The sequence below is a fragment of the Coturnix japonica genome, chromosome 2 (assembly GCF_001577835.2).
Source record: "Coturnix japonica isolate 7356 chromosome 2, Coturnix japonica 2.1, whole genome shotgun sequence".
NCBI lineage: Eukaryota > Metazoa > Chordata > Aves > Galliformes > Phasianidae > Coturnix > Coturnix japonica.
The window spans coordinates 64,249,397-64,393,575 of NC_029517.1; the positions used below are offsets into that span (position 1 = coordinate 64,249,397).

Here is a 144,179-nt window from a genome sequence, read left to right on the forward strand (position 1 = left end):
ACAGATGTTCTGCTAGTCACACACATGGCAAGAACTCCAAGTGAGATCTCAGTTTTCTAGGAACAATGAAATCTGGGAGGAAGGAAGTATACAAAAGTGAAATGGACTCTGGAACAAGGAGAAGCAGGACGAGTCTGTAGCTGCATCCAATCTGATCTGCAGAGATACTGCTCATATGCAACTTCCTCATCACCCTCCTTCTCCACTGTTATCTTTGGGAACATACAGTGAGAGCAGGGCTGGTCTCTTCTCACTGGTGGCAGGTGACAGGATGAGGGGAAATGGCCTCAAGTTGCACCATGGTAAGTTTAGGTTGGATATCAGGAAAAACTTCTGTAGAGAAAGGGTTGTTAAGCACTGGAATGGGCTTCCCAGGGAGGTGGTTGAGTCACCATAACTGGATGTGTTTAGAAACTGTTTGGATGTGGTGCTCAGGGCCATGATTTAGCAGAGGGTTGTTAGAGTTAGGGTAGTATGGTTAGGTTGTGGTTGGACTTGATCTTGAAGGTCTTTTCCAACCTGAGCAATTCTATGACTCTGTGATTCTATGACACTGGAAACTGGGGAAGGTTGGAGCTAAGTCCCATGAATCTCAGTGGAAAGATTATTTTGGCAACTAGATTCACACAGGCATGAGGTGAGCACAAGGTTATTGTAAACTGTCCTACTTCAGAACCTGCTTTTGGGCCACCTTTGTCTTGCATGTGCCACAGCTGGCCCAATTAACCCGAATACCATGGTCGTATGTTGATGCAATGCAGGTGACTGCAGCTGGAAGGGTCAAGTGCAGTTCTACCACCACTGTTCTTGGATGCAGGAACAGCTTGACAGCATGACCCAGCACTGTAATAAAGAGTCTGGAAACTGATATGGACATATGTGGACTGAGGTTTTTCATGCATCACTTACCCATTTCCATTAGCTAACATACATCTAGCATCTAAAACCATGCATGTGAGTGCCAAGGGTAACATTAAAGAGCCTCATAACATTAAGGAGCCAGTCCTTTCTCACGTTGTTGTTTGCCTGTGGCACCCCTCATAATCCCTCCCTTTCGCTTTGTAAAGAGCTGTTTGCTCCACAGTGCTCCTATAATTAGAGGCTGAGCCCCAAAAAGGGTCTGCGACAAGCTGGGGAGCAGGAGGAAGCCATGAGGCAGGCTGCTGCAGTTTGTCCGTCCTGTCACTAGAGTGAGACATGCTCACAAGCATCCTGGCCACCTCTCTCGGAGGTGCTGAGAAGGCTGGGTGCTGTGCTGGGAAAGCATCCTGCACCCCGATGCTGCTCGGCATCCACCACAGGCACAGTGTGGGCGTCAGAAAACCTGCGCGTTGCTCCAAGCTACTGCAAACTCATTTTATCTACCCAGTTATTTATTTGCTTCCCTCGATTGCTGTAGAATAGCTAAGCTGTATGAACTCCTGGTAGCTGCGGCTGCTGAGTCCCAATTCCAGGGCACACAAGTGTCTGATGTGCAGTTTGGTGGAATCTGTCAGCATCTTTCTGCTGACTTCCAAAAGACTTTGAGTCAGGCTAGCACACTGCTTAGCCCAAGACAGACCAAGCAGCAAAATATGTATTGCAGATATTTCTCAGTGAGGCAGCAAGGAGTGCGAACTTTCCACTGAAGGGTAAAAAGACAGCAGTAGTGTGACATCTAAATAAAATGACTCACAGCTGCCCGCTCTTCCCCTCTGTGGCATGACCACCTGAAGACCCATGATTTATGACAGAGTATTTGCAGGGTCCCTTAAGGACGTTTTTTTCCCCCTTTTCTTTCCTTTTTTTCCCAGAGCAAAGCATAATACCCTGCCAGAGAATGGCTTGTGTGGGTCCAGACGGAGAAAGCAAGCTGCTAAAAGGTAGTGATTGCAGCACTGATCTCTTGCAGGCTCTGCAGTGTGAGGAGGTGGTTCTGAATCACAATGAACTTAATTGAACAAGAAATGGCATTGATTTTTCCTTTACAGACCTCCCCATTGCTCACAGAAGCAGTGCACTGAACCCTCTGCCCATGCCAAGCAGCGGAACTGCACAGCACAGGAGAACGGGCATTTTTATTTTTGTCCTATAATTAGCATGTATTTATTTCAAAATAGGGTAAAAAAAGCAAAGCTCTCCAGGCTTTGAATTGCCATCAGGGAAAAGCATTGCTGTGCAGTATGAGTTTCAGGAGCACAAGGAATCAGGTTATGTGAGAAACCGTACCTTACTTAATACTCCCTTGGCCAGGAAATAACATTGCTCTTGAGTTTATCCGATTGTGGAGAGAACCAGGATGGCACAGTTGCCGAGCTGCTGAAGGGCTCCTAAAAGGCCATTTTATTTTTTATTTTTATTTTTTTTTAACTTAGACAGACAAAGTTGCATAAGCTGCCTCCGCTTTGCAGGCAAACAAGGCAGAAAAGCATTCTGTGCTCCCATTACTGCATTGATGCTATTTTTCGTGCTTTGTTAGTCAGACATGTTAACACATAATTACATGTTTGAACACCTAGTGATTTCCTACACAATCTGCTAAGCATAGAAGTGAACATATTCAGGTGTTTATTCTTGCTCTGAAGCGTGTGTACGTGCTAGTGTCTCTTTCTCCACCTCCCCTGAAATGCTGAGAAATTAGATTATGGTGCTATCTGGGAAATGCTCTAGCTGATTTAACAGTCTCCGTGCCCAAATCCCAGCTCCAGTATCACAACTGGCTTCTTTGCAATGGAGTTTATCCTGTTTTTCAGAGGAATGCTTCCACCGAGCTTGCCTGGCTAAGCAGCAAGGGGAAGGGCTAAGGGAAATGTAGGGGTGAGGCACTAGCTAGAGCAGCCATATGTTACAGTAGGAACAGCTTCTACCTTTCACGCACATCTATCTCCAGCAGCGGGTGCTGGGCACCAGATCAATTTGATCTCATGTTAGAAACAGGAGTGGAGCAATCCCCAGTGCTATGGAAGAAACCTCCTCTCACCGGCAGCTTCCAGGGACTCCAAGGGGGATGAATGCATCTGCATTAACACACTGCCTTTCTGGTTACCAAAACAGCATTTTGGGGCTGTGATCAGATGGGCTTTGCTGCCACCAGCCCTGGTGCTGGGCTGGTCACAAGACCTACTGGTCTGCAGAGTTTGCACAAGACATTTCTCTCGCCTGCCTCCTGCAGCTTGATATTTTCATTGCTTCCCAAGGAGCAATTAGATGTGTAGTGAGAACGTAACAGGTTTCATGGAACTCCTGCTACTGACTTCAATAAGGGCAGGATCAGACTCTTCTGTAACCAGTACAACTCATGGAAGCACTGAATGTTATACAAGAAATAAAGCAGTACGCTGTGTTGCAATGTGATACATATAATGAAGCTACCAATGCTCAGGAACTCTGTGTAATGGGGAAAATGTATCTAAGAATCGCTGTTTCTGAAAGGTGAGGCTGAGCTGGATGGCCAGAGACATTAAATTTATGGGGAATGGCAATATTTTGGGTGAGCATCTTGGACAAACCTTTGACATGTCTTTCCCACTAAATGTCCCCATTCTGCAAACTCACCTGTTAGTTTGGGAGGAAAGACCACTACCACCTCCTAGAAGTCTGCACCAAAACAGCAAGGAGCTCATCTTGAGATGGGAAATGAACATGGAGTATACCTGGTGGCCCAATGAAGGGAAGCATCTAGCCAGCTGGATGGACTGAAGAACCCAACCGAGACCAGAAGCATGAGAGCATTATTCACATATTACTGGGAAGAACTGGGTGGAACTGGATCTTTTCTGTGAAGCAGAAGTAGAGCAACTTGCTGCAGCTTATAGCTGCAACTGGTTGCCCAGAGAAGTCATGTATACCCCATATGTAGGGGTGTTGGAAGCTGAGTTGAATGGGGCCTGATCTAATTGGCGGCAGCCTTGCCCACAGCAGGGGCTGGAACTGCTGGGAACTGCCCCAAAAGTGCAGTGCACTTTGGGGCTGCAAGATCCCTTCCAACCCAAACCATACTATGATTCTATGATATGATTCTATAGAAGTAGTTGTGGCTCACTGTGTCTGTATGGAGCTGTGCCATACATCTAGAAAGGGAGACAAGTGCTCACCTATTACAGCCCTAATAGTGTTGGATTCCGCCATTCGTCAAAACAAGATCTTGAAACAGAAAAAAATCTCTGGAAAAAACAATAAGATGTCTATCAGTCTGGCAGTTTATGAATACAATACAGTGAAACTATGAGGTATAGAGTTTAAAACAAAAAATATTTTATATCTTATGGAGCCTCCAGCGATTCTACTGTTAAGATTCTGTCTAGCTTTACATACTAAGCCTCATTTTTTCTGACTTTCTGCAAGAAAGCTGCTCTCTCCTTGCAATTTTTAAGTGTTTTCCCAAGTCAGAGGAGGATTTTTGTATGTGTGTGTTAAGTCTGAGGTTAATCTGACAAGGAATCTGAGAGATGTGAGCCTGAAAATAGAGAGTAGGGTTTACTGCTGGTACAGGATTTTCAGTTTTTAAAATTTCATTTTAAAGTATTCAATCTCAAAACTCTTTGAACGTGGTTAGCTTTCAATGCTAAAAAATATTATCCTATAAATATTTTAACAAGGGCATTGTTTAATTTTACAGAGTCTGCAGTGTAATCATTTTAACATATCCCTCTGCTTTTAATCTGCTACGTGACAGTAACAACCTATACTGCTAGTTAAACATGAAGTCAGTTTCGTCTAAGGTGCTGAGTCTTTACAAGCAAAGCAGACTGGGAAATCCTCTTCTGTCTATGAGAGGATTTTATGAATGGAAAGAAAACCTTGGACAGAGTAGGGAAAGATGGCTTCCTAGAAGATCCACATACATTTCTTTCTCTTACTTCTTTCTGTATTATATCACCAAGTAAAGTTGCTGGATGTTGTTATAAGACTGCTGTTGCCAGATGTGGTAGCAGAAATAGTCACTGGTGGGTGAGTCCCATGATGGGACTACAGCAGTTGAGAAGCATGGGGGGCTACTGCTAGTGGGACGGTGGGATCCAGGAAGGGCTGTTGAGGCTCCCCCTCCTCAAACCTTAATGGAGCATGAAGGGTGTCTTGGTGTTTTTAGGGAACAGAAGATTTCAATACGTAGTCAAGAAGGGAAGTGGCCTTTCCTGTTCTTTCAGCCAAATTCATATGCATACTGTAGCTCGTAGTTTGCAGATCAGATTTAATTATATAATTCTACAGTTCATCTATTACACTATTTAAATGGTTTAATTATATAGTCTACTGATTGCCATATCTGTTCCTAGAAGCTCTCAGTACAGCACAGAGCTGGGCTGGAGATGACTTGGCAGTATAAGCGCTAACATAGACTTAAGGACCGTTCCATTTCAGTGCCTGCATGGGTGGCCACACTCCCAGCAGTTCTGGTGTGCCTCAGATCTGGCATCACCGATATATTCAGACTCTAGAACTTTGAATGGCAGGAAATTTTCAGATTTGCACATGCTGTCCAAGTGGAAAAGTCTCAGATAACATGAAAACGTAGCTGGCCTTTTTTTTCTTGTCATTCAGCTGTTGTCTAATTGCCAGCTCCCAAAGGCCACCACTATTTTCTAACTTGGGAAAGGGTTTGCTTATTTGATCATCAGTTTATTTCTTTGTTGAACCTTGGGAAAAGGCAGTTTCTTGAGATGTGTCTTTTATGTTGTGTACTCATTTTGGTGACAGCTTTGGACACCAGTTGTTTTGTGACACCAAGAGGAAAGTAGGGTGAAATATTTGGCCCAGAATCCCAAACCTTATAATTTCTTGTACTGTTTTTCATCTGTTGAAGTGCTGGATAATCAGTGCTCTGCTAACAGTGTTCATCTGGATTTGGGTCAGGGGTGTTATATATATACCCTCAGCAAGTCTGATGATGATATGAAGTTGGGAGGATTGGCTGACATACCTCAAGGCTGTGCTGCCATTCAGTGAGACCAGAACAGGCTGGAGAGCTGGGAAGTAAGAAACCAGATGAGGTTTAACAAAAGCAAGTGTAGAGTATTGCACCTGGGTAGAAATAATTGCATGCACCAGTACAGGCTGGGGGAAGACCTGCTGGAGAGGAGCTCTGCAGAGAAGGACCTGGGTGTCCTGGTAGACAACAGGTTGTCCGTGAGCCAGCAGTGTGCCCTCATGGCCCTGCTCACCAGGGCCCCTTCCAATTCTGCATCTGGCCTACATTTTAACCTGGCATTTCTTGCCTTTGCAACTCCTGGGCTTTACAATCAAGGTATCCATGAATATCAGGTTTCTTTTTGTTACATGCTTCAACTCAGATTTCAGTCTGTTAAAGGAATGGTTGAGGGAGCTGGTTATTTTTCTCACATGTTCTCTCACATATATACACTGTGGAAAAACATCTTGTTTCTCCTTGAACAGTAAGAAAACACCACTGGGAAATAATGTTTCTGTTTTTCTCATCAGTGACTCTTTTTTTTCCAGACAGAAATTTACTTAAAAATAACACTTTTTATTTACTTATTCCCCTTTCTATTCTGCACTTTTCTTGTTATTCATAGGATGTTTTCTTCCTTCATCTTCCAGTTCGCTCACTATTTCAATTCCCATGTATATGCTTCACCAAGGCACACTTTATGAAGCATCTCCAGCCACACTGTGCGACTACTCAATGTCTACAGATTGCAGCCTATGGTCCAGATTGATTTAGCCATCTCTCTTGGAGATGAACCTTAACCACTGCTCACAAATCCTTCAGGTCAACAGACTTCAATGTCATATCAGTATTTTAAAATCAAGAGGGATGAAAGCTGAGGCTGTCTCTGTGACTTATTAACTGCTTTTTAATACTTGTAGTTTCATCAGGAAATGTCTTCAGTTTCCCTTACCCAATTACATTCCTTACGGCAGTAGGGCCCACTGCATTCCTTAATTCCTTTCAGACGTGAGCTGACTGGAGCAGAACAGGACATAGGCTACCTTTCACAGGGATCCATGTGAGATATCCTCCATCTTGGCCTCTAGAGACCTTAGTGTTGATGCCTATTTGAGTCAAAGATCCTTGATAACTCTTCCAAGAATGTGTTTTCCCTCCATAGATCTCAAAGTGTTATGCATAAAAAGGTCAGCAGTGCAAGCAGCAGAATGCTCACTTCATTACAAGAAAGGTCAAACAATTACTGCGATGAGCTCTACAAATTGCACGAGGGTAAAGGTACCTTAGATCCACAAATTCAGAAGACAGCAATGTAAAATGTGAAAATGTGCTTTTTTTTTTTTTCTTTTTTGAAGTGAGATTTAAATTAGTGTGATCTAAATTAGCCTTGATAAACTTAGAAAAAAGACTGGTCTGGACTTTTGCAACTGAGAGATGCAAGCAGACAGCAGTGCTGTAGACAACACATGCACTATCTCTAAGGAATTGTGATTAAGGATTTGGGTAGTGGCTCATTCCTGCCCCAGATCTGAGCCCACCAGCAGCTCTGAGAGTTGGGAAGGAAATACTCTTCCTTGATCCTGGGTTTCCAGCAAGCTGATTTAATCCCTCAAGCTGAGAATTGCTCTAACTTTGTCTCTAATTACTTTAGGATATCTGGATGGCCTCAGGGGATGGAAAAGTAATATTTTCTAGGAAGATCATAAAATAGGAGATACTCCAGGCTAAATTTTACCTTTTGATGCTTACATGTTGATGACAAAGGAGTATCTTGAGCTAAAGAAGGAATAAGATTCACATCTCATGTAGAGGTTTGGGTTTACTGCTACAAGATTAAACAATCAACTTTGATTCAGGGTTTTATGGTAAGTGATTGGTGGCTTGCTGTGGTATTAACAGCCACTGTATTTTCAACTTCTTATTAAAGATACAGAAGTGGGACATGGGGTTAAAACACTTGAAATATAAAGCAGTACATTTTATTGTATCAACATCCTTTCCCATGCTCCCCTCAATAATGAGAGGCAGGGATTTTAATTATGTTATATTGAAGTTGATTTTAAGGATGGTCTTTTTCTGTGCTACTTTAAGAGAAAGGGGGAGTTGGGAAACTTTCTTGACCTATGGGAGTGACTCATCATTCTGATTACTCTTTTTAAAAGACAGCATGAAAGCCACATTCGAAGTGAGTAAAAAGCAGCAAATCCCATCATGGAGGATAGTGTCTTCAATACTGAGTTTTTTCTAGCAACCTATCAGGTGATACACATATTTATAACAGCTGCTCCAGAATCTGCCAAGCTGCTAGCTGTGTTTCACTGCTCACGGTATTACTTTTAGTAGTTTGTATCACACGTGGTAAAAGACGACTTAGGTAATGTGGTTATTAGCTAACAAGCACAAAAAACAATATATAAAACAAAATAAATAGAACAATGAATGAAAATGACTTAAAAGGGGGAGAGTGGCTGCAGGAATAAAATGTCGTATTCTAGCTGCTGCTGCAGGTAGTGCTGCCAACCTTGTGCAGTTATGAGTTGAGGACTGCTAGGAGAAGCAGCCAGGATGGTGATGCTTGCTTCGCAGAGTAGACCACACCATATTTTCCCCTGGCCTTGAAATAACGTTCCTCCAAAAAGCATTCTGGCTTCATCCCATCAATGTAACCAATCTATTTATTCAGAATTGTCTTACTCACATGAATCCAAGACATTGGTGAGCCCAGGCAGATGTTGTCTAATTTGTTCTGTCTTTGAAAGCCCACTTTACATTTGCACATTTTGTCTCTGCTGTTATTTTGTTTGTTTGTTTGGTAGGTTGGGTTTTTTTGGTCTGAATTTGCAGCTATAAGTTATCAGTGTCACCTCTCACTGACAAAACTATTTGGTGGCTATTGGAGCCATTGGTCCAGAAGGTGTCATGGTGGTGCTTTGTATCCACAGCTTGGCTAAGACTTAATCTTCTTTTCCCTCAGGGACTGCAAAATCAGTTTCTCCTCATAATGTCCTTTATTTACTGCTCTAACGGTGAACATAGGGCACGAAGATCTAGGGGACCTGCAAACCCTCTTACATGCCTCAGAGAATTTCTAGAGCAATATTACCAGTCCCTCTGCTAATTTTGTAATAAATCAAGGTTTTGATGGAAACAGTCTCATGTGTGGCTGTCAAGAGTTCTTTTTCTTGAAGTTACTCATTTGGAAAGTAGCCTCCTTTTTTTTTCCCACAGAAGACAATTTCTCAGGGTTTCCAGTTTTCAAAGCATCTTCAGAAGGTGAGGAGCAAGTGCTGCTTGTTCACGAGCTGTGGGAGAGCACTTGGTATTTCTGTGCCCACTGGTGTCTCTCTGTTTCCAGCTGGGACCTGTCTGCTGCCTTGTAGTCCTCTCACTCAAGCAGCAAGACGACAATTTTCACTCTTTTCTCCAGTCAAAATGACCATGTAATGTGAAGAAAAATAAAAGGCTGGTGAGGGTAGTAAAATCCTAAAAAACCTTGCATCCCTACTGACATAACCTCTCATTCAAGCTGCCAGAAAGCAGCATCTGCTTTCCCCTTTCCCTTGCTATTTCCCTGCAGGCTGACAGAGGTCCCACTTCCTTGTGACTACGCACTGTGCCTCCTGCTTTGCACCTGCATCTTGTTTCTCCCAATTATTTTCTTCACCTTGGTTTGCAAGTCTTAATTTAGAAAGGAGTGAGCAAACGCAATTCTTCCTTGACACAGATATTCTCTTCTCTACTGGTGCACTGCAGTGCCTTAATAACTGCCATTTTGATGCAAGAACTTGAGAATAGGTTTCAATAATGCTGAAAAATTCATTGATTTTATTGGTTTGCCTGTGACTCCATTTTCAATCGACATGAATACATTACCTGCAAATTTTCAAATGAAATTGACTGAGTTGCAACAAGATATCCAATCAAAAAATTGATCTTGTGCCTCTACTAGACATTTCTAAGACTTCTCTTACTAGAGGGAAATATCCCTCATTTCACAATCACACCTTATTCATGTTATTATTACTTGGCAGTACGTACCTTTGTGAAGAATTGTGTTCAAAGCTGAAGATAAGGAAGAGTAAAATTTCATTAAAAGTCTCTGACAAACACTTTGAGAGTTCACTAATTGCAAACACTGCCATTGAACACTGCCTGATGCAATAGTTTAGTAAAAGTCTGGTCAAACATCTCAGTTGTTTTATGATTAAGTTGCTCTTTTATTTTATTTTAATAAATATATATTAAAGATAAGATTTGTTAGTTACATAAGTTAGTTCTATTATATATTTTACATGCAGTCTCAGACAATTTCTCCTCACTCAGTGTGACACAGGCAAGACCAAAGGTTGGACATCCACAGCATAGAGGGCTGGAAATGGTGATGATGAGGCAGACCCACTGCTCCTTTGTTATTTCCAAACACCTGCAGGAAATGAGCATCTTAGAGACTTACTTTGGACCACCTGGGAAATGGTGTAAAATACAGATATATCAGAAGCACTATCAAATGTCTCTGGAACACTTCTAGCTCTTCATAATGCCCCTGTGACACACAGGTGTTTAATAGTGATCCAGTTCCTTGTGAGGCCCTAATAACTGGGATCAAATTGGCTCAGAGCCCAAGGTAAATGTTTTCTTCAACATATATCATTGCAGATTAATACAAATCTGTGAAACACATAACCTTGAAGGAGTTGCTTTCCCTAACTCGAAATTTCTCTTCAGCTTACAAGCATGGTCACTGTTGAGAAGGGCCCACTGCAATTAATGGCCCTGCTTGAAAAAGAAGAGCAATCTCTTGACATGAATGGAGGTTGTGGGACTTGACCTGTGACATCTACCAAGCACTGAGATTTGTCTCCATAGACTTTGGCCTGAGTAGAGAGTAGCACAATGCAGCTATAATTTAACCCTGGTGAGCACTGAATGCAAATGTGCCTTCCTATCAATTAAGTAGGAAGAAACATTCATTTGGCTGCAAATATCCTGACTGTTAAAGCATGTGGTTTAATTACTGAGTCTTGGTGAAATTCAGCTTTACTGAGAAATGAAGCCTAGATCTCTTCCCATGGGGGTAACTGAACTTCTGTTCCCTTAAGAAGTGTGGTAATTTCTTTCTGCGGTACTCATGGTTGGTCAAAAATCAATTTTCTTTATCCCAATTCTACCTACATAAAACCCTGCTCTCTGCTTGCTGCATTGGCCCTTCAGAGCCAAAATGTCCATTGATATCTCAAAATGTGTTGATATCCCTTGGGTGAACATTACCTCATAAGCACTGTGTCATTATTGAATGTGATCAAAAATTATTATAGTGGGCCCACTAAATCAAAGGAATTTGTTTTGTTGATTATTATTATTATTATTGGTAAGGAAAGCAGCTATATGTAATAAAGTAGCACTTTCGTCTTCATCTTCCATCTTATTTCTATACAACTTAATCTTTATGTATTTTTCTAACTTAGTAAAAATAAAATAAAGTGATTAAACAGGATCTTGAATTTCTCTGGGACAAGTAACAAAGAGTTTGTTCTTTTTGTCTGCCTAACTTCCATATTGCCAAACACACTCATATCACTGCACCTTGTCTAAAAGCTGGGGGATGTGCTCTGCTGAAAGGCCTGTGCTCCACTGTGTTCTTTTTGTATTAGTGCACACTGAAATATTTCACACAGAAATATTTGGGATTTTCACACTTAATATACAAAAATAATAACTCAGATAAAAAATATTTGTCAAGGAAAAAACAGCTCTGTTATTTTCCACCCTGCTACCCCAAACTGCTCAAATCTGAATACTTTGAAACCAAAGTCCTGATATCCACCTGTGATTGTGGAGTCAGTGTTTTTATTTCAGCTGTTGAGGAACAATATGTTGCCAGGTCCGCATATGCTGTAAATTGGCACATCTTTACTGTAGCCAGTTGTGCTCTGTTGACTTCACGCTAAACAAATAGCTGCTGGTCCATTGTATACTGAAGCTTAATCCAATTCCCAATAAAAACAAAGAATACTTGTGCCAGCTTCCTGGAGTTAGATCAGTCTCTTGGAAACAACAAGCAAAACTGTAATTTGTCTGATTTTTGATATCATACCCAAGGAAGATATTTATGGAAGTATTCCTATCTAAAATCCAACCGGCAGAGCTGATGACTTCAGATGACCTTCATTTCTGCATCTTTAGGGTCCCAGAACCAATGCAAAGCAGCCTATAAAATATTTAAATGTTGAGTCTAAGGCCACTAATGCTAAGCAGTTCTGAAAGCTAGCAGGCTGACCATGGGGGAAAAATGTTAAATCGTTCCTGATCTTTGCTGGGATATCAAAATCTTCAAGTTTGAATTTATTCCTTTCATCTTATCAACAAGCCACAATGGATAAAAGTAATGTGCCACACGATTTCAGTTCAGTGAGAAAAGGAAAAAGCAGTGTGACAATGAGTCATCTGGTACAAAGCACCAGAATTCAATAAATAAAGCAATTTTCTTTTTTTTTTCTTTCTTTTTTTTCCTTCTTCTTCTTTATTTTTTAAAGCAAACTGCCTTTTATCTGATAAGCTCTACAAGACGGCTGTGTGTTTCCAAGAGCACCGCTCTCTAGAGGCAATGGAGCATAAGAATACCAGTAACTTGCAGGCAACCTTGTTCTCTTGTGTATTAGCTTGCATGCTCTTTTTATCAGAGCTCCTATCACAGTAAACCAGCGGAATCACAGGAAGTGCACATACTTATAAAGCTCTGCTCCTTCGAGCCTGACCCCCGGACTTTAACTCAAGTCCTTGGACAGCTCACTTTCAGTCTTACAGTGCCCTCAATCAGTCCTACAAATAAAAACAAGGAGCAGGGACTGTTGTTAATAAGAAGTTCTGAATTAGGAACCTTGTGATTTGCTGCTGGTGCAGGCGGACTGGCACAACCTTGTCAGCCCCGTTAATAAACTTCAGTTGCAACACTGACCTGCTGACAAGCTCCATGAGCTGATGACATCTTGCAGCTTGTGAGTGAAGATTGTTTTGCATGTTAATGTGGAAGGCTTATTTATTATTTTTTGTGTTTTTGGTTTTTGGTTTTTTTTTTTAGATTAATACATTTATTAGGGAGACAGAAAGAAAACAGAGCCTGAGGAAAAGGGGAAGGCTGTGATTTGCCAATAGTTTTAAATGTTTCTCCCTTCTTCTTGGCCTGTTATCTATGCTGTCACCATCCAGTCTCTCACACAACCCCACCTGTCCCCTACCAAAAATACTGCAACATGGCATTGCCAAATACTGAACGTGAACGGGGTCCCAGTCTCAGGAGGCTGCTGTCTAAATTGGTGATAAACAATGATGTAATAATGCATGGCTGTCAGTAGGCAGGGTATGGAGTACTAAATGGCTACAACCGCTGACGTAACTACCTCAGCACTTCTCTACCCAGTACTGCTGCTGAGATTACTGTGTCTTCACTGCAGGTGCATGAGTTGCATGCCCCATCAGCATCCACACTGCACACCGCAAGACCACAGAATCACAGAATCACCAAGGTTGGAAAAGACCTCCAAGATGATCTAGTCCAACTGTCCATCTACAACCGATATTTCCTAAGGTATGCCTACTGAAGAGGACCATGTCCCATGTCATAACCATTGGATGCTGCCCAGTATTCAGCATACCCACTGCTACTGCTGCATCAGCATGCAGCAACTGGATGGCTTCTGTCTAGTGTTAGGGGTCTGACATCCACAGTACCTTCACAGCTTCGTGCATGCAGCCTGCACAGCTCATCTGTGGGACGTGAGAAAGCACCAAAGGAAGAAGGTGGGAATCAGTCAAGCCTACAGGGGCAGGTCTTCACACAGCACCCACTCCGGGACAACTGGTAGACTCTGCTGAAGCAAACAGAAGCTCCGTATGGTTTACCTGAGCTCTTGAGAGACTGAGGGAAATATCTAGTAATACTGGAAGTTACTAAGTGTACATAAAAACCACCTCTACCACAGAAAAACCTTGAGTAAAAACAGCTGAATCCTCTGGAACTGTCAGTAGGAAGCATCATGTATTCTGCACTAGCAGTATGTATTCCTTAGATGTCTGTGTATCACTGTTCCAGGAGATGGAACATCTGACACACCATCCTAATGTTTAGTAATAATCACCTTTCATCTGTAGGAGCACATGTCCCAAAAGTGGTCCAGTGATATTTAGATGTGTAAGATTCCTCCACTGTCAGTGGGACACCACTGATGAATGCATGTAATTCATGCAGATGCCTTGGCCATACTGGTCATGATCATGATACCTTTGGTGAATTTTGGTGCTGCCTACCTTCACAGTGGCCTTCATGTGAGGATGGAGAATAGTACTTCTGAGATCATCCAGGCCCTTCATCCAACCTGTGCCAAGGAAGCCTGACTTTAGTCCTACCCTTCCCTCCTTTGCTCCAAGGCCCTCCCAGCATGCAGGGAGGCTCTATGCATGTTGTAAACATTAAGACAGGGAATGTTTCCTTGAGGTGCTCAGTTGGCATTCACAAGCCAAGGATCTAGCCCTGACAATATCCACAGAGGTAGCAAGACAAGCTGCTGCTCTGTTGAAAGAATGAGGAAGACTGAAAAGAAACATTTACCTGGTAGCATCCTTTTAAACCCATAAGTGCATTTCTGATTCTTTTTCCATTTATGCTTTGAAGACCAATATCTCATTTCAAGAAGATTTAGGCAGTTGCTTTCCTGCTTGGTGTTACACTCTGCAATTATGTGTACAGTAGTGATGATTTCATTTGTTATGAATGAATGGTTTTCTGCTGAGAAAATCTGTGCACTTTCTCAAGCTCCTCACCAGAATGCAGGAGGATGTGTTGTGGGTCTGACACAGGGCCAGGACTTCAACACGTGAAGCAGAGTGATGATGGAGGAACTGCTGCTTCATCTGCTGATCAGCCGCAGCATCATAGAGTGAGCAACCCTGGTTTCAGGGATCTGGTTCAGAAGGAAAATCTTTTGACTCAAAGTGAAAGCCTACTTTCAACACAGAGACTCATCCCACATTACTGCACTGATTATTGTAATTATGCCCTTTCAGGACTTTTTCAAGCTACACTATATCCAATTATAGCTGTTTTAAATACCTTTATACTATATACCACATGGTATTGGTGAAAGGAGGCATTTTATCTAGCTTCCCATCCTTACAGTAAGGCATTTTATGGAAAAGATACTTGGCATTATTGATATTATTTCACTAGTGCCTATATATGAGGCCATCTTTCTGAGCTCCATGCCAAAAATGTACTTAGCTGTGCTTCTGCAGGGCAGAATGTCCAGTTTTAGAGAGGCAGGAGGATTAGGCCCCAAGAACTATTCACTTATCTCTTTATGGGGGGATTTATACATGAATTTTCATGTATTTCTTTTACAATATAAAACATGACAAGTGATGAGACTGAAGTCCAAAGCAGCAGCATAGTTGATGTCAGCAGGAACAGGTCTTCTCCTGGAGGATTTTCTCACATTCATCAGTACTGGATCTCCATGCAAGGGAGTGGCTTTCTTAGTAGAGTAATGCTAGATTTCTCTCCTCCTTACTTTTTTTCCCCTTCCTCCACATCTTTACTAGTATTTTTGTTTGTTTGCTTGCTTTTGCCTACTTAAACTTGAAGACAAGCTGAACCCAGGCTTTAATTTGCGAGGCTATGAATTCCCTCATTCCTTTCTGCATGGGATGAGCACATTACTGATGTGTGGCTTACTCCCACCACCATTAATGAATTTAAAAAACAATGTGCAAGCCTTCTTTTGATTCCCTTAAGGGAAATTATCTCAGACTTTGAGAATCTCCCAAAAGCCACTCTCAGATGAAACTCCCACTATTTCCAGTGCTCAAAACTGCTTTTTCACTGCGAAGGATTTTCTTTTCTCATCCTTTTCAATCTTTCTCTCTTTTTTCCCCTTCTTCTTACATCTTTTTTTTTTTTCCTTTCTCCTAATCCTTTTCCTTTTCTCTCTCTTTTTTCTCCTCCTCCTCTCCGTTTTTCCCCCTCTTTTTTACTTTCTCCTTCTCCTCTTCTCTTTTATTTTTCTCCCCTCTTTCCTTTTCCCTTTCTCTTTGCTTTTCCTTTTCTTTTTGCAGGCAAATAACAGAGTCATTATTGGAGATGTCAAATTTCCCTCCTATGAGTCAGTCTTTCTTAGGCACACACCTGGCATGATGAACATTCTTCACTTGTTGTCATGTACATGATGGCTTCATGTCTAGCAAGTGCTCTCATGCTTTGCTGAGCCAGGGCTAGGCATAGTTTTACAGCTGAAGTACCACATGCCCCTAGCACTTTCCTCTGCCTAAGTGCCAATAAGCCGACTCGGTGCTGCAGGTTACTATCACCTGCTCTCTTCTCCATCCTTCCTCCCCAGGCTGAGGGCCTCTGCCCCTCCTGTCCTGATCCTACCCATCTCTGGCACATTATTCATCATTTCCAAATGAGGCTCATTAGTTGTAAGTGCCTGAAACTTCCTCTCTGCTGGGCAGTGAGGGCTCCCAGAGCGGCACAGCTGGAGGGACTAATGGATCCCACTGGGCTGTAGAAAGAGCAGGAAAAGCAGGCCTGCACTGCTTAGCACCCTGCTGGGCCTAAGCTTATTGGTTTTAAAAGGAAAAGAAAGGGAAGGGGATTATTATACACTTCTTTTTCCAGTTCTCCCTCTATGTCTTCAAATAACAAAGGTCAAGGCTGAATGCCACTTTTTTCTCTGTGAACATTACCAAGTGCCAGCATGGAAAGAAGCTGAGATGAGAGCTCACCAATGTCCTCCATGTCTCATTCCTCTATTGAGCCCCCAGCCACCCTGGGCTTCAAACTGCAACCAGGAATACTGGCCTCATGGTCTGTGTTATGAATTAATATTTTTCAGTCTCTGAGTCACTGCTGATGAGTATTTGGGTGTTTGAAGCCTCATCCGTTTCCACTTAGGAACATGTTTTCAATGATGTGCATGATCTTTACAACCCATCTTTGTTGACCAGAGCATGCTCAGAGTCAAGGTGAGTGAATCAAGCAGAAAGAAGGTAACGTGCTGCAATAGGCCAAGCATTTTGATAGCCAAGCTCTGACCTGCTGATCTTAACACTTTAAGCTCAATACTTCAGAATTACTGCTGCCTTTGCTGTGTCAGAATACTAATTTATAGTACAAACACCCTTGCAAAATCAAAAAATGATCTCTGGAATATAACTGAACAATACTGACTTCACTTAAGTTAGGACTTCCCCCATAACATGTCTATAAAGTTTCAGTAACTCAGCTATATGATGCTGAAATGTTCTGATTTTCCTGAATAGATGTTCTGAACGATGACAAAAAATGACCAGAGTAGTGCTAGATTTTTCTGTCTGTGTTCATGCAGGCTTACTTGTCTCTACAGTTGCTCTTCTTATAGTTGCAGGCAGTGAGATCCTGCATGTAAGTCATGTTGCAGACTCATTAGTGTTACTGCTGCTTGGTTGCTAGCTGAGACACCAGTTCTGATTTAGGGTATTTTGACACTTAGCAACAAACTAGGCTTTAGCGAGCAGGTGGCTGAGCCAAAATAGTAGCAGAGTTCGCAGTTAGCTGAAATAATAACAAGGATTTGCTGGTCAGAATATGCTTTCCTTCTTGATTTATTAAAACAGCCTAGGAAAAGCTCATTTGTGAAGCATCCACTCCCACAAGACACCTGCTTTAAAACCACTGTGGTACAGGTGTATTTCTTTGCTTGCATGGGAACAGTTCCCACGCTAGAGCTGTATCAGGGTCCAAACAATAGATCTGTTTACCAGTTGGGACCAAAGCACCCAACAGAAACTGTATCCTGCCTATTCAGAAGAACTTAACAAGTTGATTCTTAGTTCTCCCAGCAGCCTGTGGCTGCTTTCATAGAATCACAGGATCATTAAGGTAGGGGAAGACCCCTAAGCTCATCTAGTCCAACTGCCAACCCAACCCCACCATGCCCACTAACCATGTCCCTCGGTGCCACATCAACATGTTTCTTGGACACCTCCAGGAACAGTGACTCCACCAACTCCCTGGGAAGCCCGTGCCAGTGCCTCAATACTCTTTCTGAGAATTAGTTTTTCCTAATATCCAACCTGAACCTTCCCTGGCAAATCTAAATCCACTTTCCTTTTCAGAAATTTCTGTCCCCCTTTTCCTGAAGAAATGAGATCTGTCCCATAGTTGATCTGTAGGGCAGTCTCTCATAGCTCTGTTGTGGCATTTTCCTTTCTCTCATCTTGCCCAGGCTGTATGGAGAGTATAAAGACATCTACCCTTCTTTTGGGTGATATCTTGGACTGAGGACCTCCTTGTGCTGTTTTCCAGCCTGAACATGACAACTGACTGCTACCTGTCAAACTTCATACACAAATCAACCCAATCATTCCCAACCAATGGAGACAGAAAGAAGCTGTCATGTTTCTGCACGGTGCCCAAAGTCTTTCCCTTTCTGAGAGAGAAGAGCCCTGCTTCTGCCAGCAAGCCCATCTCAATGGGTTTGGGAGCCAGACCAAAACAAAGATAAGCCACAATGTGAGGATAAAGAAGAGAGATAACCCACTCTCTTCTTCAGGCAATGCACACTTTGTTGGATGCTCTCCTTACTCTTCATACCTTTGTGCCGCATGTTCGAAGTCTGACATAGGCCCCCACTATGGACCTGAGGACAGAATAAGGCACCTGGGAGGTTAGAGCATCCACTCCAGCTGCTACTTGCAGATCTGTGATTTCAGTGTATGCCTATGAGCAAGCTTCTTCCAGAGCTCTTGTGTTCTGCAAAATGGGGCTGGAAATAGAAATTCTTGTCATGTGTGAGACTTATCATCTGCCTGGGAACCTGGCTGGCAGGTTGACTGGCTGGATGCTCAGTGTTAAAGGCTCTGTACAAGGGATAGAAAAGGTACCTGTGGTGGCTTTGGGGAGAGAAAGTGTACCTCCTGTTGAAGAAGGGATGGGCAACTCAGGAAGGGTACAAAAAAGTCACTAGCTAAGATATGCAGGGGGAAAATTAGAAAGGCAAAAGCCCAACTTGAACTAAACTGGGCCACTGTAGTAAAAGAATAAGGATAAGGTTGAGCTCCTCAATGCCTTCTTTGCATCTGTCTTTAAAAGTCAGACCACTTATTCTTGGGGTACTCTAACCCCTCATCTGGAAGTCTTAGATGGGGAGCAGAATAAAACCTCTCATGGGTCTGGCAGCCTGTGGTTTGGACAGGCACACTATTGTCTGAGTAAAGAACTGGCTGAAGAGCCAGGCCCAGAGAGTGGCGGCAAATGGAGTTAATAAGCTGGTAAATGGTCACAAGTGGTGTTCCCCAGGGGTTGGTACTGGGTCCTGTCTTGATCAAAATCTTTATTGATGACCTGGACAAGGGCATTGAGTGCACTCTCAGTAAGTCTGCAGATGAAACCAAGTTGGGAGGAAGTGTCATTCTGCCAGGGAAGGCTCTACAGAGTGATCTAGACAGGTTGGATCTCTGGGATGAGACCAACTGGATGAAGTCCAGTTGCCAGGTCCCATACCTTGGCCACAAGAACCCCCGGCAACACTCCAGCCTTGGGGCACAAGACTCTGTGTTTAGGCCATTGTCTAGAAGCTACTTGATTACTTTTTGGCAGACATTTATTTTGTTGATTGCTTGTTATGGGCATCTGACCCAAACCAGTTCAGAGGAGCAAACCTAATATTCAGAAGGCAGAGAAACATTTCCCATACAACCCCCCCTAGCTTTCTTGTAGTCTCAGTTGGAACTTGCAAAGTCACGATTCAGTTTTGAAAATTTCAACTGTTTACGTTTGCAGACCACTAAGTATAAAGAACTACATTTTATTAACATTTCCAGAAGAAATCAATGAATATATTGCAGAGGATTATGATCCCAATGAAGAAATAAGCTGTGAGAGAAGAGGAATGGTTAATACTCCAGGAGTTTTTCTCAGAAAAATACCATTGGCGTTATTAGGAAAGCATGAGGAAAAGCAATATATAACCAAGGACGTGAATGAATTGTCTGGCTTAGGGGAGAAGGTAGAGGAGAATTGTTTTTTAAAAAGTTATTTTTAAAACATAAGCTGGTCTTTAAAACACTGGCAAGCAGTCTGCACATTACATTCACTTGCACAGGGAATTCAGCAAATCAGCACAAAGTGCTGACCCCAGAGTGCTCCAACCCAGCTGACAACTCTTATGCAAGGGGTATATTAGGGTACCCCTGGGACTGCAAGGAGAGGTTGGACAGGAACCTCTGCAACAAGTGCACTGTAGTATAAGAGAGAGAATGATCAGCAAAGCCCATGGTATAGACTGGAATTAACAGAATAAATGGAACCCTGCTGATAGTGATCAGATCCTAGTACTGCTCACATGAAGACCTAACCTAGTCATTGCCATGTGTTAAATTAGTTAATTAGCAATAGAAATTGAATAACCCTTCACTTGTTCATGAAAGATGAAGAAACATAGGGTATAGAGATGACCTGGGTGACCCTGCTTGAACAGAAGGGCTTGGACCAGATGTCCTCCAGAGGTACCTTTGACCATTTTTATGTCAACAATCCCTATATGTGTTAATATTTCAAAAATCAGTATATCAGTTTAAAGGGAAAACTATCGGTAATTCTTTACAGTCGATATTAACTAAAGTGACTGACAGAGGCTGTAGAAAATCATCAAGGTTGTTGCAATAGAAGGAAATCATTTAATGGAGGTCTGGCTAATTTTGAACGAAAGGAGTCAAACATTACTGGATGATCTTGTAGAGTGCTGAAAATGTTGTGCCAGCATGTTGCTCCAGATCACTCTGAGCCACTCCGGAGCAGCCTTCAGTGCAGAATGACGATTTAGGATTTAGGGGACATACAAATGTGTCAAGAGAGGAAAGGTATAGAACTTTTGATCTCTGATGGAGGAAGAAAACTTGGCTGGAGTACAAAGATGTTTCACTCCTATTGTGACAAGCCGAGAGAATTTGAGGTACTCAAATTTCTGAGTCAAATATGACACCGCAGTACATTGAGTTTAGTGTTTGCACTGGCATTAAACTAAATTTATCAAAGACTCATTTAGGAAATAAGCATCTAATTTTGGCTAATTAAAGTGGAACTCTGCTGTAATCAGATGGTACTTCTTAGTCAATAAACAGCATAGAGCCAGACCAAGACCTGCTGTAAGCTGCTCAGACTCTAAGGCAACAGCTGCTTTTGGTAGTACATTCACACATCCTTATGGTGCAATAAAACTTAGTTAACAATGTTTCTTTCAAAATCTGGCACATTATAAATGCTCTTATAAATGTATCTTGTCCTGAGAAGGGCCAAAAACTTTCATTAAAGCCATCTGGAGCTGAGCACATTTTACTCAGTACATTTCAGAAACGGCCTTGTACCACTCTGCAAAGGATACTTCCTGGACGCTGTGGCTCACTTTGTCCCTGCTGAAAAACACTGATCCAGCACCAGCAATAACAACAGCTGCATTCCAGAGAATGGAAAACAGAGAATGAGGATACCCAACAATCAGCATTTTGGATTTGCAATTGCTCTGACTTTCTCTGCTCCTCCACCTGCTGGCTCTTCAAACACTGCTCAGAGGGCAGTCACTCTTTCTTCACAGGCTTTCTGTTGCACTCCTCTCAAAGAGCCCAAATACTTCATAGGTATTCATGACCACACCTGTATGTTCTGTGTCCCACAGAGTGGTGAGAAGTCAAAAGTTACCTCCAAAATCGGGATGCTTATGGATGCAGCGTGTGACCCTCATTAACTTCTCCCACAGCGATGAGTACGCTGCCTCTGCAAACAGGATCCCCATGCCTGCAATCTGTCATCCTGAGCCACAGACACCTCATCAGTCATCCCAGCTGGAGTCACCAGCCCACTGCTAGAGGAGCATCGTGATGGAAGGGGCACGCAGCCTAAATAGTCATTGCCTTCATCTTGTTCTGCTAATCCTATCCCCTACCTACTACCCTACTACCCAGCTGTGCAGATGGGAGGCTACCATTGCTCTGGGTTGTTAGGAGCAGGGAGAATATCTTTCCCAAAGCTCACAGTGCAGCTTGGAAAAAGCACTGGTAATTGTGTTTCTGTCAAATGTTAATAGTGTCAGGCTACGTGGGACAGCAGGAGATAAACAGATGTGAACATTATGACCAAGGTGGATAAGTGAAATGGAACTCTTCACACTCAGATATTAACATGAGATCTTAGCTCATTCCTTCTGCAGATCCTACAGACGTCTGTCTTTCATAATTGCATAAGACCTGATTCTATTTGACAAACCAACCCACTAAGTAAATTGTGCAGAAGCACTCAGGTCAGCAGGTACCCACTGAGTTCTCATTGCCTTAATAACGCCAGATCAGAAGCAGAAATTATATAATCTGTTATGGGAAATCCCAAACATGGATCTGCTTCACTATTAATAGTGAAGTAGCCTCAGGGTCATGTTGAAGATATAGATCAGGGATGGAGAGAGCTGTGGGAAATACAATGCAGAGAGAAGCTGGTATCTTGTCTGCGTGCATAAGGTGTCAAAGTACTGCATAGACGAGTGCGGTGTCTGTACCTGGTCCACTGGCTCACTGGATTTATAGAGGTCTAAAAAGGCTGAACAAACTATGTGCTCTTTCCCTCTCAAAAAAGGGAAGTCTTGCAATAGCATCCTGATGCTACAACTTCACTAGAAAGACAGTGATAAGACACTTCAAATTTACTTTCTTACAGTCCTGACCCCTCACAGTGTGAAGTCTGCTTTTTTCTTACCATTTTTCCCTTAAATGATGGCTTTTCTCATTTGCCTAACCTCACGCTTTCAGTTGTAACCACAGCTGGATGCAAGTTAATTTGCAGTTTGATGATGGCACATCCCCAGTGCTAAGCATCTCTGAACACAAAGGCATTTTTTTTCCTCAGGCTCTAGTAATGCTGATGAGACCAACATAGCTTTGGGAGTAGGGTTTATTACTTAAAAGCTCTTCCAGGGCTGGCTGGTTGGAATGCATTGTTTTCTAGTGTAAAAAACTGTGACTACCTTACCTAACCAGCTGAAATATAATAATTCACCAGTATGTCACACTGAGGTTTATAATGACCCTCTGCAAAGCTTATCTTACTATATGAAAATGGTTTCCTATAAACTAAACTGTTCAGGCAGCAGGGGCTTTGAAACTCCATCTTCATAACAGTACTTAAATTAGCTCAAGTTGTTTGCTGCATAAAGGAAAACAAGCCCAACCAACTTGGTACTTTAAGCAAACAGTAGGGTAAACTTCCACAGCTGCCAGTGGGATTTGGAGCCAGTTTACACCAGCACTGGTGTACACTGCATTTGGTTTAACAGGAGGCAAGTTCCCAACAGCTGTATTGTGGTACAGTCACATGAACAGATACATCCAGATTACTGTAAAGGTGCCCTCAGTGAACACTGTCACACCACAGAACAGCATCAGGATGTCCTGCTGATTAGAAACTGGACTCGTGGGAGAGTGGAGATGTTTCTTTAATACTATGACATCTGAAAGTGCATTTTGACTGTTGCTTATGGAGTACAGTCTATTGGGGCCTCCTATGGAGTGAGCAGTGGTGGTACTTCTTTAATAATATCAAAGGCTTCAACACCCTCAGACTGAATGACATGTATAGACCTTGGCCATGTGGTTGTTACAGATGCTGATCTCCTGACCGTTTTCCTAATGAACTTGGGTCCCAGCAGACCAACATTCTCCCTGTACAGGTAGGCTATTCACTCCTTAGCACTTCCTTTCAAAATACAGATGTTTAAAACAGCTGTTCTGTCTTTTTAATGGTACTTAAAATGACACAATACTGGAAGAAGTACAGAAGAGAGACACAAGAACAATCACAGGTGTGAGCAGCTTCCATGAAGAAAGTGACCAAGGTAGACCTCCTAAGAACGAAAAAGATTTGTCAGTTGGGATTCTGCCACCACTGCCACATGCTCCTGTCACTTCCATGTCCTCAGGGAAACAGCCTTAGGGCCTTTTTCTTACAGCTCTCTCTCTCATTGCCCACCATGATCCCCCAGGAATCTCCATTCTGAATAACTTTGGGCCATATTTTCCCTTTTTACCGTTCAGTTCTTCTTTGCTTTCTTCAATATTCAACTCAAATCTTTTCAGTTTTGCCATTAAGCAGGAGTCAAACCCTCTCATCTACATGCCAAGATCCCCTTGCTTCTTTCAAGCACTGTCTTCCATTACAGGTGCTACTCCAATGTCCCTGCTTGGTACCAGCTATCAGACCAGCTCCAAAACAAATGGAAATCCCCCTCCCTCTAACAACACTCATGATATGCTTTGACTTTCCTCTTTCAGAATAGGCCTATTAATTTTGCCTTGAACAAGCTCAAATACATTTCTCACCCAATTTTTACCTAGTCTTCCATCACACAACCACTCAGAAGGCAACACAACAGTCTCCTCCACAGAAAGACAATAGGTAGACATAAAAGGGCTGTATATAAGGCCCCAGAAAGAGAAAAGGGTGGAAGGAAGCTGTCACCCATTCAGCAGAGCACTTTATTAATTAGTTTCAGTTCAAACTAATTATCACTGGCAGAACTAGTCATGAGCCGATGCTTAGTCACATTTTCTGATTCTTTTCCACAAATAAGATGCTGTCATTGCTTGTGAAAGGTCACAGCTTGCTGATAAGCTAACAACATGGGCACTGGGACTTGTCAGGATTTGTCTGTGATTTGTTTAGCTGTAAGAGCAATTATCTAATGACCTGATGTCTATTACTGATTTCATTTTAGCTCCTGCTTTGCTTTCTACTATTACATGGTGAAATGTTTATTTTTACACATACATTTGGTAACCAATGGACGGGAATAGCAGGTAGCTCTTCTGTGGAGAACAAGCTACTTCTGAGCCTAAAATATAATGCAGTACAAAGGCCCACTACATGGGATGATAACAGGAGCTGACAGGATGATGTCGGAGGCCCCAGGCTGCAAAAAAGCTCCCAGTGATTAACTACTGGCCATCACAGGAATACAACCTGAGTACCTGTGCAGAGATAACAAGAGAGAACAAACTAGTAACTAGTGTGAGTAAAATGCATCACATATAGTAAATTCAGATCTACTATGGGTCTGTGAACCAAAGAAGAAAATAACAATATGTAGGATGCTATTAGTATGCATGCTCAAATGACCTTGGCTGGATCACAGGGTGAAAAGCAAAAGGCCTGATTATCATTTTCTATGCATATATATGGTATTATCAGAGCACTCCCTGCATCTTCAGTCAGGTTTTCTCATTCAACAACCCATGCACAATGGGTGAGTACTTGAAATCCTAGAGACCACTGTTATTCTATCCTTAAGTTTCTGTAAGCAGATCTGTACAGCGCTGCCAGGAGCTGCTGACATCCCGGGCCTCCTTCACAGCCATCACTGAATGTCTCTTTGCTCCCATATATCCCACTGCAAAATATCTATTAAATGATTTCCTGTTTCCCAGTGCATATTACTCAGTTTAATGGCTGATAGTAAAGTGTCTTAGAATATTTACCTGAGAGAAAGACAGTGTAGAAGTGGGATGCAGGTAAGATTTCATTAGGAGAACATAGGCTTCTTAATGAGCTCTGACATGTTAAAGCAGTTTCTAGGAGAAACCAGTCATTCTCTTTCCTAGCACAACTATGTGCTCACCTTCTCCAATGCATGAGGTAGACAATTGTTAGAAAGAAAAACAAAGGCAATCAAACAGTCTGTAAATGTGCTTCTCCCCTTCATCCTTTTTTCTTCTGAGATAAAGGCAAGACTTCCTCCCCAGCACCAGAAGGCACCTTTATCACTATAGTTAAGAGGCCAAATTTTCATCTTAAGATTCAGCAAGTGGTGTCTGTAGTGCTGCAACACAGAAGAAGCAATCGATCGAAATACAGGACACACAACGTGAGTGTGATCAGATATACTTTATTGTAAATTCCTATTACACTGCGGTAATAAAAGATTAGAATGGAAAGCAGGTTTATAGACAAGAGCAAAAAAATGGATAATTGTATTAGATGATTTAGACTCCAGTAAAACTGCTTAATTACTTAACGGAGATGGTCGCTGTGCATTTACAACATACTGTTCTGTCCCTTGTGCCCCAGAGGACTTCTCTGGGAGACTTTGACATTGCAGAGTGTAAAATACAGTCCCATAAGCTGCACAAAATGAGTGTGTCACCATGCCTGAAGCAAAAGCCCCAAAGGGTTTGGTGTTCGAGAACACAGAGTTATTCACTGAACAGATGAGGTGGTGTGGTGTGAATCTCTGCTTTGCTCCACATATTTCAGCAAAAGGGCAACCTGCATTTCTCCCCTCCTGGGCTTACTTATTTTTAACAATTGGTCACCAGTTTTGCAGGAAGCCACATGCAGCAAGAAGGAGAGCAGAAGGTAAATTGCCTCCCCTTCTATCTCACTAATGAGACCACAGAATGACCTGGCACAGTAATGCCATGGTGTTAAATGAGCATGAGGTTCCTTTTAACCTCTTGGGAAACTGTTATCTCACCTGTTAGTATGATATGTGCTCTTACCCACTATGACTAGCAGAGAGTGGCCACAGCTGGGCATGGGACTGTGGCATGTGCATTTTTGCCTTGTGTGGAAAAAGGTCCTGAGAAGGGTTTCAGGAGGGATGAGAAATGACCACACACACACACAGCTTTCTCTCCTAGCACATGGGAGTACACGGTTCAGAACGGTTCTATGAAGTGGAGTGTGAACGGCAGATCCAGAGCAGCCTATGGGCTAGAAAGACTTCAGGGGAGGATCAAGGCCTTGGGAGGCCTCTTTGCAGCTCTCAGAGGAACATGCTGCAAGTAAGGCAGAAAGCTGACCAGCCTGCAGAGTTTTTGAACCTTGGGATGTATGTTTATGCCTGTAAGCTGAGCTTCTGTCCTTCAACCTTCCCAGGGTTGTCCATGTAACAGGACCTGATTTTGTAGAGGCCATGATTTCTTGGGGACTCTTGGTCACAGTTCACATGGGATGTTTGTTAGGCTTGTGGGTTGGCAGGCTACTCCTCACTCTGCTTTCCTTTGCCCCATGTGCCAGATGGAAGAGCCTGGACTGCTTTGGGCAGATAGCTCCCCAGAACACACACACATGAGAAATGGAGAGAGAAGAAAAGGCAGACAAGAATGGGGAACATACCATATACAAGAGATGTGACCAGAAAACATAAGATTGGTGTGACAAACTCTAAGGCGAAGTATGAAAAGCTATGAATTTTCATCAATCAAACAAGAGGAATAGTATATTAGCAGAACAAGGGATGGGATGAGGGCATAAAGCAAAAGAGTGACTATGAATGGATGCACAGACATATGAAAAAACAAGAGAAAAAGCACAGTTAAGTGGCAAGTGAGAACTGAGAGCTGGGAATATTTGGAAGATATCAAACCCTAATAAGTTCTTCCAGCAAAGCGTGATCTCCGTTAACTAAAATTATAAAACTGTAAGATAAAGCAGTCCTGTTAGCTAGAAATACCTGTTTTTATTGCAGCCTGAACAATCTACCATAAGGTTGTGTAATTCACTCTAAGAATTTATAACACTGAGTTCTTCCTTTTTTTCTTTTCAGTGAAATATCAGGCCTTAATTAAAACTAAAGTTCAGACTACTTTGGTGAATGGAGCCTTTCAGATTCCCTTGCAGCACTACTGCAAAAGACCATAAATACAAGTGAACTACAGCAATAATATGGCCTAGAATTACCTTTGATTACGTGTATCTAATTTTGAGTCATTTACCATACAGATTTCTTTTTATGCTCTCCCTTGTGTTGCCATTTACTTTTCCTTATTGAATTTAGTGAAACTCAAGGATGATCAAAATAACAAAAAGCAGATTTCTATCACTGTCTTTTTTTCCTCCTCAAATGTGGTATTTTGAAACATGAGACCAAAATGAAAGGATGAAGATGGCACCTTGCTTCACGGTTTCTGAATCTGGATATTCAGCTCACCATACACGTGTCTCAAAGCATCACAGTTCAGGCTTGCAATCAGCTTTCGTAACCCTGGTCGTTTTGGAATACATTTTACTTCCCAGATCAAGGTAGACGTTGCTGGGATTTGCCTGTAGAAAAAAAAGGAAAATAACAGTATAGCCATCAGTCAGACAATCCTCTGAACCTGATCCAGAACCAGAGAAACAGAACGTGGACAGTATAACATGTCTCAATCGTTTTATGTTTCACCCATTCTCATAAGTGTCCTATAAATTATTTCCTCCACTTTCCATTCCTCTCAGCACTAGCTCTGTCAAAGCCTTTTCTAGCCTTTCCTTGAGGCTAATTCTAAATTTCCAAAATGAATCAGGTTTCCTCTGTCTCCTGCCATTTCCTCTCATGACCACTTTCAGAATGAACTTCTTTATAGCCAACATACTTTTTTCTACTTTATATTTCCATTTTGCATGCGTACTATAGGCCCCATTTGGTGATTCCTTAAATAACCAAATAAATGCTCAAATAACCTCATGCTATCCTCATGGGAACTTGGCATAGTGCTGATGAGTTGCTGAGCCCCTCTGCCACAGACATAACTTCAGGAGATCCCCTCACCAATCCCCATTTCAGATGACTTCTCTGTGTCCACACAAGTTAAGTCGAAGTGTTTTTGTGAGTCCTGCCGTTAGTGTTACTCTTCTGTTTACACAGGACTACTCCTAACCCATAGTATAAACCAAACGTATTCTGCGTTGCTCCTGATTTTCAATTAAAATGCACAGAGAGCCTTGAAAATTAATATGTTTTCTCAATTCTTTCACTATCTTCTGTGTACAGACTTTGAAGGCTGATATTGATCAATTGATTATGTTAGGGGGATGTCAGGATATAGCTGTGTTAAGGGAATAAAGGAGGTGGCATAGCGAGGATCTGTTTATAAAAGTGAGTATTATTTTTCTCAGCATTAAGAGGACTACGAATTGAGACAGCATCCTCATCCCACATGGGTATAATCCTCTGTAAATAGCTGAATAAAGCAGGAATAAAAAAAATTTAAACTTTAGTCAGGGTTGCAAACTCTCATCTGGTAGGATTTAGCTATTAGATGTCATGTCCTATGCCAGAGTCAGCACACACTGGCTGCCCAGGCTTAGCATGAGTCGTGACAAGATAAGAAAACTTATTAACACTAAATGAGATGGCTGAGGATCCTCCCACCTAATTAATGTTTTAGTGCAAGTCTGTCTCTGCAAGAATAAGAGCCATTCTTAGCGGTTAGCTTGGGTATTTCTACACAACACTGCTCTGCATTTTGCATATACAGTCTTAGGCACCCTGGGACATGCACCCAGTTTTAGAAAAGAAGCTCACGTTTTTAGTGTGAGCATGTGCAGACTGACTGCAGAGCCTTCCTTCTTTCTATCTTTGTTCTTTACATCTTAACAGAGATGTTCTATTCCCCTCAGCTGCTTCATCATATGCCCGCTAAAATGGCAGCATGATAAAGCGATGACTTCAATTGCAGCACAAGGTTAAATACTACTTTTACTCTGGAAGTTATGTGAATGATCTGCAAGGGATGATCTGGACAGAAAGTGATGAAGACACTATACAAGTCTGTGCAGTAAGGTTCAGTCTATTTTAATGTGCATCTGGGGGACAGATTCTCTGAGGATGAAGGTTCTCAGACCACTTCTTCACAGTGCCCCAGTGAGAGGACACAGTGCTATCATCTCTGATTTATACTGCTATTATCTCTGCATACATATGTACATATATGTGGAGGAACACAACAGTTGTGCTGGGAAATCAGACCCACCTTCTCCTGTTTCTCTACTCTCCGACTAATAAAACAATTTACTTCCCTCTACACATGCTAATGCTTGCCAAGCTCTGATACGTAAAAACACTCTTAAGTGACTTACATGCTAGCATGCATGGAGGTGTGCTTGGCTAAAATCCTTTTAACAATATCCATCACTGCATGGTTAATTCTCATCTGTCATGCGAAAACTATGCCCCATGTAGGCACTGCTGCCACCAAAGGCTGTTCCATAAGTAATGTTCTTCATCTGCCTCCAGCTAATAGTGAAACATCACTTGTGAATAATGAAGGTAGAAGTCCCCACGCAACTTCCTTCCCATAATAATGTTGCATCAACTGGATCACACACACCTGTCTTGTGGAGTGACCCATATAATACAGAAAAGCTGTATTAAAAATACTGCGAGGTCAAAAGTCTCATCCCCACAAAAAATTGCTTAAGGGCAAGTCCCATTTGTAACAGTTGCTGATGGATGCGGAAGAAATGGAAGGAGGGGGAAGGCCCAGAATAGGTTTAATTCCCTTAGCAAGTGTAGTAAAGCCACCCCAATCCGATTTTCCTGAGAGAGAATTCAGTGATGAATGGTTCTGTGTAATATGCTGAGCCATCACACACAGGAGCCATTTATCACTCTGAATGCATGGAGGCAAATGTGATTATTATTTAAATAAACTGAAACTGCTCCCTGCACTGTCCTCTGTGCGTATAACCTGCAGCCTTCATTCATCTAAGATAAGTTAAATCACAGATTTTAAAATGACTAAGCTGATCCATTTCCATTTTTTTTAATGATGCCAAGGGCACAACTGCAAAGGGGAAAACATGGTGACTTGAGGGAAAATGACGTCTGTTCTGTGAGTCATGCTTCTCCCTAACTCCTGTGCCTTTGATGTACCTGACAACTCCTGCATCCTTGAAGGTGAGAACAGCCCACTGCATCTCTTGGAACACGAAGGATGCAGAACAACAGGGGGGCTGGAACAGCTGGGCAGCAAGGAGGGCTACTGCTGCAACTTGTGTAACTCCTGTGGACTGTGCTGAGTCACGTTCAGCAGCATCTGTGACACACCACGTGCACAAAGCAAACGCAGTATGCTCTTTCACAGTCGTTTTTCTGTCCAGCTCCACTCTGGAGACAGGTTTTGATCTCTTTATCCCTGGCCCAGGTGCCATCAGGCTCAGACCTCCCCTACTGGCTGCAGATAATACTGAAAAATTATGCAGCTGCTGAAGCACAGGCAATTTTTCAAACTCCTTTTGCACAAACCTGGAGACGACCAGCACAGGTAATGACAGATAGCATCACTATGGCTGTCCAAGAACAAGCAATGACTACAAAATTTTCCAAGGATCCCAGTTATATATCCTGGAACTGGTTAATGACGAGCTTACAACGCTGAACTCAAATGGGAAGAGGGTTTAGAAAAGTACTTGCTCATGTAGAAGCACTCCCATGTCAGCGTGTATACTGCATATAATGAAGGCCACTGAAGCCTTTCCTTTTCTGCAGGCTCGGGAAGAAGAGCTTGTGTACCCACCACAGCTCAAATTATGTAATACAGTGAAAGAATAAACTTCGTCTGAATTAGCAGCTACCTCCAGCCACAACACTTCTCTAACAATGGCACTGAACAGATGAAATGTTATCACAGTCCCCCTTTGCACAAAGGACAATGTAACTCCTGACTGTTGAGACTTATGGCTCCTCTATGTGCTGATTTTTAAAGTAAAGAGAGCATCTGAATTACTTAGCACTGCATTAGTTAAGTGTCCCTTGTGAGCTGCCTTCCATGAGCAATAAGGTGGACATTGTGCTTGCTTCCATACCTGAACTCCTTTTTCATTGTCCTCAGCACACCGGGGCCCTCAAGGCGGAGCGTGACATTCTCCAGGGCTTGTTTCAGAGGGTTGGTGAACTCCACAACCACAGACATTTCTCTATCAACAACCATCTCACCTTTAGTCTGCAGAACAAAGTAAGGATAAAGCTTTGCAAGCTTGTAATAATAAAATGCCTCGCAGTGAAATCCATAGGGTTAAATACACAGTGTCTGTGAGGAAAGAGAGAGGGGGAAATGGAGCATGTAGCAGAAGAACACAAAGCAGAGAGAGTCTAGCCAGAAGAAAACCATTGGACGAGCCCATAGATTCTGCCACTACAGATTTTTTTACCCATTTTTTTTTCTACCCATGATGGGTCAACAGGTAGAAATTCTTCATTTCTATAGAGAAAGTAGAAATCTGCTTGCACAGTCCTGGACCTGAGGTTCAAGCAGGGGAGAAACTGGATAAACACGGGCATTCTCCCTTATTCTACCCCCTTCCCAGGCTCCCTGCCAGCCTTGAAGTGCATGGCTTCAGCGAGGTTTTCATTATACAAGTGGCAGATGCCAGCTGATCCACAGAAGATTTGAAAGGGCTTTGAGGAAGGTAGCTAAGAAGTAACTTCTAAGTAAAACTGAAATGCTATGATGGAGTCTGCAGTTCTCCCACAAATAGTTAAGGAGTCTGGCAGTTATAAAAAGCTGGAAAGACTCTGGTGTAAGGGATCACTCCATGACAAATACCAATATATTGACTGGGATAACAGATGAGACACTTACAGCTAAACGCTCGATTAGCATTTAACCATCTGAATTAGCAAAAAAAGTGGCATATTCAGAAGTCCTAGCCCAATTTAAGGGACTTACGTCCTCCTTATTTCAATTGCTCACTTAGATGTTTGAACATCATTGATACATGAGGGAATTCAAAATCATGCTGAATTCCCACACATGCAACTGAGTTCGTGACCTGTATTTGCCAAGATTACCTTTGTAATCTGGAGTCAAGCTATATTAGAATAAAATGTAATTTCCTCTACTGTTAACTCTGACAGTCTCCTTAGACAACCAGAAAAAGATCAAAGGTGTATCCAAAGATATGAAAGGAAAGAAGCTTTTCCTTCTTCTCCTTTACTTTCCCATTAAGAACTTCATTCTGACAAACATGTTCAATGAAGACATCTGATGAAAACGAGGGAGATAGCTTCCTCAGAGTTCATAAAAAAGCAATACAGCAACGTTCCCTAAAAAATACATCCATACGCATGCAAATAAAAGCATGATTAAAAAAAATAAATCAGATGTTAAAAATTCATCTTATATTTACATATTGAAAAGAAGTAGAGAGGAGACAAACTCAGTTTTACTAGAAGATGTGGCTATTGGGCAACTGCACATCCCATATACTAATCATCTTTTCTTTGTAGGAAGGAGGATAAATGTTTTGAAGCTGAAACTGGGGATTGTGTATAAGACGTCCTGTTCAAATACTGAATTGAAAGAACTCTGCTTTTAAGACAAACACTTCTTCCAACACCCATTTTGTCTATCTGGTCTGTGGAATGCTTGACTGAAAAGAAATTCAATTTGAAAATAATAATATTCCTAACAGATCGTTCCTGAAACAGAGCAGATTAATTTCGCAAACTTTATTATACTCTTGACCTACGTAATTTAAAAAAAACAAACTTTTTTTTCTTATTTTCCTGTGGAAGGCTGCTGTGTCATATTACTCCATATATTATTATATGAAAACCTGAACAAATAAACTGGATATATGGATAATATGGAGAAAAAGGGTCTATAAACATAGATTTCTTCCAAAATACTAAATTTTAGGAAGTTACAGCCATGTTTATGTGAAGCTTCCTGAACAGGTGCTCTGGTATTTTGTTGTTATTTTTCACAATTAGGAAAAAAAACAGATCCAAGTGAGATCATTCAAAGCAGATGAAGGCTCAGCACTTTTGAAAATGAGGCAGTTTGTTTGGATGCCCACTTATGAATTGAGAACTCTCAGTCTCAGACCTGACTTCTTGCAGTCTTTGCAATACAACATAGAGTTCGTGTCCTATCAGTCACTACCCTTCTAGTTTCAGAGGTATCATGCCACCAGCTGCAGAAATGTTTAAAAACCTACTGACAGTACCCTCATAGAGTGGCAGCAAAGCACTACTTTGAAAGCATCGTTCCAAAGGCAGATCATCCATCCATGTTTGGAAGAAGCTCCCATAAAAAGTGCAGAAACTTTCCAAACAAATTCGCCTTAGCAATAGCATTATTCTGTTTTTCAGCAAGAGGTGTCTGTATAACGCTGCTTTAAATAGAATACTTTTGAAGTAGTCGAAGACTTGAGTGACTTGAGTGAGTAATTTCTCTTTCACCCTTTGAGCTTCTTCAGTTTTCTCGCAGCTTTTCCTCTCCTTCCTTCACTGAGATCACACTAGCTCTCTGCTACAGGTAATGCAGACTCAAGTGTAGGCTGCTCAGTGCAATGTGTAACATATATAAACACCCTCATACACTCCAGTGGGTAGCAGTTCATAAGGTTCAAGATAGACCAGAGATCTAACATGCACACATGTACAGCTCACTATCCCAGAAGTCAACGCAGAGCCCACACACACCATGATAATCACTTATCTCCTTCACAGCCCTGAGATACCTTGATTTGCAGGATGGGAATTTCCAGGACCATTGCCTTCTGCATAGCCAGAACTTTTCCTGTTTCATTGATCCGTGCCGTCACGAAGAAGTGAAAAGAGGCTTGGTCCAGCAGGTCATTGAGATACTCGGCTGATGTGATCATAACATCAAAAGCACTAGCTGAGGGGAGAAACAGAAAAGAAATGATGCATCTGAACTCTCTTATCATGTTCAAAGGCAGTTACATGAATACCTTGGAGAAAGGCGACCCAGCACCAAAGAATCACTCTTCTTCTATTGCCCAAACTACCTTTACCCCTTTATGTCATTATTTCCTCTCTTTTTGTTCTCTTTGCATTTTGGTTTTGAGCTCCTTGAGGTAATGGCTGAGTTTGTGCATAGCTTCTGCCCCTGCCTGTCACAGCAGGCCCACGATACTATTGAAGGTTCACAGGCACTACCTCAAAATAAGCAAGAAGCAACACTGTCAGGACATAGCTGCTGGACACAAAGGTTAAAACCAGTCCTGAATGCTGCCCTTGTAAATCTTTGCTTTTCCCCTTTATTCCTACACTTTCTCTGCTTCTCTTTACAGCAAAGAGATGCCACCAAGGATGCCACCAGAGCAAATGTTTAGGTGTTTGCGGGCTACTTGGGAGACTGTCTACTCCCCAGGACATGTCTGGATATCTGCCTTTGTCCCTTAATGGGCTTGCATACAACATTTAGCAAATGACTCCTCCTGTCTCCAGCGTGCCCTCCAGAGAGCCTTCATGTGCTTCCTGACAATAATTATTGGAAGGAACAAGTCCCCCTGGGCTAGATGGTTGAGATGCAGGGAATCATTAATGTAACCATATCGAACTGCAATTCCCAGACCAACAATGGTGTGAGAATGTGATGCAGAGAGGCAGATCTGCTAACTGACCAAGCAGAATATATAGATCTAGAGATCTTGCCTGTAAAAAAATTCATTATAACCCAAGTAAACATATCAAGATCTCCCATTAGTTAACTGTAATTATTATCATTACCCATTATTTGTATCATATTTGTGACATACATGGTACACACTGAGATAATTGAACTCAACTGGGTAAACACACTCACCCCTTTTCACATTTTTGATCTGCTTATATCAAAACCAGGCCCCTGATTTGGTTTCAGAGTTATTTCCTCGGTAACCACCTGACCTGGATTTACCAGGCCAGCCACAAACTTACTTGATGTGCTCTCCACCTCCCCCTCACTTTCCATCTCTTTTAAAAGAAATTCCCATAATGCCCCCAGATCATAAATTATAAGTGAGGCAAGGTATTTCTCATCTGTGTAAGGAAAACAAATAAGTAAATAAATAAATAAATTAGTCACAATCTCAGTAGAATTTGCTTTATAGTGGAAGGAGAGAAGAATTTTTTTCTGTTTAAATTTAATCACTGCAGGGAAAAGAAAGAATAATAGACTTCCATTTCCTTAGCGCTGGCTGTGCTGGTAAGTTGCCAGTACCACTTTCAGCACCCGGGAAAGCCAAGGGAGACACAAAATCAAGCTGCCTTACAGCCTTTTAGAAAAAAAAGAAAAGAAAACTAAATATAACTGAATAGAGAGCACCTTTGAAGGCTCTGGAAGGTTTAAGCTATTCAAATCCTCAAAGATGTTTTCAACCCACGCAGTTCCTTTAATCATTACCCTGAAAATCATGCATTCATTCACTTCCTGTTTGAATACTTAGTTTGCTTCATTCTTTTAATATCACAGTCTGGAAGAATGCTTTTGACACTTCTTTATTATACTGTAGTGTTTTATTACCTCCAGATACGTATACGCTTACTGGCATGAATGAAGCCTACAAACTGTGCTTGAGTGCCTCAGGAGGTATCCCTCTACCACACCTCTGACAGACTGTGCTCACACAGCTGCAAATGATTACGCTGCCTCCCTTCACACTGCCCATCTGCTCAGACACGATTCATGCCTGTGTGTGTACTCCTTTCCAAGGAAAAGGCAAAAGGATTTATGTTCAAGTTTTATGTAGTACCTTCAGAGAAGACATAACTTGCAACAGTTGGGGTTTTTTTTGTCCTGTTATTGGACAAAGCGCTCTACAAGTTGGTGACCGTAACTTAATGGTGAGCTAATTTCCACACTGAAAAGTGGTAGCAGCTTAAAACATAATGCCTTGGCCAGAGGCAGTAGGGGACACACACACTTTTTGTATACACACAAAATAAAATGAAAAAGCATGTTCTGTTCTCTTAGGTGTCTTTCTCTACTCTGTGCTCACTCACCATCGGTCATCTTAGAGCTTGCACAACAGTTTCAAGAAGCTTTTCAGAAACAATTTACTTAGAAATAATGAACGCTGAAGCTCTGTGATTCTTAAAACACTGCCTATTCATTTCACTTATTGAGCAGAGGAGATAGATGAATCTCAAAACACTAGAGAAGCCATATTTGGGGTGATAATAGTTTACACAGACCTTTAGTGCAAGACCTTTATTGTAAGTCCTGAAAGCAAGCATGAAGCACAGAAAGAAGTATAATCAATATTTACACATCTCCTATGATATGGCTGAATTCCCCGTTATAGAGTTGGTATGTAATTTATACTAAGTAGTTGAAATTGATCTTTTTACTGTGCCTATCCAAATGTCCAGAAGTTTTGCAGTATTTCAGATCAAATATTTAATAACCGATGCAAGGAAATTTCAAACCTCACACTGTGTTTTGATAGGTTCTGATGGAACAGTTCAATGCAACTCAGACAGTCCCTTTCCAAAGTCCTTGCAAATGATTTGAAGGAGTTAGAAAACAGCTGTCAGAGCTTTGCTGTAGCCTGGAGGTGGAATTTTCAATAACTTTCACAATGTAGATTCTTGTAAATGGGCACCTAGTTTATGGAGATTAATCTAAATGTGCAGTTTTAGTACACACTAACAGTGAATAAATAAAGTGAGAAAGAATGCACAAGGGTTTCTCACTGAAATGAAACCCGGCCTCTTTCAGAAGACTCGCAGTGCCTATTGAGATGGGACAAGACAGAGAAGACAGGTGAGAATGCTCAGATGTCAGCCAGAATAGCTGTGATCCAGCATCAGATCCAACATTCTTCCACTCCCGCTGTACTTAGAGATTGCTTTTGCCCAGTATCAGCATCAAGAAGGCAAAATCCTTGCTCCTTACCGCCACAGTAGGGAATTCAAGCAGAGGAATCTAAGACTCTGTCTTAGCTTGCTTTAAAGCATGTTTTTATTATTTTTTCTGATCTGGACTCACTGACCTAAGAGCACAGGCCTGTAAGAACAAGTGATTGGCAGACACTTGCTACTGTAGAAATCAGGGCTGTGCAATCAGCTTTCTCCATAGCAATGAAGAGGTATGATCTCCCCACCACAGTCTAGAAGGCACAAGGAAAAGCAAGTGCTACACAGGGGAAGATAACTCACCTACCTTCAGAGTGCATCCTCAGCTGACAAATGCCCCTGCTATATAATAACACATTCTAGTTATAGATACACTTTTTAGATGACTTAAAATATACAAAGCCTGAAACACTCCATCCTCCAAAGCCAGATTTGTACTTTGAATCAATCAGTCATGCAGCTCAGAGTAGGAGAGCATTATGCAGGGAGCAATGGCCTGAAGAAAACTGCCTCAGCTCTAAATGACTGTGGCATCAGGGCTTCTTGATACCCAGTAGAGTATCTTACTCTCAGCTACTAGAATTGTCTCTCTCCATGGTTAGTGATAGTTAATGACATAAAGAAATAAAGAAATAAGGTTAGTAGGTTTGAAAACAAACATGCGACTCTTACATGAAAGAGGACCCAGTTTTGCACTGAAAGAATGTTTCTTGAATTCACTCTTCGTGACACCAGTATAAAACACTATGTTGCCTGAAAGGTATGTAGTAGCAGTGTAGGAGTTGCGGCTCTTGTTCCTGAATATTATAGTGACCTTAAAGTCACTGCCAAGGACTGCCTTTTGCATTTGCAGATCCATCTCAACATCCTTTTGTGGTTGATATGTGCTGGGTTGTGTAGTTTGCTTTTTAACACCGTACATTACAGCAGTCTCCAGAGCCAGTCTTTCTTCTGCTGAGCCTAAAAATAAAAGAAAATCAAATTAACAAGTGAATCAAGAATATTGCATTAGCCCACTCGCAAAAGTGCATGTTTCACACTTCATGGCACTTGAAATTAATGGATGAGAACAGTGAACATCCCTGTGGTAAAGTTAATATTAAGACTTTACAACTTCCATTTGAGATGGTCTTGAAGATTGAAGCTATACCTAACAAATTAATATAGCTTAGTTAATAATAATAATGGAGCTACACTGATTTACTCTGTGCAAACATCTTCTCAGGCCTGGGTAAGGAATGTCTAAACAGCTGTATATAAAGCTTTGAATTGCTTTGTATGCTTCAAGTTGCTCTATGATGGCTCTTTGATTTCACCACTGCTTACTCAGCATGAAGTGTTACTAGTAGCAAACAAAGTTTGTGTTCCTATCAAGATATCTGCAAGGCTGCTGGAGTTAGAAATGAGAGAGTTCCAGAGGGCATGTTGGCAGCATTCCATGCAAAGGAAGAAGTGCCAGAAGTCTGTAAATTCACAGTTCAAGATCTGACTCAGGTAAACCTATGTTGGCACGGTCCCACTCTTTTCAAGTTACCTTCCTGGAACTTGTAGTTCTCGGTAATGTCTACCATATCATCAGTTCCGACTCCCTTGGTCACAATCAGCCTCCCAATATGGGTTGTGTCAATTTTTTCTATCACTTGGGATCCATTTTTTCCCATTCTTGAGTAAATAACATCACTATTCACCTACAAAATCAAATGAGAAAGGATTGAAATACATGGAAGTAGAGAAAGCAAGGGAAGTCACTACAGCTCCTCTCAAAACAATGACATACTGGAATCGTAGAATCAGAGAATATCCTGAATTGGAAGGGGCCCACAAGGATCATCAAATCCAGCTCCTGGCTCCACACTCCTGACTCCTCATAGGACAACCCAACATTAAGATCTGCCATGAGGCCTCCCCTCAGCCTCCTCTGCTCTGGGCTGAACAAACCAAGGCACCTCAGCCGCTCCTCATACACCTTTTCCTCCAGACCCTTCACTATCTTTGAATGCTCTCTAACCATTTGATGCCCTCTTTATGTTGTGGTTCTCATATCTGTCCTCAGTGCCAGAGATGCAACTGCACAATATGGAGCTCAGTGGGACAACCCCTTCCTTTGCCCAGTATCAGTGCTGGGCCTAATCCACCCCAGGGATGATTGGCCCTTTAGGCTGCCAGGGCACACTGCTGGCTCATGTTTGGTTTGCTGTCAATCAGAACTCCCAGATCTCTTTCTGTGGGGCTACCCTCCCTGCATTGAAATCCTACTACTTACACTGGAATCCCATGTTCAAAATTAGACATACTCAACAACAACGAGTAGATTCATTTTACTATATGCAACTCCAGAACATCAGCCAGAGTAAACCTGAGTTGGCTACAGAAATATCATTTGGACTTGGGGAGCATGATTACACATTCATCACATCTAAAGATTTATTCCAGCGGAGAGTGCTTCATAGATAAAATGTACTTATTTTCTTCTGTGCTAAGCTATATACATCAGTTTGAGAGAGAGTTGCACTATAGCTGCTGCAGTTCTGGTTGCAACAACTCTGGTGGGGTAAGAGGTTAAAACACCAGGCCAGGTTCCCTCATTCCTCATGGAGATCTAACCTTCTCAGATCTGCCAGTCAGACTGCCCATGTGAGCACTCCCTGACCCATAGCAGCCAAAAGGAACATGGTGAGCAATGATGTCTTTAAAATCACAGCATTAGTTTTGACTGAAATAAGCAGTGAAAGCTGAACATAACCAAGTTTGCTGGCAAGCCAGAGAAGGAGGTCACAGCTAACAAGAATGAGTAGCTAGAGCTGGTGACTCATTTGCCAGCATAGCTGGAATCTGGATGACCACATACTGAAACTTGATCTTAACAGCTTTTTCTGCTTTCTTCATTGGTGAGCTGAGATGAGAGAAATCCACATCACCTATTAGAGCCATATCACACCTACAGGCTTGCATGCCAAAATATAATAATGAGAATAGTCTTTGATGCAGTGAGTATGTCAAACAACTTCTCAGTCCAGAAACTGCAGTGAAGCCCTATCTTCTGTCTCAGCTACAGTCCCACAGATAACGCTCAATGCACAGAATTTTTTCAGGAACATACCTCAGCATAGACAAAAGGAGCATCAAATTGGAAGCAAACGTGACCATGTTTAATGGCTTGAACTGACGCTGGGCCGCACCTGTACATACCTACAGGGGAAAGAGATAAGGAGAGAAATAATCTTTGGGTTTGGTGAAACTTTTCAGTAGCTTCCCCGAACTCCTAAGCGAGAACTTGAAAGCTTCATTTCTGTTGCTATCCCTCTAAACAACACAGACTCAAGCATGAAACTACCTAATGACTTGGTAACTTAATGACATTGTGAAACCCACTGCATGTCTCAAGTGGTTGAAATGCAGTTAAGCTTGGTTTTGGTTTAAGCAGATGGTAATTTCAGGAGAGATCAGCTAAACTGAGAGAAGATCTCATTGCAAATCTGCTGAAAAATGTCTTTCAAGAATTGCATAATTAAAGACTGGGAAGAGACGGTAGTGGCTTTTCACATTTTCTCTCCTTCCTACTGCTTGCTCAGATAGTTTAACGAGGACTGTAGAGAATGACTGATATATAATGAAAGAGAATTCATTTGATCAGGCTTCTGTACAGGTTCTTCAAAAAATTTGGAAGCCATCATTTGGCAGTGGAACTACATTTCTCATAAGCCAGGTAAGATCATTGTCATACAGGATTTTGTGCACATATGCCATGAGCCGTGTTAAAACAAGGCTTTTTTCAGAGCTCAGAATGGCTCAGGAGAAGGCCCTGAGCACAAACAAGTGTTGCTGTCTGGTAGAGGGGGTTTTCACAGTCCACACGCTGACACTGGTTTAGCTACAATCACTTCATCATTTACCACAGAAAAACCTCAAGCACTGCAAAGAGAGCTAAGGAGGACTTCAAGGAGTATTACCATCACTGGTTTCTTGGGGTGTACCATCAACAGCCTGCCATCCTCCAAAACCAACAGGAAGATCAGGTCTGGTCATCCAAGCTTCATTCCAGCAATGATAGTTCCTTAGAAAGGAGATGAGATCAGAATACTAAATTCTTGGAAAGAAGCAGAAACACCACAACAAATCTGTGACCTGTCATTGCTCCAATAACAACACCTGCCAATTTAGGGTGAAAATGTCTGCTCTTTTTAAAGAATAGATTTTAAGTCTATTGGTCTGATGGCTGTTAGTTAAAACCAAAAGGCCACAATCTGTCATTATAGATCTTTGCCTGCAAGTTGAAGAAGACTTTATTCTTCTACTGTGTGCTGAATGCAAATATAACTAAGAAAAGATTCCAGTGCTTGTAGACTATTGGGTTATATGAAGAGTTACCCGTACTACAATCTCCTTCCAGACTGATGTCCCTATAAATGGAGCTACAAGATGGCTGTAATCCATTCCATCAGTGGAGGACATCTCCAATTCAATATGCCCGCAAAAATAAGCTTTGAATCATCTTCAAGCCAGTGAAACTTGGCATGCTTTATAACTGGTAAGACTGAAACTTTGGTACCTCTACAGAAGAGATTTCAGGATCAATTCAACAATATAGTGTGTAGCTTTCTTTTCATGGCTGAAAAAAAAATACGCTCAGCTGGTTTCCATTTTGGTTGAGAAAAAGACAGGTTTTGTAAGACTGTCCTTATTGGGAATTTCTTGCTTCTCAGACAAGTGAGGGAGGTCACATCTCTGAGAAAGTACAGCTTCCCATGAAAGCTTATGACCATTCTGGACCAGATGATGCCTTAGGGACTAGGACAGTATCACTGGAAGATGAATTTATCAGAGACATTAATCTATGTGCTCAGGTTTGAAATGCCCTTATTTAGTTAGATGGGCGGCCAAAAAAGAAAGGCCGCTACCGAAGTAATGCCTCCAGCTAATTTTCATGGAAACTACAACAGATACAATGAGAACAATCACACTATTTGGTAGAGTGAATTCTCAGCTACAAACCACTATTTTTCAACACAGTACTCATCACTAGGCATGATTTTTCACTGGTGATGTACAAGTGCTCTTTATTTTGTGGTGTGACAATTGTGCATTGCCATCTAGAATGTGCCTTGTTTTTCACTGTTGCCACTGCAGAAACACACCACCCACTTCTTCACAGTGCTCATATCCACTGTTTGGTATCCATAAAAACCTAGCTAATACTGATGAATGTCACTGGATGCATTTTTTTTTCTACATAGAGAAATTCAGTTCCAAATCTTTGCTTCCTATGCATTTCCATGTCAGACATCAATTTGTTAGACTGCCCCTCTGCTGCCATCTGCCACATGGCAGCAAAATGTAACAGCATATTGGTGAAAAAGGTTCAACCTCTACTGTCATACCACTGACATCTACCTCTGATGTCATGGGCCAACATATTAAAATAGGAGGCATTACTTTTGGGGCAGGCCTTGTACTACAGCAACATCCCAATGTACACTGGAAGTTTCAAATATGAGCAGACAAGATGGATCCTGTGCTTTTATTCCTGCTGTGTTACCTGTGCCCAATGGAGAGCACAAGCAAAGAAGAAAGGCCATCTAGGATGGGAGCTGCACAGTAAAGACAGCAAGGCATTTGAATTTTATTACTGAAAGAAAGAAAAAAAAAGAGAAAGAAAGAGTAGAGAAGAGACAGTTTTGCTTTCAAATTATACATATCCCACATCAGAAATGAATAAAATTACATCAGTGTAGCTGCTGATATAGCCCCTAGCACACACAGTGATATTAGCAACAGGAATGGGGACTGTTAATCTCTGACCATTTCATTAATAATGGGTGAAAACCAGCCACATAGCAGAGTCGTAAGGATCTGAGGCTTGTCTAACAAGACATTTCAAAGTGGAAATGAAAGCTTGGATCAGGGTAAAACTTGTCAGTTAGGAGTGTTAATGAAGCACCACTACAGAAAAAGGAATTATTCAAGGAAAATGACGCACACTCAGAGAATTTTTGATGCTGCTGAGAGAAGTCAATGCTGAATCATGCTAACAGAGCTCACCTGAGGTCTACCTGAGGATGGGGGAGCACTTTACAGCAGGTGGGTTTTTGAAAGCTGAGAGTGACAATACCTACCCTGAAAGTCCACTTTGAATCAAACTTGGATGTGTCATTGACTTTGTGTTCTGAAAAAGACTAATCTGAAAAGCAGGCAGGAGGGAGAGATGATAAAATCAAAGGGGGAGGGGTAACAACGGGGAAAATGGCAGCTCTGCTTCAATTCTGTAATTAGATAATGCAGTATCTTATTTTTCTCTGTTCACTCCAGAAGACAGGACTTTTCGCATTGTATTTTATTTGTGTAGTGTTGAGCACATAGGGACAGCAACTTCTCTAGGTCTGCTGCCATGCAAATAACAAATGCACATCAACACATTGAATGTGAATGAAAAAAAATGTGCTGTTTATAAAGTACGTGAGATTCAAGGAAAGGAGGATGAGGGGAACATTTCCCTCTCCAAAATGTGTCAGAAAATTTGCTCTAGAAGTGAGCACAATTGAGGAGCTGGCTCTGCAGTCACAGTTTCTTAAACTGAATCTGTACTTGTATTCTACAGAAAGCCCGAGACATTATAGAAAGCAAGAATGGCTATACAGATCAATGTAGTGACCATTAAATATTTACAGAGATAATTACGAATAGACTAAACAAAGCAATGGGGAAATTAATAAAAGATGACCAGGTGGATTTTATGCCTGGAAGACAATTTAAGAAGGGTACTTGCTATTGCTTATGAGGCAGGCACATGCTGAAAACAGTTGCTGCTCTTTCATTAGCAAATAATCCAGGGCATGAGGTTTGGGAGAGACACTGATAACACAGAGAGAAAAACAAGCAGGAAGTGAATGGGAGAGCAGAGGTCTTAGAAGGTCTCAATCCACAGAACACAGGTGAACCCACATGGGGCTGGGTGACTCCAAGCAAGTTTCTGCTGAGGTACTGACACTGTTCTGTTTGGACTTCACAGCAGGAATAGTCTTGATTCCCATCCAAGAGCAATATTCCTTAAGTGTCTTTATATCATCATTAAGAAAGACAAGGAGAACAAAGTAAGGGGACAGAGGCAGTACTGATGGGTCCCAAATCCGGCCAGTTTTATAAAAATAACTTTTTGCGAAGTCTGTGTAATTTTGTATATGTGTTTTGTTGTTGTTGCTCTTTCCTATCCCAAGGGGGACAAAGCTCTTCAATAAAAATAAATAAGTGGCAGATAGCATTCACAGGGAGCCCTGACACTCAGAGATTGATTGGACTGAAAATCCGGGTTGCAAGTATTCCTGAAGTGTGAGGGTATTTAAAACCTGAAGACAGATCAGCTTCAGCAGTACAAGGCAATCAAAATGATACATTAATAAAGAAAAATAGCTTTCTTTCCACTTTGCAAGAGATTATAAATAAAAGTGAGAAATACATTTAAAAAATCATTATAAGTACCTTGAGGTTGTCTTCTTAAAAACAACCAAACAACCAAACAATCAAACAAACAAAAATCAACTGGAAAGCAATAAAAGACTTTAAAAAATAAAATCAAGGTTAGACACAAGCCATATAAAGTCTGCATGTAGGCTACCACAAGGTGTTACAAAGTAATGAAGAGAAAGGACACAGAGGAGAAATAAAAAAGGTATGGAACATATATTAACTTATGCCCAAAGGGTGATGCACACCATGTACTAATAAATGCATCAGGAGGATAGAAAGGATGAACAAGGCAGTTCAAAAAGTAATCAAGCCAAAGAAAAGCAGGAGGGCAGGTGGAAATGCTGTTGTGAAGTTGAGTATGGATTCCAATGGAACAAGGATGACTTCAGATGTTCTGTCCCTGCCCTAAAAGAATGGAAAAATATAGAACTGATTTCAGAAGCCATGGGAAACAGATGGGAAATGGAAAGATAGGAAAGTACAAGGAAATGTCAAAACTGAGTGAGAGTTGATTCACGGATCAGCTGAAGTGTAGAAGAAGAGATAAGATGGTGAAGAGTATGAAACACGGCAGTGAACAAATTCAACGGCCACACAGAAGTCCAATGGACCTGATGGCATGGACCTATGAGCAGTGAGGGAGCTGGCTGATGTTACTGTGAGGCCACTCACATTTGCTTTTAAAAGGTCTTGGTGACAGAGGAAGGCTCCTGAGGAATTTAAGAAAGCAAACATGATCCTTCTCTTCAAGACAGAGAAGCAGCAACATCCAGGGAACTACCAACTTAGTAGTCTCACTTTGATCCCTGGGAAGGCAACAGCAAATTCAGCTCTAGCTGACTGTGCTTTTAGCAGGGAGCTGGACTAGATGACTTCCAGAAGTACCTTGCAGTCTCTCCTATTGTCTGTGATGTTATGATACAGGGTTTGGATGTAAATGAACCTAATAGCTTTCCTTAAATTGCATCTTGGTAACAGATTATGGAAATTACTTACAGAGGTTACTGCAACAGGTTCAGTCATTTCTTACACCACAGAATGGATTTATTACAGTTTTAATACAAAGACTTCCAGGGATTAAGTTGTTAATGAAACAAGCTGATGAGTAGCTATGCTGATGAGGTGAAGGTATCATTGACACAAATCAAGTATATTAACACTGAATAAGACAAGTATCTCCTGAATATAGCAATATATACAGAGGTCACATTCACTGCTTCACTCTGAGGAGGAAAGGCTTGAGGCCCGATAACCCTCACATAATTTTTACGGAACAGAACACATAATCAATATGTGCTACACTTCTCCTGTCAGATAGGAGACAGCAAGAGTTTGAGGAGAAAAGTAGAGGACTGCCTTCTCTAAAATAATATGTAGTCCATTTCTTGTTCACAGGGATGTTTCTTTTTATCTTTCTCAACCAAACTGAAATTATTTGGGAAAGCACTCATTTATGACACTGACTGCGTGTACAAAACATCAAAAACAGCTTACAAATACAATAGGTAGAAGCAAAATAAGAAGTCTGCTTTTCCATGGATACTGAAGTATCTCTTTGAACCTGGCTCAAAACTGATGGAAGTGTCCAGCTTCCGTCTTCCATTTTGGGAACCAGTCTTACCCTAACGAGCACAAATACATGTCAACTCTCCTTCAGCATGCTGAAATGTACACTACTGAATGATAATATTAGGTGATCTCATAGATCTCCTATGGCTTGTCTCTTTAAATGACAAGCACTTCATTATCCTATCATCAGTTCATTGTGTTTTCTGCAAGCTAGCAATGTTCTTTATTGAAAAGAGAAATAAATAAACCACATACATTTCTTATGTTTCTTACTATGCATGTAGTTGGTGCATTAAAGGCATTTGCAAGGAAAACTCACCAGATAGAGTCTTTGGTCAATCTGTTGTCCACCTGCCCTTCATCATCCAGAAAGAAGTCCAACTGTAAATTGGCATTGTTGTCATGGGCAGAAGAATAATTGGTAATGAGCCTTGCAGGTATCCCCAGGCACCTCAGAACTGTGTCAAACATGGAAATGTAATGCAAAAACATAAAGAGAAAATATTAATAATAAGAATAAAATGGGAAAACTCAGCTAAATCAGCCCAAATGATGGCTCCTATCTTCCTTTATGCAGAATATGTTAAGCATTTTGTTTGGTCCCCAAATGCTAAGCATTCAAGACATGTAGTGGTACAATTGCTTAAGTGGCCAGCTACCAATAGTCTTGCAAGCTGACCACACAGCAGCTTTTCAGGGCAAATCTGGATGGAATGGATCAAATGTGGTATAAACAAAGAAAAATAACTTTGAGCTTCCATGGAATGCAAAATACATTAGGACTCCTATTATCAGCAAGCCAGGAGAATTAAGAAAGACTGTGCTAAAATGAAGATGAATACAAAAGGTTTCCTGGTTGATCTGGAGTTTCCCTGTTTTGGAATATGCTACCATAAGGGGTCTGGAGAACATAAAGAATAAGGCAGAAACTGATTGCTAACAAGGGAGAAAACTGCATTACTTGCAAAAGAAATGTCAGAGTGTGAGTCTGAACAAAATGCATTACATAATTTGTATTGATTTCTAAGCAATAGTACTTTGGAGCCAATGGTGTCTTCCCATAAGGGATGTTAAAGAGGAAGATAAAAAACAAATAAATGTTCAAACCACCGCAATGTAGCTGACAACCCTTGCCCTCCGCTGACAAGAGGTGAAGCTGGGGCATGTGAGAAAGCTATGGCTATATCTGAAGTGCAGCACTGAGTCACTAAACTTCTGCGTTTGTGGTGCACCCTGGCTGGTAGACATGGAGCACAATCCAAGAGGGAAGTGGAGACACAGGGTGACATATCATCTCAACCTGTCCAAATGAAATGCTGTGACTGCTGTGGGTTCTGATTTAGGAGCCAATGTGGTTCTGAAGGAAACAGAGGACTTTTTTTTGGATAAGGGAAACATTTTGGTCAAAAACTGTATTTTTAAATAGTTCCAGCGCCGCAGTATTGAATGACCCTTTCTGATACTGCTTGGTTTTGTATATTCATTAGTGTCACTACTGTGACTCTCAATACAGAGTAGCTCCACACATTCATTTCAAGTTACTGGATGAAAAATTACCTGAATGCATCCAATACCATATGTACCTATTGATTAAACTTAATTCAAGCACACTTCCAGGTTTCCACCACATGAGCCATCAGGGCCCATTGAAAATAATTTGTCTGACAATTTCAAGATTAATGAGCACTTTTCAGAATGTTTTAGCATTTTTAATGGATGACTACTCAGAGTTTACAAAATAGTAACCTTGGAAAGCTGGACTGGTCACAATGATAAAACACTGGCAGCTGAAATAAAAAATGCAAAATACAACTTTAAACAAGACTTTAAGTTCAGCATGTTTGTTTGGGCCTTTTCTGTCCTCTCTCTGGAGTTGTCAGCAGCTGGACTATGCAACAATAATGGCTTGCAACAGATTAGCCACTGTACAATGTTTTAATTTCATAATGCTCAACAAACTTTATACTTCAGTAAGCCTCACAGTATGAAGTCTCAGGTCTCTGGCTTGACTAAAGTAGTCATCAAACTGAATCTAATTTTGGTCCTGATAAATACAGCTCTCCATTTAACACAGTAGGCTCCAGACCTCCACAGCATTGCCCCAGATTCACAGTGGCCTACAGGCAAAATACTGTGTAGCAGAGTTTCAGGGCCAGTGCAGGAGGAAAATGAGAGAGCCTGTATGTATGTTTGGGATATAGGGACAGAAAGAAGAGGCACTGGTAGCAAGAGAAGGTGGCCTGTGAAAGTCACTGTGATGAACTGCATCTATCAGAAACACTTGCAAGGGCCTTTCTGAACTCACTGTGCTGTGCAGAGATGGAGGAGTATCAAGTACAGTTCATACAACCTCAGGCAGAGAAGGAAGTAGACAACTCTGAGGCTCCTTGGATGGATTGATATTCCCATGGCACCAGAAATAAAATGAACTATTTCATATGTTGAAGGATAGAGCACCCGCCAGAGTCTCCCTAAATCAAAACACAAACCTCTCCAGATATATGAAAGAGAAGCAGAGAAACCTGAAATGGAATCCTCCCCTGGAGCTGTGAGAAGTGTGTGCCAGCAGAGGGATAGGTGGTCAGAACAGAGCTTTATTTCTGAGGTCCCTACTGTTTTGAATAGCTCTTGAACTACCTGAGGTAATTAAAATGAGTTACAAAATTCTGTTACCTGAACAGAAGGAAAACTATACACTGAATGAAATACATGTATATGGGACAGGCAAAAATAAAATGAAAATACAGAGATACCCAGGGTTGCACAAGGATGAAGAGCCAGACTTGTAACATGTTAATTATTTAACTTCCATGTTTGCAGACGATGGGTGATTAAATCTCCTTCATTTTTGTTAAAAGTACAATGTAAAGAAAAGTATGATGCTACTTCTGAAGACAGCAACATGTAATAGTGTTGAGAGAGATGTAAAAGGGAAAGGCTTCATGGGGAGTTTTTCTGCAAGTTTCTTTCCACATCTTAAATACAAGAAGCAAAGCTTCAGCTTCAGCTGTAGCTGAGAAGTACTTAATGCAAAGAAGAATCCAAGCCTGCAAAAATGCCCTGTGTATCCCCTTGGTCCTAGGCTGATCTGGTGCCCCCTTCGGTCTGACACTTAAATACAAGAGCTGTAAGTGCCTCTAGGGGAGATCACTACGTTTAAGCCAGACTCACTTTTATTTTCTCCTATTGGCTTGTCCCATAAGCAAAGGAACTGTTTGGCTCTATATTAGCAAAGAGCTTTTGACACACACATTGCTCCCAGTGCCTTGTCCCCACTGTCCCTATAAATGTATCTTTTACATAAACAGTGTCTTTTTTTACCACTATTATACCCCAGTGTGTTCCCATGTTCAGGGAGTATTCATTTGGGATGATGCTGTTAGAAAGTGCTAGACAGTTAAAAAAACTCCAGCCTTTCTGGAGTAGAAATACCTTCGCAATACCCCATATCGAGTAATAAGTCTTCTGTTGTAGATTTAGACACTAAGGTCTTTGTTCATCTCACATTTCCTAACAGAAACAGAGAACAGACCAAAAGACTAACGTTCACACCCCAACTTTAGTCTCTGTGATTCAATAAATTCATTTTCCTGTATTAAAAAGTAGTTAATATATCATTCTGGAAGTGCAGCTATTGAGTCTATTTTGGCCATGCATTTTTAAATATCTTTACCATTTACTCCTAATCATCACAGAGCCAGGAAGAATTTTAGCTAGCTTAACCTAAAAGCTCATTCTACTATGTAAGAATTGCATAGCAGCATGAAGTTTTTCTCACTGATACTTACACGTGTTGAAGACACCAGCAAAGACCCAGCACTGTCCATATCGCACTGGCTGCTTAGAACTGTAATATTCCAAGAGGATGTCCACACTTCCTGTCCAGGCTGAAGGTGGGACTCCATAAGCATAGAGATTGTCCCATGATCCAGCCAAAACACCATTTTCATCCTTGGAATTGATCTATAGACAAAGGAACTGAGTTTTAGGGGTGTCAGAAGCTGAATAATAAAGAGCTCTTTAACCCAGCAGACCAAGATAGGACAGGAGAGACTGAATACAGCTACGTTTAGGCTAGAAATAACACAGAAATGTTAAATTATGAAGGTAGGAGACGAACAGAACAATCTTTCTAAGGGCTGTGGTGGATTCACCATCACTGAATAATTTTGAATCAAGATCAGGCACTTAAAAATAATATTGAAATTAAATCACCGCAATGAGCATTCACCTGGCTACTTTAGTACATTTTATTAACACTACACATGCTCATTGCTATGTATTTTTAATAAACATGATCAGTTTTAAATTCATAAGCAAGCCTCAGAAGTGTTGAATCAGCTTCCTTCCTAACATCACCTGTTTTTTTCCCTGTAATTTTCTCTCTTTATTTTAATAAAATCCCTCCCAATTTAGAGTGGGCAGAGAGAAGAATCAGTCCACTGTTATAAGTGGAAACTAATTTCTTCAGTCCAGCACATGTGAAAACAAGAAGGAATATGCTGTGCAGGTTTTCCCTTGGTAAGATTACACAAAGCATGGAGTTTTGCTGACTAATGGCTATACTGATAGGCATTAACGAGCAATACATCTCCAAGCTGCAATTTGAACCAAACCAGTTGAGGCTGTGCAAAAAGCTCATTCGCTCTGTACCTTTTAATTATGTTAATGCGGAACAGCTACATGCCAGCCAAATAAATCACAATTCTCATTTAAAAGCTTTTGGCTGGATTAACTACCGTTTTATAATTAGAAAATCGACTTCCCATGAACCCTAAGACTGAACGAGATAAGTATTCAAAGTCATAACCAAAGGGTTAAGGGGTTGTGCCCATCTCTCATTGTTGTGGAAAACATGCCAAGAAAAGAGGCACTTCAAGGACAGGACAGCATTTCGATCTTTAGGCTCTCTGCTGGTTGTGAGGAGTGGAAAAAAGGGAGAACATCTAATGATAATAGCTCAATGACCAGCATAATGTCCCAGAAAGCAGAAGGCAACAGTTCAGACTTCCAAAAGGCAGACAGGAGTGGATGCATCTGTCTTTTATATCCTGGATGAGTCTTCCAGCTTGAATATTAGAGATGGGTCTGATGTTACACACACAGTAAGACTCTTGATGCCTAACATCTGGAAGGAATGGAGATGCAGGAAGCCTTCTCCCTACCTTTTGCTTCTGTAAATTTTGGATACTTCCATTCTGGGTATAGAAAGTTATGTGGGCCCTGTACTTCAGAGCTCAGATCTCTTATCACATTCTTCTGGAGCCAGGGTACCTCATGTAAATGTTGACAGTTTAATGAGGCCATTAGTGCTGGGGTCCACTCATAGTCTCTCAGTTCCTCATCCCAAATTCCACCCATCATGGTGCTTCACCATGCATGAAAGAAATAGCTTTCTCAATACTCTCAGCTACCAAAAGGTAAGCATGGCGTTGTAAAAAATGTCAGCATATGTAGAAATGCAACATTTAAAAGTGGCTTTTGAGGCTCCACTCGCACAATGCTGAACTGACATAAAGATTTCACCTTTAGTGGAGTGAAATAAAGTGCCACATCCCAGAGGTCAGAATGGATAGAAGATCTGGCACCTTCTGCAATGAGGACGTGAGGGCATGGAGGTCATTAAGCCAACGTAGCTTTGATAAGAGACTCACTTCTGACACATCCTGGGCATCTATTACATACCATTGCAGAGGCAACACGGCAGATTTTGATTGGGTTTCCACGCCCAGACAACTCCAGTTCCGCCTTGTCCATCAGGAAAAGGCAAGCATCCAGAACGTTTTCTTCAAACTAGATAAAAAGAAAGAAAGAGAGAACTAGAGGGCAAGTTAAGTCACATTTTATTCTGAAAAGCAAAGGCAAAGTTATTTTTCACTGTTGTTATAATAGCTGATCAGCTTCAAAATCAGTTGGCCAGGTCAAAGTTCTGTGTTTAAAAATACAAGTTTTCTTCTAGAATAATTGCCCACGTATAGCAAAAAAAAATGTGAGACGCTTTAAGGGAAAAGAGAGCGTCATTTTCAATTCAATCTCAGTCTGGTTTCCAGAAGGTTAAAATGACAACATAGCCTTTCTGACAGGACATAAAATTTTAAGTGCTAACAAGTATATAATAGGAAGGTATTATAATAATAACTACAATAAGCTAGTCTGCTCTCTAAGGACTTCGTGTCCTTCACAGATTCCAGACCTGTTAATTTCAGAACTTTCCTGATACATTCAGCGCAACGCTGAGTTGACCAATAAATGATTTACCACAGATAATATGAAGAGACTTAAATTTTAAACTACAATAGTAAAATGTTTAAAATTAACAAGCTGAAAGCTAATGAAACAGATTAATCCCAGTTTCTGAAACTTAGATATAAAAAATACCAAGTGACCTAAAGTAGTCTTCTTCAAAAATAGAGTGGAAAGGTACAGTTTCTTCGATCCAGCATGAACAAGCACAGGAATGAATTGAGGGCAGAGGTGCCTAAATAGACCAGAAACCATTTGTCACAGAACTTGCCCTGTGATGTATTTCATTTTCCTTAGGAGAAACTGCATAGCAAAGGAAAATATCTCTGTCCCCTGGAAAATGGTAGGGGACAAGGAAACACACATTAATAAAAAAACATCTTTCAGTGTCACTGAAAACACAGTATTATATTAGCATTCAAAGCTGTAAAAGAAACTCCATTCAGCTTGTCCCCTTGCTATATTCAGCTTTATGTCCTTCATTTGCATCCTTAGAGATATGGTTCATGCTAACAAGATTTTTGCTCCTGTGCCCAGCTGCAACGAGAGCTGTATTGATTTTGAAACCATCTCCAGCCTGGTTTAAGGCTCCTCAGCAGATGAGGGTGATCTGAGATTTGCATCCTGCAGAAGGCAAAAAAAAGTCCAGGCCAAGCTGCTGACCTGGTAGCATGGGAAAGGCAGAGGCAGGGTGAAGCCAGAGAGCTGAAGAGGAAGCACTGAAGAATCAAGACAGCTTTCGGTGCTGCAAAAAAGATGGGAGGGATGGGGGTAACATCCTTGGAGAGTACATGCCTCCTTTGGCCTCTCCCTTACAGGCACCAGCTGAGCTTTTGCATAAGCACAAAAAAAGCACCTCTGTATCTCATCACTTTCATCCTTTTCCTGTCCAAGAAACGTTTACTTTTTGGCCTGCATGGCTCTCATTACTCACCAAACTGCCACAGTACGTATCCTTTTAAATGAATCATAGAATCATAAAATGTCTTAGTTTGGTAGGGAACTTGAAGCCCACCTAGTCCCAACCTCTGCCATGGGCAGGGTTGACATCCACCAGCTCAGGCTGCCCAGGGCTCCATTCAACCTGGCCTTGAACAGATCCAGAGATGGGACACCCACAGCTTCTCTGGGCAAAAAAAAAAAAAAGGTGTAAAAAATGGTCTCCCTCCTGCTTATAAGCTCTTCTTAGATACTGGAAGGCAGCAATAAAGTCACCCTAGAGCCTTCACTTCTCCAAGCTAAACAAGCCCAGCAAGCATCCTCCAAGGCAGCACACCTCTTTCCTCATGTTTCTCAGCTCTGCCATGCACACCAGCACTGAATTATCTTCTTTGGAAGTTTGCTAGTATGTACCATCTCATAGTCTTCTTGAGCAAAACTGAATTCATAGTGTTCAGGGAAGGAAGGAAGCAGGTCAGGGGCTCCAAGTGTCCTACTCCTAGTATTGTATAATTTCTAGGAGTCTGAATAATTTTATACTATTTGTCACCATTCTACTCCAGTGATACGTGCTGTAAGCAATGTCAGGTGAATGGCAGAGCTGGGGAGATCCTGCTTCCCAAGGAGAACAGACAGACAGTATCAATTCTGGGCCGTCATAGTGGCCTTTTCCTGCTTCAGGTTCACCCTTCTTTTGGCCTGGCCCAAAGATTTATCACTTTCACCGGGATCAAAAAGAGCTTTCTTTTTTTCAAGTCATCAGCAGTGTCTAAGAGCTGAGTTAAATCAATAAGAAGTTTAGCTTGCAAATTAAATCTCTCTTATCTACAGTTTATGAGACACCGTCAGTCTTGCCAGCACATACAGGAAGACTAAAGAGGAAAGAAATTACTATCAGAGTTGTTGCCTTCCACCTTAGCATTTACAAAATGATATAAATGACTGTGAAGTAATTACACTAATAGGAGGAGGGACATAGGACAGGCTGTAAAGTCTAGCTGCCTTACGCTAATGCAGAAGCATAGGTTGCAAAGCACCGTAACATGGGCTAAAGCCAGTTTTGCCTTCCATTACTTGTTAAAAACACTAAATCACTAAATCAAACTAAATTAGTTTCCTGCTTTCAATCTTGGCATGAAAATTATATCTAGAGGGAAGCAGAACAGACACATAACACACGTAAAGCTGAGTACCCTTGAAATATCAAGTGAAACAGCAGCCAAGACAAGTAGGCAGCCAGAACAGATCAGCAGACATAGGCCAGGCACTGGCACTGTCTACTTGACACAAGCTGAAATGGGAACAACCTAAATTCAGGACAAAGGAAATTTGGCACAGCCACCTTGAAAAGACCATGGAAGGAAGGCAAAGCAAGAGAAAACACAGGAAAAGAGGCTCTGCCTGCACATTGGCCTTCAGTGGGCATTCCCCTTTCATGCTAACCTGCTTCTAGTAGAAAAACTTCAAACCAATTAAATCCAAGAAAGAGGGGCTGCATCAACTTTTGCACTGGTGGAACTAGGTCTGTGTTTCCCATAGCTGGTAACAGGCAGGCATGATCTAACCTTAACAAATGCACATGTCACAAAATGTTGTTTGTGCTGTGGGCTCATGTGGACATGATTAAGCTCAACATGTCAACAAGCTTCCAATATTTCTCAGCTGGAGAGTTCCTATGTGCCTTGATTTCTTCCAAAGCAAAATTTCTCCTCAGTCTCCCTGGGGCTTTTCTTAGTGACTGGCAATTTGCACATCCTTAGAAGAAAGGAATCACAGTCATGTTACAAGGCACATCCTCATCCTGAATCCTCATTCATTACAACCATGTTTCAAGTGTTCTGTTGTATTTTCTTCCTGAGTCCATTTTTCTTGCCTTTCCTCCTCTCAAGTTGATGCTGCTCATTAAAGAAGGCAGCTGTGAGAATGATCTCCCACTAATAATCCAGTTTTGAACTGCATGTTCCTTTTTAATTTACAACCTCAGTTAAAGCTTTCAGCTGTCATCGTTCAAAGAAATTTTTGGCCTATGAATATTACTATGCACAAGTCTATCTGTATTTTTGGGTAAGACCATATACCTTACAGCTCTATGACTGTATGTGGCCTTATGCTTTTTACTAACAGTGTTGTAAAGGGCTGTTTATGATATGTACACACAGCCTGTATGTATGATGTAGCCATAACATAGGGTATATCTGCTGCTAGTGTTTTTATTCACTTACAGCAATGCTCCTCATTTTAACATAAAATATTGCTAAAAATGAGGAAAACTCATGTTTTAGTGGAATTAGTAGGGTAGCATCAGGAAAACCATATCCTCTACCACTCTGAACCAGAAGGATAAACTGCGTTTAGTTGTAAGATGCCCATTTCACCCTCACAAAAATACTGATGGGCTCTGGGACAACTGTTGGCTTTCATGCAGTTTTTCATGCCACATTAAGCTGTCACATGGGCAACAAAAGGTGCACCACAGCTCAGGGTGGAAATCAAGATCTCCAGTGCCAGACAGCACCGGAAGGAAAAGCATACGACAAAGGGATGTGGAGCAGCTCTAACCTCACTAACTGAGCTGCCTCCCAGCAAAACCAAATAAATAATGCAGTTTCTCAAGGGAGGGTGGTGTTTGTGTCAGGAAGGTGCTGGATTTGCAGAATATAAGCACCTCAGGCCAAACCACTATAGGCCATAAATTCAGCATCTTAGGATATAAATCTAGCAGCTGGTTGAAGCAACACCTTCCATTTCCAGCTACTCGTTCCCCTCTCTCCCTCCCCTACATCTGTCACAGAGCGAATCCCAAATCTAGGAGCAGCAGAGCGCTCCTGAATAACAACCCAAGGGAAAAAAGAAAAAAGAAAGGCGCTGCTTGTTCAGCTTGGTCAGCTCTCTGATCTGATTCATTGCACGGCTGTATAAACACTTGCAGAAGGAAGGAAGGGCCAGGAGGGGGCATTTTTGGTCAACTTAAAGGCACACCCAGCTTTGGCCTGGGGATCTGGTTCTCCCTATCTCTCTCAGATGCACCCTCAGTTTATGGAATTGCTTCCCCCTCACCTGTTTTAAAGATTATTTTTAGCTTAGACAGGATCTCTTTCAAACCCCACAAACAACAACACTGAGGCAACCAGTGGAAAGGTGCAAAGGCAGGAGTTCCCTCAGGCAGCAGCTGTGGGAAAAAAGATGGAATTGCACCCTTAAATGAGGAAGCAAGAGTGATGTGAGTTTAAAAAGCTCTCTAATGCAAGCACAGTGGCAATCCATCCAGCTTAAGCTCTGAGGTAGTCTTCAGCTCAGGGAGAGAAAGCAAAGCAAGAGGGTCCCTTCTGCAAGGCTGTGCTGGGGATGTGCAGTGAGTGCTGAATGAATCCATCACTGTGGCATGAAGGAAGTACTTCAATACTTTCTTAATGGTGCTGATGTGAAAAACCAGGAGGTAAGGTGAGCCATGTCCAATAACTGTCCATTGGAATACCCCTGAGTGACAGTCAGAGTTAGCTTTGCTAAATTTGATGTTGCTTTTGAATGCTTTTTTCCTATTCTTACACAACAACTTAACTATTTCATCCCACAGGGACTTTCAGGCTGTCTAGTGATTACAAAGAGATTGAGATAGAACAGGTAAGCAGTAAGGGGTTGATAACATTGAAGGCATATCACTACCACACGCCAGTCAGCCAGGACCGTGCTTTCCACATCTTTGGAAGCTGAAGTTGTAAAGTCCAGACAGCAATGGGAGAAGTTCTCCCCTTTGTCACTATGGTAAGGAAATTTAAAACTCTGGGACCAAACCTTGGTTTGTAATAGGAACCCTAAGAAAAGCTGACTCCTGAAAAAATGAGAATTACTTCCGCCAAGTTGCTGGAACTGAAAGGAAGAGTCGAAAGGGAATACAACCTCTTGCTAAATAAATAATCTTCTTGTCTTTCACCAAATCAGTCTGATCCTGAAGCAGCAGTAACACAGCAACAGAAATGCTGCTCCATAGTGAAAACCTCAGTTAACGATTACAGCTTTCAACAGGAAGCCTCTTAGTATCCGAAATGTGCCCCTAAAACAAGATCTTTAAATACTAGCTATTATAACGTTGCTTTTCTGGATTATATGTATTCCCACTTCATACAATTTTTAAAAACTATACCCCCTTGTGTTTCTGAAGGAGAGACCAATAATGCATTCCAGAGCCCACAGTCTCAACCACAGTCTGCTGTCGATTAAATTCATTTGCTGTCCTACTGGGAGCAGTCAGAGAAGGTCCAAATAGCTCACCTGACCGTAACTCCAGCTTCTTAATTTTACTTCATTGACGTCTCCATGGAAAACAATACCAACATCATTCAGGACATATTCTTCCCTTTCCTTCTCGTCATCCAGGTACACGGCATCCACTGTATCAATTTACCCAAAACAAACATCAGTGCCGCCACTTAGATTTCATATCGGGCAGATAAAAATAATTAGCATACAGTACAGCCATATTTGATGAGATGTGCCCATCACCCATCAAACAAAACATCACTTGCTTCAACAGAACACAAACATAAGGAGATTGTGACCCTGCTTAGAAATATGATACACAACTTAAAAGCACGCAAGATGCAAAATTGCTGACAAATCCTGTCTCTTTTCTCAAGATCTGAAAGCTATGATTAAAATGTTGTATCTTATCAAGAGTTTTATGACTACTGTGAACCACTAAGTTAAAAGCTGGAGCACCATGACGCAATTCTGCATCTGTACAAACAGATCAAAGAACAATTTCTAACCTATTAACATTAATGGAAAGCAGTTCAAGTCAAGGGATCTAAAGAAAAATCTGTAGCACATCACAAAAATTGGAATACAGCTTTTATAGTGTATTAACAGAAGAGTTTGATTGCTTTTCTTTACATAAGTTTTTGACTGCAGTGTTCCTCCCTCACATAGCTTGACTGACCAGCCAATATGAAGAGAAAGCACAAAATTACACCCAATCATACAGGTTGGAAGGGACGTCTGGAAATCAAGATCAATCTCCCTGCTAAAGCAGTTCCCCCAAGTATGTTGCATGGGAAAGTGTTCAGCTGGGTTTTGAATACCTTCAGGGACTGAGACTCCACAACCTCTCTGGGCAGCCTGTTCCAGTGCTCTGTCACCCTCAAAGTAAAGAAGTTCTTTCTCATGTTCAGGTGGAACTTCCTGTGTTCCAGTTTGTACCCATTGCCCCTTGTCCTGCCAGTGGGCATCACTGAAAAGAGCCCTGCTCCATCCACTTGACACCCAACCCTTAGATATTTATCAGCCCTGATAAGATCCCTCCTTAGTCTTCTCTTCTCCAGGCCAAACAGTCCAAGGTCTCTCAGTTTGTCCAAATGAAAACTGGAAGTATTCGGAAGACATCTTCATCAAAACATATATAAAACACACATTCGAGATTGGACTAATATCAGTCAAAAGAATATAAGTGGATCCTCATCCTGCAAAGAGAATTCACATACTTAAATAACCCATAGTTAACATATATAAATAACCCTGAACTACATGAAACTATTCAGATGTTCATGGGTAGACATGAAATGGGTGGGAAATTCTGTGATGTTAGAACAGTTGAGGATTTATTTTCTGTGCCAACAACGATATTTTGTGACTAAGAGGTACCACTTAACATTTAATGGTTTGGGAATTAATTAATTTGAGGAAATCAGTAATGAGGCACCAGATAACAAATTAAAGAGAAGCAGTAACCTGTGAAGGTGTGATATGGGCTAGTGCAAACCTGCCACTTACCACTGTCATAGAGGCTTTCTCTTGCATCTTACTACAAATTACTATGGGGTTATTTCGCTTTAAAAGCCTATTGATTTGTTGTATTTTGTTGAAATTCAAATCAGATTTGTACTTCCTTCTAAAACTCATCTTCAAGAGATTCTCCATTTGCCCACAAAACTGCAATTCAGCTGAAAAACAGCTAAAATCTGAAAAATCAATGGCAAAACTCACACTGACTTCAAGTAGGTGAAGAGTTTTGCCAGTCTGTACACCTGAACCTGCTGGAAATAATTTTTTTAAGCAAATGTATTTAAATCCATGTGTCTATATATACAGAAGGGATTATATATATAACATCAAGAGCTTCACACTGGTGTGCAAGGAATGATATGGAAGCAGGTAGTGGATTGAAGAAGGTCTTTTTCGCATTTGAGAAGATCAGTGCTTTCCATTGTGCTTTTGACAGGGTTGCTGTACAGGCTCGGCAGGCCACATCAGAATCAGAGCAGATAGAAAAGCAGCAGGTTTTGCCTGGTTTCCCCTGAGGCAGGCAGGTCTGAGGCTCTCTCTTTGTACAGAGGCATGGTGCTACATACCTGGTCTCTAAGGGCTGGGTTGTAACAAGGGCTGTTCATAAGTCTGGCGCTACCTACAACCTAGTCAGTCTGCACCCAGGCACAAAGCAGAAGATCATGAATTTACAATGAGAGGCTACCAGGTGACAGGAAGAGAGTTAAGACCTGACAGTGGATCCAAAGGCTATGGTCAGTTATGCCAGAAGTGACATGCATACTTCAGAAGCACCATACTACACGACTTTCTTGAGGCCCATTTCCCAGCTCCAAGCAAGTTTTGCACAACATCCCATCAGAAATGTTGCAGATGTTGCAAATCACACAAGGCTCCGTGTCATTAGGATGGATGTGCCTGGTTTGCTTATGGAGCAATTACATGTATTGACTCGCTGACCTCTGGGTTTTATCAAAGCACGTGTATACAAACAGTAAAGAAAATGCATTTCAAGGAGTACAACTCACACCTGCTTCAGTACAGTTATGCATTCAGCAGAGTGCATACACATGCCTTCTTGACAGCTGTTGTTTTCTTTCAGGGATTATAAATATCAATATTGATCTCGTTGGTATCAATTGAGACGCTTACGTTATTTCAAGACGGCGTGATCTTTGCTAAATCAGATGAAAATTGATTAACTTCTCTGTCAATTCTTTTAAATTATTTCTATTTTTTGATAAAGTAAAACGGGCCTCTGTGTTCCACATAAAAGCCAGCTGCTTTGATTTCTGACAGCTCTCACTACCCCTGAGAACTGTTTAGAAGAAAATATGAGGCATTTGTGACTACTTTGATGCTAAGCATGCTCTACATAGTACAACTCCTAATTATTTGGTGCAAGCAGAATTTCACATCTGACAAACGGAAGAATTCCAAGAAAAAGCACCAGGTTTGTTTGTTCTTTAGCAGTTTAAGCTTTTTCTACTTACTTCTTTTATCCTGGGAAATTACTAAGACCTTAGCAGTGCTACAAAGAAGCAAATAATCCTCTATGTTTCTTTGAAGACAGATAAGGTGAAAATACACTCCAAGTGAGGACAGTAGTGCAGGAGAGAAATCCCACTGAATGCAAGGTCATGCAATCATAGAATTATGGAATGGCCTGGGTTGAAAAGGAGCACAATGATCATCTGGTTTCAACCCCCTGCTATGTGCAGGGTCACCAACTACCAGACCAGGCTGCCCAGAGCCACATCCAGCCGGACCTTGAATGCCTCCAGCTCTTGCTGGGAGGAGAACACCACTGTGGCAAACACACTGCAATGAGAGCTAAAACAGATATCTACAAAGTCCATTCCACTCATGATCAAGCTTAGGATGATGCTGTGCAAGGGCTGTTTCTTGCCTGTGTGAATGTAGCAGAGATGTGAAGCTCTGAATTTGTGAATTTTTGGAATCTATGGTAGAAGACATTCAATATATGGCTACAAACTACAGAAAATGTTACTGAGTCAAATTTGGATGCCTGATCACATTTAACATTTTGGAGACATATTATAGTGGGCATGATGGTGATGGATGGTGATGGATGAACAGTTAGCCTAGATGACGTTAGTGGTCTTTTCCAACTTTAATGATTCCATGATTCTGTGATATTAGAAATGTCCAAAGGCAATCACACTCTACTAATCCTCAAACTGTAACAGGATGTTTGAAGGACATGAGTGGAAACATCAACTGAGCCACTAAGACTGCAATGTACTTAACTGCTCTAATCTAAACCACTTTGCAGAAGGCTTGTGTGAACGAAACATAATCCTCAACCCATGAGTCTGCAACTTACAGACACAATATGTACCTCCACCTAGGAGGGCCACAAGAGACTGTGCAAAGTCTTTTCCTGATAGGCACCGAGTGTTCCCAAGCAGAATGTCGCTGGCTCAGCACCTCCTTGGAAAGAGAAGCTCACAGCACCTAGATCAAAGGAGCCATTCTCTGCTTTCATGTAGTCTGATATTGCTAAGAGTCAAGTTATACACAAAGAAGTTATTCTTAATGACTTGCCATTTCTATCTCTTGTTTCAGAACTGAAGAAGGCTCTGTGTGCCCAAGAGCATGTCTGTTTTTCCCAGCTATGTCAGCTGGCTGAAGGGATGATGCTGCCTATCCTTGCAGGCTTTTCTTTACTTATTAACTAATGCAAATTTCACCTGAGTGTCTGAAATGTCAGTCCACTTGCTTGCTGAATTCCAAAATGTATGGAGCAAATGCATATCATTTTGCAGGATCAGGCCCCACATCTGCACCTCTAAAGTATTCTTGGTGATGAGCCTTAACCATATAAAAGCATCTGGTGATTTTGGAAGCAAAGAACAGAAGCTGCTCTGTAGCTTAACTGGTAAAGCATGCAGACTTGCTCTGAAACAGTAGGAAAAAATGCATCTCAGCCTGGGAAAACATGTCAAAACTGAACTACGGTGAAAAAAGAAGTAACAAGAAAGGGCATAAATGCCTCTGTCTTAAAGAAAAGCTCATACAGACACATTGATGTTTCTCTAAAATGATGAGTTGGATAGCTGCACTAGACACTGATGGAGCCTGTACTCTGCTCCCTGCGATAACAATCCCCATCCATCCATTCTCCAAGTCTTCCCTCTTTTTAATGAGGCTTTTTACTCAGACTCTGCTTCTTAGCTATTAACCCAGCAAACAAGTCCAGGAGATTTTCAAACTATTGTTTTCTGTGCAGTTTAACTGCATGAGTTTCTATATCCTTTTGTCATTCCACTGCACAAACTTTTCCAGCCAGAGGACGAGTTGTGGAGAAATGCTGCCCTTGCTCGTCTAACACAAAGGGAAAAAAGCAGACACAGGAACCAATTAGTCCAAACTGCTTAGGAGGGAAAGAAAGCAAATCCACATCCAAATGAAGCACACAGAAAATGAAAGCTACAGTAGTTAGCAAGTGCCAGGACTTGAGGCCATTGTGGCACACTTGGACACATGGTGTTCTGGGGGTGACCCCCATAGCAGACCCTTGCTACCCTGAGTCTCTCTTTTGCTTTCTTGCAGTAGGCATTTCTGTCAGCCTTCTTGATGGCAGCTGTTGCATGTCCTGAGCTCTATATGCAGTCCCACACAGTGGATTTTGTTTTGCTGGCTTTTAGCCCCATGCATCTCAGCAAGTGAATGCAAAGCACTATGACACATGGGCACACAGAGATAACAGTAGGAGATGTGAAGGAGGGATTATTTTCCCCTTCTTTCTGCTTGCCTCATGCCTGAAATCAGACTCTGTGTTCCCCATAACACATGTTGTGGCAGCCAATTTCCCCTCACCACGTTCTTTCTACATTTTATGACTGCCCTCAGCCCTAGCTGGCTGTATACTTGTCATGAGGTGACTTAAGATTTTCCTCTGTGGCTTTTCCCTTTCTAAAGAGATGCTGAGCCATAGCATAGTCACTGTGCTGGCTAACAAGCTGGCTGTTGAGAAACCAGGACTCCACCCAAAGGATTCTCTGCCTTGGGGTGGAGAATCATACGTCCTGAGCTGGAACTGGTACATGTTGATGTTACCTTTAAAAACACTGAGAGGCTTTGTCTGCTCACCAGGGTGTCACATTAATTCATTCACCTTTGCCAATAATCCCTTGCTTTCTGTTACCCACTCTCCTTACTCCCAGAATAAACTAACCATGCATCTCTAAGGTATATAACTCTATGCTGCTTTCAAAACTCCTTCATGATGCTGTGAGGCCTTGGGCCCTGCCCTTCCCTCCTGTTCCAGCTTAACTAACTCCACTTTACTCAGCATTAACATATATCTTCCTAAATAATGCATAAGCTAATCATTGCTTATATTCCCTTGGACCAGGGGCAAGTAATGAACTCAGCACAAATCACTCTATGTACTGACAGCAGTGTGGCTGAATAATGGTCTCTATTAATAATGCTAAACTTACTCATCACATGATAAGACGGCCCTTACTTGGTACGGGATTATTTGATGAAAATACTCTGGTAAAAAATTGAAGGATGACGGAAGGATGGCAGGAGGATATATAGTTAGCTGGTGACCTAAATATATAGCAGTATGTGTACCAGACATTGAGCCTTACAAACATCAGAAGCTGAGACACGATGCTACAGCCTGTAAGAAGGCTGGTGAACCTAGCATCCCCAGCCCTCCTTGCTTTCTCTTTAAACCACGCTTTGAGTTCATTGGGTAAAAGAGCAGTTTTGTCAGCAGAAGAGCTGATTTTACCTTGGCCCAGGGAGATCTAAAAAACAAAAGTTCTTTAACACACTGGATTACAAAAAAAGGCTAATTTGCAAAATGTTCTGTTCCTCAAAGAGGACAAGGTTGCTGGTAATTAGTCACTGCTAAGGGGAAGTTATAAGGTCAAATGCTGTGTAACAGCAAGGTGCCACCAATCATGTTGCAGCAGTATGAGTGCATCCAACCTGTGCTGGACAGCAAACCCCATTGAGTTTTAGCAGGCTTTTAGGCTGCAGATGCTCCAACCTAAAATGTGGCAACCAGCAATGTAATTTAACTGTTGAGAATGGGGTGCCACTACATCCTACCCCACACCAAATCCTGGGGAAAAAATATGCCCATACTGATTTATCAGTTTATGGAACATGGAGGCAGGCAGAAGGTTCACACAGATGGTTATTAAAACCAGAGCAAAACTTTGGGGCATATTTAATAGCAGAAATGGAGCAGTGCCATGCTGCCTTATGTTGATAAACGCAAAGTTGGCCTCATGAAGCTACGGAATGCCCTTACAGCCCCACTCACAGGGTATCCCTAAAATCATAATACTTACCTCTGGGCATTTAGGTAAGTGTAACCACACCCTTTCTGTATCCATATAGACTGGCCTCCAACCACCTTGGCACCAATTCCCTTTCCTGGGCTACTCCCTCTCACAAACCAACAAGCCCCGTAGAGAAGCTGTGAGCTTTAACACTGATAATAAACTACTTACGTTGGCACCAGGGGTTGAACAATATGTAAGTGTCAGTTGCTGAGTTCCTGTGTGTTCTGATGATGCCATAGGGAGTCCGGATAGCAACATAAAAGCGAAACTTCCCAATAATGCAGGTAGAAGAGGACATGATGGAGAGGCGAATAGAGTTGTTCTCCTTGTGGATAATCTTGGCTCCCCACTCTCCAGGTTTCAGCACATCACCTATAAGGATTGGGATGTAGGTGCCTTTGTTTGGTTGTGGGTAGCGACCTGGGGAGACAAGAGGATAACTTCATGATGTGGTTCATCTAGCTTTAGCATCTCTTCATTTCCCAACAGTCTTCTGTCCCTTTGTCAGCTTGCAACAGAGATGGCAAATGTTAGTGGGCAGGAACCACCTGCTTTCCCTAGAGCTTTCCACAGTACCTGGTTGCCAGTGCTGCTGCCACACAAGGGCATACTGCCAGCAGGGAGCCCATTCAGTGAATACTCCGTGCTTTCCCCAAGAACCTTGTAGATGGTGTGGGAATCAATTCTAGATACCCAGTGTATGGACTGGTATACCTTTGCTGGGTAGATAAATGTTCTCTGTAAGCAATGGGCCCCAAAGTATGATGCACCTTCAAAGTACTGCTCATATTTATTTTGCCTTATACTAAGACAAATCATGACCCAAATAAACTTGTTTTACTCTGTCAAATACGAAAAGCACCTAGACAGACAAACTATATGTAAACATGTACACTGCTAGAATTCAAGATAGACGGGAAGGGTTGCACCCTTTGAGCCTGAGGTAGAGACAAACTGTAACTGGAATTCAACCAGTTGGTATAGATAGAAAGGATGCTTGTGAGAAGGCTGAGTTCCTTATGTCATTCTCAAGTCTATTTTTCATTTCAGATTTTAGTTTTACTCTCAGTCACCAATACAGCAAGGAAAAGCACAGAAGAAGAGACAGACTTCTCTATTTTTCATTCCTACTATTTTAAAGCTTAAAAATGTAATACACAAAGGCACTGATTTTCCTGTTTGTTTATTTTTATACGGCTCATGTAGAGATAGATCCAGATCAGAACAATGCCATGTTCTCGGAAAGGGCAACTCTAACTCTGAATATGCAGCTTGCGATCTGCCATGACCCCCGTGTTTCTAAGATATCTGGGATTAGTGAGCTTCATCCAACAGATTATTCAGTGCACAAAAACTTCCATCTTGCAGAACACATAAATAGCCCAGTCTCCCTAAAGGCCAGGGATTCTCTAACCCATGAAACCCTTTCAGATCAGCAAGGGATACAGCTGAAAGAAGAGGCCTACAGAAGAAAGACGGACTAGAATAAGAGAGCAAAATCAATAGAAAACAGCACAAGATAAAGCACTGGACACTTCAAAAATAAGTCTTCAAAGGAAGGAGAGTCTACAGAGAAGAGCCAATAGAAGTAACACATGAGAGTCTTTCATCTGCTAACAATTGTGATCTGAGAGCTGAACACATTCTTGTTCTCTGTAGCAGAACTGGGTATGACCCAGCTTGCCTCCACTGTAGATGTTTTCTTTCTAGTTTTGGAATAGTTGTGGTGGGTTTTTTAAGCAGTTCATGCAAACAAAGCTTCAGAGCAAACCAAGTAATTGAACTGACACCCTCTAAAACCACTAACAAGCGCTACTTTTATTTAAATATCTTCTCCATCTCTCCCAGAAAGGAGGAGGGAAAAGATTAGTATTTTTATGTACTTTAGGAACTGATGCTGTCACTTTCACTGAAAGTTGCTTGCTGTAGGAGCCTATCAGGGACAGAACACGCTGCATTGTGGCTCCACACACAAATGTCCCTGTCTTATGTGTGCTCGAAATTGGGAAGCTGCAGAACTCCTGTGCAGTGAGTCTGCCCACAAGAACCCTACAGGGTCCCAAAGAAGCCATGAGGCCTTTACAGTGCATCTTTATGCAAACCTCCTCACCTGCACCTCTTAGCAGGCTTAACAAGGTACCATGTCTTTGGTATCTGAAGACCCAACATGTAAAATCCCATTTACCTTTCAAAACAACAAAGGTCCTCTTGCATGCAAAGCCACACAAGATACTTTTGTCTATCTGCTGTTTGACAATGGAGCACTTGCAGCTGCTGCTGAGAAGTAAGCAACATCCTTTCAGCACAGCATCCATGCATACCCCCACAGCTGCATGCGGAGAGAGGCCACAGTGCTGCCCCGCATGGGATATTGCCTGCATCCCTGCAAACTTAGCAGGGAAGCCAGGGAAGGAATATCCTAGAAGTCAGGATAATTTGCAGACACTATAAACAGAATACGCAAGCAAACATGGTTTGGCAGGCAGGGTTTGGCTGTTCGCTAACAGTTGCATAAGTCTTGAATCCAGAAAGAAGACAGGGATGACAGTCAGGGCTTTCAAAAGCACAGTGAGGAATTTCCAACGCTTTCTTTGAAGAGAGGACAAGTTTCCTCATTTTTTTGAAATGAAAACCAAAATGCAAATGGAAGAGCAGGGGAATTGTTGCTTCTGACAAGAGCTTGTAGAGCTGATTTGTAATCACACATTCAGACACCTGACAGCACCAGCCACACTACTCTCACATACACACATCTGGTGCCTTGGTACTAGAGCATATCTTTGGCATCACATGCTAAGGTTGCTGGCAAAAGCATCCCTACACAGATTCAATGCTTTGTTTATCAACACTGTGGGGATGTCTTCTCAAGATGGCTTGGCCGTTTGAATCTATCTGCATCCTGAGCACACATTTCTGGCTGCAGTGGAAAAATATGGCTGATTTTGTCTCATAATTGGGATATCTGAGTATTCAGCTCTTTCTAAGAAGGGACAGTGTACAATGGTGATTGCACATTCCAGGTGAGAGTCTCAAAGGAAGAAGATTCAATGTTACCTAAAAACTCATTACCTGTGAACTCATTGCCTGTGAACTCCTGGCAAACCACTCTCTTCAGGATCTCTCATGCTAGCTCAACATGCAGAGAGGCAGGAGGGTGTGTTTGGGTGCATATCAGGACCAGCAGTCACATAGTGAAGACAAATTCTTTTTATGCTGACAGGAGGGTGTTTCTGTCAGCAGCATCAGCTGGCTCAGCATCCCTCATGCTCTGATTTGCTCTGGGAGCTGGCAGCCTGAGCCATGCTATGCAGCCAGTTCTCTGTGGCTGCTTCATTCCGCAGTGCTCACATGTGCTTTGGGTGTAGGAGGCTTTGGCCCTCACACGAGGACATTTCACAGCAAATTCATCTGTGAAAGACAAAGTCGTTGCATTACATGCTGTTGGGATGTCCCCATCCCCTCTTCTCTAACAGCAGACAGATGAGAATTTAGAAAGCCTGGAGGCCACTGCACTGATATCACCAGGCACAGGTAAGAGTCTCTTTTTTATAGGCTCTTGTTAAATTCCAGAAGAGTTCTAGTATTTAGTGGTAGCTACGAGATTTCCCAGTATCCCTCCTTCAGGAGCCTCTATCTCTCTGCACTTCAATGCAGGGCTAGGCACTGAGCCACAATACTGCCAACAGGCTGTTTTGTTTTTACAGAAATCCCCATTACAGAAAATGTAATGGCACAAACATGCTGTTTTTTTCTTGCAGCATGGTGCACAGGCCTTTGGTACTTTTCTTCTTTCTTATCTCACCTTGGTTTCTGTAGCTAAGCTAAGCTAAGTTCCTAAAGCTCCAATTCACTTCACTTGCAGCTCAGCTCTGCTCTACACCTGGGTTTCCAGGCGCATGAGAAGTGGAGCAACGTATCTGCTATCACTATTGAAGAAGCAGTGCTCTCCCCACCTCAGTGCTGCATCACAAGGCTTTAAAAGAAAATAAGCATGAGAATGAATGCACCATGACTGAAGCTTATGTGAATGTGGGCGTGTATGCAGTAGTCTTCCCACTCTCCCACCCACTCTATAGGTGTAGAAAGAAGAGCACAGTGCTTGTTAAAACTCACCAAAATCTATTTACGCAGCAGTAGAAGAAAGAGCTATTTAAAACACGAGACTGTGGCTACACACAGATGCACTCAAAATGAGTTATTCTTAACATATGCCTCAGCTCCTTAGCATGTCAGCTCCTGGGCCCATCAGCTGTGTTTAATTCTGGATAACACTGCTGCATCAGTGAGGGATTTACAGCAACAGAGGGAGAGTGAGAGAGAGGTACAGCAAGTTCAGTCAGCAAAACACAAGTGTTCCTCCTCCATTTCCCCAAGTCTGCCAAGTCCCCCTGCTGCTTTTACTTCCTAGTCACTTACTGGAGACCAGGGCTTGCTCAAGTACTGCCCTTTCTTCACCCTTCCCAGCCACCTGGCAGTTCCTGCCTCCACCTAGTTTAGCATTTCCCTTGATCCCCAGGGTCCATGTGTATTGCTGTACATGTGTGTGCATTAAATAGCTCCTGTATGGCCATGATGTTAGCACAACATGGAAGGACTGATGAGTGCAAGCCCTATGCAAGTCAGTGGCTCTTTTCCTGTAGGCAGCAAGGAGAGAAGTTGGTAGCACAGGGCTGAAAGATATAGTTGACATCAGTGTACTTCTCCCTCCTGATGAAGTACGGTATCTCAAAAGACAAGGAGGTTAGCAAGGCTATTTCTCAATAGCTTTTTTAGGAACCCTCATTAGAAGATTGTTTTTTTAAAGGAGTTGAGGAATCTATCTCCCTTTGGGAAATACATTATACACAGTGAGGTCAAAAATTCCCTCAATATGCTCATTTGTTTTATCTAGATACGCTCTTCCAAAGGGTAAAGAATCCATTTCAATGCTAGCCTTGGAAGAATAACAATTGTGACAGGCTGATAAACAAACTGGAGCTTGGAGCCACTGTAAAGAAGAAGAAGAAATGTAAGAGGAGAAGAGAGGAGGAAAAGAGAAAGATGATGAGTGTGTGTGTGAGAAAGGGAGAGAGAAAGAGAAGAGAGAAGGCAAAGGGTGGGACAGAAAACATAAGAAAACAGAATGAGAAAAACAAAGGAAAAGGGAAAAAGAGAGAGAGAGAGAGAAAAGCTGTACTCAAACAATCAAAACAAGCAAGGAGAAACAATTTTTCCTAAGCATCTCAGTGTCTTTAGTCCCATTGCCTTCAGAAGTGCTGCAGAACAAACTTGGAAATGTAGGAAACCCAAATATCTTCAAATAATTTTTGCTTGTAGCTCCAGTTAGAAATCCTTAACATTTGACCACTCTGTCCCAGGAGTGAATATTATGAGTACTTTACAGTCGTAAAACATACATCTGAGTCATGTGCCTTAGCTATTAAAAGCATTAAATAATGCAGCTAATTTTAAACACCACTTGATGCTGCTATAGCAATGCAAAGGAAGAGCAGGCTAGAGATCCTTTTTAAAGAGAGAATTCATGGAGCATCTTGAGGAACTCCCTTCTCTCTGCTCCTCTAGAGCCTGGACAGGAATTCCATAAGGAAGGAAAGAAATACCCCAGCACCTTTATTGAGCAAATGGAAAGTTTTGTTTTTCTTTATTAGGAAATTCCAGGGAGAGAAATGTGTTCTATGGCTAATAAATTATCCTTTCTTCCTCCAAGTGGAACCTTACAGAGAAAATGGCAGACAATGTGGGCTCAGTCTCTATGTTCAGACCATCATAGGTTTCCATAACTGTTCATTTCTTTGTAGCTTCTCATTAAGCAGGGAGATGGAGCACTGTTATGAGGCAGTCTGCATTTGGACCCCTGGCTTTTCAGTCATACTCAAATGCCCTTCTGACTATAGGTTAGAATTTAATGCCAACTGAATAAGCCATATGGGCTCAGGTCTAACATCTTTTTGTTCTTACATGCTTTCATTGTTTATAACTATTCCTCTGGACTGGGCCTGGGAAAACTGTAGTAAAGGGAGCAGTAGACTTGCTGTCATCTCAGGCCATAAGCTGATGTGGGTACAGAAGGTGATGGGGGTCAGCGGGTGCCCACACATGCACATGTGTGGAAAGGTGGCCTAGAGGGTTGGAATTTATGATCACTTCAGAAGGATCCCAATGAATAAAAGGTTCATAATAATATTTAGAACTACACCGATATATATGGATTTATGAAAGCATTGAAGTAAAATACAAATAGACAACAATTTATGAGAGTGTGGGGAAATATATCATTAGAGTAAGGATGTACCATATAAACTTATCAACCACTCCAGAATTTACGGCCATGTATAGGAGACTGCTATTAAAAGCAAGATTGAAGGCCTGTCTAATCATATGTCTGCTTTTGAGTGAAATCATTACCAGTGCAGCAGTGACTGTGGTAACTTTACAGCAGTAATGCCAGGCTGGCTGCCCCAGGTGTGAGAGCTCAGACAGTGGAAAGCCAACAGCAGCACAAACTCTACCCCCATCACCACGGGGGGTGGTAATCAGGGGGAATGAGATGGGTTGGCTCCTCCTGACCCCTAAAGAGTGCAAGTAAAATGAAACTGTTCAAATCAAACGACTCCTTTATCTCATACCCAAACCACTAAAATGAGTTTTTCCCAAGAGGTGGTGTTCACCTTTCTTCTCCTTAAAGCCAGGGAGTGGGCTGCAAGAAAGGAAACAAATGCAGTGATGGAGCAGCTCCCAAAACACAGGTACTGAAGAAGGGCCGAAGTCCAGCACAAGAACAGGAATAATATCCACTATTCTTTATACGGGGATATTTTTCCACACAGATTTTCAGTACATTCATTTTTTTCCCCTTACTTTGGCAGACATGCACAGTTCTAATTTAATGAAGCATTATGTGAAAAACTGAATTATAATAATTTACATTAGCACTCCATCCAGTTTCGCCAATGATTACTCTATGGAAAGCAGTCTGTTAAGGCAAAAAGGACTTTAGTCACAAGGAATTATCCCAGAAGGACTTAAAAATTACCTTCAAGAGATTGAAGTAAAATAATTACATACTTAATATATATATACGTATATATATATATTTAATTTATCCCATGGACTGTAGGTTATGTGAATAGTCTCAAATGGACTGTAGATTAAAAAAAAAGTAAAGATGCTGAAGATTGCTCTTTGAGTGTTTGAGACCAAATTTCACATGAAGTGAGAAGCATTTATCCCAAGTATCCTTGATTCACTATCAATTAGAAGGATTAAGCAGTCTCTGTGTGCTTCACTAATCATCTTTTTAATGATTCAAAAGAAGAAAACCAGGAACAAAAAAAGAGATGTAAAGCTAAATTTCAGGGAGAAAAAGAAATGGAATAGCTCTACATACACAAAAGATCCAGATATTATCATTGTAGCAGGATGGTAATGGAGCAAAATTAATCTTCAATGGAAAAAAAATCTGTGATGGATTAACATCAACGCTGGGAAATTTTTAGTGCTGGGGACTAATAATTTCTAAACAGCTTTGTATAAACAGCCCTCACTGCAGGCACAGCCCTGTAAAGAAAGAATTTGAGTTTTCTCAGCAAAGTTATCTGGGAGACAAGTCTAGCTGTCCCTCCCAAAACTTTCTTTGTACCTCATGGCAGCTTGAAACACTCCAAAGATCCCACACCTCATGGACAGCCTAGTTTGCATTGCTCAGGGTAATCTTCCCACCCTGGAAACACCCAAAACCAAAACACCCCAGGACAAGGCTCTGAGCAGCATGAGCAGCCTAGACCTACTTCCAGCAAGAACTTGGAAGACCTCCAGAGGTTCCTCCAACCCAGGTACTCTATGGTTCTGCTGCACTGTTTGAAACCCATTGCTGAGGCAAGCAGAGATCTCTTTGGAAATGGTCATTTTGCAGCAATCTGCCAGTATTTCATCACATCCATCACTTCAGACTCTCCTACTCAGTACTTTCCCAGCAGGCATCACTGTGATTTCTGTTCAAAGAGATTCTCTGAGATCAGGTTGTGTTTGCTGTACGGTTGAAGTCTGAGCCATGCCTTAGGTATAGCTCCTTCTTGACAGTACTGAGGGGTGAGATTCATCTCTCCCGTCTTCAGTCATCTTAAGGTCAAAGTCTCGATTATGGACTGGAGTCAACAGAGGAAGAAAAAAAAGTCTAGAATTTGTTCCATTTTAAGACAGCGGGGCTAAAGTGCTGCCTGGAGGTGCCTGCTTGCTTCCTCTGCTGGAGAGGCAGTGTTTCTGGACTGGGTTTCCAGGCACCTTGCATTACAGGAGATGAATGTCCACTCCTCATGCAGACAAACATAAAAAATACTCTCTGTGACAAAGGCAAGCTCGTCTATGAAAATTTTGGCGTTTGGTACCCACTGCTAAATAAGAGAATTTTACTTTGTCTCCTTCATGGCACCAAATATTGGACTTGCCACTAGAATGAGAAGTAGCAAGAGTCAAGCAGATCATGTCTGGGTGATGTGATTGCAGCTCCCTTTATTCTCTCCTCGTTTGTGGACTGTTTTTGTTTTGCTTTCTGTTACTAGCCTCAGAGAGCATATGCACTTTCTTTTCACCAAATGAGCACAAAAGGAAACACTGTGAAGCATCCAGTATTAACTGATTCCTAGAAGAGGAGCCTGAACTTCGCGGCTCCCAGCTGGACTTCTGTGAGCTATATTCCTCCTATCACAAGTGCAGCAGTGCTCACAGAAGCAGACACTTGAAAGCAGGAGAACACAATAGTACTGTATACTATTCTGCATACACATCTCCTTTCCTCCAGTTGTTTCCCAGCCACCACACGAGACTTCAAAGTTAGTATTCCCATTTCACAGAAAGGACAGTAATGGTGAAGAACGGGGAGGGGAAGACAAGACAACCACACACCCAAGTCTAACTCCAAAATCATCACTCAGAACTGAGCTTGCTGCAAAATCTCCCCTGGCTCAGGCTGTGTTTAACTCTGCTCCCTCCATGGTTGAAAATGAAAGGGTTTTTATCTGGGCTTAGAGATTCAAAGTAAAAACCATGCACAAATGTGTGTTAGGAAAGAGCAACAGGAAAATAAACAAGTAGCTTGTCTCAAGTGGACTGTGCTTTATCAAAAGAAGTGTTAAATTTATTCGTCCAATATAGAATAGCTGATTAAAACAAATGCAAACAGCACACAATGCAATAAAAAACAAATGTTCCATTTTCCACTTCTTTTTTTTTTTGCTACAGTTGTTTGTTTTAAACATATAAAGATTAAGGGAACAGTCTTGAATTTAATTAAATCCCAAAAGAACTAATGATATTTATGCATATTAAATTTTTAAAGGCACTTGTGGCTGTTCAGCCAGTCACTCACTGGACTGTCATAACATGCCTCCCAACCTTAATTTAAATTAGAAAGAAGAGACTCATGGAAAAAAATATGTGCAGACCGTAACCTTTTCTCTGCGTATCTATTTAAGAGATAAATGCTCATCTAGCTTTAAAAGGCAACAAATCTAATAAATGTCCACATCATCATAATTCAACAGTGGAAAAAAAAGAAAACACAAATCGATGTTACAAATTTTGGAACCACTTCTCTAAGGAAAGTAAATGAAAACATCAATTCAAATCTATTTTAGAGAGTTCATAGACAGAACATTGATGTCTTAACACAGAAACTCCCAGATAATTCTGGATGAAATCGGGGCTTTCCCAGAACTGCGATGCATAGAGGGTCATCTTTGGAGCACAGTGGGAAGACACAACCTTTTCCCCTTCACTATCCAGATCATGCTTTCCTTTAGTCCTGTGCTTTCAATATGACAACAGGTACATTTGGATCTGAGTCTCTGGCAAAGATCTCTCAGAAAGGATAAAAAATGCTTTCTCAGCTCTTTTTGGAGTAAATTGGTTATGAACCTGAGTAAGCTTCTGGTCCAAAGCTAAAATCTGTTTGTTTGTTTTTTTCCCTTGTTACCAGGTTGGCTCTAAATGCAGGCTGCAGAGTGGTAAGGTCTTCTATTTTTCCGCTCTGCTTATTTTTTTTTTCCCCTTGTGTATCCAACATTTTGTTATCTCAACTCATACAGTCATCTTTTCCATTTCAAACAATGGGCTCCTCCTCCCTTCATCTCCTGAACACCAATGATAGGTGTTTCCCATTCCATCTACCTCTCAGCATTGCCATATGCTATTAAATAAGTAACCTTGAAAGCTCAATAAAGTATAGCTTCTTGCTAAATAAAAATCTCCAAGTATTGTTCCTTCTTCTCTCACAAGTAATTTTGTTGATAATAATAATCTTGAGGATTCAGACCCTTTTCAGAAAACCATTTATTTGGCTTTGTTTAAGTGTGTGTTTATGGTTTATCAACGAGAATAGGAAAAGACCCAGTCGTTAAGTACTGATGTGTTCCTGTTTGTCAGACTTACTTTCTAAGAGAACACGGTCTTTGCCAGGCACTTACCTATCAAATACTCCAGCCAGATCTGGTCTTTCTCTGGCTCATAGGGTCGGCTGAAGTCTATCTGGATTTGGAAAGGCTGTCCTCGACGCACTATCAGCTTGGGATTGTAGTACTTGTCAGTGTGATGCTGCTGCTTGTTGATCTCATCGGGTTCCTTGAACATATGAATATCCACAACACGCAGGTAATCTGCATAGGCACGTCAATGAACAGAAAGCAGACACATTATTGACCTCATCAGTGTTAGAGGATCCATCTACCCCTTCTTCAACACTGCCTCATCAAGAAAGGCAATGGAGTGTGCTGGACCTGTTTGGGGCTAGCACCTTCCTGCCTGAGCAGAGCTTTATGGGCTGAAATTTCTCTGTCTACTTGCTGCTTTTGCAAAGGACATAAAGTTCCTCACAAATGGTGAAAGCAATGACACAAAGGGCAGATTCTAATGGGTGATAAGCTGAATGCTGCCAGGGAGAGCTGTGCTCTGTCCTTCCTTTAGCATCAGCTTTCTGCAGGTCAGGGAACAATCAGTGGGTCTTTGACAGCTGTGGCTCCATGTCTCCATTCTTCAGACTTCCACTTGTAAAATGCATATTCACAGGGATTTTTTGATGCTTAAATACATACGTTAATGTTTGTAAAGCACAACTGCTACCAAGTGCCGCAGAGCCAGAGAGGCTTTAATGATCTTGCTTTCAGCTGAGAGCTTGGATGCCTATATTAGATAAGGCTTTAGTGTATTGTATGCATCTAGACTCAGCTTCTCAGAACACCTCCACCACTATCAGTATCTTTTATGAAAACTCAGTATGACATTATGGTATGTAATTACAGTATAAAGTCATAGTCAAACAGCAGTGGGTATCTATAACATGCACAAGCAAAGTAAATGCCTCGCTCCCTTCAAATCAGGGCTGTCTAAAGGGTTATAGCTGCCAGAATTTGGCTTGCTCAGCTCATGACCAGCGTGTGGTGGCACTCGGATTGCCAAAGGCACTTGCAGTCACCACCAGCTATATGACTACCATGCTGAGAAACTGCACAGTGGGATCCCTTGCACACAACAGCTCTGTCCCTGTGCACATTGAAGCTGTACCCAGTAGCTTCACAGCCAGTTCCTGCTAACAGTGAGCAATCATACAGGAATGAACCAGACATCATTCTTTCTCCTTCATGCTTGGACAGATAATCATGAAAATTCTGCCAGGAGGACCATTATTGCCACGAGGAGAGAGACAGAGAAGTAAAGCTTGATTTGCAGCTCTCAGCTTGCAGTTCCAGGTGCTGACAGTTAGAATCCATCCAATTTCTGCATTTTATAGTGACAACTACAGAGCCAGACTCATGCCTGGCAGGAAGAGGTGCACACTTCCAGCAGCTGGCGGAGCTGTGTGTGCTCGCATGGTGGCTCATTTGGCTTGCTGCTGAGTACGCTGTGAGCACGAGTGATGTACTCAGCAAATGAGTCGGATAGTTGAGTCACTGGGAGCTAAACACAGCCCACTGCACAGAACCTGCACAGAACCTCAGAACACAGCTCTGCAGGCAGCTTTTTCCTGCAGGCAGGAAGCCACAGCAGGCAAGAAGGCTCTGGGCAAGGTAAAGCTCCATGAAAATGTTGTTGTAACTCTCTCCTCAATTCTCCAGGCTTCTGGAATAAGTTCTGTAGATCCCCACTGGCCTTAGTGTTAGTTGGAGTCATAGAGATGGATCTTGTGTGAAACTTCAAATGCTTTTTGCTCAGAAACCATTTCTCATTGTGCCTCTATGAAACAGGGAGCGTTTTCACTTCCCTCCTTGCAAAACTTACCCACGCTCACTCACAAGAATGCTGACAAAGGTCATAATTAAATTATGCAAGGCAGATATTTCCTGGAGGGTTGTGAAGAGAGAGCAAGGGAGAACCTCTGCTGTTTTCTCTCTCGATCTCTCTTAGGCTGGAAACATCCCATGTAAAAGCTTCACATCACAGCTCTGCGAGAGATCTAACTAACAGTAAGTTTGGCTCAGCTTCTTTCTGCTTCCAGGGAGGCATAAAAATTCTTTTGAACATTTGTTGTGTTTTCATCTCATGTTCTGAAACAAAAGGCAAGAGTCCCTGCCCTTCCTTTGCAAGTTAACCCCTTCAAGGAACTACAAAGCTCAGCCACCCTGGGGTGTCAGTTCAGCTTTTGCTTCATTTTTTCCCAGGACTTTATAAGGTTCCCGTCAAAATACAGTCATACACATCTGCACACAACACATTTGGCTATCAGTGTTAAAATGAACTTCTTTGAGCTCGTCAGAAGAAGATGACCTGTGACTGAGCCTGTGCTAATTACAGTAATGGTAATTAGAGAGGACACAAGTGTGCAGGTTAACAGGATACACAAACATCTTCACCAGGGAAGGGTGAAGTAATCGAAAGGAAAGGTCCTAGAGCTGCACACAATGCTGCTTGTCTTTTGTGAGGGATAGGTGGACATCAGGGGTCTCCTTGGAAGTCAGATCTATGTGATGGTTTGTCTCAGCCTCATCCGCTATTTAGTGCAGGTAATTTCCTGTGCAAGAGGTAGCAGTCTCATGTTTTCTTAAAGCCTTTGCCATGTGGAGAGATGATAGGAAGAAGTTCCTTACTCAGAGGGCAGTGAGGTAGTGGCACAGCTGCCCAGAGAAGCTGTGGAGCCCCATACCTGGAGGCTCAAGGCCAGGTTGGATGGGGACCTGGGCAGACTGAGCTGGTGGTGGCAGCCCTGACGACAGCACAAGGTTGGAACTGGGTGGCCTTTAAGGTTCCTTCTAACCCCAGCCATTCTACAAGCCCGTGATTCTATGTTAACCTTGTTTGGAAATAAATGAGCACAGTCCCGTGCTGCTTTACAATACCAAAAATAGCCAGAAATCATCAGATTTTCTTGGAGGACAAGAGAGAAAAGACTCCGGGTTACAGATCAAGCAGTAGGAGTTTCTAAAGGAGGTGACAGTTGTTCTGCCAACAGGGGATGCACGATTCCCTGGCAGTCCCCACACTTAGCAAAGAAGGGCATGTGGGCAGCCCGCAGGCTATGCAGCCCCAAGGCCATGTCCTCCCACCCAGCCGTCTGCATGCGTCAGGCCCACTTATAGCTCAGTGTGGGGAGATGAGCTGGCTAGGAAGAGCCAGGGGGGAGGACACAGCACAGGTGTACACAGAAACACAGGCTTATTGCTAAGGAAGCCTGCAGCAAGCAGCCTGCAGCAGACAACCAGTGGACCAGGCTGGGGAAGCAGCTGTCCCTGTGGTCTCCACCAGTTTTAATGTGGCTGTGATTCAGCACAGTTGAAGTGGGTGTCAGCAGAGAGCTCGTTCAGCACAGTTTACCTCATCCTAGAGTAGTAGCTAAAATAGGTCAAATGAATCACACCCTAAAAATGCCTGTTTCTCTCTGTTGGCTGTCAAGGGAAATGAGGGTGAGTAGCTCAGCTGTAGACACCTACACTGCAGAGAACAAGGGCAGGATTCAGCTCAAGACAAAGTCCTCTATATGTAGGCATCTAAACGTTGTGAGCCAGACATGTAACATCTTATGGCCAGAGAGATCTGCTTGCTGCAGACAGTGGAGCTGAGAAAGGCACCCTGGAAAAGACACTTACTGCCTGTCGGGAAGAACTGTATTCTCACCTCCACCTGGGCTAGCTGTGTGTTGGTTAACATCTGACACAGATGAAGACACCAACATTCAGGTGTTTACAGCAAATGTCCCACCCTATCCCAAAGGTTAGAAAACACCATAGTTGTACAAGCAGGGTTGTTCTTTTTCAGGGTGATGTGGAAGTGAAATACGCAAACCAAGGCTTGGACAACCCAGAGGTATGGAAGTGAAGAAGAGAAAGGAAGTGGTGCAAGTCCAAGGCAAAAACGTGTTCACCCTGATGTACCCTGCTGCTCCTGCTTTGCCTGAAGGCTCTCACTTCTACCCCAGTGCTGCAAGTGCTCTTGATAGGCCCAGCTTCCAAACACAAGTGCTAGTTGAGTGTAGAAAGCATTTGGCTATATATACCTTTAACATATACCTTTAATATACTCTGACAAGTGATTTAAACATCCTACCCCAAAACAGTGTCCAGGGAACACATATACATCAGCTGGTGTTACAAGCTTAAATCACAGCTGAAGTGCACTGAGGCAAGAATGCAGCTATAGTCCCTTCCCTTTCCTCCACCTAGGTTACCCTTGCATGTTACTGCTACAAGCATTTCAGAGCAGAACTGTATAGCAGAGCTGAACCAGCTGAACAATAAGAGTTTTGCTGTTAATCTTACTTTTTTCAGCCATACTAGTCCCATAGTCAAGTTGATCCTATGTCCACACAAACTCCTGCTTTTGACAAGGGCTGTGTTCTCATCTGCAGCATCACCTTATGAGGCAGCTTTTACCTCAACTAATTTGACCTCACATTCCTGTTTTCATTGTACTTCAGAAAAGAGTGATACTCTTGTCTACCAGCACCACACTAGTTCAGAGCCTGATACTAAGTGCTTCATAGAATCATTGAATCATAGAATGGCTTGGGTTGGAAGGGACCTCAAGAATCATCAAGCTACAATCCGTCTGCTACATACAGGGCCACCAATCTTCATACCTAATACTACACCAGGCTGCCCAGGGCCCCATCCATCCTGGCCTTGAACACCTCCAGGGATGGGGCATCCACAACCTCTCTGGGCATCCTGTTCCAGCACCTCACCACTTCTTGGTAAAGAACTTCCCCTTGACATCCAACCAAAATCTTCCCTACCCCAACTTAAAACATTTTCCCCTTGTTCTGCTGTTATCTACACTTGTAAAGAGTTGGCTCTCCTCCTATTTGTAGGTTCCCTTTAGGTACTGGAAGGATGCAAAGAGGTCTCCTCACATGCTGGTAGGAATCCTCCTTCAGGAAGTGATGGTTTCTAGGTACAGACTGCATTCCTTCCAAGGTATCCTGCACCCTTACACATTTCCAACTTCTGCAAGCATTCTGAATTTGAAAATATGCAAAGTCAGGGCCTGTATTACACTACCTTTGACAATTTGAACACTCATATTTTGCCCCACAGCAGGGTTGTCTGAAGAAGTTAAAGCAAAGTTCCTACTACCTTAACATTCCAGTTGGTTTGCTCAGGCATTTTTTAAAGAAATGCTTTTTAAGGCGATGCATGTGTAATAGAAGGGGAGGACATGGGCAAAGCAGATGATTAAGATTACAGAAATAATGATTTCCAATAGGACTCTGAGCTTGTCACTGAAAATCTCCTTACTTGTTTCCTACTGTGTAAAATGAAGCAATTAATGCTTGTCCATGTTTATTAAGCACTCTTTCAACCCCAGATGAAAAGTTCCATAGGAGTACTAAGTATTATCACATCTCACTCTTGTGAGTTGCTACATGCAGCAGATTTTGTTGTTAATCTTAGGCAAAAAAAAACCAACAAAACAAACAACACAAAAACAACCAATACATCATTGCCTTGGTGTATCATTCAGGATTCAATTCCATTTTCCTCTAAATCTTGTCTGTGCTGTTCAGATTAATTCCAAAAATAGTCATTCTGATTTGCCCAGCCCCAGAATTGTATTTTGTCTCTACAGCCAAACTATTAAAACACTTTCTGTAGGTGAATTATTGAATTTTTCAGTCATTTTTATGGGTGAGTTGACCAAGCAGTAGAAGTATTTTGCAGCAGCTTCACAGTCAGTTTAAGGTTGTATAAACCAGAAGAGCCATTAAAAGGGGAGGTTTCTCCTGCTCTCTCCACCCCATATCTGAAGCCAACAGGTGAGCCAGGTTGAACTGGAACTAAAAACTACTAAATTAAATGTTCTACTCCTCCTGTCCAAAAGCCTGTTTTAACCAAGATCAGTGTCTTGAACTGCTTAACCACCAGCTGCTTGAAAGAAAAGAGATGGTCCAGAGTAAGGAAAAAGCAACCAGAGACAGGACCACTTTTATCGAGGACAATAACAGGTTTTGACAACTTTGGTTAGGAAACTATATTTATATATGTGTTCTCCTACTGCAGATGTTCAGAGGCTCTGCCACATCTCCAAAGTGGAGCTTTCAACCAGCCCAGCCCTAGAACAGTCACCCACAAATTTAAAGACTCAAGGAAGTTCTCCTATAGTTACTCTGATTGTAATCAAACTGGAAAAAAAGACTCTCGACTTTTAACCACACTCTATGGTTAGAAGCAAAAAAAATGATGTATGTCTTAAATTTTACACTGTACCTTTTGGATTAAATCCTCGAGGTATCAAACCAAAAGCATCCATTTCAGGGACATCATTTTCTTCAGCATTGGAGTTGTTTGATGGGAGGGCTCTTCTCCCATTCAAGGGAGGTTGTTTCTCTCTGTCGGTGCTCGTTGGTCCAGACATCCTGTATTAAAGATGTTGTAATACTATGTAAGAAAGAAAAAGTGCAAGGAAAAAGCACACACAAGCCAGTGTGGCATGTATAAGATGGGAGGTACCAGAAACAGTGTGGGGTGCCAGTGAGCTACACATTTTTAGATTCACATAAATAAAAACTGAGAGGCAGAAAACATCAGTCTAATGATGGAGTACAGCTCTCTGAGGATTGTAAGGCATTTTGTGTTTGTCAAAACACATGAATAAGAGAAGAAGGGGGGTGGAAGAAGGAAAGGAAAGCTTAACACAGAAGTATTTGTCTAGGAGAAGCAGGGCATTAGAAACATTTGGGAATTTCTGGTAAAAAGGTAGAAAATTACCATCTTTCCCACCTTCTAAAACAACATTATTGCATCCTAAATAACAAATTATATTCCTAGGAAGTATATTGCACACCACCCCCCTCTAATAAAAACGACAGTCTAAGTTATACTGCAATCATCTCAAATACTACAGCCCACAACATTCTGCGGATGATTACTGAAATACTATATTTTTTGTCTCTATGCACACAAACACCCAATATCTAAAGGACTATTTCCTGTACACAGAGAACCCACTTTTGAGAAGGAGAGAGAAAGAAAGACAGAAAAAAAAGAAAAAAGGAAAGAAAGAAAGAAAAAAAGACACTTATCCACTTATTTCTCTCCTACTAGCAACCTTAAGGGAAATCTCAGATGTAGGCTGATCAGAGACTTCTCTTTGAGCTAGTCAAAACTGCTTTCATATCTATTTCAGTGTAAGCACGTAGTAACGAAAAAGCCACACCATCCAACTAAGAAAATATTCATGGCTGAGAACACAGCTTCTTCCCAAAGCTCCTGAAAACATCATCTCAAAATACAGCAATTATTTAATAGCAGTAAGCTCTTAAAGGAAGCTTTCTAGTTAGAAAGGGTACCTTTTTTTTCAGATAGTCTTTTTATTTTTAAAATTTTGTCTTCTTCCTTGAAGATTTTCTGATGTTTAATAGAAGCCTGGAAGAAGTTGAGGGCTTTTAAGTAACTTCTGTATATCCTCCTCCCTCCTCTTGCAATAGGACAGTGCTGAAAGGGTTGCCAAGCCCTCCCCACACCATCTCCGAGGATCTGCCACCACTGCTGGCATGTCTTTGCTTCCTCCTCCCTTTCCCTGCCTACCTTCCCCCATCTCTCATGAGGAACCACTCATCAGGAGTATTTCAGAGTTCTTGGTCTAAGGAAACAGCTTGGGCATTGAAGTTTCAGTCCTTAGTGATACAGAACACAGCTTCTCATGGCACAAGAGCATATGAAATGGAAGAATGGAAGGGATTCTCTGAGTGACACAGACTGAGTTGTCAGTCTTAATGGTGTCTCTATCTCAGCATGCCTGCTCTGCAACTTCAGGTGCTGGCTCTCAGAGGACTCCAAGGTAGAAAACAGCAACAGTTTATCAGCGCAGTGCCTCACAGCAGTCCTTCTTTGGACTACAAGGTGTATGAGCATGGAAAGCTCATTGCTGGCTCAACAAACAAGATCTTTTCCATGAGAAACTGTGCAATTCAGGAGAATTAAAGTGTTTTGCGCCAGTCTAGGGCAACTGACCTTCTGCTCTTACCCATGATAATTTGTGTATCACTTAAAAACTTGTGTAAGAAGCAGTACCCAATGGAGCAGTACACAATGGAAGCGTTTTAGCTGTAGACCAACTTTGTTCAGTTTCACTAAGCTGTAACATAACTGGGGACTCCCTGTCACCTCCTCCATCAGATGTAGTTCCACTGACAGCTGGAGTTAAACAGACAAGAAGAGGTATAGGGGGAAGAATTCAGGCCCACTGACCTGCAGCTGATGCTGTTTGGCACCAGAGGTACAAATCTACTAGGAATATGCATGCAGGTGCAAAAACCAGGTAGTGGACGGCCCCACTTACATACATGAGAGTAGCCATGGATATTTATTTACCAGGAGGTAGAAGAGGAGAAACTTGGATGACACTACTGTATGGGAAATAGGAGATAAATAATCTGAAAGAAGGAAGAATCTTCCACCTCCCTGAAGATTTCCTGGTAGAGCCTGCAGTGAGACAGCTGCACACAAACCACGGCACCTGTAAGACATGAGGCAGAGATGTCCACTAGAGACCAAGAGTCAGCATGGCTGCCCTAGAATGGCATTGTATTCAGTCTAACAAGACAGCCAGGATTGTTTGCTGAGGCTCAGTACCAGACCACAGAGGTTTTGGAGCCAGTTTCCCTACCTGCACATGAGCATTGCACTACGCTACCTCAGAGTCAAAGGGTGCAGAACACTCCTTCATCTCCTGCAGTGGGCTGCTAGGCGCATAGCACAGAAAGCCACCTGGCCAGGGCACTCTGCTTCTTCTGCTATGCTCCCCCAAGTGTGCCGGCACCCTGCCAGGAGAGATCTGGTCTTTCTGTTACCCTGAACTGCAGTTTCCATGGGCTAACTTCTCTGCAGATGGTCCTCGTGGTAACCATCTGCTGGGCAAGCAATGCCCCTGACACCCAGGAACACAATGAGCTTTCTGGGGGAGGAGGCTGGCTGCCAATTCTCCTTTTTTTCCACTCTGATTTCTGCATGGTGTGTTTGTGCCTCTCCTACTTCCAGCCAGTACTTCAGTTCCCAAAACTGCAGCTGCTGTGATGACGTTATAGAAACTGAAGTAAATATTGCCTCGGTGCCATGCCTGCTGGAGGCCTGCAACACAAATAAGAAACTCCATCTCCCGAGGCAGTCATGTGCTTCCCCAAGTGGCTGTGGTGCTGTCAGAGCCAGGAGGAAAACTTTCAGTCAGAGTGAGAACGGCGGTGAGTGGATGCAGCCAAATGATCCCAGCCCAGCCCTTCTGCTTCAGCAGCCAGCAGTTGTAGATGTCTCCCTGTGCCCTTTGAGGTCTCCCTGGAGCATTTGGCAGAAGCTGACGATCACTGGGAAAGCAAAGAGACAAAAATTTTTGGCAGCAGCTTTGCATCCAGGGAGAGTAATGTTTCATAGGCTGTAATTTATTTATTTTGTGGGGAGTGATGTAAATTCATGCTTATGACAGCTCCAGATGCCAGGTATTTTCTCACTACCTTGAATTTTTAGCATTTGTCTTTCCTTGCCCATTAGGCTGCACTGGCCTTAATTTAGCATCTATGGTTTGAAAGTACTGACGTCAGAGCTGATGCAGAAGGGGGCATGCAGAACATGAAGGCCTGTTTTTCTCGTAGGGCCTTATATTTAATGAATGATGTTCTGGAATGACCAGTGAAAGAGCAATCTTTCTTCATGAAGCAGTTCCTGCACTGCTAAAGAGCTGAGTCCATACTTGCTACTCAGAGACAGCCTTCAAATGCTTGTGGCATTTGCCAAAGACCTTTGCAGTTGTAAATGCTCTTCCCATTGACTGCAACTGACTTTGGATGTTGGACAGCCCTTCCTCATGATCACCACAGAAAAACTCTCAGATGTTTGGAAAATATGCACTGCAAAGGGTTATCCCAAATTCAGTTTCTTGTTATCATAAGAGCTAGCATCACTCCATCTTTCCATGCCAGATAACAAGTTTAGGGGGAAAACCTCACAAAACATAGGAGTCAGTAAAGCTTTACAGACAGAGAGGAGAGTGTGTGAAGATCTGTCATAAGCAAACTCATCAGCCAGGTGCTCATGTAAATGGTTTTCTGTGCTGTGTGCCAGCAGCTGGATGGCAGGGGTATTTTGCCTACCACTATTTAGCTACACTGAGAACTCCTTGGCAGCAGATGAGCATTGCAATGCTTTGCAAAACAGTGAATTCCTTTCTTACTTTTCTTCTTCTTCTTTTTTCACCCCAAATATTAACTTTGGGCCCATTTGCTGTCTAGATATGAATTCAGATGCACTGGAACTTTGTACGACATGTACATGCATAACCATCTCTGGAAGGAAGGAATACTTATTCCCATAAAGGAGACACTTTGAACTCCAGTCTTCTACATGTAATATACCTTTACCTCTCTCTTGTCTTCTCAGAGTTTCACTTGGGAACTTGCAGTCTTTCTTAGATGACCAAGTTTATCTTCCTCCTCCTTCCACATCATTATTTGTCTTCCAGAAACTGTTGTCTCTTCCTATAATGCCCTGCCTTGCCAAGGCTGAAGGCAGAGTAGAGCAGATTCTAGCAGAAAATATGAACAAAAATGTTATTTTTAAACAGAAGCAAATATCAGTACTGTTCATTTGGTGGTTTTGTTTGCATATTTTGCTTTTGGTTTTTTAAAAACCAAAACCAACTCGTTTATGTGTTTAGCAGCTCTGGCTACCACTCACAGAACAGTATATTTTGAACTAATGCTGAACATTCTAAAGGCCCAGTTCTGAAATACAGCATGTGTACAAGACAGTATGTGTGAAAGAGGGGCAGAGGCAGAGAGAGACAAAATGGCAGATCTTCAGATGGTGGAACATTTGGAGCAGGGGATATAGGGCCAGTTTTCAAAAGATATTGTTGCAAATGTTTCTGTTGCAGGAAAATTAAAAACAACCATATATATGTGGCTATATATATGGTTGTTTTATATATACATATATTCATACACACATTCTGCTAAGAAAATGTGGCTTAAGAAATTTAACTCTTCTCTGAAAAATATTGTTCCAAACCACAAGTTTAAATTCAATCTGTAGATCCATATAAGCATTTACATCTGAGCTGGCCATCTTAGGCTTTCTTTATCCTCCACAGATATCTAGTCTAGGCAGTGATTCATCTCCTCCTACAGCACACATGTAAATAGGTCAGATGAATCATGGCCTAAAAGTGCATGTTCCTTGTATTGACTGCAAAGGGAGCCTGAGGTGACGGATCCCACTGTATGCATCTATACTGCCAACGTCTACAATGAGGTGAGAAGAAATTCAGCTTAGAAATGGAAAATATAGAAGAATTTTATCTAGGTACGAAAGCATAACTTTCAAGTGCTACATTATCCTTTATAGATGCCACTCAAAATCATTAACAGTGATACATAGTATACAGTTCAAAATACTTTATTTTCTCTCTCAGATTATGTGGCTGCCTCTGCCAATTATGTAAAATACATTTCCAACAATAGGTATCAGATTACACTAAAGCACATGCCAACTCATGAGTTAAAGGTTGGGAAAAGACATCTTTTTTTTGTACTTGTCAGTACATCTCTCTTCCTCAGACATGAACATAACTGCACATGTAGTAACTGCAACAGAAAAAAAGAACCATGATGGCTGTTAGGAGCATACAGTCCAGGTTCCCACTCCTATTCCTATTGACATCTGAATCCAAAGCATTTCATTGTTTTTGTACCAGAACTGTTTTAATTATCTCACAGAAAGATAGCCAAGCTAGGGCAAAGAGGTCTTTCCTAAGAGATTCTGTTTATGGGCTCCAGCTTTGTTTACTGGTTTATGTTTTGCTAGAGCTGAGGCCCTAAATAATGAAGAAACATCTCTTAAAAATGGGGGTGGACTACGTCTTTGCTTTGGCCAGCTGACCCTGAAGCTGACAGAGGCACAAAGGTTGCAGCCCTTAAATTAATATTTCACACCCAAATGAAAGGACAGGTTATCAAAGTAAAGCCATAAACTTTTCGAGGGAAAGCTATTTCACCAAAAGCATTTCTCTGAAAAAAATTCACCATACAGATCATATGTATAGGGCAAAGAGAAAGACTTTTCTAAAGCAAATCCCTCTGTACCACATTGTCTTATCAATGCCATTTACCTAAAGTGAAGCTCTTAATCTAAGGGCCAATTCTACTTGATCTATGAGGTTACCAGGCTGAGAAAAGAGATAGGAACTTGAAGAGTTGGACCAGAACTTCTCTCTTCTTTTTCTCTCACGCTTCTGAACATCAAGGCAGATACTGGGAGAGCAAGTTCCTCCCACTATACTTAAAGACTGGATTTGAGATCACCTGATGAACCTGAACATATGTAAATCTCTGCAGCCCATTCGCGTGCATCCCGGGGTCCAGAGGGAACTGGATGATGTAGTAGCCAAAAGCCATTCTCTGGCAATTAAATGAAGTTCTCAGTGACTGGAAAACAGGACATATCACTTCAGTTTTAAGAAAAGCTAGAAAGGAAGACCCCAGGAACTACAGAGCAGTCAGCCTCACCTCTTGCTCAGGAAAATCATAGAACAGTTATTCCTGGAAGATATGTTGAGGTATATGGAAGACAGGGAGGTAATTCAAGACAATCAACATATCTTTCCAAGGGCAAACCGTGCCTGGCAATTTGGTTGCTTCCTACCATGGCTACATCAGTAGACAGGGGAAGAGCAAGCAATGTCACCTATGTGGACATTGTAAGGCCTTTGACATGCTCCCACACAAATTTCTTTTCTCTAAATTGGAAAGAAATTAATTTGATAGATTGACTATTCAGCAGATAAGGAACTTGCTGGATGGTGACATCCAGGGAGTTGCAGTCGATGATGCAATGCACAGGTGGAGATCAGAGATGAATAGCATCCCTCAGGGATCTGTACTGGGAGGTACTGTTCAATATATTTATTAATATCTTGGGATTGGATAAATTATCAGCAAGTTTGCAGAGGACATCAAGCTGAGTGGTGCAGCTGATACAGAAGGAAATAATGCCACTCAGAGGGACCTGGACATGCTTGAAAGGTGGGTCCACATCAATCTCATAAAGTTCAACAAGTCCAAGTGCAAGATGCTGCAATTGGATTAGGGCAATCCCCAGTATAAGTACATCCTGAGAGCATTAATGGATAATTAACAGTTTTAAACTGGAAAAGGGTAGATTTAGATTAGAGATAAGAAAGACAGTTTTTTACTGTCGTAAAAAGGTCGTGAGACACTGTAACATGTTGCCCAAGGAAGCTGTGGATGTCCCATCCCTTGAAGTGTTTAAGGTCAGGGTAGCCAGAGGTTTTAGGCTGATTCAGTGAAAGGTGTCCCTGCTTATGACAGGGCAAAGGTGGTGAAATAAATGACCTTTAAAACTAAACTATTCTGTGTTCTATGATCCTTTCTACATACTCCCAGAGCTGTTTGATTTTTTTTCCAGCATGTCAATCTCCCTACACCAAATGCTGATTTGACAACACTGCAACTTTTTGCAAGAAAACCATCATTGAAAAAAAGTTTGTGAGAAATTACCAAAACACAATTAGATTTGATTTAGTTATTTTAACTCATAATTTTACAGTCTGAAATCCCTCAGGTACTGGATGGTAGGATGTCTATAGCAGGACAAGGGATTACAAGGAAGAGAACTTCAAAGTCCCTGCAAAAGTAAGGTTGAGTTTAGTCATTGCAACTCATTCTGTCCTTTACACTCAGCTCCAGAGGGGCTAACTTTTACGTGCAGCACCAGATGTAAATGGAGGTCTTCTGTTTGTGCTGTGCCCAAATTATGTCTTCTGAACAGCGTGAAGTCACCTTGGATGTAATCAGGTCAGAATCAATAAAATAAGAGAAGACCAAAACCAGCTACAATACAAACACATAAAACCTGAGCTCTGTGTCCCTGGTGCACAAGTGCCTGAAACCAAGGCATAGAACACTTGAGATGTCCCTGCATAGAGCTGGTGAGGCTGAACAAGTCCAAAGATGGCTATCTTTGGTTTAGTGGTAGACTGAACAATAGTGTTAAAACAGAACTGCACCTCAGCTGAGAAGCTAGCTCAGATTAGAGCTCTTCCTGCATCCAGGGGGTGAATTACTTACAACCCATGCAGCCCCAGCATGCTTAGTTGACAGCTGGTTCTCATTAATTTTGTACCATATGTGATCATGCAATATTTCACTGTTAATCTCATAGAGCATTTCAGTGTTACAGAAACACAGTGTTTCAAGTATGCTCAATTACAAGATGTTTAGAATTAAAGATTCCTTCAATCTCATTTCAGGGTAAAACTTCTTGTTCCAGTTCAGAACAAAAATACATTTTAAAATGCCCAAATATCTTGTAGAACAGCTTCTCCTGTTAGTACAAACACAAATGTAGCATGTAGATCCATAAACAACAAAATACTTAAGCACATCTTAAGTTCAAGCGTGTAATTCCATCTTTAGGCATATGCCTAAATCCTGTGACATGCTCAGCTCAACCAAATCAACATAATACAGTAACTGTGCATACAGAAACTCTTAAGCTGCCTGTTGCTGTTGCATTTCCACTACTTTAGCAATTCTCTAGTGGAACTGTTTCTTGACTCGTTTCAAATACGCTTGCCAAATTGGGTTGTTGATCCATCTTTCAGTCCCAAGACTGACCGTATCTTTGTGCAAATGAGCCAAATAATTGCTTAAATAAGGAAGTGTACAATATTTTGAGAAGTTCAAATGTGGATTGTAAAACATCACAACTGGTTGGTTTGTTAATGGCAAATGTTCTGGAGGGAGAAAAGATATTGAAAGAATGAATCATTATTCAGATGAATTTCAAAAGCAATTTAAAAGTCATTTCATAATCACAGATGTGTGCCAAATATACCCATCCAGCACAAGCTGTAGGCTTTGATTTTTGTAAAGTCTGCAAGTTTTTTCCTTTGCTATTCCCACAGTAACCTTTTGCAGTGTGGTTTGAAAAAGGAGAACATAAGAAGAAATTAATGCCTTCCAAACTCTCCACATACCTGTCTCTAAAGTATTGTGCTGCATCCACAAAAATATTGTCAACATACTCAGTGGAATACAAATAACTTTTTTTCTTTGTGCTCACAGCAAGCTTGTGGCTGGAGTAAAGATAAAAGAGCTGCTTAGAGGCACTATACCATGAAGGAAGCTCCAGCACCCATAGCAAGGTCCCTCGCAGCTCAGCTGGTGTAATAACATTGGTATAAAGAGTAGGTTTGCTCAGTAATTCTCTCACCTATCCAGAAGCTGTGTAATTTCTGTCAAAGAAGTGCAAAGTCCAAGATAATAACCATAGCCAATAGGTACACTTTTCATTTTTGCCTCAACCCTTCTGTCCTATGATTCCACCACTGGCTGTGTGCCCCAACCATATCAACCTCTTCAAAGTTTTAGGCTGTGAGCCTGCAAGAACGCATGCAAGAATGAAGCTCTGAAAACAAATTGTGTTCTCCTTGATTTTCCTCCTACAGCTACAGAGTTTTCTCTGGCCCACGTCTCTCCCATATATAATCTTCACCAAACTTTAAAGCTATCGAAGCAGCATTCTAATCTTTCATTCTTTTTCCTTCAAGTCACTTTCTTCAACAGTCTTACATTGCTTTGATTTCCTTTCTGTACATCAATGATTTGTCGTGGCAGGAGTGTTCACTCCTTTACTAATAGATTGGAAACTCATCCAGAAAACAGCGATGCCAACAAAATTGGAATTGATGTATCAGTTTTATATTAAGCAATTATTTTCTCAGAAAGGCTTCTGGAATTCTTAATCTTCAGACCTATCACACTTTCAGTTCAAGTCATACAAAGAGGAGGAGCTCGCTGTCTGTGGCTCAGATGTCTTGACCCATGTGCTCTGCTCTCCGTGTGACATGAAACTCTGTAGTCTCTGGGACTCATTTGGATAATCCCTTTGAGATGTGCGTGAAAATGATGCACAATCATCACGTTAGGAAATGAAGAGAAAAGCAGGGGAAATGTTAGGATGAAGCAGGGGCCAAATGAAAATTTTCAATTAAGAGTACAAGCACGCTTCAAAGGCATTCACCACCATATAGAGATGGAAATGGATTCATTCAAAGTCCTTTTTCTTAATAAGCTCAATGTCACCATCTTGCAGTCTGATTTCCCACTTCCTGTTCATAATCAATGAACAGAAAATATAACGTGAAACCATAAAGAGCACTTACTAGTTAAGGATGACGAGTTGCAAATAACCTGGATAAATATCTTCTGAGCTACCAATAAGCTGAATTCATTAGCATCATTGAACAACAAATTTTAATAAAGAACACGCATTCATAAAAAACAAAGTTAATTTTTGGACCTCTGAAAGAAAAAGCTGGGCCAAGTGGGCAAATTGTTTTGAGCTGCTCGTGTAACTTTTCTTGTTCATAGAGCCAATAGCTTACTAAAACTTCTGTACCTGCCGACAGTCAGCATTCAAACATAGCATCTGTGGCTTTCTGACACCATTGCCAAGATTTTCTGATGCATTTGATGGCAAATATGATTATTTGTGTCTGTTACTTGAAATACCAACAATACCTCTCCAAAAAACATGGCCCGAAATAAAATATGTGACTTGTGAGAATAAGAAATAGCAAATACTTTGAATATCTACAGATGTCATTGTTGCAAGACTTATCTGATGAATACCACTTCTGGGTTTGTGGCTGTTTGTTTTTGTTTTTTTCTCAGAAAAACACGGTCTTTCATGAAGAAGACTGAAATATATGTGGATAACTTCAGAAATAATGCAAATTATGAGCTAAGATCAGTGTTGCTTTGCTGTCTTTTAGAATGAACGTTCCTAAGAACTTTTCGTCTTCTTCACAGCTCTGAAGGCTGAAAACATTGCACTTTTTCAAGACTCTAGTCATGCCAAAAAAAGAAGTGCAATCTCACTGTAATAATGTTGTCTTAATTATGTACAATACTTAGCACTAGTTTTACACCAGATGACTCATAGTAGAAGCCTGCACTTCGCTGTTTGGCTAAATCCCACAGATCTTAGAACACACTGCTGCAAATGCTTACCAGCTTGTGCTCAGATCTTCTCCCAGACAGGATCCTTCAGAGAAGACTGGTTTGAAAGGTGGTGCAAGAGGACAAGCAGACATTGTGGTTGGAAATAAGGGCCTGAATTCAGTAAGAATATGCCAAATATTCTTGACACGAGCCAGGAATCTGCTCTTGCAGCCCAGAAATCCATATCCTGGATTGCATCAAAAGAAGTGCAGTCAGCAGGTCAAGGGAGGTGATCTTGACCTGGTAAGATCTCTCCTGGAGTACCATGTCCAGATGTGGAGTCCTCAGTACAGGAGAAACAGACAGAGGAGACATCCAGTTTCTCCAAAGGAGGGCCAAAAAATGGCACAAAGGAAAGAACAACTCCCTTGTAAGGATAGGCTGAGAGAGCTGAGGCTGTTCAGACTAGAAAGGAGAAGGCTCCAGGGACACCTGATAGCAGCTTTTCAGTATCTAAAGGGGTGTTATAAGAAAGGAGACAGACTATTTAGCATGATCTATTCTGATAGGACAAGGGGAAATGGTTTCAAACTAAAAGAGGGAAGATTTAGATTGAATATAAGGAAGAAGTTTTTTACAATAAGGGTGGTGAGGCACTGGAACAGGCTGCTCAGAGAGATGGTGGATGCCCTGTTCTTGGAGACATTCATGGTCAGGCTGGCTGGGGCTCTGAGCAACCTGATGTAACTGTAGGTGTCCTTGTTCACTGCAGGGGAATTGGACTAGATGCCCTTTAAGAGTCTTTTTCAGCTAAACAATTCTACAGTTCTATGATTCTACAAAGTAAATGTCTTGAAAACTCATCAGGTGTTTGTGCTTCTGAAGTCATGGTCAGTTCTACAAATATGGATCCTAGAAATAATAGAGCTTGGTTTTTAAAGGCAGTTTATCTCCTGAATAGGAAGATCATTTTTTGTAATCTCATGCTGCTTATTGTAACAACCAAGACAACATCAAACACTGGTAGTAATTTAAGGAATCCTTGCTTATTTGTTTTACCACATCTAATCGTGTCCTAATAAAAATAATTCTATAAAAGCAGACACCTTTTATTCTGTGGGGCATTTTCACTACTGAGCTCTTTAATGACACAGCATAGTCTTCTGGGTACATTCATTTGTGCAGATTTCTCCACTATTCTATGTATTTCAGTGCTTGTTGAGCTCACTGAAATCACTGGATCTTTCCCCAGTTCTCTCCATATGTTCAGTGCTTAGAGAAAACTGTCCATTCTCAAATAATTTGTTACCTTAGTGATTCAGCTGTCATACCTGTAGAATGTGAATAGTCTGCTTTCAAGTCTTCATAAGTAGCACTGGAAACTATAAAGGAAGAACATTGTTAGATAGACCTTTTAAGATAGGTTCAAGAGCAGATGGACTTGCAGCAGAGAATATTGCAGTCTTCATTCACCATCAGGAGGAAAGGTTCCTACTTCCTTCATTCTCTGTCTGGAAGACCACGTTGGAAATTCAAAGTTAGACACTGAAAAATGTTCCCATCTGCCTCTCTCCCTTCCATCCCTCAACAGATACACAGAGTGCATATTTACCTGGCTATCACAGATCACTGAGAGGCAGTTGTTGAAGTCTCTGTCTATGCAAATGATAAATATTCTATTCATTACATATTCTTATAGTGAATGATCTACAATGGCACCTTCCAAGAGACTCCTGATTAATTGAAAGAAGTAAAATACTCCATCAGGAAATAGCAGCTGGTTATGACACTTACTAGTATCAATTGACAGTCTAGTGACATACACTTCACCAGGAAGCTTTCACTCTTATACATTATTTAAACTGAAGTTGAGTTTTGCAAACTTATTGCCTCTAGACTAAAGTTTATTGTGTTTGGCTTAACACAGATCTTTCAGGTATCAGCCACTGCTATGTCTGTCCCATCAAAAGCTTTACCCAGAAGAAACCACAAGTAGTGATTTGCACACCACACTACTGTGCATCTAAGTGAAAGAACAAACAAATCATTCTGCTCACGAAATCATTTCATTTCCATTTTAGCCAGGAATGCGCTAAATAATGCATCATTCCTCAGCTACTCAAAAGGTCGCCTTTTGGTCTACAAGCAGCTGCAGCAGCTGTGTTCTCCCAAGACCCTGCTGGGAGCACAGAACAAAGCATGCGAGCTGAGGACAAGCCTGGGGATGCATCCTAGTAGCTCTAGTTGAGGATCATTGCCAAACTGTCTTTCAACCACAAACAGCCACCTTCTTTTTTCTTTTCTTCCCAAGTAAATTAATCATATGTAAAATATGAGAAAATCAACAGCCAACAGACTTTGACACCATGCAAAGGGAAATATCCATGGAGATTAAGATCCTATTCATTATTGATTTCTCACCACGTTTTACAGGAAGGTACAACAGAAAGAATAAAATAGCCCCCCAAGGAATGCACTCTGTGAGGCTGAGTTCAGCTCAGTGGCTGCTGAGTCTCTGGTTCCCAAACTATAACGCAAACAAGTTGCTTCCATGGCAAAAAATATACACTCAGTAGAGGCATCTAATCCACTACAGTTCTAGACAAAGCCCTAACATTTGAGTCCTTCATTCATAGTGGAGCTGGATGAAAGGCATAAATGGCACCAGTGGCTTCCTTGAAGTTATCTCACTATCAGGAACCCAGATGTGAGGTTTGGAACAGGGAGCCCATTCAGCTTTCTGGACCAGGGTGTTGACTATAATATGGTTGGACTTGATATTAAAGGTCTTTTCTAAACAAAATGATTCTACAGTTCTTTATGTATGTTAGCTCAAAAGAAAGGAGCTTGAAAGTGAAAGAAAATCAGTGTGAATTATCATCTAGTCCAGAACCTGTGTCCCAAGCAGGTAAGTCAAACAGGTATAGAGAAGACATCCTGCCCAGACTTTTCTTTAGAGGGTTGATGGTTCAAGTGGCGTGCTATTTTTGCAGGATTTCCTCAGTGATCTTTTCCACAGACCTAATCATGTTCCATTTTGTGAACACCTAAATCAAAATTGCCTACAACCAGAATGGCTTATGTTCCAAATTAAATCAAACAAGCAAAGGGGAAATAACAACTACACAAGAGAGAAACAAGCGTGTAACTCACTGTAAGGGCCATCTTGCATTGATGCATAGCAATCCCTCCTAGACAACAGCCTGGGGAGCACTTCATTTTTAAAGATCCAGCACGCAATAACAGAATCATAGTAGGCATTCATCTAAACATCTGCACTGCTCATATCTTTTCTTACTCAGAAAAAAACAAGTGAAACTAAAAAAGAAATGGGGAAAAAAAACCCTAATGTGTAAGCAGCAAATTAAATATAATACAAAAAATCCTAGTGCATACGTTTTCCTCAGCCCATCCAGAGGCGCTTTCATCTCCTTCAGTCACTCATACATCAAAATTCCAGCAGGCCTCCATGAAAACACCCTGAACTCAGGTTCCTGTCCCTGTTCCAGGGTGATATAGGATTCATTAGCTCCAGCTGCTGCTGCTAGCTTTCTCCCACTAGAAATAGTTTAGTGTCACTGTGAGCCAGCACAAAACCTTGCCCCAAAGCGTGTGCCATGTGGCAAGGCTCTGTAGCTCATCAGGCTGCCAGGGCTGAAGCAATAGTGGGAACAGCGAGGTGGCAGAAAGCAAATGACACTAAAGAGTAGATTGGCCCATAGGGTTCTCCTAATGAATTTCCAAGCAACTTCTAAAGTTTTCAGTTTAAAACAAACAAAAAAACAGAACACAGCAGAATATCCAACTTTGTCATTGGTCACTTGATACCATGGGCATTGATGTTACAGTACTAACTGGACTCATCCTTCATTAGAAACTACAAATGTGGCCAGGATACAGCTGGCATTGCTTAGCTCCTTTGGCTGAGCCCAAGTCTGCACTGATGTGCACAGAAGAGAATTAAGAAAAGGAAGAAATCTAGCAGCCAGCTTAAATTTGTTCAGCAGCAGTATGCACTTTGTTTGCAAACATCTACGAGCCTGGACAGTAAAAAAGGCTAAAGACATAGATTAAGTTTAATGACACACCATTTCTTGTAAAAATGTGTCCCCAGAAAAGGTGAGGCATACTTCTAGCTAGAAACTCAAGCCAGAAAATGATGGCAGCATGTTGGGTAGTTGATAATTAAGGGTTCAGTACAGGACCAGCAAAACTAAACAGATGTACTCTCAAACAGCAGAAGTGACACGGAAACACATAGCCCTAGCACCCCAGACCTAACCCTGCCTTGCTGTCCTTGAAATCCCCACGGTTTTGGGTTCCCCTAGAATTATTTTGGAGTCTTTGATGCATTTTGAAACTGTCAAAGATCTTGACATCACTATCAGAACTCTAACTCATGTCTTAGCCTGCCTCTAAAAAAATCTACCCTCCCTCCACTGGCCATACCTGCAGCTTCCAACTCCTACAATTCTGTGATTCTGTGATTCTTGAGATGAAGCTTTCAGTTTTGTCTCCTGCACAAGGTTCTCAAAATCAAGAAGTGTCCACACTGCTCCTGCTCACCACCTGCCCATTCCTGTTCTTCACCCCCTGACTAATGAGATGATTTACTTTGGCAAAGCAAATCACACACAGCACATAGAAACAGCTGCCAGAGTGGAGTAAGACTGCATCTGTGTTCTCTAATCTGGCAAGAAAACCAACCATTTACCAGCTTCATTTTCCAGCTTCATACTGGAGCAAGATCAAGAGAACATCTGTGTGCCACATCCCACCTCTGGGCCAACACAGGCAGGAAAGCCCAGCCCAGAAGCTGGACTGCAGTAAGAATCACGCTGGGCAAGGGAACTTCTGATCAACTAAGATACAACCAAGGTAACTTTTAAATCTCAAGCATATTTTTGGAGCTCCCCCCTTTGTATTTAATGTGCTGCAATCCAGTTAATATGTGTTCACATGCTCACACAGCTATCCTTACAGTTCTGATGATCTGGATAATTTATTCAGGTTGGCAAAGTTTGAGTGTTTTTTCACTTCCTCTGCAGAAGGAGAGCAAAGCGATTGTTGCTGTGGTGATCCTTCCCTTAATATTTTTAGCCATTATCTGGCTTAAAGTCATGACTGGCTCCAGAAAATTACAGCATAATATTAAAACACTTAACTGAACATATACATCTATCTCCTGAAACCGACATGCAATTCTAAGAACGTCTACAAATGAAAACATGCAGATATTCCCCTATTGTTAATAGATTTAATCTTTGTTTTATATGTAGAAAACACTTCCAACCCCACTGCCCTCCATCCCTCTGGGATCAATCTGTACAGTTGGAACCTCTTCTTGCCAGGGTTTCTTACCAGGAAGGTGCACACTCACTTTGAACATTAATAGTAGTTATATCTGTAATTCCCAAGGAATGTGATTAAAAAAAAACAACAATGGGGCTTCATGTTTCTTTTTTCTTTTTGAGGTTGCAGAGCCTGCATTTCTCTCTCTAAGGAGAGTATAGCACGTCAGCTCCCTACCTTCACTTGCACCTTGATCAATGAAGATGTTGGCAGTGAAAGCTGTTATGCACAGTAAGAAACCAAGTTCAAAACATCTACTGCTGGAAATAGCCAAGAACAAGTTATTCCCATTTGTAGCGTAGGTATACCCTTGCACAGCTCTATCACAGAAAGGCTGGGGGCACCATCATCACCATCACCCCCAAACCTATAGCAAACAAGGTGGTGCTGATGAAGGTCAGGTCTAGCCCCCGAGCATCCTATTCTTGTCTCATTCACTCAGAATGGCATATGGCAGTGTCCTGGCAGTGGTTCTGTTTTTAAGAGTTGCCAACCTACTTTTATCAGGCTATTTTCCCACAACGTGCTTTACATTATCAAGGTAGACTATGATAGACAGAGCCTGGACTGTCCAGGGATGCTTTGCCTCCCTTTTTCCCTTTACTTTGAGGGTGGTGAGACACTGAACAGGTTGCCTGCAGAGGCTGTGGATGTCCCCTCCCTGGAGGCATTCAAGGCCAGGCTGGATGAAGCTTTGAACAACCTGGTCTAGAGGGTGGCAGGGACACCTGTAGCAGCAGGTAGGAACTAGATTATCTTAAAGGTCCCTTCCAACCCAAACTGTTCTGTGATTCGATGGTTCATTAGCAGTAAGTGCCAGGTCCAAATTCCCATGCTGCAAGTGCTGGATTTTGGCACACCTCCCCTTTGCACACACCAAGCCCAATCTAACTGCAGCTTCAAAGGACCAGACCAAACCTTCAGATTCCTGCTTTGCTGCATTTGGCTCCATTTCCATGCAAACTACACTTAGGCAACCTTCCAACAGATAATTCCAAGCAATCACAAGCTTCCTATCTGCTGTAACAGAGCCCTGTTGTGAATATATATTACAGTACAGCTTTAGCATGTTATTCCATACCCAAATTGCTGCCTCTGTTGCAGGGGGCTGAGATACAACCCCTGCGGGAGCCATGAACAGTATATTTGCAAGCAGAATGTGGGTTTCTGCTCTATTTCTGAAGCTCTGTAATTCACTTCCTGCCTTGCATGTGGACTGGAGTTTTGCTTAGATGAAAAGCTCAGATTGAGCTGTCAGTCACAATATCCTTCTCTTTTCCTCTTTTAGAAGAGGAATTTATATCTGTAAAGGATGCACTTAGCCCCAAAAAATTGTAGCCTTAACCACATTTGCTCTGGAGCAAAATACCAGAGAGAAGGTATGTGACAGAACTAGACAGCCTGTACTATAACCTAAGCACAACTTGTGTCCAAATCCTAGTCTTAGTGAGACAAAACCAGTGGTCTCCTTTGGCTGTATTGGACTTGGAATTAAATCCCTATGGAACTTGATAAGAAGCTATCCAGGTAAAAACAAACTGAATTATTTTAATAGTATGTTTTCTAGCGATTTCAATGGTTCCTGCTGACAGCTTAGTTTTAAGGACCAAGTTCTCAGGCAGTGACTCATGACCCAGTTCAGAAACCAAGACTACAGTTCACAGATAAATTTCCTCATACATCCCTCAGCAATTTTGGACAGAAAGGATGCTAACAGAAGGCCATAGTAAGCACAAAAGAGATAAAACAGTTGGGCAGATCAAAACTGGATAAACTCAAGTTAGTAATAAATATAGATTTTTAGCAGCAGTTTTAGCAAATCTTTTGACAGGAACTTACTGGCTCCCAAGTCACTGCAGGTGAGCAGTTGGAGAGTTGGAGTTACCTAGCTATATCACAGAATCATAGAATGGCCTGGGTTGAAAAGGACCTCAAAGATCATCTAGCTTCAATCCCCCTGCTATGTGCAGAATTGCCAACCACCAGACCAGGCTGCCCAGAGCCACATCCAGCCTGGCCTTGAATGCCTCCAGGGATGCAGCATCCACAAGCTCCTTGGAAAACCTATTCCAGTGCAACACCACTCTCTGTGTGAAAAAGTTCCTCCTAAAATCTAACCTAAACCTCCCCTTTCTCAGTTTATAACCATTCCCCCTTGTCCTATGCTACCTGTTCAACTTCACCCCATGTGAAATGAAAGCAGAAGGCAACTTAGTGCTAACACCTCACTGAATGCCTTCAATTCTGAGTACTTTCCTCTCTTTCCCCTCCACAGAAATGCATTAAGATGTTCACATATCTTTAATCAAAGCAGTATCATAAAATATAGAGAAATTTTTTTGTGAAATTAAACAAACAATCAAAAAAAAGCCCCACACCCCAGATATTTATTATACTAACTTTGCCCAGACCTTAATTTTGCATTAGCTTTGCAACTTGGCTAATTAGCCCACACAGTGATATTTTTTAAATGATGATTAATTTTTCCAGCTTCTTAGAAAATAGGCTTAATTCTAGTAATTGCAGCTACTTGTTCCTATATTCCTATTATTTAATCTTTGAAGCCTCGATCTAGTGCCTCCATTTTTAAGAAGGGCTTAGACATCCATCTATCAGGGAAGACGTTGATATAATTGCACTTACCTCAGATGGAAAGATAGTTTAATGTTCTTTTCAGGACTAATTTTCCATGACAGAGTCCTATCATAACACAACCAAACTGCTGTATTTCAAGAGAAACATACCTCTCTGCAGTGCTTCTCCCTGCCCTCTCAGTTCTATCATGCTTTAATAAATTCCTTGTCTGTAGTGTAGTTTGGCTGTAAGACAATGACAAAGATCTTTCAGAAACTACCTCTAAGCCAGATAAATAACTTTCAGGTGAGAGATATGGACACACTGTCCCTGTGTTCCTATTCTACTGCCTGTTGTATGTGAAGTAAAACTAGAATACTCAGTACTGGGTGGAGAGGGCTAAAATAGAGCTTCACATCATGGTTTCACAGCCACAGATTCTGGGTCTCTCCTCTACAAGAATGCTCTGAACTACAAGTTTGATATGAACTGGATCGGGGCAGAAGACTGCATTTCAGAGGAACATAGAATCTTTTTCAGTTGGAAGGGACATTTAAAGGACATCTAGTCCAACTCCCCTGCAATGAACAGGGACACCTACAGCTACATCAGAGCCCTGACAAGTCTGACCTTGAATGTCTCCAGGAACGGTGCAACCACCACCTCTCTGGACAACCTGTTCCAGCACTTCACTACCATTTCTATCAAGTCTGTCATGGTACCTGTGATACCTAGTACCTGTGATACCTACTCTGGCACAAAATGTGTCATTGTCTTTTCCAGTGTCAGGCTGTCTTTGGACACTTGAACCATACCTGAAAACATCTAAGTGATAGCTACGAGCACCAGAGCTTTGCTTTATGTGGCTGCTTTGTCCTCAAAGCATTCCAAGAGGCCCTTCTACCAGGTTTCCTCTACTGGCAGACTCCACTCTAGAAAGAAATGAGTTCCCTGGGCCCCTCATTTTTCTGGACACTTTGAGGCAGGTATTAGAACAATTGTGAAAGAATTCACAACCCAAATACACATATTTCGAAATGTAAAATACTGAAGGAATTCCCAGTATGTTCTCCACTATTTCTTACCTTCCCTACTGCTTTTTCTCCTTTCTTTTCCCTCATTTCCACTCTCTCAACTCTTTAGTAGAGATCAAAAGTCATTATATTGTTCCATTTGATGGATGAAATCCCTTTAGACTCATCTCTGCAATGATACACAGATTTGCAAGCATATTTTTCTGCAAAAAAAAATTTAAAAAAAAATTAAAAAAAACTTGAATATTGTTTAGAGCATTGTACCATTTTGTCTGTTCATTTCTAATTGCCTCTAGAGTGAGGCTTTGTATTTTTTATTTGAACACAAACATGTCTCTTACGCCTAAGATGTAAGTTAGCAACAGGAAAAGTGATTCCAAAAAGAGTGACTGAACATTTCACCTCACATCAGGAAAGAATTAACCCACACTAAACCGTGGAAGACATTTGCCACTACCTGAGGCCCTCTCTCTCCATTTCCTCCTGTGACATGACACAGACCCATGTCTTCCCACCCCACACAAGGCTCCCATTCAAGTGCTCTGCTACCAATTCATAAGAAACATCCAGTGCTGTGGAGACCAGCACAAAATCTTTAAATGTGAGATGAGGTTTCACTGCACTTAGCCTGAGAGGGATTACCAGAATTTTGGCAAAGAATGTGGTGAATTGCTTGGAAAAGATGGTTTGTAGTCTGTCAGCCAGTCCTGGGAGAGGAAGCAGAGATAAACAGCGGAGTTTCTTGGTTGTGGAGGAGAAAAAGCGTGCTAGGTTATCAAAGGCATGTGGACATCAGGGAACCATCTGGATCTCTTTCTGCTGTTAGTAGCTAATCTCCAAATATTTAGTGGAATGCTGCTCCCCAGGGGTGCAAATGTTTGCTCATTCTTACAGTGGAAACTGTAACACACAATTAGAAGTATATATTACAATATTGTATTGTTTACAAATGCACTAGTTGGGAAGGAATGAAAGTTGGTTCTGTTATTAAGTGATTTTGGTCTATATTTTAGTTAAATAAAATTAACCATGCTTAACTAGACTGCACCTGATGGCCACATACAATACATTTCTTCACTGTATCTGCATATCTACATTTTTAAATCCTTAAGGTCTGCCTCAAAATAAATCAATCTGATTCTGATTTCAGTTCTCTCCTTTAAAATCATTCCACTGCATTTGCCTTCAGCAACTTAGATTTAAAAAATAAGAGGTCTGATCCCTCCCTATTGTCTGCATGCATCCAAGAGAGTATTGAAGGTTCCAGCATTTCTCCTGATCAAAGAAGAAGGTACTGGATTTGTCAAAGTTTTAGAGGCAGTCTGTGTTATCCAGGAAGCTGGAACAGATAACCATATATGAAATCCAGTCTACAGTGCAAGAACAAGAGCAGTCTGGCTTGGTCATGCTACAGATGGTATCCTATGGGCCCACAGCAGGGACTGCCACTGAGGGTTCTCAGTTACAACTCTTTACAGTACAAAAAGAAAGAGTAAATCAAGCACATTTGGACTGAGATGAGATGTATTTTAATAGGGAATACTGCACAGTATGGTTCAGCTGCAAATAAAATATAACTGCTCTTAACAACATTCTGCAAAGCTGCTAAGGACCTATACACAGACAGCAGGATCAATAGAAGCTAAACTTGCATTTCATAGATTGAATCACAGCCACTTCATACTGACAAAATAATAAAACAACAAAAGAACAATGAGACACTCTGCCATATGTGTACGTTCTCTACAACCACACATAATGAAGGCTTTAGCAATGCAGAACTCTACCTCCTAGCTTAAAGTTTTATTGGCCATTATCTCACTGGATTTGGAGCAATGGCTCTGAATGCAGTAAAATGTTTCCCTACATAACTGACAAATTTACTGTTGTTATAAAAAAGGACACAATATTGAAATCCTAAGAGTCTCCAACTTGTAGTGGTGCCAAGCATGTTTTTCTTTTCATTAGCATTCAGGGATCAATGTACGCAAATCACCTTCATCTACTTTTTCTACTCACATAGATGCAGCTGATGTTGGTTCATCAGCCATTTGAGTTCTGGTTCAAGGTAATAGCTTTGGACCAGAGCGATCAGAGACACTGGGAGGCTCTTTATAAATTAAGATGAAAACCACTGTACATCCACAATGCAACCTCCCACTGGACTATTTCAATACAGTGTGAACTCTGTGAAAATCCTGTGGCTACTCCACCTCATCGATTGAGAACTACAGACATCTCTCTCAGCTTCTAGATATGCGAAGAAATAGTAACAATAATAAATGATCAAAAAACACAATTGTTAGCTAACCTCTGGAATGTGTGTGTTGAATTCAATAGGATTTCTATGCATCCTACCTCCAAGGATAAAATACTAATCCAATGGCAGTACAATACGTTCCATGTGGTAACCACCTGGAGGTCACAGGCAAAGAATAGGAGAGAATTTAACAGGGTATTAAAGCACCTGGTTAGACAAGTTTTGCTTCTCCCACAAAGAAGTGTTGTTCTCCCTCCATAATGTAATCCTTGTAAAGAGAGCATGAACTCACAGCCATGGATCTCCTGTTTTCTCCTGGGGCTACTCAGCACTTCAAACCTCAGAGTAACACCCTAGGTCTCAATGCCATGTCATTCTGAAAACAACTTTGTTATCTTTTTTCTCTCTCTTTCACTGTGTCACTTTGAGGGCCCGACACAAGATGTAAACATGGTTCTCCCAGCTGGATATATCTAAACTCCTCTGCTTAAAGAAATCTTCCTCAGTAAGGCCAGAACCTTTTCTTTCTTTGATTTCTCTAGACATCTCTTCACTTTGAAGTTTCTCATTCTGTCTATCCTCATGGTCTGCATAGACCTCTGACTCCTCTTTACCCACAACTCTTCCTGCAAGTAAAGACCCATCCTGGGGCTCAGCACAGCCAGTGGCACCAGTGAATGAGATGCGGTGGCCATTCATATCATTCTCTGCTGATTCCTTAAGTAACTCTTGCATCAGTTGTATCCCTGCCTGCTGGGATAGCTAGGTTTCTGAAGGCAATGATATCACAGTGGTATTCTCTCACCGCAGCTTCCTAAGAGTATGGCATAGTCTCCATAACAAAGTCGCCTGTGCTTTACCAGCAGTAAATAGGGACAGATACCTTCAGAGGGTCCTTCATCCCACATTCAGGTCTGCCAGTGAGGTGGGAATGCATTACCTGTTAGGAGACTAGACAGCAAGTTCTGAGATGAGAAGGCACACATTCAGATGACTACAGTTTCACGGGACCACCCTTAAGACACAGATGATAAAGATCTGAAAGAAAGATCAGCTGACTGATCAGGAGCACCTCTCCTTTGGTAGCCCAGATGTTCTCCCCTTTCTATTATCACTTTCAAATTGATTGGCGGGGGCTGGATATTTCTGATGCCACCAGAAGGCTGTGAGGACCATAAGTGCATATTCAGCACTGGTCAATAAGGCAGACATCAGTTCTGTGCATCATCATGCTTATTGCAAGGTTATAATTTAGGTCAACAGCTCCAAATATTTATTTCAAACTTCTTTTCAGACTCTGCCTCAAGGTTAAGCCTAGTTCTCCAGAATCCACATCAGTGTCCATGTAAGTTAAGGAAAACAAAGGAAACAGTTCCTTTGAAACTACTAACGATTGAAGCCTTTTAATTCTTTTCCTGTTTGCCATTATTTCTGCCCCATGAGTCTCGGAGTTTGCTGCTTTATCTTCTAAGCCTTAGAAAGCCTTGTTTTTTTCAAGGACACCTTGGATTTATGAACATTTCTTCCTTTATTCACCATGCCCCTCCAATTTTATTTTTTTAAGATTCAGGAAGTCACTGTAGCACCAGTTGATTTTGTTCCCTGCCGAGTAAACCTTGATTTTAGAAAATAAGTGTTTTCTGTGTGCAGGGAATCCCTTCTTGATCATTTTCTAAGCAATACTGCATGCCTACTGTAAGAAAGAAATCTTTATATATGCTTACAGAAACATAACATTAATAAAAAGAGATAAACCTAGACTGATCCTCAGTTTTACCACCTCAATATTCAAAACCCTATGTATACTGTGTATATGTATATATAACATCTTCATTCAATGAAAAGACTGTCTCCTTCATAAGTCAATGAATTCACCTTTCTCAATCCTCATTCTGTAGTCTATATTCTTTCTCCCTCTCCTTGATTCTTTTCTCTCCACTCATTGTCAACAGGAATCTTATTCTTACAGAGCAAGTAAAAGGGAATCTTGAAGATGCTTCCTTCATATCCCTCGAGGCCAACCTATGCAATGCACAGAGACTGTATACTTTTATTAGTGATGAGTCCTACTTATAAATATGAAAGAATTAAAGGTTCTCCCACGGTTTCATAAATCTAACTGAACAGATATTCCTTCAGTTTACGATATGTTCTCAGATTCAAAAGTCATTCCAGGTCTTTTAATTCCCCTTGCCAATTTTCACAGCTTTTCAGACAGACATTGTCCATAATACTGCTCAAAATATTTTTCCCTTGCTGTTGTGATGAACTCCAAACAAATAAATAAATACCTAGCTGGCTGAGTAAACATGAGAAAGTCAGTATGACAGCCCACCAAAATATGTTGTCAGACTATCCATGCTGGTAGGAACACAGAAAATACTAAAATAATGAACCAAAACCAGGATAATTTACTATAGTTAAGCAAAGTGAACACAAGGAAGGCCACTGTTGTGCACCTCACTGACGTGCTGTGGAAGACAACAGTAGAACAAAAGGCAGAGACTGACCATGTGCATTACGATCATAGGATCCCATCTGATGTTGAAGAGCAAAAAACTTTCTACTGGATCACAGTGTGTAAGCCACTGGGAAAGACAGATTGGGGAAGAGGATTTCTTGTTATTCTTCATGTCAACAGTCCCTTCAGTTTATCTACACAACATGTTCTTACTTGCATGAAGCTAAGAATCCCCTTTAGACATTCTTAGGATTAGGAGAGTTAGGCACAAGTAGCTTAAGTCTGAGAAACAGTCCTGGTCTTCCACCCAGACGCAGCGAGACAGTGCAATATGCATGAAAACCTCTCTTAACAATGAAGTGTGTAAGCGAGATTAAAATCAGGAGAAGCAGAGTCCCCTGCCTCCCCTTCAGCAGAGTCCATTTCAGAAATATAGGCAAAAATTGAGCCTGGGGTAGTGTCAAGAAGGCAAGAGACAAACATTCTCCAGTTACGACATCTGTTAGAATGGTGGCTATCCACTGAAAACTACACATATGTTCTTCATAGTTAAAAATAAAAAATAATTTTTAAAATCCTCTCAAGATACATATTTCTTAGTGCCGTATCCTGAGAGGTTTCCAAATCCTTCATCCACACTTCTTGGGGTTGTAGATAGCATCAATTCTCATTTTTTGCTTTTCTTTTTCACAGCAGGTTTTAATGTTCAGCGTCACCTTCCTAGCAGAACAAAACACCACCTTATCACTTCCTATTATAGCAAAATTCAGAGGGTTCTCATTGCATCAGGTAGTGGTCCCTGAGAGCCTCAGAAAATTTTTATTCGAAATAAGGAATGCAAACTATTCAGAAGGGCATCCAAAACGACTGCCAACAAAGTTTGTAAGCTGCCCTCCAATTTATAAACACATTACAGATAAATAACTGGAATAACTACACTAAGGAAAAGTTTAGAGCATCACCTATGTTTTCTTGGAGTGATTTCTACAACATACTCCATGTCTTAACCTACTCCATGGGTCTTGGAGGGAGAGGGGAGTACTAGAAGAAACATCATAGAAAATGAGCTAAAAAAAGTTTTCATTTCAGAATCTTCTAGTAAGAAACAAAAGCTATATAGCATGTTTTAATGTTGGTTATCTCTCCTTTTCAGCAGCCTTACATTTCCATTTGTAGCTCTTGCTCTGGATATTCAAGGATTCTTGAGGGACCAAGAAGGTTTCAGATTAAATAGAAATTAAGCAATGGTGGAGGACAAGTGTACATCGTTGCACAGCTCTATGTTTTAGTATTTCAGTATTATTATAACCTAGAAATATTTCTGGTAGCACCAAGGAATAACTCATTCCACCTAGAATTAAAATGCATTCAGCTTAAAGGCAAAACAACAGTGCTGCTTGACTGCAAGTAATCACAGGCTGAGAAGTGAAGAAGAGTGTGTCACATGCAACTAGTACTTCGTACAATCTGTAAGAAGCAGAATGAAATTTTGTCACTTAGCTGGAGGGAGCAACATCATTATGAAAAAGAGCCAGGAAATTCCCTCGTTACAAATATAGGTAATTAAAAGATGGATTTTCTGTCATGCAGTTCCAAGATGTCAATATTTAGATTTTGAATTGAGGAAAGCAAAGAAACAAACAAAAAATCCACACCTTTGAGACTTTCCTTTGAAGTCAAAACTTACAGATATTTCATGTAAAAGTCCCGTGTAAATATTTCATTTGAATGCTTTTCAAAAAAGCTAACTGGATTGTTTGGATAAAATCACTATCTTTTATACTTTTGCACAACTGAATGGAATATAATAGATGTAAAATGAAAATGTTAATTGAATCAATATCTGATTCTGTGAAACATTTCAGTTTGCCGCTTAATACTGAAACAAAGCCTTCCATAGGGTGGATGTACAAATAGACATCAGAAAAATGGATTTCCTGTAAGAAAACTGGTACCATTATTTCATAGAAAAGGTAGGATGAGCTTAGAAACAACAGGCAGACACACAGTTTTCACCAAAAGCCAATGAAAGCTAGGTCACTTGTTGGTGATCTTCAAACATTCCCTACTCTAATTCCACACCTGTATCCCTTTGTGAGTTTTCTTTGAGAGGATGAGGAGGTGCAGGAAGATTACAACTTTCCTAACAAGCCAGCATCAAACTTCATTCCATATAGCTTATGAGGTCTAAGATTCACTGGCCAAAAAGGCCAGAACAACAAAGGCAAGACACATTGTCTTGCCCTCTTCTGGAGCTCTCATTCCATGTCACAGCATGAATATGAAGACAAAAGTTATAAGAGACAAATACGCATCCATTTAAAAGATCTGTAGATAGAAAGGTTGTAGAAGAAATTGCTACCCCTGAAAAAGCAACAGCCTATAATGAAATTATGATTAAAAAGGAAGTCTATTAATACAGTCTATTAATCTGGGCTTTTCCAGAATCAAACATCAACTGTAAGAGCTTTCCTTCATAACATCCACAACCATCATATTGATAAAAAGGTAATGTTACAAAACATGACAGAAAATAAACCAGGGAGATTTTGAACAGTATTTGCCTTAACCATGTTTTCCTAAAATATTTTGTCATAGAAAAAGGAACTTTCCTTACTTTTCTCAGGCAAACATTTGTAAATCAGAGAGAGATAAGACCATCAGCAGTTCCTCGCAAATTTGCAGGAGCATTTTAATTATATATTACTTGACTCATGATACCATGTGAAGTCAATCTCCATTGCATTAGATGGAATCACAGCATCTCCTATTCTGCCAGTACCAAAACAGGACCTCTGTAACAACAGTCACAGACTTTTTTTTTGTTTGTTTGTTTCAAGGAAGCAGAAAGGACTTAGCTTAAGCTCTGGAACACTATGAGGTTTTCCATTTAGTGTCATTTATTTAACTTATTTATTTATGCTCAAAAAATGTGACTTTTAACTAAAGCTCCTATCCATATGAACAGATAAAAATAGTTCAAATACACATTTCCCATATATTGCTTGATTATGTCTACTAAGGTATGTTCTAGGAAAACTTACTGAGCTTACAAGAAGTATGACTGGCAAAGGCACAGCCCAGACTATATGTATAATCCTACACTAACCTCAGCAATGTGCAGTTCCCAAGTGAGTATAAGCATGTTGTCATGTAAAAAAATCACCTACTTGAACACCCACTTGAGAGTCACAAAGTCTTGGTTGAACAGTCTTCTGTAGATTCTTACACAGCACTTCAATAGGACTGTAATGCACGGAAAAGACCAACAGAAACCATTCCCAACAAGGGGATGGAAGTGTTGCACAAAGTAAAACATAGACACAATGTCAGTAAAGGCAAAGGTTCTTGAATGGGGAAAGTTTCAGCTTGATACTTAGCCTATGAATGAATCCAAGGAAGGATGGCGGAATTCAGCTTGGACACACACAAATTGCTGGCAATTTGGGAAAATCAGTGACAGCACAGGCATAGGACTGCTGAAAACTTCAGTTTTCTTTAACTAAATCAAATCTTTTGGCTTACATATTTATGGAACCCTCACTTACATAAGTTCTCAAAGACATTTCTGTAGGAGGTATTTTTTTTCTTTTTCTTTTTTTTTTTTTTTTCCCCAAATGAAAGCAGCATAAGAATCTGGTTAGCCTAATTTGCAATTAAAAGATCCATGAAACCACAACATGAGAAACTGCTTTTGGAAATACTGACAAGGAGCACTGATACTGTTGCTGAGGTAAGAAAGATCACTCAAATATACTTGATGAAAATCAAATGTAATTCCAGCTGTTTGTATTTCAGTTTGATAGGGTCCATTACTCTCAGAGGAGAAAAGTCCTTGTGAATTCAATCCAAATGTGATTAATGTCTCAAAAGTGGGCATAGAACAAATATGTCTCGTAAGAGACATACCTCCTTTATCCCCACACTGGAAACATAAAAAGTATTTTATTTACAAGTTCTTTAGTAAATTAAATGTGAACCTTCAAGAGTTAGAAGTCATCTACTTGTCAGACAGATGGAGCTCACTCTAGAGTGCTAAGAAAATGTTATGATAAGAGGACAACTTCCTTACTGCTGAATTATTTAGAAGTTCTCTCTTCCTTCTCCCCGGGGTTCTTTGAGACTCATCATGACAGCTCTAGCGTTTCAGGGGGCATGGAGAGCTCAGCTTCTGATTCTGAGCCTGGAATTAGTTGAGTCATTTTATTCAAAGCAAATGCATGTGTCACCAGCATAGGACCAATAACATCAGTATCAAAAGAATGATTTCATATGGATCATTAGTTAAGCGATTAATTTTAGCCTCTGAGCTGCATGACTGCTTCTGGAGGAAAAGTCTGACTCGTGCGTTCTCTTAAAACATGAGTAAAACCATGGCTACCTGGCCACACTGCTCAAAGTGCTGTGCCATCAAATATAATGGAAGGAAATAAATAGAAAATAAGTTTATTTTTAAGATCGAGCTCTCCATCACTGTGCACGCCTTCCTGGGTTATGCTCAGCTGAAATTTTCAGCAGAACTTTCTATCACATTTCCAAAATCTGTGGAAGAAGCTACAGACATGTATTTATGATATTCAGATTTGACTTCAAACAATCCGGTTTAACCTTGTGGACTTTCTGCCTGTATCTCCAGATCTGGACCAGAGGTCATACTGATTGACTTCACTGAAGCCAGATAGCCAGCCTGCCAAGTCTATAAATGAGAGCAGGCTTCAGTGATGACACAACACAACTGAATCTTGACCTTAGGGCAAGACATTTTTTGGATATACCTTGAGATTTGTGAAATGAGCAATTACGCCAGAATTCTCAGAAGTCAGAGAAAGTTAAAGGAAAAACAGAGGTATCTTCCAGAAAATACCTCAAACTTGTACCCTTGCTGGTATGCCATAAAATAGCTCTGATACAGTTAATATCCTCTCCTGTACAGGTGGACTGAAAGGTTTTAGATTTTCACTCTCCACTGAAGGCTTCTCTCATTAAGAATTGGGAGAAGGAGACTGCAAGTACATGTGTTTTGTTTGTGATGAAAGAGGGAAAAATGATGGACAAGATCTTTTCCAACAAAGTTGGTTGTTGTTGTTGTTTTTTAAATCTTTTAAACTCATATGATATTTCCACTTTTAATAATTACAGTTCACTGCTCATTTCTGCTGCATCAGTGGAGTACTGACACATTATCACTTTGGCACTGAAATTCTCTTTGGAATGGAAAGGTGATGGCTCGGGTATAAAGCACAGGAAACCTCCTCATGTTTTAGGATGTCTAAATGCCATTTAAGCATTAAAAAAAATCTTGACTCACTGGCTGATTTGCAGATCAGACTTGTGAGTTTTTTAACATCTGCCATGGCACTCCATCACTGATGTGACGGGCTGTAGAGTCCAACTCTATTCAGCTGCTACTTGTACAGAAAATGTTTCATATCCTTAAACAACTTGTCATCCTTTTCCATATCCAAAGATCCCTCCCCAAAGATCCCTCCACTTAACTGCTACATGAGTATTTCTCTCACTATTTCCACCATTCTCCAAAGGTAGTTTCCCGAGTCCTATAGCAGTAGCACTGAGCAAACCCCAACAGCTACTGTTCAGTCAAGGTTTCATTTAAAGACTTTATCGTTTCACTTTCACTATTTCAGAGCAGGCAGAGATAGTATCATATCATAGATCCCCCACATGTGATACGGTAGATTAACTGACCCGAGGTACTCTTTTTCTCGGCTTCTAGTCAAACTCTGGCTCTGCTCATTTCAACAGTCGTTTGAGCTGCAGCTACCTCAAAGGACATCTTGCTGGCACCAAAGCCCTCTCCAATTTGCACCTGAAGTCTGGTTCTCCACTTCCCATCAGAACTGAAGAAGAGCCTTTGAATCACTTTCTCCTCTGGAGGGTTGCAGGTACATGTGATTTTCCAACCGCAGAATGTTCTGAACAAAGAAATATCAAAAGATACGCTGAAATAAGAAAAGACTTGATTTACAGGTAGTCTACAGTAGGAAAACCTGAAGTACTTCTTTAGCACATTACTGAAACATCTCTATTTTACTTTAAAATGATCGTGTCACTTTGAACACTATGCTGCTTGTCCACGTATCTAATAAATTCCTCTCTGATCTTCAGGGCTGAGGTCACTGAAGATGCCATTACTTGGTGGAAGATCCTTTTTCTACCCCTGATGCCTGTGACATCAAGTTCCAAACCAGCCCATGGTGCCTGTACAGAGTTTCATCCTGGGGAAAAAACAAAAAAGAAAAAAAAAAAGAGAGAACTGGGTGCAGAGATTTGACTTAAACTAACTAACCACTTTTACAACACACCACTGTCATGGATCTAATATTATGGACATCTTTCTCTAACTGACAATCACTACAAGAAAGACATTGAGGCCCTGGAACGTGGCCAGAGAAGGACAATGAAACTGATGAGGGGTCTGGAGCACAAGTCTTATGAGAAGCATCTCAGGGAGCTGGGATTGTTTAGTCTGGAGGAGACTTAGGGGAGACCTCATTACACTCTACAGCTTCCTGAAGGGAGGCTGTGATGAGGAGGACTTTGGCCTCTTCTCCCAGGCAACAAACAGGATCCAAGGAAATGGTCACAAGTTGTACCAGAAGAGTTTTAGACTAGACATAAGAAGGAACTTTTTCTCTCAGAGGCCTGACAGGCACTGGAATGGCTGCCCAGGGAGGTGGTGGAGTTGCCATCCCTGGCAGTGTTCAAGAGGTGTCTGGATGAGGAGCTACGAGATATGGTTTAATGGCTTGTGGTAGCAATGGTAATCGGAGGATGGTTGGACTGGATGATCTTGTAGATCCTTTCTAACCTTGTGATTCTATGATTATATGAACAAAAACAGTGCTAACAAAGAAGAATGAACTGTTTGGCACTAAATACTTCCATAGCCTTTTCTTGAAACTAGAACAGTTTTTGTTTTTCCAAGAAACACCAAATATTCAGCTCCCTCTTTGAAGTGCAAACAAATGCCTCAGAAATAATAGAGGTTTCTGCAGAACTGGCATTTCATTTCCTAAGAAACAAGGTTTTAAGTTTTGGATCTCTGTTTTGCTTTGTTTTTGGTTGTAGTTTTTTTTCAGACAAGATATTGAATAATAGCTAATTTGTGCCAAAACAAAGTTAATTTAATGATGTTGGAGAAATTGATAAAGATTGTGAGGCCTAGTGAAGCTAATGCAATTTTTATATGTTAATCTCCAAGCAAATTAATAGTAAAAATACGAAGAAACCATAGCATCAATTTTATTCCTTCAACTATTCAGTTTTTAGGGAATGCTGCCAAACTACTGCTACCCAGTTCTTCAGAATTTGTAAAAAAAATGCTTTTACAAAAACCTCCAGACAACAAAAATATTTCCTTTTATGATCTTGTGAGCAGAAGAAGTTTATTTACTTCTTTGTGTGTGTGTGTCCCTATCTTAATGAAATTCTTTTCAAATAGGCATTGTTCTGTTGGGGAAGACAAAATAAGAAAGGTTTGTGTTTATTTTCCTATTTGTCATATTATCGCCTGTGCATGTATAAAATGGAGTGAGGGGGGAAAAATAAATAAAAGGAAAACAGGGATTTTTGATAGTTTTCAAATTCAAAATTATTTTTTAAAAGAGCATTTTTTAAATTGATCTTTAGTGTAAATGTATGAAGATTGATAGAAAGTAAAGCATTTTACAATAACCCCTTCCCTTCCTTTCTCTTCCTTTCTCTTCCTTTCTCTTCCTTTCTCTTCCTTTCTCTTCCTTTCTCTTCCTTTCTCTTCCTTTCTCTTCCTTTCCCTTCCCTTCCCTCTTTTCTTTTTTTAAAGCCTGTTATTGCCTTCACTAAAAGGCCAAAAGATGCAGTTTCATTAACAATACCATTTGTTCACCCAGGGACCTAGCTCTTCAAGGCTGGCCTTAAACAGCACCATTTTTGTGGATAATTCAGAGGCTCTCACAAACAGGTCATACTAGTAAATTCACCCAGTGGCTGAGGTGTATCTACATGAGATGTTAGAAAGCAAACTCAAATTTGACCTATTATATAGATATATTTTCCTCACATGAACCTCAAGTGGTTGTTAGTTAGTGTTGTTAGTATAGTTACGGCCAGAAATGTTAAAAAGAAAAAGAAGTCTGAAGAAGCACTTCAATGGTCAGCATTAGGATTTCAGTGTATTACATTATCATCAGACTAAGAATTGACCTAGGACTGCTTTCTAACCTAGATATATCACTCTAGAAAAACAATAAATGCTCTTGACTACACTTCATGCAAGAAGATGAAATATTCAGGTATTTCAGATAGACTTATTGCTATTTATAAACTTTATGTTTTTAAATTTGTTTCCACAGAGAAAATTTCTCTGCTTTAACCATGATCCTCTCAAAACGATTTATAACCTTCATTTACTATGATGCCAAGATCTTTAAAAGATCTGAGACGTGAGTTAGAAACCAGATGTGACTGAGTCATGATTAATCCATAGGACAATGCTGTATGGTATTGCTTGAAGATACATTCAGATTTTCCATGGCTTGCATTACAGATGTGCTGCCATGGAAGAACAAGAGTTTCAGAAGGACAGTAATTGTTACTTGTCTCTAGAGGAGAGATAATACCCGGACTGCAAAGGAGTGCTATGGATTAAACTCAGGGCATTGTTTTTATCTTGTCCCAAAAGCATTCTGATCCAACCCTGCATCTTCAGTCCCCTAGCACTTTAACCTGCATTCCAGTTATGGTCAGCACTCTTTATACAAACTATTCATAGCAGAGATGACCAAACAGTTATCAATAACAAGCTCTGTTATCCAAATATATGAAATTGATCTTAAAACAATAGCAATATTTCAGAGGAAAATATCAGTTCTGACAAAACTGTTATCCATGTTTCCAAGACTTCTTGATTTCCAGAACAGCAGCTATCTGCTGGTTTTCAGAGAACTCAATCAGCAGAATAGGAACTTCCCCACAGGTCATCCTCATGAGTACTCCAGCTCTACAAGTCTTACATTACTTTGCTGGGTAATAACATATCTAAAATTTGATCAGTTTTTAAGTACAGATAGGATTCAAAGATTGCCAATACAGTGAGATTCTCAGAAAGGATTAAAGCAAAGACCTTGGAATGCTTCAGGTGTCAAGAAAGTTTCAAACTGTAGAAATTTACATCACCAATTTCTAGTAATTAGACACCTTGAGAATGAGACCTGGATTTGTGAGTGGTTTGACCTGAAGTAGTTCTGGATATGAAAGGATGAGGTCCTAATATTACAAAGGAAAGAAAATGCTCTTTTCGAAACCACTTTTTGTTTAAACTTCATTTTAGTAGGCTCCTCTTAAGTCTTTAATTCATTGGCCAACTTCATTCTGACTTGTGAAAGATCAAGTGAGAAAAACTGATATGTTGTCAGTCTAGTGGACCTTGGGTACCACATGAAAGTTCAGAATGAATCACCTTTTTACACAGTGTGAATTCAGTCTGTTCGTTTCTATAACACTTTTCTCAATTATTTTCTTGATTTAAGAACTTTATGCATTTTCACTTAGCATTTTCCTTGTTTTTCCTCTGTAATGTATTTATCTGAGATAACAGTATCAAAAGAGACATCAACACAGAGGTGGAATTATGGAGAAATAAGGCATGAAAGTGAGCCAAAACATCAGGTGCTAAGATCATTTTTCTCCATCAAAGAATATTATTAAGAAATTTCCTAAAATGGAAATTCACTTGTACTGCACCCACTACTTGAAGGTATTATTAAGAGAGGTGACATCAGCCCTGAAGGTACTGATGCCACTAAGTAGAGATTATCACATTATTGCAGTGCAAAGTGTCCCTCGTTATTGTGGCTATAAAATAATTTGCCTTTACCGTATTTCAACATTATGCCATATTTTTTAAAGTAGGCTGAATAACCAAAATGGGAATTAAAAAGGATTTGAGGCTTTCCATAACTGAATTAGAAGGTAGTTTGTGTTTCATACAGAGAAAGCTCTCTCATACATCTAGTGTATCAACACAGACTTCAGCAAAGGCTATGGATTCACAGTAAGACTCAAACCCAATGTTTGTTTAGAAAGAGAGTATGTCCTTTTTTTAAAAATTCACCCTTTATCTGTTTCTCAAAGAAATAAAGTGTTTCTGAGTGACTGCAACAGCCTCACTGCCAAAAAGTCCAGCACAGCAGATTAAAAGAAAAAACTGTGCAGATGCAGCAATGTGTTGTACCACCCAGGGAGATCTTGGGTATGCATCAAATGAGCCCGACCTTCAGTGTGTGGGTGTGCTGAGATTTTAAAGAGATTTCCAGTCAAGGAGAAATAGGAGTTTCCGTTTCAAGCTATGTGCCACATTCCAAATGTGCTAAGCAAGATAAATTCCCCAATTTTAGGGAGCCTGCCCAGGAAAAAGTTAAAGCATTTAAAGAGAGAAAAACTTCTCTCCACATTGCATTTACAACACAGTTAACTGGATGACTGACTGCCACCAGTGCTTCTGCCACTGATCCTGGTATAAGCACCACAGCAGATTGCAAGGTAGAAAAACAAGGTAATGCAAGAAACCAGCCACTGCCTGTCACAGCATAACAGGAACAGTGGTGCTGGAAGTCATTCATTTATTGGCCTCATTAATTAATTAGCCACAGGTGTAGAACTCTGTAAAGCTCAGCATTCTGGCAGACACTCAGAGCCATACCTCAGCTTCCTCCACCACCTCCTAGAAAGCCCCATGGTCACCTGCTGTGCAGCACTTGGCCATGGTTCCACGCATAAATGAATGTGCAGACTGAGAAGGGAGACATATGTGTGAAAATCCCTAGACCTGGCATGCTGCCCCATGGCAACAGGATGCTCTGCCAGCTGAGCCGTCACGCTGAAGCAAGGCTAGGAAAATAATTCTGCACGCAACCTCACAGACCTCAAGGAAACCCCGCCTGACCTGCAGAGAGACAAATGGCAAAGCGCCAGTCAGTCCTAGAGCTTTTTGTTTGTTTGTTTTGTTGCTGTTGTGTTTGGTTTTTGTACTCTTGAAGCTAGGGGTGGCCTTACAGCATTATGTCAAAAGAAACAAAATCAGGGACATTACTGACCTCTGTTTTAGAGCCATGAGGATGTTTGACATATTTTCTTTTCCCCCTTGTGTCAGCACCATGTAAAAGAAGAGTAGGTGCTTACAAGCTCTCATTGATATAAAGAGATGGAACAATTGAATCCACCTATCAGAGCTACCAATTTCTTTCTTTGTAAAGCCAGACCAATATACTTCAAGGGCAGCATAAAGGCTACCTAATTCAATAAGAATTAGCCAAATGAGACAGATGTTTCAGAGTGACAGAGAGCTGTAGACATGTGACTTCAAAATGAAGCTAAGGTGGAAGAGACTCTAGAGAAGCTGGACACAAATCCAGGAGTGGCTGAGGGAACTGAGAGTTTTTAGTCTGGAGAAGAGGAGGCTCAGGGGAGACCTTACAGCTCTAAACAGTTGCCTAAAAGCAGCAAGGTGAGTTTCAACCTCTTCTCCAAGGCAACCAGCAAGAGGATGAGAGGGAATGGCCTTAAGTCACACCAGAGGAGGTTCAGATTGGATATTAGGAAGAATTTCCTTTCAGAATGAGTGACAAGGCACTAGAACAGACTGCTCAGGGAAGTCACCGTCCTTAAGTGTTTAAGAAAAGGGTGGATGCAGTACATAGGGACATATCTCAGTAGGCAGTGTTGGTGTTAGGTAGACAATTGGACTTGATGATCTTAGAGATCTTTTCCAACTTTAATGATTCTGTGATTCTTTTCCTTTAAGTGTGCATATAATCTTCTTAACCATGTCTCCTGGTTCTCATTCATGGTCAAGCAGTGCACCTGATCCTAAGTGTCAATGAGTAAAATATTTGTGACCAAAAGTACTTGTTATTTTGCTACCAGTTTTCATGCTTGAGAGACATCTCAGATCTGGGCAAAGTCAGACTTTTTGCAGAAACCTTTTTTCAACTCTGTTTTGTCACACACTGTGATTACACACCAGCCCTACTCTTAGCAGTGCAAGCTTGTGGGTTTCTCCTTACCTCAAAGTCAGAGGTTTCAGGCAGCAGCTGATTTCTTGTCAGGATGATATAGATTTCATTGGTAGAGTTCAGGTGGAGTCAAACCAGTAAGTGTTGAGTTCATCATTCAGTTGTTCTCCCAGTTCCCAAGATTTTGGCATGATGCTGAGCTCTTGGAAATGCACAAGTACCTGTGGGGGAGGTCCCAACCTCTGTAGCTGCTCTGCAAGAAAATACAGAGTGCTTCAGCATCTGCTCTACTTCTCTGAGGGCTTTTTTTTCCCCAAGCCCAACTCTCTGGTGCCCCTACTTCCTCCACATGCGCTGAGGTTCCCACCCTCCCACCTAGTAACAGGCTGGATTTTGGCTCCACACTCTGAACATGGGGCAGACCTAAGAATGTTTTCTTATTTACCTGCATGCTGCTCAAGCTCATACCAACAGGAACCATGTGTCTGAGATCAGACAACACTACAGTTTCACAGCTTTTGTAAGAATTTTGAGAAGAACCACACATGGAGGAACATGCTACCCTTTCAAAAAGTACATGAAAAAGCTGTATTGTGCCTGCTAATAACAACAAACAAAAATCCTCTGAACAGAATCACCTTGATGAACAGTTAATGATTCCATTTTAACAGCTGCAGAAAAGAAAGAAAGTAAAAAACTTGGGCTAAATAGTTGCTAGGAGATAACAGAATGTGGAACAAAGTAATAAATAAAACAGCAACAACAGAACAAAACCAGAAACTAATAATAATAACAAACAAGTAAAATTTACACTTGCTACTATGCATCTTCATTTAATACTTATGTGGAAGTTTCCAACAATATGTCCGTAGGTCTTTCTGAAAGTAATGCCTCCTATTTGTTTCCATGGAAACTACAATAGCTAAAATGAGTACTTGTGATACTGTTTGATAGAGCAAATTCTCAGCTATAAAACACAATTTTTCAACATAATTACCACCATCAGCTATGCATTTTCACCAGCAAGAACAAGAGCCTGTATGCTGTGCTCATAAAAACTTGCACCTGCAGAGGCAACTCACTGTATCACAACTGCTATGATGATGTCATCACTAGGAAAATGTTGCCCACACAGTCCATCTTTCATTGGCCAGAACAGATGGAAGTCAGAAGGTACCAAATCCAGACTATACAGTGGGTGTGATAGGACAGTCCAGCCAAGACTGGCAGTGTGCTCCATGGTTTTCACACTGGTATGGGGCCTGGTGTTATGTTGCAGGAGAAAAGTTGTTTTCTTCTCTGGCCTGACTCTAGAAGTTTGAGCCTTCAGTGTAGTTAGCATCACTATGTACTGGTCAGAGTTGATAGTATGTCAGGATACCAGGAAATCCAAAAGAATCACCTCTTTCCTACCCCCAAAAGACAGCACACATCTCTTTACTCTCCAAGGGCTTATCCACTGTTCAGTCTCCATAAACATTCAGCAAGCATCAACAAATGTCAGCAGTTGCTATTTTTGCTGCATGGAAGAATACAATTCTACCCCTTTGCTTCATGAGCACTTCCACGTCAGACGCCATTTTGTACGACTACCTCTCCATTACCATCTGTTGCATAGCAACAAAATGTGATGAAATATTGGTGGAAAGGTTCAACTTCTACTGCCATTCCACCACCATCTGCCTCTGATGTCACAGGCAAACACAAAATAGGAGGCATTAATTTTCAAGCAGCATATTCATCATAATATGAGCTTAAGCACCAATTAATGACATGGATCCAGTTGAGTTATCCTCATTATGCAACTATCTTAATTTGTCCCAATTAAGTAAGAGCCATTGTCATTCACTACTCTTAGGTGAACTGCTAAGAGAATATCCAATCAAACAGACACTACAGCTGAACATGCCATTCTCTCCCTAGATGAAAGCCAGGAGGTCTGGTCAAAGGCCTCATCAGAATGTTTGATCTGGTACTATGATTATTTAGAACAAGCACTGAACTGCTAATCATAACGTCTCACACTAAACAATAGCCTCAGGTTAAGCAAAGGAAATTTCTCAAAATTTCTGACATAGCCTTGAGTAAAGACAAGTAAATATTTTCAGGTCTGAGAGGGATTTCATCCTCGTAAACCCCATTAAAAAACATCGGGTAAATCCCTAGAAAGACTTGGAAAAATCCAGCCTGTATATTAGATCTCATTGCTCTTACAGAGAATAAGCAACAGCCCAAAGTGTATGGCTCACCAGCACAGACCTGAGCTCCTGCCAGCCCTCTGTCCAGGAGCAGCTCTACTATACCTACCACACCACTGTTATTTGACACAATGATATTACTCAAAATGCAAATTAAATATGGGTAATACATTATGGGATGAAGGCCCAGTACTAAACTGTCCAAGGAAGGAAACACCTCCTGCTGTGTTTCCAGCGTGTCATGTAATTTACAGTCACTGCTGTGAGCTCTCTGTAAGAAAATTAATGTTTCCTCTTCTTGGCCAGAAATATGAAAGAGTCATTATTAACATCTGAAACTGTAGGCTACAGGCTGAAAAAGGGGTTCTCTGCAGAGACACAAAGACATTATTTTCTGGCTAAGAGCTGAGTGTAATATATTTTTTCTTACACTTACGCTGAAATGGGCTTCCACACCATATTCAATCACATCCTAGTGTCCTATTCACAACTTTTCATCAAAGCACATAATTTCCCTCATTCAGATTTGGAAGGGAACAAAGATGGTCAGAAATGACTTAAGAAAGAGTATTTTGTACACTTTATTATTATTATTGTTATTATTTTAATAAAATATATTTGTATCAAAAATCTAGATTTCAAGGACATTGATTTTTACTAGGAAAAAAAGTTTGGATTGAAAAATTAATATTTTTTATCCACCATCTGCTTTTCTTATATACGCTATAGATGAAAAAAAACTGTGTCTTTGTGCTCTTTGTAGCTATTATAGTTTCAAAGGAAATAAGTAGGAGGCAACACTTTTGGTGCAACTTATATCTTAAGAAGTGAAAGATGTAAGGCTCACACATTTTTCAACTATACTTCTACAAAAACTAATACAGTATACAAATACTAATCTGAAGAGAGTGACCATCCCATTCCTGGCACAGAGCAGTTTCACATCAGTGTGTTAAGTTTTGTGTTATACCAGTAAGAGAGGATTGAGTAAAAAAATGTTAAGAAAGAATCGGAGAACATAAGCCACAGCCTAAAACACAAATTAATTTAACATGAAAATCGGTACTTCTTTGAAAAGTAGGAAGTACGGAAGTGAGCCTAGAGTCTTGCTTGACTGATACAATTTTATAAGGACTTCTGAGAAAGTAACTGATGTAAGTAGATGGTTGAGAAAAGTTCAGTGAGCAGCAAAACATGGATGTGACCAGACAGTTTGTACCATATGTTTCAACACATCTTACACAAGCTGTAATGGTCAGTACAGTCTTGCATGAAGATACTGGAATTTTCCACAATTACAAGAAGGTAAGTTTAACAGAAGACATGTTCTAGGAAGCTGGAAGGTTTGCTGATAGAATAAACCTTTTCTGAGTAACTGACAGCAGCTTTGCAAGAGACACAGACTAGGATGCTAACAGGGAGATGCGAAAGGACTCATGTACACAGACTGCTACAGACTCAAACTTCTTACTGCCCATGCTCCACATGGGTTGGACACAAGAACTAGAAAACTTACATAGCTCTCAGAGTGAGGCCAGCGAAAATGAGGCTGTCAGCTCTCATTTACATGGTTGTACTCTCAGACACTGTTTTGCTCAATGTGCATTAAAGAAATGGTGAGTCCTGTGGTCATCTGTTCAGTAATTAAATTTATGGTCATAAATGATTCAGTACTCTGACAGTCAGCTTCTTATTCTTATGCATGTCAAAACCAATTGTAGCATTCTTGCAAAGTTGATGAGAAGACATCAAATGAATAGAAAAGTGTTCGGATAAGAATTAAGATCGCAGGTCTTTATGGTCAGTCAGTTCATGATCAGTGGTAACTGACTAAATTTTATTGCAGCAGTTAAAATATAAGAAAACAAACTGATAATAGATGACTGTGGCTATTCATGCTCACATACTCAGAAGCCTGGACAGAGGATAAAAGCTGTCCCAAAAGTATTTGTCTATAAAGAATGTGGGGCATACACTGTGAGTGCTACACCCACAGACAGAACTGCAAGAAGCAGCACAGGTGTCATACAGTGGCTCTGCACATCTGCAGGGAGCATGTTTCCAGGTTTCTACACAGTCCGCAGTATTGTCAGAACTACTGCAGCATATTTGTACTGTTTCACCTGCTTTTTCTACAACCAGGTTACAAAACTGCTTGGATTTCCTGAACAAATCCAAAGTCCTCACATTCTGAGCACTAAAAATAACACAACTAAAGAACCTGAGTGGAGGGCTGCATTAGCCAAGGGGCACATTCGCAAATTACTCTAAAGAGCTCACAGCCCAGCTGCACTGTTTTTTTCCTCCTCTCTGCAGAAAACATATCTATTTACCCACCACTCAGAGTGGCTGATGGGAGACGACACACATGCTGAGCAAGGAATGAGAAAACATTAAAGAATTTTGGCCTCAAATTGCCAGTATTCAGTGTTGCTGCTTTATGGAGTCCTTTGTTGTTCCTGCATGGCCTGGGATACTCAACAAATATGTTTAAAAAGACTTAAATTGAGAAAAGCTCCATAACTAAGATTTATCACCTTTAACGTTCCAATTTAAAGTGTTCCTGCAGTACAGAAGGTCACTTTTATATAAGCTGTGCTGAATTTTACAGAGCAACAATTTTAGTTAACCCCCAGCATGGCAATTTCAGCATGGTTTACAAAATTCAACCCAGAAAGACATAATTTTTCTTCTCGGAAGTATTCCTGCTCTCTTTAGAGACCATTCTGATAGCAGAAGAAAATTCCTAATTTGATATCTAACAATTTAACTTATTTATGTATAGAACAGCAAGGATGGGATGAAAATGGTCAGCCAAGCAGAGCTGAGAGCTGGAGAAGCATGTCTGAAGTAGACTCAAGAAAAAGAAACCCTCCCTGGGCAATCATACTAACCTAAACAGCCAACGGGACATTTTGCCTGAGCCTCAGATTATGGAATTTCATTTAATTTTTACTCACCATTTTCATCGCCTGCTTTCAATGTTATGCGTTTGAAGTTACCTGACTCCACACAAGGGCACATGAATAACTGGAAGGAATGACAGAAGTGCATAACCCTGCCACACTTTCAAAAAGAGCCTGTAGGTTTAGGTACAATAAAAGATGTAACAATGGAGTCTTACTGGAATATCCAAAAGTGAATTGAGGTACTTAATGACCATCTTAATTATTTTTGTAAGTGCAGAGCAGTCGCCTTGAGAAAACAGGCTCTTCTGAGAGCATAAGTTGAGCAACTGGTATCACAGATGGTTTTAAAACATGTTGGTCCATAGCCTGAAAAATGCAGTTTATATTTTTAAAGCATGGATGTTACTAATGAACTTGCTTAAATATTAGGCAGCATAGCAAACATGAAGTGGAAGTCACAGAGAAGAAAGTGATAGGATACAAAATATAAACTCACGATGGGAATGTATTCTGAGCCGACTCATACATTTTAGTCCAAAAATTAGTGTTGCCTAAAATCAGAGTTCTCTTTTAACTCCTTAGAAAGATCCATAAAGCTGTGCATTCTACAGTTAGATCTAACCTGGGAACAGAGCTGAACTTCTACCAAATTAAGGACATGGCAGACTTTAGTTTCCAATCCAGGTCTTTCAAGAACAGATTATGTGTACAGTAAACATATATGTACTTCTACATATTAATTTCTCACAACTTCAGCTACATGTTAAAGTAGGAGCATGCCTTACAAATGCATTGTTTGACAGCTGGAAAGAAATGAAGTTGATCTGACATATCAGAATACAGATTTTACTTCAGCTTTACAGAGATAGAAAACTTCTGCCATGGGAGATCAAGACCATCACTGTCAAGAGACAGAAAATCTGGTAGACAAAAGCAGGTTGTTTTTGAAATATTGATAGATTATTAAAATCTTAACTAAAATAGATCCATATGCAACACAGCTCATATTTCTAGGTTCTAAACTTGCAAGAATAGTGTTTCTTGCATTAAAACAGGGCTCAACATTACCTCTTTCTTCGGGCAGGTAAATTGACCGCACTGTTCTAGTATGAAACCACTTATGACCAAAAAAATAAATAAAAAATTCTCATAGAGTTTTTTTGTTCTTGTTGTCACTTTTGAAATTAGAAGTTTGTTCTCTCACCCACTGCGAGCTATGTCACCCACATCACTTTTCATGCTTCCAGGTAGATTTCCCCTTGAGGTCACAGTGTTTTGTCACTCTATGGTAAGGCAATGCACGATCATTTGCTGTAGTACAATTAAGACACATATCCATAGTGTCAGAACATGGCGTAGTTGTGTCAACATCATAGAATAATTACTCATTCCCTGGGGCAATTACCAAAACACCTTAACCTCAGGGGGACTAGGACAAAAACAGTGGCAAGTAGGTTGTTGCTTTGCTCTCCTGCACTACAGAAAATTTGTCCCATCCCTTAGCATCTTGTTACAAAGCCTGCACACAAACTAGTGCTATTCCAATCCCCTGCTGTTCAGACTGAAATAAAAAGATTGGAAGTTTGGAAGCCAAATTCAGATCAACTGTCAGAGGCTGAAAATGCACTCATACAGCTTTTACCTTAGGTGCACTCATTTGCAAGCAAGATTATCAACCCCACAGACTCTAAACTCAAAACATGCTTTGAAAAAAAATCTAAATAGCAACATTACATCACTGCAGCTATTCCTGGGCTGGGAGATGTAAAAAGAGCTAGAAATATCACCATCAAGTCTATTCATTAACATGCCCTTTTCCTACCTCACCAATGCCGTTCCACTTGGGATTAGCACAAACAGTGAGCATGACAGGATTAGGACACTCACTTGGAACATGACTACCCTGTTAGAGAAAACACTAAGAGATTCATTCCCTTATGCAGTTTCTTGGCATGTATCTTGGATACAAGTCAGCTGTTTTTCACACCAGTGCAGAGCAGGAGTAAGCTCACTGGAATGCAGGTGTCCCACTTTCAGTTCTCAGGCCAATATAAGACTGCCAACATATAGGCTTTATTGCACTATTGTGGCCTCACACCTCAACTTAGCTAACAGTGCCAGGAGAAACAGTGCTGAAGTTGGGAACAGCCAAAGCCCAAAGAGACATTTCTCGAGCTTCCACAGCCAGCAGCTATGCATGTGGTTTGGGAGCAGCATATGAGATGGGGTCACAGTTCCCTGGGCTGCTGGTTCACTTTTCACTGTGAGGCTAGGTTGATCTTCACCAGTCAGAAAGGGTGAGGAAGGCATATCATTTACCAGAGTACTGAGCCCAATTTAGTCTTCTTTAAAGATGCGATTTTCCTCTGATTTATCTGTTTGTTACTAGTAATACAGACATTCTCCATAGAAAACATCTTCTGGTGATGAGCAGACTCCTTACTGCAGTCATTTGCATGAGCTGATTTTAAGATGTACGTGGGTCCCTTCCAGTGTCACTGTGATTTCAGATTTGCTATTTAACAGGTCTTCACAGCATGACTTCTCTGCATGTCTGTTACACATACACTCTGGTTCCACATCTCTGTTCTCTTTCAGTTGCCATCAAACAACACTCTCTCTACTCCACCAAAAAAAATAAAGAAATAAAGAGCAAAGCCAACTCTGCTTATTTTAAATAGCAACGTCATTCAAGGTTTCAACCCAAGGTTATTTTTTTCTACCAGTTGTTTCTTTGAGAACAGATGGTATTTACAGTAGTTCAGGGTATATCCTATTTTTAATGTCACATGTTTTACTCTTCTGCAGTGGGCTTGGCAATCAGAGGAAAATGCCATGAGACTTGGGCTTTTTACATGCTGAGCAAACCATGTTGTTTCGTGCCCCTTGGGACATTATCTCCCATTGCAAGTGGCCAGCAGCAGCGGGGTCCACCCTTCTGATGCAACGTTTCCTGCCAGTAGGCGATAAGGAACAAGGTGCTTCCGGCAGTGCCGACTCAGCAGAGTGCTGAAACACTGACATAACACAACTGGCAATGAGATAGTTCAAATTAAAATTGTACACAACCATATGATCTTTTGCACATGATAGCACAGGGAACAGTTCCATGTTCCAGCACAAAAACGAATATGAAAACACCATGCATCTTGCTTGGTTTCCCCTCTGGTGTTTTGTCCCTATGCTGCATATTCAGAAAAGGTAGTGGCTCCCCAGAACAGAATAAGCAATGAAGGATGACATGCTATTTAAGTTTGTTGGGTTTCATACTGCAAATTCATAGGATAAAGTCAGCCTTACTTTGCAAGTAACTGCAAGCTCAGTCTGCCTCTATTTTGATCCATCTTCATGTGAACCCAGACTTCTAATGGAAACCCAGCTAGCAAAATCTGAGCATGAGCTTTTAAATCCTGCCAGAGAGATCAGGCCAGGTTTTCAACAGGCTAATGTTACGAAACAGCTGCTGGGCCAAAGCTGGCTTCTCTCCAGAGAAACAGAAAGAGTTCTTACAGATTTGCATCTGCCCATACAGATGTAGTACCTGAAATTAGTATTTGGAAAGAGTTACACAACCAGGTGAAAAAGATCTGTTATAAATGCTTAGAAAGCATAGATGGACATCAATGAAACACAAAAGCTGATATAACCAGTCCACTGCCAAAGGCTTTGCCTCTTCCACCAGCATCAGGAACATCTTAACTTCGATTCATGTTCCAATTCATTTCCATTTTGTTTCTTTGTAAAGCTCAGTGCTGATGTGGAAGTAGTGCAGAACTACAGTTTTCTAAGGCATCTCTGGCGCACTCCCCCACTGTTACCCCCTCAGGGCTCAGCTTCCCTGCAAGGAACTGTATTGAAATGGGTTGTGTCAGCTGCTTGAGGAAGCAATGTTCAAACTGGGAAAGATCCCCTTCAAATAGACTTTGAATTTCATGAGAAATGCAGACAGAATCAGTTTGGGATGAGACTTTACATTTGAATCCAAGCAGTAGGAATCCAAAAATGAGAAGGGAGAACTTTCCACATGCGTATTTCACACCACTTCAGAAGGGATGGAAGGGAAGCCTTTGACTTTTCACTACTAGTTCCAGCAAGGGAAGTACTCATTTGGAACGCTGAAGACCAGGTTTCTCCTCTTTCTAATAAAACAGGAGCAAGACTTGATCCTCTTAAGAGAATTTCACACCTACTATAATATTCTGAAGGAACTTTATGAACATCTCCTGGCTGTTCCTCTTCTCCTAACGTATTTAAAGCAAGTATATCTGTTTCCCACTAAGAGCCATAACTGATATAATATTGAGTTCTGCTTAGACACTTCAGTGCCATGCATATGTATTACTTGCCAAAAGACAAAACCCATCTTCAACTTTGTTTTCACCCTATTTCCCATAACAGTGTGAGATAGTAGATGCCTATAACATTTGGAAAAAAAGAACAGAATGGAAACATTTCAGAGAAATTTACTGTTTGCTTCTTTCTGCACGGCTTCTTTAAATCAGCACTTCTCATAACAGAGAATTCTCAGAAGAAAATGAAATAAGATGTATTCCTTGAAACCTACAGCTGCTTCACCATAAATATCATGAGGAAAAATAATAAAATCACTTGGGTACCCTTCCAACCAAGATACACAGCCCATTCCCTTAATGCCAAGGTTTAACGTTTCTGCTATTAGGCTGAGACCCCAGGGCATGTCACAATAAGCTTGAGTGAGCTCATAGGAGAACTGCTAGCAGGATAAATGGCCTTCTGGTTCTGCATACACTTTTCTAGCTATTTTTCTACAGCCTTAGCCAGTCTTGCCAGATACTGATCTCCATACCAGTGCTAGTTTGTAGTACGTGTTGCTTTGGACTTGTGAGGCAACTTGTCAAGGAAGATGCTACTCAGTTCAGAATTAAAGTCGGTCTAAAGAAATCCCATAACCACGGGGAGCAAACAACTGAAACAAAAACTGATTTTCAGGAAGTCTGCAGAGCCTAGTTCTCTCCCTATAAGATAGACCAGATCCTTGATGAAAGTCTCTATTCAGTGCTGGGTTCAGAGGATACATATTGAGTAATGTAAAGGAGCAGAAAGGAAATGAAAAAGCACCATTCATCTCAACTAAGATGAGAAGTCCAAAGCAGGAAAATACAGCGTGATCACCTACTTTGACAAATGTCTTAATGCAAATGTACACAGAGCAGCATAAAAGCATAGGGGAACAAATTAGACGTTTGAACAGCCAAATTTAGATCAGACACCTCTAAACATTTAGCTTTCAGTTCATAGACATTCAAATGGTTACTATGCTGAATATTGACCCAGCCACCTCCTGCTGTCACACCAGAAAAAAATATAATTACATATTACCAAGCTTGCAGCCCAGGTTACTCTAACCTTCTCTCCCTTGTGGACATAACTCATACATGGTATACTAAAATAGCCCTAGGCAGCAAATTAAAAATACTGTTTTATTTACAGTTCTGTAGCAAATGATTCACAGTAGATGTACGTCAACTTTTACATTAAGTATTCATCATTCGATGGTTTGTTCCAGTTGCAATAAGAAGGCAACAGAATAGCAGTCACAGTGCTGAAATGCTAATGATAACTGCCTTAGAATCACTGCGAATGCCTTGCTCTGCAATAAGGCAATAAATTGCAACTTATTTGCCAAGAACATGCATTTTAAAAAACACTTGATTTCTGTTTTGAGCAGGGTTCTCACTTTGAGTTAAGTTTGGCTATCAGGTACCAAAGCCTCTTTCCTGCTATAGCCATCCAGTTCACTCACAGGACCATTCAGGTTTCCATTCCATTACACTCCAAAGTGTTTGTGGGCATGGGACACATCCACCAGAAATACACAGGCTTTTCCAGAGGAGGCTTCCCTCTCTCAAGAAGCCATCTTGGCCCAGATATTGACTCCCTACCTTAAAACACTTGCATAATAAGCATAACGCTACCTTGTGTATCTTAATGTGAAATTCTGAAGAGTAACAAATCAAATATTCTTCTTTTCCTGTAAAAATGAAAACATGCATGGATAAAAACTTTCACTGCCTCACTATATACTGAATTAACAGTAAATTCCACATGATTCTAGTGGAAGATACAACTTTTGTGTTGGACTTGGAGCTAACTATGTAGCTGGAGATCCTGTAAACATTTTTTCCAAGTTTTATTTATAATACAGGAAGAATTTTTCCATACCTCCTTATTTATTTTTTTTTTCCCCTGTGGAGCATGTATAACACAAAAGTAGCTGAATTCAGTGGAGTAAAACTGAACAAAGTCTTACTTACATGCGTAAAAACAACAAACTTGAAGCAGTTGCACCTCAACAGCAGAATTCCAGGATTTTTCTCTTCAAAGATGAAACACTACACAAAGGTTATTATAGTGGAGATAGGGAGCAGTTCACACGTGTTTGCTTTAGCAGTTGGGATAGGTTATTGCAAAAGCACACACTCAGCTGACTGATGGTAGCTCACTTGGTCAGGCACAATTAGTTGATCGTTTGCACCTGCACAGAAATAAAAGCAAAATCAAAGCAGAGATTAACGTGCAAATAAAAAGAGATGCATACAGTGGCTAAAAACAATGCTATCTTTTTAGAACAGCAAAGAAGAAATCTTCTGATTACTAATTAGCCAAGGGAAGTGACTGTTCCCCTCTACAGTGCATTGGTGTGGCCTCACCTTGAACCCTGTGTGTGGTATTAGGCACCACAGTACAGAAAGGACATAAGACTATTAAGAGAGTGTTCAAAGATGGTGAAGGGTCTAGAAGGGAAGACGTATGAGGAACAGCAGAAGCCCCTCCTAGAGGACTACAGAAGAGGAAACTGAAGGGAGACCTCATGGCAGCCTATGGTTTTCTCTTGAGGGGGAACAGAGGGGCAGGGTCTGATCTTCTCTTTCTGGTGACAATGACAGTACCCAAAGGAATAACATGGAGCTGCATTAGGCTTGATATTAAGAAAAAGTTCTCCCCTAGAGGGTTGTTAGACCCTGGAACAGGTTCCCTGTGGCCCCACACTGCTGGACCTCAAGAAGTGTCTGCACAATGGTCATAAGCATAGGATCTGATTTTTGGGTGGTGCAGGATTTGAACAGATCACCACTGATGGAAAGGAATATCTCAGTGTTTACTAGGGAAAAAGTAGTTCTTTAAATCATGGTTGTGCATCATCTCAGGTAATGCCTGCTGCCAGAAAAGAAATTGCCAGACAGGAGCAGGGACTGCAGCAAGCAGCTGGCCCCAGTGTCACACAAACCAAACCCTGCCCTGGCAGCAGCAACAGACCTGATTTCCCTAAGCACTGGCATAGAGAGAGCAAGTGATGAAGACATGACCACTCTGCTGTGCCTTTGGCAGGCTGCTGCTGCTGCTCAGGGCAACAACCAACATCACCTGTTTTCCCCACTGGCTCTGCTTTGCAGCCAGTTCTCTGTTATGAGTTCAAATGACTCTATTAGCAGCACAAAATAAGTAGTTTGGGCCCCACCTAAGGTTCAGGGAGATTTTAACAGTTACCTTGACTCACGAATGTTTGGACTAATGGCAAGTACCATCCAGAAACATTAAAGCCCACACAACTGCAACAACTTTGATAATATTAATAGGAGAATAGCTAAATAGGAGAATAACTAAAACTAAATGAGAATAACCAAAACTAACTACATTCCTGACAATGGATGACCCCTTTGACAATGAAAGTACCCAAGCTATGGGTGGTGCCAAGGAAAGTGATGAGGTAAGCAGAGCCCACTTTGCACCGCAGCTCCTTGTCTGCCAAACCCTATGAGCAGAAGCTGCACAAGCAGCTGCAGCAGCTCTCCTCTCTGCATTGCTTTTGATAGGAATGAGGGTGAGACCCACACAAGAGAGTTCTTTTCAGAAACTCACAGAACACTCATAGAAAGCTGTATGTTAAATACTGAATATATTAGTCACACTGAAGCATGCCTGTACATAAGGAACACAAGGAATTGCATACATACCCTGACATACAAGGGATGGGAACAAATGTGGCTGGATTCAGGTTAGGCTTCCATACCCAGGCCATAAGTGTTGTCAGGCTGATCCCCATAAGCTTTTAAGCTGACTCACAACATCCAGATGGCCTTTCACACACACGCATGTATGTAGCATGTCACAACCTATCCCCATGCACACAGCTGAGCTCAGAGACCAGCAGGTTTCTCTCACGTTCTTGGTACACAGGTCTCTCTCCCCCAGGAAAATGCCAGCAATCCTACAAAGTACTTCTGAATTTTTGATGGAACCACTGCATTCTTCCAGAAGCAGCACACTGAGATAAAACTGAAAGTATTTACTATACATCAGATGAAATGCTTCTACAGGCATTCATTTACTCTTAATTTGTTGAAATAAATATCATCCTACATTGCTTGAATGATACAAGGACGCTATTAACAGAGTAGCTCGATGTCACACAAAAAGGTCCATCCTTCAAATCCATACCTCTCCAATTTAGAGAGAAGGACATGGGGAGGTACCATGTCAAAGGCTTTGCAGAAGTCCAGCTAGATTACATCTGACATCATTCCCCAGTCTACCACAGTCATCACTCCATCATAGAAGGCCACCAGATCCGTCAGGCAAGATCCGCCCTTGGTGAAGCCGTCTCAGATCACCTCTTTATCATGAATTTGCCTTAACATGGCAAATGGTAGGATCTGCTCCATGATCTTCCCAAGCACAGAGGTGAGGCTCACCGGCCTGTACTTCCCCAGGACTTCCATTTTTCCCTTTCTTAAAAACAGGAGCAAGATTTCCCTTTTTCCAGTCACTGAGGATGATATCATATTTAGTAAAATTAACTTTTCTCCTGAGAGCATTGCTGTTATTCTGTCTTTGGACCCAGCTCCCATCTCCCTGCCCTCCCACTTTCCCTTCTTGGGCCTGCTGCACCCTGTCAGGGACACAGATTGATCCAGATAACTCTGTGACACAAGGAAAACATGACACAGAAACATAGAAAGGCAGCTGTAATAAGAGGATGGACTGGAAGCAGGGACTTCACATTGCAGTTGAAGTTTGAATGACCACAGAGTAACTAAAACTAAATGGGAAGGGATTTAATCAAGGAAATCATGAGCCTCCTGTTAGGCAGAGCTGGGCTACAGGACGTTCAGCCAGGCATGCTAGGAAAGTCTGAAAGGAAGCAGTGAAAGTAGCCAAGGACTGTTGCTCAGGAAGATGCCATTGCAAAACCAAATGGCAATTGCAGATGTAAAGTTGCTTGTCAGGAAACCAACCATGCTCACGTCCTTGAAACTCCAGGGAGAAAAGATCACTCCAAAGAGAAATGCTCTTTAAAGAGATGTTCTGTATAGAAAAAAGCAGATTGGGCACCAGAATATATCAGCCAAAATCCATGTCCACCTCTGGACAGGAGGCATAAGCACTATGGTGAGAGAGTGCAAAACAGTGGCAGCCAAGGCGAGAACTTTGCAGGCAAACTGCAGGATGAATTTATACCAAAGGCAAAGAAGAGGTATTCTAAGAGTTTCTGCACATAAAAAGCCAGCTGTGCTCCAGACCTGAGATCAGCTGCCAAGCAGCACAACACTAAAGAAAGCTGCAAGACAGAAGGCCTGAACACAGGCAAAGAGGAGAGTTTCCAACTGGAACCTCTGCTGCAGAAACAGGCTGAGTGTGAGAAACAGCCAAGGAAACCTAAGTGAAAACAAAACATTTGGAAGTGCAGAGGAGGAGAAAGAGGTCATTCCTGACAATGGACAACTCTCTGACAATGGAAATACCCAAGCTATGGTCATAGTACCAAGGAAGGTGATGAGGCAAGTGGAGTCCACTTTGCACCACGACTCCTTGTCTGCCTGTAAGAGATTATTCTTTTGCATCATTGTCTCAGAGCTTGCTGAGAAACAATGATGGACATGTCCTGGTCATGGGCTATAAAACCCTCTGTCTAAAGGACACAGAAGGACACAAATCCAGGCAAGTCCTGGTCAGAATCTTTTGTCTGAAGATTTGCAGGACAAGAACAACCAGAGAGAGATAAGCAGCAGCGTAATGTCTGGGAAACAGTCTTTTGTGTGGGCTTATCTCGAGGGAGATAGCCATTTCAGGTAGTACTCCTATGACTCTTACCCAAGCACCCAGGAATGCCATGTTGGCAGAAGAAGGATAAAAAAGGGACCAACAACCAAGAGGGTAGGTGTCTGACATCAGATGCCTCACAACATCCTGCACTCTGCTGCTGCTCTCACCCTGCACTTTTGCCTCGGACCTTCGGAATGGCATGCAGTAAGATGCTGCTGGTAAGATGCCACAGTGATGACTATCCCCACTTTATGTAATTCCTGCTTCTTTCCTATCTTTCCTCTCACTTGCTTTCCCTTCCCCACCACCCTAATTTGTAATAGTTGCTGTCCTCCCCTTCCCCATCTCCCTGATTGATTAGGATTTGTAATAAACTGGTCAGACCATTGTGTCTTCCCTGGGTCTTCCTTTCTTCCTTTCTTAAAAACAGGAGAGAGAGATTTCCCTTTTTCCAGTCACTGGGAGTTTCACCCAACTGGCACCCATTTCTCAAATAGGATGGAATGCATCTCGGCAAACATATCAGCCATCTCTGTCAGAAGTCTGGGACGCATATCATCCCATCCCGCAGACTTATCAACATTCAATTTCACAAGAAGGTCTCAGGCTTGTTGCACTGTTACAGTGGGATGGAATCTAACCCTCTCATCCTTACCTCCTGGATCAGGGTCCTGGCAGACATGAGGAGCATGGCACATCAGAACCACTGAAATATAGGGTACAGGTAGGCAGCGGTGCACAGTGTGCTCTAACACCCTTTAGTCACGAAGGGACAGAATGGATTTGTGTTCTTGGAGTGACTGGGGGCTCTAAAGAATTGACTGTGTTGGAGACTGAAATACGCCTCACTGGTAAAGATGGGCAAAAGCAACCCAACCCCATTTCATAGAGGGAGATACATACAGGAAGTATTTATACCATATAAAAGTAAATTGCTATTTGCATGTCAGAAAATGGCTGTAGGAAATAGGAAAACATAAATTATTCAGAACAGTGAATAAACAAAAGTGAAATTTTCCTAATTTCTGAAAAGAAATAGGTTATCATCAAGCAATAAGTCCATTATTTTCCACTCATAAAGCATTTGCTATATCTTCCACTATATGAAGCGTGTGTACCAAATCTGACACTTTGGGTTGATTACTGCAAGAATGAGCAAAACAGGGAACTTTTACAAAGAGCCTTGACTTCTAACAGATGCCAATTCAACCCATAGAGGATATTCAACTGTGCCTTTGAAAAGCTACCACACACACACACACAAAAAGGAGAGGGGAAGGAGGGAAAAAATAGTCTTTCACAATTATTTTTCAAGAGAAGAGAGCCTTTTTAAACAGTGATCTAAAGACCAGAGCTTTGCTCTTGCACATTAATACAGCATTAGCACATGAGTTCAAGGCAATTATCTTGGTGCTTGTGACCAAATACAGCCTAAGACACCACTGAAAAGAAGCCCATAAATCTCATTGCTAAATTATTTATACTGCTGATGCAGCCAGATGAGCCCCTTGGGCAGAGATGAGTGCTGCCATGCTATTTGCACACTGGGATTGTGAACATGGGTCAGCGTCTCTGCCCTTCTGCCCACTCCTGCACTTTGTCCCCACACGAGCCAGGACAAATAGCCCAACTTGCACTGCAGATACCTACTGATTTAACTACTGCACCAAAAAAGGTCCAGCCACAGCTCGGCCACAGTCCCAGCCTTCACTGGGACAAAGCAAGAGCCTCTCTGCTCCTGAGTCAGAGCAAACTCATTTTTTCCTTATTTTGGCAGTTCTAATGAGGAGAAAAAAATAGTGAGCATAGATAATGAAAATGGTGTTTTGTGTGGAGAGTTAGTTCAGTATTAGCTTGACTGAGGGATGAAATAGCAGACTGTTGATGGTGGAGTTTTCTGCTTCATCACCTATTATTTTTAAGATGGCAAGCAGCTAGCAAAGTGCTCATTAATGGGCAGTGACAAGTAGTTTCCTGTGGTTTTAAAACAAACCATCAGTTACAGAAAGTGTTTTCAGTTCTCAAGGCTAAAAAACATTCAGTACCATTCAACTGGTTGCATGTTTTTCAAATGATGAGAAATCCAACTGAAAAACATGCACCAAACAGAAGAGAGAAACTGTTGTCCTTCCTCCAGACCAGAGTGCTTCAAAATAGCTTTCAGGTGAGAGCAGGATACTCAAGTATCCCTGCAAAACAAATGCCTCATTGAAAAGCTACAGCCTAATTTTCATTTGACAAGATCATCTCTGTTCAGTGGGTCAACAAATGCTTAGGCCCTATAAAGACTACATATGTATTATATAGAGATATATATAGATGTGTAAAATATATGTGGTTTGTTGTTTGGTTATTATTATTATTATTGCATAAAAATTAAAAGACAGTGGGAAAAGGGCAAGGCTGTATTTTTAATAGCTATTACCAAAAAGGTTATTTCTTGTCATTCTTTCTGTTTGTTTCAGCCCTCATGGACAGGCAGCCAAGAAAGAGCAGGCTTCAGACCAGCTACAAAACATTCACTTATGAATGGCAGGGACAACTTTTGCCTCTAGAGTGTCAGGGAACCCTATGCTTCTAAACCGACTCATTTTTAGTCCATTTCTGTCTAGCCTGAAATGATCCCTAGTGAGAAAACACAAACCACACTGGCAAATGTTATAAGGTCACCCAGAAAGGGAAACCAGTTGCACCTCTAGAAACAAGAAATAGCAGCAGCCTAAAGGTGTGGAACGAAACAGAGCATTGAAGCTCATGGGCTATTTATACCACCTTAAACAAGTAAATTCTCTTAGACCTCCTTGCTGGAAATATATCAGGAAAAAAAATGTATATAACTTCTGTATTTAAAGTGGTGACAAAAATATGCTTTTGAGCTGCAGACAGAAACTGCCCAGATGATTAAGTAAGCATCTACACCTTCTTACGCAATCGACATGATTGTTTGGAAAAACTGGCTCAAAAAGGCACTAAGTGTACCCAAGCAAGGAGTGGAATTACAAGCACTATAGAGAACAAGTTCCTAGTTTTCTTTCAGCTGGTGTGGGAGCTTTCTGCATTAGGGGTTTTTACCATTCAGATTAAAAAAAAAAAATTAATCATAGCATGAGTATTTTTGTGTATACATCCTGTAGCCCAGTGTTAGTGTTGCCCATTAGCCATGAGCCAATATGGAGACTTAGATTCTTTCAAAGTACCCTCCATCCTGTGGAGCTCTATCAGGGACCATTTACTCTTTGCACGTGTATACGTGTGGAATCTACAGTAAATGTAGAAACATCTGTAATGTATGGCTTGCTGCAAAAGGAGAGCTCCAGACATCCAGTTTCTTGTAATGACTGAGGCGATTGCTGTTGTGCACCCACTGCATGCTAAAATGATCCCTCTCGATCTTGCTTGTGTGCTTATGCCACAAGCAATAAAGTAAGGCCTGTCAAGCCATTTCAGATTCAGATCGTTCTTATTATTCATCCCAGCGGATATTGTTTCAGTCAGATAGGCCAGTGGTTGCACAGGAACTGCATGGGTATCTTGCTATAATACAACCACAGCTCTAACCACAAAGAAAATATTTCCTCCCATATTTAATACAAGCAATATTTTCATATAGAAGAAAGGATAGCGGGGATCCCTTTGAGGGTATCCTGAAGCAGGCTAGTACAGCAGTACCAACTCACTTCATTAGAGATTGTTCATACATGGCATTCCTCAGAGCTGAGACTTACCTGTATTTTATAGCCTTACCCAGGGCTGGTTTACTGAAGTCAGTGAAGAAATACAAGGACCCCCATTATCATGACCCAGCTACATCTTGGGTCAGATACGAGGAAATATTTTTTCCTTGTATCTATTTTTTTTCCACCTGTCTTCCCTTTTCAGCCATAAATTGTGTGCTTAATTATCCAGATGTCAGGCTGTGCTTGCAAATAACTTGGAAGGTCAGATCAGTTAGGCCTGTAAAAGCCAGTTTCAGGGACCAGCCTTTTCCACAATAGACATACAGATGCATTATGTTTAGAACTCCCTGCCACTTCTTACAGGTTTCTCCTATTCTCCAGTTAGGTAGTCTGTGATGGCAGGTCCCATGCTATGCACTTGCAGGAAGACAAGTTTTCAGTTCCAAGATTTCCCTGTGGGAAACTTTAACTATATTGAGTCATCCATGCCAGATCCTATAATTATGGAGAGGCATTCAGACTCCATAGAACAAACTTCCATTTACACATGGGACAGTCTCAACCCACAGTAAACTCAACAGTATGAGATGAAGGACACAAATGGTCCCAGTTTTATTCCTTTGAACCATTAGCCACAGTAGGACATTACTCCAAGGAAGTCACGTTTGAATGCAGAAGGCTTCATGGAGGGACTGTGGGCCAAACAATCGCTGCTGTAAGCAGAGAAATGTTGTGAGGTCTCAGCAAGTCTAAGTTAAACATCCAACTTCCAAGAAGGTTTAAAGGACCATATGATTGACTGAAGGGATTTCCTTCTGACTAAAGGTAAGAATGGAATGTTTCTACTGAGGAATAGGCACAGCTTCCTGGCATTTCAGGTATAAATACAATACAGTTGCCCCCTTTGACTCTACCAAACCTCAAAGCTCACTACAGCTTAAGTGGTAGCCCATGAGAAAAACCTCAGACCCTGAAAGATGGTGTAGAAACATTACAGCTTTAATCCTTTATAGCATTAGCTTGTTTAAACTTCAGGAGATAGAAGAGAAAACAAAGCAAACACATCAAAAGATACCTGGTTACGTCACCTCAGCAGTTCCATGAGTGTGTTTTCTTGTACTTTTTTCTTCCACTATTTTTTTAACATGTCTAGGGATCTCAAATGAGCCAGTGTCCTTTACTCTCTCACGCACAAGAGAAGCTGCAAAACATGTCACAGAAGTTACATCTTTGAAGAGCCAGACATGAAGAAAGATTCTGCTGCTGCATTAAACATAAATTACACAGCATAAACCCTGAGCTTTCCCTAGAGCTGGAACCTTGTTTTCCTTTATCCAAACATACAAGCAACACTTGGATTGGTTTCGTGCACCCTGTCATTCATCCTCTGGGTTAAATAAAATTAAAAAAGAAACTTTGGGAGAAAGTGTCCATTTAACAAATGAGTAACGAGGAGAAGGAACCTAGTGAGAAAATTCTCTGTTAGATAGGGTAAAATGAGAAACCAAAAAGGAAGTATTGTGCACAGTGCTACGCACAGTTAGGAGCAGCAAAGGAAGGTTGTGCAAGACAGATCAAAAAGCAGGAAGAAACTTGTAGTCTTTATATGTGCATTAGCAGGAGAGGAAACACGATGACTGCACAAAAGACATATATATTCAAAATTTTGTCAAGAAATTGAACTACAGATTATTTTTTCTTTTCTTGTAGCTTCTCACTTCCTTCCCTTCCACAGCTCCTGTATGTGTTTGACTAGGTCACACAGGAAAGCAGACCTGAGGTCTTACACCTCATATATCCATGCAAGTGACCGCTTTCTCACAGAGGGTGAACACAACTTTTGCCAAGCATATGCAGAAATGAAGATGTTCACTGTCTGTAAAAACATTGCTTTTCCACAGTTATACTGCATGTGGGTACACACTTTTGGAAATGTTACCAATGGGCCTTTATTTCACCTCCCAACCTTACCAATAAAATGGATACAAAGAGAGGTTGATTCAGGGCAGAGTGCAACAGTGAGGGGGAAATAAAGGCTGAATTTATCACATCCTTCTTCACTTTTTAATTAGGGGAAATATTGAAGAAAGACACGGGAAGCAAAATCAATTTGCTGCCCTTCATTCGGATTCTTGTTCAGTGGCAATTTGACTCCTAAGACCAAATTCTCTCTAGGGAAATAATTCCGCTCACTTCAAGGCAATTGCTCCAATAGGTTAACTTTCTCGGGTCTGTGTGCTTCTCTGTTTTGTTACCTAAAAATACCTTAAATTTCAAGGCATTTATGCATCAGCTCTTTCAAAGAGACCCTCAAAGTGAAATACATTTTCTCTATACAACTCAGCCTTTCTTCATATCTACAGGTCTTAAAGCAGACAAGAAATTATTTTAACTGCAAAACACCAAAGGGAAGAAATTTTGGAATATTCATCATTGTGATTAGAATAAAAAGCACATGAAACACTCTGATGGACATAAAGTCTACACGATGGGGAAGAAAAAGACCTCTTATTAGTCCCATACCTAATAAATGCAGGTTCCCCCCTTCCCATCTGGAAGAAAGACATTACTGCTGCATCAGCATAATTATTTAATCACTTATAATTCAAATTCTGCTGTAAAAATTGTCATTTACTTCTGCTACCTTTTCTTTTCCAGTGCTTTAACTTTATTTGGAACTTATCATCAAAATAAATGTTGAGGAACCTGACTGTGAGTTTAGTTGAATCTAAGCCCCTTGGAATTTATGTTCTACTTCTCATTTCCAATCCTGGTATTTCTTTCTGAGACATCCCACTGGGAAGTAACCAGAAAATCATTCCTTTTTTTTTTTTTTTTCTGATGATCTTAAAAGTCACATAAGAAAGATGAAATGACCATCAATACTTCCCAGGGGAAAGACTGGAAATAAATAGAGGAGATTCATGACCAGTTCTTAATGCATTAGCATCTCCCACACATTCTAAACCCACATGAAAATCAGAACCCACACGGTAAAAGCCCTTATGATCTTCTGCACCACTTAAAAATTTAAACAGTTCTCTAATGGAAAAAGATAACCTATTAAAGGCAGCAGTGCCCATCTCCCAACATAATGTTCATGCTGCTCAGACTGCAGGGGCTCTCTATTTTACTGCTAAGTTTCTTCCTGCTTTTTTTCTTTCACACGTAGCACCAGCCAAGATGGAAATCTAACAAAGGTGTTGTTTCACAGGAGGGATCTCCATTTCTCTTTCCTGTGTGGATTTTCTTCTTTGCTTGCTTGTACTGAGGGAATTCAGAGACACCTGGATATAACAGCTAGGCAATGGGGATGAAATGCTGATAGCAAGGAAAGATGACTGTGATCTTATCCACTAGTGTTATCTTTCACATCTGTGCAGACCTCTGCAATTTGAATTAGTAAATCCAGCCTTCCTCTTTCAATGCAGACAGTTCTTTTCATTTTTTCTCTAAACAATGTTACCTCAAAGCTAAGAATCACAGAATCACAGAATTGTAGGGGTTGGAAGGGACCTCTAGAGATCATCGAGTCCAACCCCCCTGCCAAAGCAGGCTCCCTACACCATGTCACACAGGTAGGCGTAAGAATAAAGCAATCGTTATCAAAAAATCTCAAAGCCTGGGAGACAGGGTTCAGATTTTTTTCTGAATCATAGTTTAAGGGCCAAATGCACATTTCTGTTTACTTGCATAAATCCCCTGAAGGCAATACTCCCATCCACACCAAGCAGATCCACCACTACAAGAGAGCAATTACTGTTAGAGCATCCCTCATCCTGTTGAAATACAGCTTAAGAGACAGCAAGAACATTTGTCTTGCCTGAGCCTTCAGTAAAGTGTTTCTATGCAAGCACATCTACTTTTTATTCCTGAGAGTTCACGTGTGGTGAGCTACTATGGCTCAAGTGATGAGTGACTCAGCCTCAATGGAGAAACAGCATTGTTCAGCTGGGTCCATCTGACATCTCACTGCTACTGCTGTATCCTGCACCCCCAGTACCACTCCTGCACATGCACTCTTGCTTACATTGCACCAGCTCCACTGCTTGTTGGGAGCTTCTAAGAATTGATACAAACCAATAATTCACAGCCCACCATCCCTACTGTAAGCATGCATAGCTGAGTGCTTATGACAGAGCAGTGTCCACACCATAGGACTGTTCCTTTTGCTAGGGAGATTAGTGAGGTGTTGACAACCAACAGCTACTACTGCCACATCAGCAAAGCCCTCAAGTAAGCCCCTAAGCTGGGAAGCGGACCCAAAGGGTAGAAATTGTATTGTCCAAAAGTAAACAGCTACATGTAATCACAAAAAAAGTCAGCACAGTAGCAGCTCAGAGTTACAGAAACAGGTAGCCAATAATTTCCCTACAGAAACCTACCTCATAGGCTTATATCATTAAAGGGCCTCCTTTCCTCATGGAACAAAGATGCGTTCTGCAACATTGCACCAAATGCCCAGACTGGCCTGTAGGTATCTATTATTTACTGCAGTCTCAAGAGGTCCATGCTAAAAGCAACACAGGGAAGCGTGCTATGTTTTATCCACCACACGACCTAGTTTTCAGTAGCTCTGTAGAGCACTTCTGTCACTACTGACAGGGCTGAATAATGTTCAGTGAAGTAGGTGAAGAGTTACGTGAAACTAGTTTCCAGAGGAAATTAATTTCCGCAGAGAGGCTCTGGCTACTTGAACTTTGTTTTAAGAAGCTGTGTTTTATTGCAGCCTAAGTTAATGAAGAAAGGTAACTGACAGGCTGCTCTGCCATCTGTGTTATCCTTCAGCCACCTCTCTTCCAGTAGCGGCAGTGAAAAAGGAGCAATTCACTGAGTTGAGCTTCTATCTGCATTCGTCTTTTTCCCTTACGACTCTATTGACACAATAAATAATGAAACCTACTTTTAATATAATGCTATACATATGGCTACTCTGCCATGACCATTCTTGAACAGAACTGATTGCAAGTATTGCGCACTCAAGTCTTCTGCCTAGGAGCCTCTGGTGGGATAATATCTGTTTAGCTCCCCACCTCATAGCTTAGAAGCACCTGATTAAAAAAAAAAAAATAAAAATAAATAAATAAATAAATATATATATATATATATATATATATATATATATATATATATCTGTTCTTTCCCTGTCAGATTTACCACAGTGGAGATCCATCCAGGGTCTCTGTATCTCAACACCATGATTGATCAGGTCTTTGTATGTTGGCAGATCCTTGGGGCCCTCAGCCAACATCCTGTTCCAGATAGTAGGATAAAGGGAGTAAAAAGTCCATCAGGCAGAAGAATGAATCTTCCATGAATTGCTTACAACGGTGTGTCTACACTACAAAATTTACTCTAAGATTAAGGATAGACTTGTGTGTGTAACTTGTATTGTACAGTACACACGCCACTGACAGCCCAGTACTTACTGCTTCAAACAACACTTATCACAAACATCTCAGTTCGGTATCTGTTGGTTCTCAGTTTTTTCAGAAGCAAAAGAAGTGTAGGAAAACGTGAGAAAAATGCAAAAGAGACTTTTATTGTGAAAAACCTGATATTCCACACTGTTAATCTTAGCACAAAAATCAGGCACGTTTCTCTCTGTGCAAGATATTTCGCATGAATATTGCTGGAAAACACTCTTTGATGTGATCAGATGCTTCACAGTAGCTCTTTACCAGCTATATCAGGAAGCAGCAAATGGGCTGAAGCAAAGACTTCACAGGATGGGATTTCCTTGCGGTATTTTCTACTGCTATTTTGAAAAAAGATGAAGAAAAACAAGAAAATCTTGAAGAAGCTTTAGTTTACATGTGTTTGAAGCTCCATGTGCTTGTAAAGTATAAGGTAAAAGCATTTGCAAAAATGTAAAAACAATTAAAAAAAAAAAAAACAAACACCAAACCAAACCCGCCAGAAACTGAGCTGTATAAATACATGCTTTAGACTAGGTAAAGTCACAGGCAAGATGTCTTGTGATTTAGCTGCCCTTAGAAATGTAGGTACAAGACTAATTCCTCCTCCATCTTTACCTCTCTCACACAGTACTTTACAACTTTGTCTAAACGTTGTGCAGATGCTCTACATTCTTTGCTAGCTGAAGTGCTTCTCAGTGGCCCAAAAGCAGCACTTTCTACAATAAAACCCAAATCTGCAGCAGTTTTCCTTAGCATTTGAATTCTGATAGCATTAAACATATACACCATACGCAAATATGCATAAAAATATAGGTATGATATGTATCAAATAAGTATGCAAATATAGAAATATAATTTGATCTGTATTAAACTCAGCTGTGTCTGATTCATTGCAGTGCATACCCAGCCTTCTCAACAATATTTGCCAGCCATTAGCATTCAAAATTAATGAATCATTTCCTCATCAGACTGCTTTTGTGGCCACCAGCATTAGAACATTGCTTTTTAAAAACAGATGTGTGACGTGAAACGGTATGACTCCAGAAATCAAAAATCAATCAGTCAAAATAAATGTATGGAGTTTAGTAGCTTTGTGTATCATGTTTATATATTTGTCTGTAAGGGACCTCAAGGATCATGAATCTCCAACCCATCCCCACCCCCTACCCCCCACCACAGGAAGGGCCACCAACCTCCACCTTTAATACTAGACCAGGTTGCCCAGGGCTCCATCCAGCCTGGCCTTGAACACCTCCAGAGATGTTCTCTGCTTTTCTAACTCAGAATTCTTCATTTTTACAAATTAACTTGTGTTCCAGCAATTTTGCACAATAATTTTTTTTGTTGTTTTGTACAGATGCAGCACTGCATGAATAGTTGCATCTGCTAAACAAGCTCAGAAATGCCTGTTCAGACCTGTGCACAGCTGCTGGTTCAACCGCTATAGCTAGAAGTATTTCTCTAAATGAAAGCCAAGATTTCCGCAGAGTCAGAATGGCTTGGATTGGAAGGCACCCTAAGGACCACCCAGTTCCATCTTCCCTATTGCCACCCACTAGATTAGACTGCCCAGGTAGGTCACCATCCAACCTGGCCTTGAGAGCTTCTGGTTTTGATTGCTTCCTTTACGCTGGTACTGGAATCACATGGGCCTAAACCTTGATATCCCACAAAATATACTAAATGCACAAGTAAAAAATTTCCAGCACGTACAGTGTATTTTCTGATCTTAGAAAACCTCGGGATGCTGTTCTTCTAAGAATATATCCGCTCCAAATCATTTGAGCGGATGCACCATTCTACAGCTGTAACAGAAACCAGGCTGTATTCCTGCTGCTTGCCTTGTAATCTACACAACTGTGGCAAGACAGCTTGCAAGCTGCAAAGCAATCACCGCCAGGGAATGTAATCAGGTGGGTGCCAAGATGAAAATACTGAAGTAGTAGCCCAAAGCAGAGGAGTGAATGAAAACCCTGCGGCTACAATGGATAGGGGTTGTGTCTGTCACAAGGAGCTGAAAGCCCAATGTCAGCAGGCATGAGTAGTAGTCAGCAGAAATCAGCTTATGTCCTGAAAAATAAATTTCCTCCTTGTAACTAAAACTAAGGAAAGTGCTTGCGTGTGTCTGTGTGCTGATTTGCATCATCTTACTTG

At 41.2% G+C, this 144,179-nt stretch overlaps 1 protein-coding gene and 1 long non-coding RNA gene across 5 annotated transcripts; both read right to left on the minus strand.

Moving 5' to 3' along the window:
* Window positions 1-25,822: 25,822 nt before the first annotated feature.
* Window positions 25,823-85,602, minus strand: F13A1 (coagulation factor XIII A chain). 3 transcript variants are annotated; one of them, XM_015854645.2, is made up of 16 exons: window positions 85,441-85,602; window positions 83,405-84,390; window positions 81,299-81,447; window positions 75,074-75,262; window positions 64,782-65,033; window positions 57,793-57,911; window positions 52,027-52,134; window positions 50,130-50,304; window positions 46,661-46,799; window positions 41,262-41,365; window positions 40,412-40,500; window positions 38,846-38,999; window positions 37,984-38,271; window positions 34,188-34,348; window positions 31,527-31,663; window positions 25,823-28,001 (listed from the first exon to the last, which is right to left on the minus strand). In XM_015854645.2, exons 3-16 carry the CDS (start codon window positions 81,444-81,446, stop codon window positions 27,857-27,859), a joined length of 2,208 nt encoding a protein of 735 aa, XP_015710131.1. In that variant the 5' UTR covers window position 81,447; window positions 83,405-84,390; window positions 85,441-85,602; the 3' UTR covers window positions 25,823-27,856. The 3 variants fall into 3 exon arrangements, with proteins under 3 accessions (XP_015710131.1, XP_015710130.1, XP_032298382.1); XM_015854644.2 differs by lacking the exons at window positions 83,405-84,390; window positions 85,441-85,602 and adding an exon at window positions 82,381-82,571; XM_032442491.1 differs by lacking the exons at window positions 83,405-84,390; window positions 85,441-85,602 and having other exon boundaries at window positions 81,299-81,449.
* A 25,723-nt stretch (window positions 85,603-111,325) lies between these two features.
* LOC107309581 lies at window positions 111,326-129,341 on the minus strand. Of its 2 annotated transcripts, none has more exons than XR_001553237.2 (3): window positions 129,139-129,341; window positions 117,790-117,991; window positions 111,326-111,963 (listed from the first exon to the last, which is right to left on the minus strand). It is a non-coding gene; the product is annotated as an uncharacterized LOC107309581 (long non-coding RNA). The 2 variants fall into 2 exon arrangements; XR_001553236.2 differs by lacking the exon at window positions 111,326-111,963 and adding an exon at window positions 116,283-116,669.
* Window positions 129,342-144,179: the final 14,838 nt, after the last annotated feature.

Bases quoted from the DNA above. Each gene is read 5' to 3' on its own strand.
- F13A1 (XM_015854645.2), bottom strand. From the start codon at position 81,446: ATGTCTGGACCAACGAGCACCGACAGAGAGAAACAACCTCCCTTGAAT. The intron at 52,135-57,792 runs GTGAGCTATTTG...CTTTTTATCTAG, and splicing joins GAAGCTGGAGTTACGGTCAG to TTTGAAGAAAACGTTCTGGA. The intron at 31,664-34,187 runs GTATCTCAGGGC...TTTGTTCTGCAG, and splicing joins TTCCCATCCTGCAAATCAAG to ACTAAAGGTGAGATGGTTGT.